The 121896-nt window shown below is 40.8% G+C and overlaps 1 protein-coding gene and 1 pseudogene across 1 annotated transcript; both read right to left on the bottom strand.

Annotated features, from left to right (window-relative positions):
• Positions 1-1566: 1566 nt before the first annotated feature.
• LOC109250431 (Y-box-binding protein 1-like) lies at positions 1567-54221 on the bottom strand (annotated as a pseudogene).
• Positions 54222-57805: 3584 nt separating this feature from the next.
• On the bottom strand, positions 57806-66033 carry LOC109250494 (RNA polymerase II elongation factor ELL2-like). Its single transcript, XM_019421562.2, has 2 exons — positions 65921-66033; positions 57806-60059 (listed from the first exon to the last, which is right to left on the bottom strand). The coding sequence occupies exons 1-2, from the start codon at positions 65926-65928 to the stop codon at positions 58160-58162; spliced, it is 1908 nt and encodes a 635-aa protein (XP_019277107.2). The 5' UTR covers positions 65929-66033; the 3' UTR covers positions 57806-58159.
• Between the last annotated feature and the right edge of the window lie 55863 nt (positions 66034-121896).

The raw sequence follows: 121896 nt of genomic DNA, 5'->3' as shown, positions 1-121896 counted from the left end.
CCACTTTTAAGCTAGAGTGTCAAATCTCTAGTTAACATCAGTCTCAATTTCAAGGCCATCGCCCCCTGCCTTCAGAAAATCCCCTCCATTTTTAGGGTTGGAAATAAGCACTGATGTGGAGACGGGCTGATCTTGCTTCTCAGGTCGTCAATGACCATAATGACATGAAGAATCTGGAATGGTTTCTATCTTCATTACCCTAATAGGACTTTGAGGACTATTAGGGTAATGAAGATTAATAGTTCCATTAGCCTTTCACTTTCATGCTAAACCAAAGCCACAGATCATTGAAGAGACAAAAGGTATTCTAAATATCATGTAATTGTCATTGACTGAGAACAATGAGGCACTGCCTTCGGTTCCTTGCAGTAAGTTTTGTTTCAGTCTTTGCTTGGTAACCAGAACTTTCTTTGGTCCAGATTATACCGCTGAAAACAATCACTATATTGTCCTCTCTTCTGAGGTTTATTAAAAGCAGCTCTTGTTCTGTGGTGATATCTTGAGAATGGTGGGGGAGATGAGATGTCAGGTCTGTTTCTCTGTCCTACATTTTGGAATTCTTGATAGAATACTGTTCTTGAAATGCTGTGCTAACATTAGAGGGCTTCCGTTGGGAAATTTTGAGTCATGGTAATTACCTAGAGAAATATCAACAAAGCATATTTTTTGTCCTGTTTCATAAGTACATAATGGGGGTTTACCTGGCATTTCCACTAAACCACCCCATGAATTTAGGGTGGTCGCTTCTCTTACTGGGGCCTCAGTTTTCACGTCAGCAGAGTAGAGCTGAAGTACATGATCTCAAAGTTCCCATCCAACTCAAATAGTTGGTGATTTGTTGATTTTTGACTAAAATTAGGTAAATTAATGCATGCAGTTTTTACTTTGTATCTAGAGAGACGAAGTAATTTTTCTGAGAAGAAATTCAACATATCAATGCTGTCATGTTGCTACTTTCACAGTGTTTTTTTTATTAAGACCTTTTATTAACAGGTGCTTGCCATTTTTTGACTTTTTTGAAAAAATCAAGTTGTGATCTTTTATTACAAATTAAAAATGAGTTTCCTGGGGCGCCTGGGTAGCTCAGTCGGTTAAGCATCCAACTTCAGCTCAGGTCATGATCTCAACTGTGGATGCGAGCCCCACATCAGGCTCTGTGCTGACAGCTCAGAGCCTGGAGCCAGCTTCAGATTCTGTCTGTCTGTCTCTCTCTCTGCCACTCCCCCACTCATGCCCTGTCTCTCTCTCTCTCAAAAATAAACATTAAAAGTGAGATTCCTAAAAATCTCACCTTGATCAGGTATGAAACAATTGAAAAATCGTTAAAGGTATATTGAGGAAAAAAACCCAGCCTTACCAAAAAGAGACCTCTTTAGGCAAAAATAATAAAAACTCCATGTGCATAGATAATGCAGATAGTTCTATTTATGTGGTCAGTGGGCAAGAAGCAAGCCCTTAAGGTCTTCAAGTCCAATGTTTCGTTCATTTCTTATCGCTGGAATTTCATATCCGTTTCTCCTTGTTGGATGACTAAACAGGATTCCGGTAGAAATGGTAAGCCAGGATTTACTCCGCCCCGGCCTGCTCAGCCTCAGAAGAGGACAGATCCTCAGCTGGGGGATCCGCTGCTTTTGTGTCTTTGGCACCTTGTGCTTTAGCGTTCTCTGGGCGACCGCGTGGGTGATCAAAATTGTGGCGGTACGGATGTCGAGGTGACTGCTCACCTTCACTCTCATCGCCTTGATCTTCCTTATCTTCTTCACTGCCGTCCTCTCTAAGCTGACTTTGGCAAGGAGGACCCCGTGGGTCAACAGCCCCAAAACATATCCTGTCTCACTGGTCTACCTCGTTCTCTTGCACCCTGGTGGTGAACATCCTGCATCACCTCTTCCCGCACAGGAGGGTCGGAAGACTGTGGCCCACGTCCACACGGTCTCCGCACGTAGTAAGGTGGGAACCATCTGCTGCGGTGGGGTCGGCGCTGTGAGGGCCTGGCCTTCGGGAGCACTCTCGGATGCCTCGTTCTTTTCCCCCACGCTCGCTCTTCCGGTAATTGTGCCGGGAATCGCGTGGAGGGCCCCTGCCACGTGGAGAGTGCCCATAATGTTTACGACCCGCTGCAATACTCACTGCCTTGCACTGGGCCCGCTCCACCCTGGCCCGTGACATTCGCTGCCTCCGCACCCCCTTTCTCCTTCAGCATCCAACTCCACAGTCTCTCCGTCCCCTACACTGTGAGGTACTTCCTGGGGTAATTCTTTATGGCACTTCTGTATCTCCGTCGGTGTCATTCCTGTTGATGAAACCATATCCGTTTCCTACACGGGACCATCTTCCCAAAACCTTGGTGGAGATGACGCTCCCGCCCCCCCGGCAGGCACCTCAGAGGTGAGGCCCCCCAGCCTCTGTTCCCTTCGCTGCTGAGGCTGGTGCCGGGCTCGGGCTCGGCGTCTCAGTGAGGGCGGGGACGGCTGCTGGGGGGTAGGCCTCTCTGCTCAAGGTTAAGGTGATGATGACTGGGACCGGCTGCCGCAGCTGCGGCCCCTCCCGGGCGTGATGGTAACTGAGCCAGGCCTATGCAGCTGCTCAGGGCTCTCCGGGGTCCGCTCTCTGCTCCCGCTACCGATCCAACTCGGTTCTTAGGCTTTTTAAACTTCACTTCTTCGAATGAGCTTAATGCGCTTTGACACTTCTTAGACTTTATTATCTCTGAAGCTGTCTCGGCTTTATTTCATTAATTCTCACCATGTTTGTTTGAGCACAGGTGGTGGGAAGGTTATTTTCTTTGTTTTGCCGATGAAAAAACAAGGCAGGCTAACTTACGTTCTTTAAGGCTTTGGGGGATTAAAAAGGAGCATAAGGAGGAGGACTGGGCCGACATAATAAAGAGGAGGACAGAAAGAAAAGGAGACCCTGGCAACTGAAGTTGGGTATGGGATGTGGGAACAGAACAGAGAGTATATGGGGCCTGTTGCCAGGGAGCCACTTGACAGAAAGAGTAAGAGGTAGTCGGCAGGAGTGGTCAGATTGATCATGATTCCATTTGCCCAGCCCAGACTGTGAGAACTTTTCTAGGAATTAGATGCTAACCGTGAAGGTGGACCTCATAAGTTTTCTAACCTAGCATTTTACCCTATACCTAATTTTCCTCTGAAAGCTCGAAAGCGACAATGACTCCTAACTCTTACGGTGCTTGGTATTTTATACGCAGTATCTCGGTTAAATGTTCATGGGCAGACATATGAAGATAAATGATACAGTTTCAATCTTCAGAGCATGTATAGCAATTGAAATAGGCCCATCTCTTGGGCAGGGCAACGTGGGTGGTCGTACTATGTCCCACGCATTTGCAGTGACAGCCTGGATGTTGCACTTTGATGTGTTCTGTCTATCCCAGAGATCCTATGAAAGATACCTACCTACAGAGTGGCTTCCTTCTACAAATGATTTTCCCAGGCAGCCTTCACGGGTTGTTTCCCCAGGGCCACAACTATTTCTAGTGATGGCCATGGAGACACGTAATAAATAACCAGCTGGCAAAGCTCTGAGTCAGTGCAGAGGAAGGACTATTTGTATGTATTCCAGACGTGTGAAAATGATAGTAGAAAAGACTGAGTCTTCAAGGGTACATAGTCTTAAAGCTGGCAAGAAATGGTTATTGATGGGGAGACAAGTGTAGGTGGAAAGACCAAAGCCATGCTATGGAAGTGTAAGAGGTATGACGAAAGCAGATTTCTTAAGTTCTGCATTGCCACGAACAGGCACTTAAATTTTGATATGGACAAAATGGAAAGATTGCAATCAATGCACACATTACAGTTCTGAAGGCTGGGATCAGTGTGTAGGTAATAGTTTTCTATAATCCAGTGGTTTCCAAAATGTGGTTCACAGAACACTTGAGTTCTAAGGAGTCTTCTCGTTGGCCACCCATGTCATGTTAATATTTACAAAGTCAGTGCTATCTTAATATTTACAAAGTCGGTCCTACCTAGGGTTAAAATAATGCATGCATGGAACTGACAGTATTTCATAGCAACACACACACAAGAGCTTGATGAAAAGGTAAGATAAATTATTCAAAAGTTATAGAAATTAAAACCTTCTTATGCAATTTACTTAAACTTTAAATAATTTTTAGAAGCATGAACTGCGGAAGTCAAGTAATATTTCCATTGTTGCCTAAAGGTATATTCTTAAGAATTGCAAAGCATTCTTTGTTTCAAAAGTCTGTGGCAACAGACAAGATTGATATCAAACTGAATAATTCATCAGCTAAACTTTGCACATAGCCATTAGCAGTAATTCTGATGAGGATGCATACAGGGAACTTGTTCAAACTTTTCTCCTAAGTTTAGCATTGAACTTAAACTGTTCCTGATTCAGATTTCATATGTTTGTCAAGAGATTCAACCTCCTTACTGAAAAAAAAATCTAAGGAGGCTCATACACTTGAGAATATGTCCAATATTTCCCTTTCCATATGAAATATACATGGATTAAAAATGTTTGGTGCTATATATTTAATGGATTAAAAATGTTTGGTGCTATATATTTAACTTTATCCAGATTCTTCTTATAAAAGTACATCTTGAATCCCCAAATGTTAATATCTAATTTTTGGCCCATAGAGGAAGCTTAAGAAATATGTATTGGGGTGCCTGGGTGGCTCAGTCGGTTAAGCGTCTGACTTCGGCTCAGGTCATGGTCTCACGGTTCGTGAGTTCGAGCCCCGCGTCGGGCTCTGTGTTGACAGCTCAGAGCCTGGAGCCTGCTTCAATTCAGATTCTGTGTCTCTCTCTCTCTTTGCAGCCCCCCCCCCCACCACACACACACTTGTGTTCTGTCTCTCTCTCTCTTAAGAATAAGTAAAACCCTAAAAAAATTTAAAAAAAGAAATATGTATTGAATATATATAGTTCTACAGCAATCTGCCTTTATAGACAGTCACAATCTTCTCCACGCAACATTTCTGAGAAGCACAGAAAAAAGAAATATTAATTTCCTCATTTAGAGATGAGGGTATTAAGGCCCAAAGTGTTTGAATTATTATCCTAAATTCACATGAATATTTTAGTGTTAGAACCGACATAGCATGCAGGTTACCAAATCCAAGTCCAATGCTCTTATGTCAAGTCAGACTGTATTATGTGATTCATATTATCAGTTCTTCAAAAATACTTTGAGGCATTTCTCTATAGAAGCTAACGTATAAAAAACTGTAACAGAAATAAAAAAGAATAAGATCATAAATATACATGAAGTCATAAGCTAATCCATATCCCGTGGTCAAGAATTTACTGTGGATCTAAATTTCCTTGCAGCGAAGTAGAAAGTTATATAATTTGTATCATTTGACAAATGGAAAAATACAGGTAATGTGATATCGTGTCACCACCATGCTACAAACTCTCCCGATGGCTTTTCATTGCACTTATAGATAATTCAAACCTCACATCATAGCCCACAAGGCACAGAATACTCTGGCTCCCGTTATTTTTCTATTCTCATCAATTATTACTTTCCTCATTGTTAACTACGTCCTAATCTCTTGGTTCTGTCGACATGCCACATTTATTTCCCACCTTCAAGTCTTTGGACTCACTATTCAATACAGTGGCAATACTTCTCCTCACAGATCTTCACATGACTAGTTCCTTCTTATTATCCAGGTCCTAGGTCAAAAGTCTTAGTTTCTCGTTATTCAAGAGCCAGAGAAACTATACTTGACCATCTTATCCAAATTAATCATTTTCCCAGCTATTCCCCGGTTAATTATCATAGCCTACTTATTTATAGTACTTGGCCCTCTCTGAAATTTTCATGTTTATTAATTTTTGTTCACTTCTCTTCTTGCCCTCCAACTAGAATAAAAATTCCACAAGAGCGAGAAACTCATGTGTGCCCCCAACACAATTGGATCTCCAGCACCAAGGACAGAGCCAATCAGGCATTCAATTGAAAATCCATGTGAAAGTCATCGAGCGGGACGAACTTTCCTTAAAACTTCATCCTAAAACCTCACAAACTCTTAAAAAGCCTTTGAAAACATGATGCACTATGGCTTTAGCATCTACTTTTAGACTATGCAGCAGTCACCAATGAGACGAGGTAGAATAAAGAGAGAGTCCATTGCAGAACTTTGAGTAAAACTAATATGAAATGGAAGACCAACAAAATAAGAGCCTTTGAAGGAGAGTAACGTGAAACGTCCAGAGAGAGGGAAAAAACAGCGAGGTTAGTGTTACAAAATGAAAGTGACAAGAAGGTATTTCAAAGCAGGTCATGAATAGTATAGATGCCAGAAAAGTATTCAATGAATTTCTCAACAAAGCTACTAGCGGTAACCTTGGCAAAAGCAAATTCAGGGGAGTGGCAGCGGTGATGATGCAAGTCAGAGCGCAGTGGATTAATGAGAGAATGTAACATGGAATTTCATCATAAAAAATAGATGCCATGGTTTTGTGCTGGGCATTTCTAGAGTAGATTTGTATTTATCTGATTTGACCTCCTAAAGAATCTCAATTTAGCTGTACTCAAGTGTCTTAGAGGAGCACTGCCTTCTGATGAGATACTGAATTGGATATTTGCAAATAAATTGGATTTTTCCCCACTAGCCAGGCTTTTAAATATTTGAATACCTACATATTGTACACCTTAAATTTTCTCTTCTGCAGGCTAAATATTTATAGATTCTCCAACCATGCCCACTTATGACCTGGCTTCGGAGCCTTTACTTGCCTGCTTAAGGTTCTGTGACCACTCTAGTTTGTCAATGTCATCCTACAATGTGATTTCTAGAAATATTTAAGGACATCACTCACCTTTTCAATACTTGTAATAGTTCCTCATCGCCCCATTCATTCTGACTTCTAAGACCTTCAACATTGACTTTAACAAATATTCTTAGGCATTATCTCCATTTCCCTACATTATTTACAATACACATCTAGACCAGGGGTCAGCAAACTTTTTCTGTGAAGCGCCAGATAGTAAATATGTTTGGCTTTGCAAACCATATGTTCTCTGTTACAGCTACTCAATATGTCATAGACAGTACAATATATGATAACTGTACAGTAGACAATACATTAATGAATGACTCTGGCTGAGTTCCAGTAACACTTCATTGGGGAAAAAAAGTCAGCAGGCTGAATTTGGCCCTTGAGCCACAATTTGTCAACCCATGTTCTAGACAAACAAAATGCCTTGTTCATGCTCTCCACCAACCCCTAACCTCCCCCTTCCCCCAATTAGTGAAAGTAAAGGCAATGGCGATAGAACCAGAAGACTCAAGTACAGCAGTTCATATGAGAGGAAAAGTTTTTCCTTCTTCCACATCATTCTGGCGTGAGTGGGCCAGATTGGTTCCTAACTCTGTTTCGCAAGATCATTCATTCGGTACCTGAGCTCTTTCTTGCTAAAGGCAGCGGGTGATTGGCAACTCCGAGTAATACGCAGGCACCAGTACTGTATCTCTTGTTGATCACTTCCCCTAGAGCAATAGGCTTATATTATCCTTGTTTTAGCTTAAAAACTATTGAAAAAGGTAGTTTTGCCAAATGTTTTGACCCTACATCAAATGGGGTTCACTTTCCAAGCCTACCACCTCTTTTCCTACCCATGAAGCCATTGACTCACACGTTAGATTTTTGTTGTGGTGGTTCCTCTCTTCTGATACCAACTTCTACAGTAGAGTAGGGTAGTGTGTGTTAAGTTGACCAAAACATGGGGGAAAAACAACATATTAAAGGTTAATTTCTCATATGTTTAACTGTCCAGGGTGGTTCCGGGCTGTTGAAAGAGACTCTGCTCCACAGTCATTAACAGAACTAGGGTGATGGCCACCCTGCCACATTCAACGTGTGGCTTCAAAGTGCATCTGGGTGGTTGTCATAAGTTTGTTGGAAGAGGAAAAGAACAAGGAAGAACTCATATAAAAAAAATCTTTATGATCCAGGACATGATTTTCTCTCATGTTACACTGACTATAATTCTGTCATATGGCCATACTTAATGGCAAGTGAGGCCGAGAAATGTAGTTCAGCTATATGCCTAGGAGGAAAACAAAAATGAATTATGGTAAATAGTCACTAGTTTCTGTACACCATCTGTCAAGACTCTGCAGTATTGTTCCATTCATGATTTCCTCACTTACTCTCATTTTCTCTTTTGTATGAATCTCTACAGTTCTTTTCGAATGCTCTTCGTGACACACAGACTTCTCTACCTGAAATGCAGATACCGGTGGGCCTGAATGTGATGGTCATTAAAGACAGGAAGACTGGAACTCTGCCTTCTGGCCTGCAGCACTGGAATCTGGAATCGCAGCCAGTGACCCCGTGGCAGAGCACAGCAGGAAGACAGGTTCGGCTTTGTGTTGTCTGACTCATCTTCGTATCACTTCCTCCCAGCGTACGGCATTGAAACAAATGGAAACCCAATTAGTGTGGTTGAAATCACACCTTATCATCTCCCACTTCTCTTGGGCTTTATTTAAGTCTTACGATTTTCCTTCCAACCTGCAGTACACTCTTCTTTGGGTAACTCTCCGACCCATAGTAATTCCCCCTTCCCTTGGAAAAACCTCAGTACAGAGAGGAAACCAGTACAAATAATTAGGTGAGTTTTCAATCTGTAACTGTAGCTGGCTGTTCCATAGACTAAATAAAATGATTTCTACGGGACATTTGGGCACATTGAAAGAGAGACCGGGAGGGTTCAGAGCCAAATCATGTTAATGACAGAATATTAGGGAGAAGATCTACCATTTTCTGCTGTTGAAGTTCCAGGTCCACCCTAATTCCAGCCCTTTTGTGTGCCTTGGCTATTAAAAATCTTTCTTCAAAACTGTGAAATACAACAGTACCCTTTCGGGGTACTTGACATTTTGCTAAAACACTAAAATTAGTTTCCTCTGCTCGCTACGAAAACAAACTTGTTATTACCATGTCACTGTTAGAGTTTTACTTTTCTGGGGTAGAGGGAAGTATAACGGCATTTGAGTCATTATTCTTTCTCTTAAGCACATGGTGACATCATACCTGTGCCATAAGCTATGGGCCCAAATCATTCTAACTTGTCCCCACAGTTGTAACTTTCTTTGAGTCTGGTATTTGTGTAGCTGGATTTTAGCACTCTAACACTTTTGCTCGTATGTTGTTATTATTTGTTTTTGGATTTTGTTCATCGTTCCAGACTATTAAGGTCATTTCTAGTCGTGACAGGACACACAATGCAGCAGAGAACGCTAGCCTCAGCAAGAAGTGTACTCTCCTCTTCCGCCTGGAACTTCTCTATACGACATCTCTTAGGGGTCCTGCGTCACTTGCAGGCCTGACCTGTAAAACCTCTTTTGTAATCCTCCACACTCTCTCCCTTGTCTCCTGGCTACATACAAATGATCCACTGGAGGACTCCAAAGCCCTAAAAAAAAACAGTGGAACAATTAGATTGAAAGAACCTAGGTCCTCAAAAGACTCCATCAAACAGATCTTGGTCTGCAGTTTGAAGAAAAAGTAAACTTGTCTGTATTAAGCCTTTGAAATGTAGGGATTATTTGTAACAGCTGCCAAATAACGAAAATCTGCATGTATATAAGGAAGGGCTATTCAAAAAGACGATTGCAATAAATAGAACATGCTGACCTCAGGATCTGCAAGTGTCTTAAAATCAAACAGTGGAAGGTCTTTAAAAAATGGGAAACGGTAAGAGGGCTGGTAGGAACTTTAGTGGGGGAGGGGGGAGGCAAGCAGTGGGGGTGGGAAGGTGGAAAACTCCAGGCACTTCAACAACAAAATCTGGTTCTGTAGTCAGCCAATTCATGGAATGAGCCATAAGGGAGGATGTCTGTATCTTGGTGCTTGCTTAAGCAGGGGTGAAACCAAAGTTCAGGGACCTGTGTGGAGGAGAGAAGCCTGACTAAAATTTGGTCAAGTAATGTGGAATTATGAGTACATGGTCACAGTCTATCTTGACTAATCCAGTCTCTCTCCTCAGTTTTGTCAATCCTACTAACTCAGTCAACACGCCATCAGGGTACTTACTAAACTCCATATTGTTCCTACTCTGGCCAGGCTCAGCCCCCTCTAACAACAGTAAGAGATTAGAGAGAGCTACTGTAGCACCAGACTTAGGAACCCAAACCTTTTGGTGAAAACCTCTCTAGAGAATGAATTCTTCCACCTCTCATTCAGGGTTACCTCCTCAGTATGATGCCACAGATAAAAGAAAAAGGGTAACACAGCTCACATTCATAAGAGAGAAAATGTACCGTGATAATGTAAGATGTTAACAAAAGGAAAAAACTGGGCAAGAGGATTACAGGTACTCTGTGCTATCTATGTAACATTTCTGTAAATATAAAACCATTCTAAAACGTAAACATTTCATGCTTCTGACAAATATTGAAAATAATAAGTGATGGCAAGGATGCAGGGGAAAGGGAGCATCCATACGTTGCTGGTGGGAATGCAAAATTGTACAACCACTTAGGAAGACAATTTGGCGGTTGCTAATAAGGTCAAACCTCCACTTACCGTATGGGACAGCAGTCCTGCTCCTAGATACTACACCAGAAAAATCATCATTTATGTTCACTCCAAAACCTCTAAGGGAAAGTTTAAGGCAGCTTTATACATCATCATCAAAAGCTTTAAACAACTCCAATGGCAGGAATATACCGTTAATACATACAACAGTATGGGTAAATATCAAATGCGTTATCATAAGTGAAGACAGAAAAATTATATATACTCTACGATTCTATTTATGTGACTTTATATGTAGACACAGATAAGAGACGAGAGGTCTCCCTGGACTTGGGGGTATGGGGATGGGTTACAAAAGAGCAACATGGGAGGATTCGGAGACGTGATGGAACCGTTCTGTATCATGAGCGTGGTACTGGTTACATAAGTGTATACATTTGTCAAAACCTGTAGAACTGAACCCCAAAAGAGTATGACCCTGTGTAATTTTATTATTTTTTAAATGTTTATTTATTTATTTTGAGAGAGAGAGAAAGAGCATGAACAGGGCAGGGGCAGCAAGCGAGGGAGAGAAAGAATCCCAAGCAGGCTCTGTGCTGTCAGTGCAGAGCCCAGTGCAGGGCTCAATCCCATGAACCGTGAGATCACGACCTGAGCGGATGCTCAACCGACTGAGCCACCCAGGGACCCCCTACCCTGTGTAATCTTAAATGTATGGATGACAAAATAAACATTGAAAGGAAAAGGGTGGGATATGATATGCAGCAAATTCTAATCAAAAGAAACCTGATAAAATTGATATTACGTAAGATGAAGGCCAAAAAGACCTACAATAAAAATGACGTATATTCTGTCCTTAAAGCAAATCTCAGCAAATATAGAGAATAAAAACATCCAAATAAAATTCTCTGACCAATTAGGCTAGAAATTAATAACAAAAGAGTAGCCATAAAATTCCCATATGTTTTAAAATTTAAACGGTGCACATCTAAATAACTCATTGACAAAAAGAGAATAACTGCATTTAGGTAGTATTTTACCATAAATGATAATGCAAATCAGATGTATTAAAGCATGTAGAACACATCTAAAGCAGTAATCAAAGAAAAACTTATAGATTTAAATACTTCTATTAGAAGCGAAAGCCTGAAAATCAACAATATTATGTGAATCTTCATCTTACATAAGAGAAAAGAACAGCAAAGTATGGGGTGCCTGGGTGGCTCAGTCGGTTAAGCATCTGACTCTTGATTTCTGCTCAGGTCATGGTCCCTAGTTCATGAGATTGAGCCCTATGTCAGGCTCTGTGCTGACAGTGCAGACCTGTTTGGGATTCATTCTCTCTCTCTCTCTCTCTCTCTCTCTCTCTCTCTCTCTCTCTCTCAAAATAAATAAATTTTAGGCAAAAGAAAAAGAAAAGAATAGCAAAGTAAACCCAATGAGAATAGAAGAAAAATAATAAAGGAACCAATATCAGTGAAATAGAGACGATCAAACGGAAAGATTCTACCTAGAAATTGCTAAAATGACCAACCTCTGGTCATTTAAAATGACCTATTGAAAAACAAGGAAAAGATACAAAGAAATGTCAGGAATGACGGGATGTCAAGATGTGGAAGACTCAATACTAGAAAGATGCTGCTTCTCACCCATTTCATCAATGGATACAACCCTCATCCCGATTAAAATCCTGGAAGGTTTTTTGAGCAACTGGGCTTATCATCAAAAGTCTCATTTAAGAAACACGTAGCGCTTCAAGAATGGAAAATTATGATCTCAAAAGTGAAGTGCGAGATGCAAGAGGAATGCTTATGAAAGAAAATGTTAACCATGTGTGTAAATCTAAACAGAAACTGTTAGTACAAAAAATAGTGTCCTGTTTGGGGGATATAAAGATTATAGCTGAAATAGTAAACATTTTGTAGTTGTGAAAAAGGAAATTTTCACTGAATTTTGACCACGTACATGTGGACTTGGTTCCTCTGAGCCTGGAGAGAGTATGATAGCAAATAATTGAGGCCTCAGAAAAAAAAAAAAAAAAGAATCAGAGCAAGAGCTTCTAGAAAAACTATTTAGAATGAATGGAAAAACAGCCAGTGAACATATAGCCGTACTATGTAGACTCAGTAAAAAGATTCAGGAATCATTCATAGGTTTGCCCCTGAGCTCCACTAAATCCCGAAGATCTTTAACTGGCAAGACAAAGACTTGTTCCAACTAAACAACCACTTTGCCTTGTGGAATTATGGTTTTCTTCCTTTGCCTTTTGTCATGCAAAGAGTTCATGGACATATACCCCAAGCACCACTTTGCGCAGAAATAACGTAGAGCTCATGGGAAAAAAAAAAGTTCTAAGTAGATAAATAGCATACATCACGCAGTACTCCAAACATTCATTACTCCGTACCCAGAATGTTCCCAGATGTTCTGTTTGCACCAGGTCTAAAGTTCCAACAGGACGGGACCCTACTTTTATTATTATTATTATTATTATTATTATTATTATTATTAATTTTTTGACCCCCTTCACCTATGTTTCCCCCTTCCACCTATGTTCTTTGTATCTATGAGCTTGTTATTTGTTTTTTAGATTTTACACATAAGAAAGATCTTGCAGTATTTGTCTTTCTCTAACTTATTTCACTTAACATAATGTCCTCAAGGTCCATCCATGTTGTTGCAAGCGGCAAGATTGCAAATGAGTAAGATTATTCAGCCATATCCAGTCAAAACCACAATGAGGGGCACCTACGTGGCTCAGTCAGTTAGTTAAGTGTCAGACTCTTGATTTCGGCTCAGGTCACGATCTCACGGTTTGTGAGGTCCAGTCCCGCGTCAGGCTCTGCGCTGACTCATGAGCCTGCTTGGGAGTCTCTCCCTCTCTCTCTCTCTCTCTCTCTCTCTGCCCCTCCCCACTGGTGTGCAAGTGCACATACATGCATTCTCCCCCTCTGTCTCAAAAGAAATAAATAAATAACCATTGAAAAAAAACCCACAATGAGCTATCACCGCACCTCACACCTGTCAGAACAGCGAAAATAAAAAACACCAAAATAGCAAGCGTTGGTGTGAATGTGCAGAGAAGGGAACCCTCGTGCACCGTAGGTGGGAATGCAAGCTGGGGAAGCCACTGTGGAAGAGGGCGTGGAGGTTCCTCAAAGAATGAAAAATAGAAACACCATATGATGCAGTAATTGCACTACTGGGTGTTTACCCAAAGAATATGAAAACACTCATCAAAATGTTACATGCACCCCTATGTTTACAGCGGCATTATTTACAATAGCCAAGTTATGGAAGCAGCCCAAATGTCCATTGACAGACGAATGGATAAAGATGTGGTATATACATGCAATGGAACCTTATTTAGCCATAAGAAATGAGATCTTGCCGTCAGCAACAACATGGATGGAGCTAGAGAGTATAACGCTAAGTGAAGTAAGGCAGTCAGAGAAGGACAAATACCCTGTGATTTCATTCATATGTGGAATTTAAGAAACAAAACAAACAGGCAGAGGGAGGAAAAAAGAGACAGAGAGACAAATTAAGAAATAGACTTTTAACTATAGAGGACAAGCTGATGGTTACCACAGGGGACGTGGGGGGAGCGTATGGGCGAAATAGGTGAAGGGGATTAAGAGTACACATACTGGGACGCCTGGGTGGCTCAGTTGGTGAAGCATCCGACTCTTGATTTTGGCTCAGGTCGTGATCCCAGGGTCATGGGTTCAGGCCCTGCACAGGGCTCTGTGGTAGCACAGGGCCTGCTTGGGATTCTCTCTCTCCCTCTCCCTCTGCCCCTCTCCTGCTAATGTGTTCTCCCTCTCAAAAAAAAAAATTGTTTTAATGAAAAAAAGAGTACACGTATCATGATGTGCACTGAGTAATGTAGAGAATCGTTGAATCACTATATTGTGCACCTGAAACTAATATAGCGCTGTGTTTTGACCATAGCAGAATTGAAATAAAATAAATAAAAATTAAAAGCGTAGAAATTTGCTGAAATATAGGGAGAAAAAGTGAAATGAGAGAACTAAAACACCAGTTAAATAAAGACAAGGAAGTAAAGAAAACAATCAAGGAAAAGTTGTCAGATGACAAGATAGAAAATAAAATAGAAAATCCAAATATATCGGTAATCACGCTAAACACAAATGGACTGATAATGGTGTAAGCAACACAATTTACAAGCTTACTCCTATACTCCCATATTAGGAAATCCATTATTTTCAAGCATATATGAAGCATTTATAAAAGTTAACTTCATATTAGGCTGTCAACCCCATCAACAAGTTTCAAAGTATGGTATCCAGTGCCATACACATCGTACTTTCCAACTATGACGCATTCCAATTAGAGATGTTATAAAAAGACAACCAAGACATACATTTGGAAATTTAAAAACACACTCATGTCAAAGACAAATTATGATGGAAATTAGGAAATACGTAAAAGTAGATGATACTGAAAAGACCCAAATACAAAACAACCAAACGTGTTAGATGCAGCTAACGCGGCTCTTGCATTAAAAACGAAAATGGAAAGTGAAGAAACTAAAGAAGTTAGAAAAAGAATTTATAAATTCAAGTCAGGATAATAGAAATAATTTTTAAAATACAAAAGCAAATATCCGAAATGGAACGTAGCCAAGAGATCAACGTGGCTGCAGTGAAAAGAGACGGGAGCGTCACTGAAAATGAAGTCAGAGAAGTGAGAGAGGAAAGGGAACCAGATGTTTCAGAGCCTTTTAGGCCTCAGTGAAGACTGAGGCTTCTATTCTGAAGGAGCTGGGAAATCATGGGAGGGTTTTAAAAAGAGTAGTGACATGAGCTGATTGACATCCTAATTTGAGACTGGACTAAAGGAAGGCAAAAAAAATAAGGAGACCAGTCACGAGGTTACTACAATAATCCAGGGGGAGATAGTGGTGGTTTAATCCAAGTCAATGGCAGTGGGAATAGTTAGAAGTAGTCAAATCTAGGGGCGCCTGGGTGGCTCAGTCGACAAGCGTCCGACTTCAGCTCAGGTCATGACCTCAGGGCTTGTGGGTTTGAGCCCCGCATCGGGCTCTGTGCTGACAGCTCAGAGCCCGGAGCCTGTTTCGGATTCTGTGTCTCCCTCTCTCTCTGCCCCTCCCCTGCTCATGTTCTGTCTCTGTCTCTCAAAAATAAGTAAATAAAAACATTTTAAAACAAGTAGTCAAATCTAGAATATATTTCAGGATTGGAGGTGATAAGATTTATTAATGGACAATATACGGGGTGTGAGAAAGAGGTCAAGAATATGGCAAGATATTTTGACCCGAGGACTGAGGTTGTTATTAATTAAGATGGGAAAGACTGTGGGAGGAGTTGACATGGAATGTAATATGAAGAGTGTGGTTTGGTACATATTAAATTCCAGTTGTTATCAGATATTCAAATTAGGGTATCAAGTATGCAGTTGGAAATCTAGGTTAGGATTCAGAAATATATTCTTTTTTTTTTCTTTTTTTTTTTTCTTTTTTTTTTGAGAGAGGGAGAGACACAGGGAATGAATAGGGGAAGAGCAGAGAGAGAGGGAGACACAGAATCGGAAGCAGGCTCCAGACTCCAAGCTGTCAGCACAGAGCCCGAAGTGGGGCTTGAACCCACAAACAATGAGATCATGACCTGAGCCAAAGTTGGACCCTCAACCGACTGACCACTTCAGGCACCCCAGAAATACATCCTTTCTAACATGGCCAAGCCTTTACATATAACTTCAATATAAAGATTTGTGACTTAAATGACAAGTTAATTTATAATAACACAGCAATTAATTATCCTCATTCTTTTCTATTTTAGTGTATATACTCCAGGATCACAGTGGATTCTCACACTGAGAGAATATTTAGCCTTTTAAATCTTCTGACACAGGATCCGAGCATTTAACTTGAACAGGATGTTGAACTATGTTCCAAAACCTAGGTTTCGAAACAAGTTCTTAAAATTTTATCAATGGAAATTTTATGTTCCCACTTAGGTAGTTTTAACTGTTGGTTGAAATGGCACGTCCCAAGCTGGTAATTATTTTTGAAAATCTGAAATCTCTAAACACATTTTTAAATCAATTAGCACTCAGTAAATTGGTGCACGTTATAGTTTTATGGTTAGTTTTTTGTTTTTTGGTTTTTTTTTTTTAATTTAGATTCCATAGTTGTTTTCCTGCAAGGGGAGATTAAATACAATTGTTTTAAAATGGTTGCCCAAATTAAAAAAATAATAAACCAGACAATGCAAAAAACCTGTGACCAGTATAGGGCCTAACTATATTCAATGTTTTCTATTATTTACACTCAGTCTTCTTCCTCTCTTCAGCCTCTTTTGTAAAGGTAGTCAATGAAAAATTCTCCTACCCATTATCCTCTGCCTCCCATTTTGAAAAGATGAGGCCTCAACATTTTTTTCCCTTTTTGTGCCTGATGGTTCAACTTCAAAATATGATCGGAATTTGCCCTTTAGCCTTGACAGTCCCCGGAGCCCTAAATACTCTTCTAATTTCCCCCTCTCCTGTGAGGGCAAAATGACTTGTAAAAGGGTCAGGATGTATTTCTAGACATCCTAAATTTTCCACGTGACTTTAAATGGAAGTCCTTAATTACTTGAAGCTTTGTCCAACTCTGCACCCAGTCAATTTTCTTCCTCAGATTCTGACCTTCCCCTATAATTCAACTAGAGCCAGGCAGTAAAATCTGTTTATTCCTTTCATGAAGATACTCCTCCTTCTATCCATCTGGGGACTGCCTCCCCGTAACCTCTGGGAAATAGAATACTTTCTTGGCCCACTAATAAGACAATTAGATACTGACCTATATGCTTTGCCCTTTGGAAAGATTCCATCCAATGTTGCCTATACTTGGAGTTTTCCAAAGTGGTCACATTCTCTTTAGTCAAAGCTAGGAGGGCTCGGTCATCTATGAAAACAAGAGGGAAGACCACAGTTTCAGACAGTAAACTAACAAAGTCAGGAACACGGTAATCCAGCTGATCATAATAACAAGAAGCAGTAGTTCTATTGTTTCATAATCTATGTTCTCTGCCATGAGTGGAATTGTGACTAGCAGTTAGACAGTACAGATCGTAGCAGGAAGGGAAGCAAAAAGCAAATTTTACTTGAACTGCACCCTAGTCCTTCCCCTTGAGGAAGGCTTATGAAGAATGCATATGGCTTCCCACCACATTACCACTTATCACTGGCCCACAGTTTTGTCCATTATCATGTCATGAGCATGAAGGGAAGCAGTAACCAGGGAAACTTGGGGTAGCACATGTACTTTATCCATGATCAAAATGTCTTTTCTACCTAGTCGCCAACTACATTCCTTGCTCCTATCTACGGTACATAAATACAGAAGAATAATGTATCTTCTTCTTTGTCTTGCCTGTGTCTTCATACCTTACTGACCAAAAAGTGTTTTTGTTAGTAAAGTCTTAGTTGTCTAATGTGGGTTATAAGCTTAGGAATCCCCCAGGCTTACACCAATGGGTTAACAAGGCATAAAGAAATACAAAATCATAAAATGCTCACACCTGAGTTTGGGTAAACCAGATTGTCACTCCAAGAATAGGGAGGTGCAAAGACACCTTGAGAATAGGGAGGCACAAAGGTGCCAGGAATAGGGAGGTGCAAAGGCACCCCAAAATAGATAGGGGGGCAGAGCCCCCAAAATAGAGAGGGAGAGGCAAAGGCCTAAAATAGGAATGGGTGCAAAGGTGCCCAATACACAGGTATATGAAATAAACAATAATAGATATTCAGGGTAGAAGCTCCCCCAATTTAGTACAATGGCAGAAAGCTGCTTTCACAGGAGGATAGCTCCAGGTTAGGTAAACTGGTGAATTGAACTACAGACCTCTGCACTGTATGCAAAGCAGCCCAGAGCGGAGATGGTTAACAAAAGAAATGGTGCCTTGTCAACCCTGAGGTGACTCCCCCTATCTGTCTCGTCCCCAAGGCTGGCTGAGATAAACAGAGGTGCTGTTTCATGTCTGCTGTAAACAACCTTCCTCCCGACAGCCCGGTGCCCGGATTTTGTTTTGTATTAACCCAAACCCCAAACAATGTATATCTTCAAAACCCCCCTCTTCCTTCATGTCCCCACGTTAATGTTCCCAGTTTCCTTGTCTCTTTGTACATGTCCATCACGTTTGTAAGCCTTCTGATCTTAATAAAAACTAGGGCAAGGACCCTTATTCAGGGCTCTTGTCTTTTCCCGGACATTAGCCATCTCTCGCTTTAATCCTGCGTCCGCTCTTTTGCTGGCCAAAAGAGAACTTCAGACTTACAGTCTACGACAGTCTAATTCCACTTATTTCATATACATTTTTACTAACACACAAAACATACTCAAACATTTTCAACCTCGTGATTGTACCACTTACCTGCCGATAAGATCTCACTACCTGCACTGCATATAATTACTGAACTTATACATTTTCTTTTTCCAGTAAAATAGTCTCTCCTTCTGTTCCATACTATAGACAGGGCCTAGGGTAGGCACCATAGGCTATGCTACATTTTATATCAATAACTTTAACTAGTCATCCAGTGTATTTATTTAACCCATAACCAATCCCCATAACTCTATTCCAATATACCCCAAATTGAGCCATCTTTTTCATATCAACATGAAAAACTTGAGTGAACTCCTCCCTGAAATTCAGATCCAGTATATTTATTTTAAGAGTTATAAGGGAAAACACAAACGCTTACTCATCAGTCTTCAGTGAAAGAAAAATAATACTTGTCCCAGAGACTTGACGAGTGACCAGATTAAAGCAGGAGCCATGAGACATCAGAAGAGACAGACGAAAGCTATTTTGGTGAAAGCATTGACAGGCCTGGAAATGGAGACGATGTGCATGTGTGGGCAAAGGACAAGGAAGAGTTAAAGATGATTTCCAGGTTTCTATCTCGTGTGATGAGGTGCACTGTGGACTGTTATCTCTCAGTCCCCAAACAATACTGAAACTCAGTTATGCCCAGCGTGCTTTGTAGGCCCCAAATTCTGAATTTCAGCAGCCTCGTGTCTGTTTGTGTTCACATCCCAGCATGCTTGATCACAAAATGCACCCCCATTCATATATAAGCTCAAAAACTCAATATTGCCAATAATTCTCCCAGTCCCTAACCCTGTGTTTCAGATGATGCCCCTTATTTAAGACTTGCCTATCTTCAAGATACCTCTGGTCATCCGTAAGATGCCTTGGACTCAACATATTGATATCAATGGCCAACCTCAGAAAACATGAACGGCTGGGCAGGGGGCAGGCGGGGAATGATAATCCAGGATCTCCATCTTCAGAATGCTGTGACTACCAATGTGTCTTTGTGTAATCACCAAAAACAACAATAGCAATAACAACAAGGCTTCCCAGTAAGTTATGTCCCTTGTCATTGCAGCTATCAGTAAGCAGAACCGTCAACCTTAGTTCAATGAAGCAAGGGAGAAAATAACCTCTTTCAAACAGCCTGTCTTTTATCACTACATCAGGAAACGTTGAAAGTGTTGAGCCACAAAAAATAACTACTTTTATGTTCAAATTATGTACCTAGCAGTTCACTGCCCAAAAAGGGGGCTATGGTAAACCACTTCTCACATACCCTCTAGATGTGCTCTATTATACATAGCTAAATGCTGACCAAAGAAGCATATAAAATTTTCAGTGTTTGGTAAATGGGAAGATGTTCCTTTGCACATAGCTTGTAAAACAATCTAGCCCTTTAAATGTCAATACAATAGCCACTAGTGACATACGGCTACTGAGCCCTCGAAATGTGACAAGTCTATATTAAGATGTGCCGTAAATGTAAAATGCATCGCATATTTTGAAGAAAAATTATGAAAAAGGAATGTAAGATATGAGTATAAGTTTTAGATGATACTAGTTTGGACAGATTGGGTTAGATAAAATATATTACTAAATATAATAATATATATATATAATATTACTAAATAATTTCCATTTACCTCTTTTAACATGGTTTCTAAAAAATTTAGAATTACGTAGGAAGCTCACATTATATTTGTATCGGACATTGCTATTCTATACTATGTTAGAGCATATATCAGATAACAATTTTAGAATGCCCTTTAACTGTCTGTTGTCTTCTTGACTATCACTTTTTCCAAACTAAATTACTGTGACATATAGTTAGTCTGCCTTTCTCAGTGTGTCCTAACCAATTTCTCAGTTAACTAGGGAATTTGTTTAAAGGAAAATAAAATTTTCTGTTTTATGTTTTCATATTTCCAAACATGATATAGGTAACTTTTATTAGATTCCAACTGGCATCATTAGTGTTCATCAACATACAAAAAAACAGGTAACTTGGGCAAATGGTGGAAACCCAGGGGAGATATTCCATCTTTTCAGTTAGTGCTATATTTTTCCTCCTTTTCAATTAGCACAAGCAATCTTTTTGATATAGTGGCAGCACAACGTGACTATATATGCTAAGTGATGTTGCGAATTCAGGCTGTGAGATTTCCCTTGGAGATTAAATTACCTTTGAAATTCTCCAGCTGAAGCAGCATGAATTTCTCTTCTACTTTGTTTTTGGCCTGGAATCCTTAGTGATGCAATTTCTTCCTAAGGAAAATGCATCGAAATGACTCTCTGGTTCTCTGAGCTTTGCTTAAGCCCAATATCAACAAAGATGATGAATATTTTTGGCGGGGGTGGGGAGGGGGGGCTTGGTGAACTGCCCTGCCATTCATCTAGCTGTCTTCAGGAATTACAGGCAGAAAGGGATTAGAATTACTAGTGACTTCTTTCCTTGATGTCAGGCAGAGCAAACTGTCCTAAACAAAGACTGGAGTTCTGTTTTTAAGCTGGGATTTTTGTTCAGGTTGTTAACGTTTGTGGCTAAAGATTTTCTATCGGACTCATAAAATTTATAGATACTTTGGCCAGGTGCATCATTCCTATATACTCCTCTCCTCGCATTTCCTCTGATGAATCCCATACTGGTAGACAAACACTGGAGTGCGATATGTTGAGTATCCTGAGGAAAAATGAAAAGTTCCATTCATCCATTAATTATCTAGACGTTTGATTCCCTCAACTATTACCATTTACTCGTCCATCTAGAAATTTCTAGACAATGGATAAAAGTGTCCAGTTTTCATTTATTAAGTTGGCCTCATCTCGTTTCAGTCATTTTATAAGCTCTAACGCATCATAAGGTTGTGATGAATTGCCTCCCCTTTTGTAATAGAGGGAAAATTAGAACATTAACAGAGTCTATAGTTTCAGACTTAACACAATTCCATATCAGTATCAGAACCTACACATCCACCTAAAAGCAAAATGTACACTTCAAAATCAGATGGGGTAGCCTAAATGCCCTATGGGTGATTCCAGTGGAATACAGTGCATAACGTTTCTGAAGAATGCATATTAAATATGAGCAGTTATAAGACTCTGAGTAGGATGTAGTATGCTTGTGTAAATGCAAGTAAGATCATATTTGAAGGAGGGTTCCTAAGATTAGAATAAAGCTAAAATGGATGCGAGGTTAAAATATTCCAATAACACTTGAAACCTGTAGTCTTTCTGGTATTCATCCAAAACCGTGAGCATGTTTCTTTCTTCTGTGTTTGCAATGGTTGAGGTTCATTTACTTCAAAAGTTCTCAAATTTATTCTAGGCACAGGGTCTTGGGCCCCAGGGCCAGCAAACTTTTTCCGTGAAGGGCAGACTCTAATCGGTGTTTGTTACTTTGCTGGCCACAAGATCTCTGTTGCAACTATTCAACTCTGCCACTGTAGCACAAGCTTATAAGCACAAGAAGTCATAGTATGTAAACCAATGGGCGTGGCTGCGTTCCAATAAAACTTTAGAAAAACACATGATAGGCTGAATTTGGACTATAGTTCATAGTTTGTTAACCCATTTCATTCCAATGAAATCTCACATCAAATCCCAGTGGCTCGTAATGGTTATGAATGAAAGTTCAAAAACACAGGTTAAGTCAGAAATACCACATTATCTTCCAAAGAAAACCTTTTATAACACCACTCAGTGGCAAGTTTTATCTGAGTACTTCTTTTTTTTTTTTTTTTTTGATGTTTATTTTTGAGACAGAGAGAGACAGAGCATGAGTGGGGGAAGGGAGAGGAAGAGGGAGACCCAGAATCCGAAGCAGGCTCCAGGCTCTGAGCTGTCACCACAGAGCCCCATGCGGGGCTCGAACTCAGGGATCCTGAGATCATGACCTGAACTAAAGTCAGACGCTCAACCGACTGAGCCACCCAGGGGCCCCCTATCTGAGTAATTCTTGGAGCTATCCCCCCCCCTCCCTAGGATCTTATGTAGCAGCAACACAAAGCAGTGGGTTGGGGTATGTGGGTTCCATTGTCTGTATGTTATCTGTTTAGACATGTTACCACTCTAACCTCCATCAACAGGCCTCTTCAGTCCTGACTCGGTGCTGCTTGAGGCCATGCTGGAAGCATGGGTAATTGATGGATATACTACAAACTCCCACTGGAGTCCCATGCAGACATTACTTAACGATGGCTTGCCACATACTGGGGGTGCTTCCACGGTTCTTGTTTATATTTTGGAAACCACTTTATTGAGTTATGGACATGTAAAAAGCTGTACATATGTCATGTATACAAGTCTAATTTAGGGATAAGTATACGTTCGTAAAACCATTACGGCCATTATGGTCATAAACACATTCATTCCCTCCCAAAGTTTCCTCCTGTCCCCTTTATTGTTGTTATTTGCATGTGTGTGTGGTAAGAACATTTAACATACGATCTGCTCTCTTAGCAAATTTTAAGTATACAATAGGGTTTTGTTAGCTATAGGCCCTATGCTGTATTACAGATCTCCAGTGTATTACAGATGTATTACAGTGTATAACAGATCTTTAACGTGTATAACTGAAACATTGTACCCTTCCCTCCACATTTCCCCTTCCCCACAGCCGCTGGCTTCAAGGGTTCTGAACCTAGGGTTTGACTGCAGGCAGGGCAAACAGACCGTTGTGTTTTTCCTATCTTCTGGAAATCTTGCCTTTCTGCCATATTATTTTCAATATTGTTCTCTCCAGTGTACTACTCCCTTTCCCCAGCCAACGTTCTGCAAATGGATCAGGGTTTTATTTAAGAACTGGGGCTCCAGGTTATTTCTGCTTAAATCCTTGAGGAAATCTGCTTAAAAAGTAAATGCACTATGAAGCAGTGACAAACAATGTAATTTTTCCTAAAGGCTTCATTTTTTTTTTCAGAGAAGTTTTAGGTTCACAATGATATTGAGAGGAAGGTACAGGGATTTCCCCAAAACACCATGTCCCATGCATAGCCTTGCCCATCATCAACACCACTCAGGAGGGTATTGTTTTTTTAACTAAGCATGAACCTACATCAACACATCATCATCACCTAAAGTCCATAATTTGCCATAGGGTTCATTCTTAGTGTCGTACGTTCCATGGATTACAACAAATGTTTCATGGTCTATAACCATCATTGTAATACCATATAGGGTGTTTTCACCGCCCTACAAATCCTCTGTGTGCTACCTGGGAACCACTAATCTTTTTATTGTCTCCGTAGTTTTGCCTTTTCTAGAATTCCTTATAGTAGGAATCGTGTGGTACGGAACCTTTCAAGTGGACTTCTTTCACTTAGTAATATTCATGTAAGGTACCCTCTATGTCTTTTCATGGATTGATAGCTCATTTTTTAGCACCAAATAATGTTTCATCATCTGGACATACCATGGTGTATTTACCCATTCACCTACTAAAAGACATCTTGGTTGTTTCCAAGTTGGGTGACTATGAATAAAGCTGCCATAAACATCCATGTGCAGGTTTTATGTGAACATAAGTCTTCAACTCCTTCGGGTAAATACCAAGGAGAACAATGGCTAGATCGTATGGTAAGAGCATGTTTAGTTCTGTAAGACACTACCAGACTGTCTTCCACAGGGTTGTGCCATTAAGGCTCAAGAAAAGCAAGTTAAGTTAGAAAACACACTCTTCCAGGTTCCTGAAAGTTTACATTTCTCCTCAGTTTCCTGAAATCAGCATCAATCTTCTCCATTCTGGAGGCGGAACCAATGTGCTCAGTTAAAACATAACATATGTCAAAAGTGCCCATTTTCTCTGGCCATTCAGTTTTCTTTCTCTACTTCATTTGTTCATTCATTTAATTTTGTCTGGGCTAGAGGATCTAGATTTTTTGAGACAAAGGGCAAGTGGAGAATAATATAGGGATAATGTGTACAGTAAAAGAAGCTTCAAGAATGGAACTCGGGTACCCCAACATTTAAGAGGAGACTGGAGGAAAAGGACCTTGCACGAGCTCATGCTAAGCAGTAGCCAGGAACAAATGCAAGAAGTCAAATTATTAACAGCATCAAGTACAACAGAGAGGTCAAGTCAGTGGGGCACTACCCACCAGGAGTCACAACTGAAAAAGCAATACATGGTGTCTTCGAAGAATCTGTCAGAGTTCAATCATGAAAACAGAAAATGAGAGGCTTATGCAATTATTGGAAGCCTGGGGCAGAAAAGACCAAGAGAGCCACAGCTGATTTTCAGGAAATCTAGAAGAATAGAGGTTATGGGAACCCTGCCACCAATACCTTCAGCTGCCTTCAACCCCAAAGAAAATGACCTGTAGGCTGTCAATAGATTGGAATATATTGTGCATTTGAACATAGCCACGTTACGTTAATTAGAGTGTGGGTCCATATTCCCTTATTGGATTTTCTTGCTTATAACATTATTAATCCACAAACACAATGTTACTTTTGCTGCTTTAATTCTCAAAGCACTAAACTATTTGCATATCATGATTATTTTGATTCTTTAGCGACCTGCTTTTCAATGCATTTTTAATAAGTAGGAAACTTCTCATTCCAATATAAATTATGGAATTCACAGCTAAAACTGTCTTTCAGTCAGATTGTGATATTGTAGTTCATAAAAACGGTGTCATTTTCGCAAAATTGGATCCGTGGTTATGTTTAGATTCTTCATTAGTTCTTTCAAAGTGTATGTTTATATGGATAACACCAAGTTAACCTAATAACGTTGAGGACTATTGAAAGTCTCTCGGGGCGCCTGGGTGGCGCAGTCGGTTAAGCGTCCGACTTCAGCCAGGTCACGATCTCGCGGTCCGTGAGTTCGAGCCCCGCGTCAGGCTCTGGGCTGATGGCTCGGAGCCTGGAGCCTGTTTCCGATTCTGTGTCTCCCTCTCTCTCTGCCCCTCCCCCATTCATGCTCTGTCTCTCTCTGTCCCAAAAATAAATAAAAAACGTTGGAAAAAAAATTAAAAAAAAAAAAAGTCTCTTAATTTATGTAGGCTATTAAGTGGGAAAATAATTCAAACTGAATTTTAAAGATTGGAGACTTTATTGGGAAACTTTATTCAGAAAAATCCTTGACTTAAAACAAAAAGGAGTTGATATGAAATTAAACCTGTTGGCGGAGACCTCACAGAATGAGTTGAGAACCTGAGCAGTTACATAAATTTAATTGCAAGATATAACGTGAATCTATAGAAAATAAATCGTCATACAGAAGCCAACTAAACCATAAAAGAACATTAGGTTTCATTTGATAATTATAAGTGATTTTATGCCATTTGAGTTCCAAACTGATTTTGTTAATTTTTACCCAATTCTGCTCAGTACGTATGGCAAATTTCAATATCTCCTTTGTTCTGGCTAATCCAGCGTGTCTTTGCTGCCTAAGAAATCCGACAGCTCAATAGAGAAAAAAAAAGTGTGCATCAAATTCCTAATGAGTGCAATTTACATTATAAGGAGGAACAATCACACTCAGCACTTTCTTTCTTTGGAAATGACTTGGGAATTCCTTAGAAAGATCCAGTGATTTCAAAAACATGCAATATATCACTATCTAGGCTTGTAAAGAAATAAAAGTAAAAGGGCTCCTGGCTGTTCTGCAACCACAGTTCCAATAAAATCCCAAGTTATATTTGGCCCTGAAATTCAGGATTCCTATACATGCTAGTAACTGTTAAATATCTCTTTTCTTTTTTTTTTTTAATTTTTTAATGTTCATTTTTATTATTTATTTATTTTTTTAAATTTTTTTTTAACGTTTTATTTATTTTTGAGACAGAGAGAGACAGAGCATGAACAGGGGAGGGTCAGCGAGAGGGAGACACAGAATCTGAAACAGGCTCCAGGCTCTGAGCGGTCAGCACAGAGCCCGACGCGGGGCTCGAACTCACGGACCGCGAGATCATGACCTGAGCCGAAGTCGGCCGCCCAACCGACTGAGCCACCCAGGCGCCCCTATTATTTATTTTTGAGAGAGAGAAAGAGCACGTGCTCGCGTGGGCGCGCAAGTGGCGGAGGGGGAGGGGCGGAGAGAGAGAGGGAGACACAGGATCCCAAGCAGGCTCCAGGCTCTGAGCTGTCAGCACAGAGCCCGACGCGGGGCTCGAACCCAGGAACTATGAGATCATGACCTGAACTGAAGTTGGTCACTTAACTGACTGAGCCACCCAGGTCCCCCTCTTTTCTATGTATTCTTACTGCTATTTTAAAAATTCATATGATAATTGGAAAGATATTGCACGTATATGATGATAGAGTTTCATTTATGAGAATCCTTGGCATTCTATTAAGAAGCATGACATCTTTATTTTATTAGTTTGCTAATTTCTCTGACGTGCAATCCCTATTACTTCTGTTTCTCCTCTTGAGTTCTTCATCCCCGATTACTCTAACAAGATTCTCACATAAGTGCAACTATGTCAGAATCGCAGCCCCCTCTCCCCATTTAGTTGCAACAATAATCGTTAATAGACCGTGTAAACAAATTTCCTTCATGAGCAAACCCGCAAAGACAGTCTTGATTTGTTACGCATTGGACGAGACCATCCACTTAAAGAGAATTGAATGACTTAATTCAGTATTGTTATTTCTGAACATGCCAGGCCATTCTTTTTCACCGGCAGGTGTTTGACTGGTCTATTCACAATGCACAGGTGGTTTTTACCCCAGATATAGCTCCACGGCTCATCCTCACTTGTTTAAGTCTTTGCTTAAATGTAACCTTCTCAGGAAGGCCTACATCAACAACTTTTTAAAAAATATCCCAACACCCTCTTCTCTATAATCCCAATATCCTTTACCCTGCTCTATTTGTTTTTCTTCTCTAAAATATACACCCAGAAAGGCAGAGATTTTTGTTCATATTATTTGTCAAGGCATCATTGGCACCTAAAACGTCTGACACATAATATTTGCTCAATAACTGTTTGTTATAAAATGATTGATTTCTGGGGGCGCCTGGGTGGTTCAGTCGGTTAAGCGTCCACCTTCGGTTCAGGTCATGATCTCGTAGTTTGTGAGTTCCAGCCCCGCGTCAGGCTCTGTGCTGACAGCTCAGAGCCTGGAGCCGGCTTCTTGGATTCTGTGTCTCCCTCTCTCTCTGCCCCTTCCCAACTCACTCTCTCTTTGTCTCTCTCTCAAAAATAAACGTTAAAAAAATAATTTAAAAAATGATTGATTTCTGCACTGGAAGTGTGGCCTGATGTCTATGAATACAAAAATCTATATCCCATTTAATAATTCCTCATGCTCAACAGTGGTCACAGTTCTCAATTACACAAGATCTATAGTTTAGCCAACTTATTTCTGTTCTAGGTAAATAAAAAATTAACTCTGTGTCTTTTCTTATGGTATTCTCCCAGCTTAACAATATTATTCTTCCACATCTACCATTAACCACTTTTAATTTACTCTCGATGCAATTTCCTTTAGACATGTAAGCTATGTAAGTCCAAAGAAAACAATTCCCTAAACTTGAGAAAGAGATAAGTACTATTATGCGTGTTAATTTTTTCCCTTTTATTGCCACAACGGTAACATTTTGACAATAATATGACAATAACTCCTTTTGGTATCTAATATATAACACAAATGCACAGGTTTGGAATATTGCTCAACAAAGGTAGCCTGAAAATCGTCTCATGACAGATATCCAGAAATACTAAACAGAATATGACAATTTTATAAACAATGCATAACTGAATTTATAAGAAAAAATGGAAATCTCCTGTGATAAAAATGAATAGGGGATTTAAAAAAATAACAGAAAGAGCTGAGTTCATCAAAGAAAACAGAAACCATTATTTAAAATAAAGGTAATTGGGGGTGCCTGGGTGGCTCAGTCAGTTAAGCATCAAACTTCGGCTCAGCTCGTGATCTCAAGGTTCATGAGCTCGAGCCCTGCGTCGGGCTCTGTGCTGACAGCTCAGAGCCTGGAGCCTGCTTGGGATTCTGTGTCTCCCTCTCTCTCTGTCCCTCCCCTGATTGCGCTCTCTCTCTCTCTCTCTCTCTCTCTCTCTCTCTCATTCTCTCTCTCTCTCTCTCTCTCTCAAAAATGAATAAACATTTTAAATACTGGTAATTAATTTAATGAGGATATTGGTTACATAAGCAATGATAGAGCTGAATGACAGGTAGGGTACAGGAAGTAAACCAAGAGATCAGCTACAGCAGAAAACTACTTGCACCCTAATTTTATGGCTGAGGTAATGGAGGCAAGAGGAGAAGTGAATTGGGGCACCTGGGTGGCTGAGTCAGATGAGGGGCCAACTCTTGTTCAGCTCAGGTCTTGATCTCATGGTTTCTGAGATTGAGCCCTGCTTTGGGCTCTGCACTGACAGTGTGGAGCCTGCTTGGGATTCTCTCTGTCCCTCTCTCTCTCTGCCCCCTCGTTCTCTCTCTCTCTCTCTCTCTCAAAATAAATATATAAGCATTTTTTAAAAAAGAGTAGATGTGAATTGACTGAGTTCTCAGAGTTAGTAAGTGGTGGAAACAGAACACATACCAGGAAGTTTGGAAAACAACACAATTATTTCTTTAAATTGAAAACATGCAATCATTAAAATTAGAAATTCATCAAACACAGATGAACAGAAAATATTGAACAGGAAGCTACATATGATTCAGTTACCCAAAGCACATAATGGAGGGAAACAAGTAAACTAACAAGAGATATGGGGGAGAAAAATCAGAAAATTAACACACTTCTAATCAAAGCCTAGAAGTAGAGACTAGAAAGAATGAATCCTATTTTTCCCTGAATTGATAAACAATTGTTTGGAGGGAAGAACAAAATATCTAATCCTCCTAGGACACATAAAAATAAATCCACGTTTAACATGATATAACACACCAAAAAACAAAAGAAAAACTGAAATGCAACTGGAAAAAATACAGCTTATCTACAAAAGAGTGATAAGCCAATAGTAGCTATTTCAACGGCACTGAGAGTGTCAGAGAACGGTGACTGATTATAGAAAATAAAGCTTTCAAGTGGTGAAGGAAAATAACTGCTTTCCGAAAATTCTACAACCAGCTAAGATATTATTCAACGATGAAGGTAAAAAGAACATTTTTAGGAAAACGCACACGCGTGTGCACGCACACACTCACACACACACATACACACACACACAACTTCCTTGTTAATTACATGTTTAGCATAACAAATTGTCCTTCTTTGTCTTCTTTAATATTTTGGAGGCTTAGGGCACCTGGGTGGCTCTGTTGGTTAAGCGTCAGACTTCCACTTAGGTCATGATCTCACGGTGGGTGGGTTCAAGCCCCGCGTCAGGCTCTGTGCTGACAGCTCAGAACCTGGAGCCCACTTTGGATTCTGTGTCTCCCTGTCTCTCTGCCCCTCCCCCGCTCTCTCTCTCTCTCTCTTTCCCCAAAATAAATAATAAAAACATTAAATAAATTTTTTTAGTATTTCAGAGGCTTGAATTACACTGACTTTAATATTAAGATATTAAGACTTGATTTTTTTGTTTTTATTTACCTGGTATATATTTGTCCATTTTCTAATTGAGGTCTAGTTGGCTTAAAACACCGTATTAGTTTCAGGTATACAACATAATGATTCAATAACAGTAAGTCTAGTTACCACCAGTCACCATACAAAGTAACAAAAAATGTTTCCTTGTGACGAGAACTTTCAAGATCTTACTGTCTCATATTTGCCCATTATTTTAGTTTAACCTTTTAAATCATATTTTTTAAATATATCTTATGTACATTATGGAGTTGGGTTGATTTCACGACATAATGTAAATTTCTCTTTTAACAAGTGGATTTAGCCCAATTAAATTTAATGATATGGCAGATATGTTTGGTATTTGTTCTCTCTTTTGAATGTGCATCTTATTATATGGCCTCTTTTTTTTTTTTAACTGCAGTCTTCTAATTGGAAGTTACATGTTATTTTAATGATGATTTTAATAATTAAACCTTCATATAATACCCTCACCACACCATGTAAGTAAGAGAGAAGACTCAATATCAAAAACATGTCACTTCTGCTTAGCGGATTGTTAATTCATTAATTTAACACCAGCTCAATAAAAGTATACATGGGTTTTGGGGGGGGCAGGGGGAACTAGACAAACTAGACAAACTAGATTCTATTGTTTGTATACAAAACTAAAACAGCAAATATGTATGGTAAAATTCTAAAAAGGGATATCAATGAGGGGAAATTAACCCTACCAGATAATAAAACATTACATAAAGCTTCAATGATGTAAATAATATAGAGGACATATAAATAGAACAATGAAATAAAATACCAGTTCCAGAAATACACAGATAGATATGGGGATGACATCATATGTCAATTTCGGAAAGGACTTTTTAGTAAATGGTTTTGAAATAGCTATGCAGCCATATGAAGAAAAAAATATATCCTTGAATCCACTTCTCCTATCAAATGCCATGATAAACTCTACATGTGCCAAATATTTTTTGAGAATATAAAAGTAATCGGAAAAAGGTGGCAAATTTCTTTACAACCTCAGGTTGGAGAAAACGTTTCCAATGGCTCTGAATTCAGGAGTCATCAAAGATTGATGAAGTAGAGTATGAATATATTAAAAAAAAAAAACTCCATTATCATCCGTGTAGAAAAAAATCGATATCAAATAATAATGACATATTTGGAAATAACTTGAAAATCAAATTACACACGAAGGCCTCGTCTCCCTAAAGTAATATTAAAGAAACTGATAATCCAATAAAAATGATCAAAGAATATGAACAAACAGATCACATTAATTACAAATTGCCATTAAACATCTAAAAGGTGCTCAGTGTCACTCAAAATAAGATAAATACAAATTAGAAATTAAAATTTTGTTGAGATAGCATATTTCACCTATGAGATTGGTAAATAATCTGAAAGTCTGACAGTCCTGTGGGCAACTTGTAAATGCCTATTAAAATTACCAATGCATTTACCCTCTGATGAAGCAATCTCTCCTCTGGGAATTTATTCTATACACATCCATGCATGAATTAAATACCAGAAAAGTGTAAGTTTATTCATTGCTGCATTAGTTTACAAAGAAGAAAATAAGAAACACTCCCAGAGTCCATCCATAAGGAATAATTAAATAAATCGTGGTACTCATCAGCAATTAAAAAGAAAGAATGAGAGTTCTCTATATACCTATACGGAAAGATCTCCAGTATACAATGTGAGATTAAAAAAGAAAAAGCAAAGTCCAATAGTACAGTATGTTACCGTCTTCAAAATAGAAAATAAGAAAAATAATATGTGTTCATATTTGCTTATTTTTATCTAATAAATCTCTGGAAGGATAGACAAGAAACTGATAAAAGTAGTGACCAGTGTGTGTACCCAGAAGAATGAGATTTTTATTGAATAACTGTTACGTTGTTTTGTTCACTAAATAAATAGTTAAAAGAATTAAAAAGGTATAAACATACAATAAAAAGGGAGAGAAGGTTGGGGTGCCTGGGTGGCTCAGTCAGTTATGTGTCCCTCTCTCAGTGTGGGCTCAGGTCATGATCTCATGCTTGTGGGATCAAGCCTCATTGGGCTCTGAGCTGAGCGTGTAGCCTTCTTGAGATTCTCTCTCTCTCTCCTTCTCTCTGCCCCTCCCTCACTTGTGTGTGGGCACTCTCTCTCTATGTCACTCTCTCTCTCAAAATAAATAAACATTTTTTAGAAAAGGGAGAGGAGACAATACAATTTTGAAAGTTGGAGGGGCGCCTGGTGGCTCAGTGGATTTGCGACCAACTTTGGTTCAGATCATGATCTCGCGGTTCCTGAGTTCGAGCCCCGCGTCGGGCTCTGTGCTGGCGGCTCAGAGTTTGGAGCCCGCTTCAGAGTCTGTGTCTCCCTCTCTGTCTGCCCCTCCCCCATTCATACTCTGTCTCTGTCTCTCTGTCTCTGCCTCTCTCTGAAAAATAAACAATAAAAAATATTTTAAAACATTTTAAAAAAAGAAAGTTGGAAACCATACAGGATGGGAATAGCTGATTTAAGGTAGCAGCAGTTCAGAAAGCCAAGAAGTCAGCTTATTTAGGCCCCAGAACCCCAGAATGATTTAGAATTAAAAGTAAATGAGTGGAACTAAAAACCTGAAAATTAATTAAAAGTCAGAAGGTCCGCATACCCATCCCACAAAAAGTAGGTGACTAAACTTACCCCATAACCCAGCAGAAGAGTTTACTCTCTGGAGATGTTACGGCAAAGAGAAGCTAACACCAGGCACAAGTGATACTTGGGCACTGTACTAAAAATGGAAAAGTGAGTACAGAATGGTGATGGGAAGAAGGAAGAAGAGAAGAAAGAGGTCAAAGAGGTAGAGAAGGAGAACTAACATTCACCGAGTAATTGCTACGTGCCAAAGGCGATTATAACATTTAGTTGTGTCAGCTCGTTAAATATACACAACCACTCTGTGAAGTATGTACTATAACGTTCTCCTCATCACATATGAAGAAACTGTGACATGGTAAGCTTGAGTCATTTGACTAAGGATGCAGACTCATTAAGTGACAAAGCTGGGGACGAAACAGTCACTTTCAGAGGCCATACCTTTATTTTTTTATGATTTTTTATTTTTTTTAATGTTCTATTTATTTTTGAGAGAGAGACAGAGTGCGAGCAGGGGAGGGGGCAGAGAGAGGGAGACCCAGGATCTGAAGCAGGCTCCAGCCTCTGAGCTGTCAGCACAGAGCCGGAAGGAACGAGGGCTCGAACTCTTGAACAGTGAGCTCTTGACCTGAGCTGAAGTCGGACCCTTGACCCACTCAGCCCCCCAGGCGCCCCCCAGAGGCCATACCTTTAAACACCACCCATCTTAAACGGTAAAAAATGACTTTCCATGTGGTTTCCCAGAAAACTCACAGCTGAGCAAATATGCCGCTACCCCACCCATCCACTACCACTGCCACTGCCACTTGTGTGATGGCCCACAATTCCTCTGGAGAATGAGATCATGCCAAAAGACCAATTAGACTCTAGCGACGATGAGTCTTGCAATGAACTGCTTCAGCTCCACTCACGCACACCGAAGACACTCCTCCAAATCATTTTATAAGGTTGGACCAAACCTCTTATCAAGACAGACAAGACCCAGATGAAGAACAAAAATTATAAGCAAATCTCGATTGTAAGTACAGACCTAAAACACTAAATATTAGCAAAGTGATTCCATCAACGTATAAAAAATAATATATTGTGACCAAGCAGATTTGACCCAAGGAATACAAAGATGACTTAACAAAAGGAAACCTACTGATTTAATTGTATGCATTACCATGTTAAAGGAGAAAAAAACTTTGAAATGTATCAATAGATGATTGATTTTGTAAAAAGTAACATCAAACTAAGAATGGAAAGGAAAGAAGATCCTTAACCTGATAAAGGGTATTTACCAAAATCTATAGTGAACACTGTATCTTCACGGTGCAACTTACAGGAACATTCCCTTCTAAACTAGGAATGAGAGAAGGAAGTCTAATATTATCATTATCAACCTAATACTGGAGATCTTAGATAACATAAAACAGGGAAAAAATAGAATTAGAAAGGAAGAAGCAAAGCCCTCATCTTCTACAAAGGCTAATGTAGTTTTTATTAGCCTAATGTTTTTATTAGGCTTATTAGCTATTATCAATTTATGTGAATTTTTTAAATAACACAACAAAACCACCTATTGTTGGTAAATACATAAGATATAGTAAAATCTTAAAGCTTGGCGTCGGGATGATCTTCAACTTCTCCATGAAGCGAAGGGAAAAAAATGATCGGGGCTAGTTAATTTCTTTGAAAGATCGGATACAATGAGGAGCACCGGGTGTTGTATGCAAGTGTTGAATCACTAGAACTTAAATTAAACCTTAAAAAAATAAATACTCTTTAAATAGAAACCAATAAAATAAATAAATAAAAAAGCCTGATACAAATAAGGCAAAAATTACTACCCCTTAAATCTGAATGAGGATCCTATTTGCTCTTTACTTTTGTTCTCCATCTGAAATATTTTCTAAATTAGAAATTTAAAAAAAAAAAACCTAAAAATTAAAAAACCGAAAATTCAAACGGGGCCCTCGAGTAGCTCAGTCAGTTAAGCGTCCAACTCTTGGTTTCTGCTCAGGTCACGATATCACGGTTTTGTGAGTTCAAGCCCCGCATAGGACTGTGCACTGGCAGCCCGGAGCCTGCTCGGGATTCTCTGTCTCCTCTCTGTCTGACCCTCCCCCACTTGCATTGTCTCTGTCTCTCTCAAAATAAATAAATAAACTTTGAAAAAATTAAAATGAAAAAATAAAACATGCAGTCAATTCAATTGACTGAGTCCAAGATTAATCAATAGAGGAGGAAATATAAATGCTAAACAAAACATCAGTTAGAGAATTGATTGATTCCCTGTTGACTTGTAGGCTTGTCAAAATTACTAAATGGCTATCATAAGCAAGGATTTTGCATATTTTAATAAGCTATAAGTAACATCTCATAAACAGTCTCATTAGAAGAGCTTTGGAATAATCTTCCATTAGGATAAAAGGTTTATCAATGGTTATCTTTTATAAGGTCAAAGGGAGAAAAAAAATGGACACATTTTCCTCTACCTACAGTACCGCTTTATAAAATGGTTTAACTTTAGGATAATAAAAGAGCCTTAACTGAGAAGAAGGCAAATGCAGACAAATGCAGACTGGTGCCATAAAATGAGCAAGTAGACTTGCAACTACAAAGGAATTCAGGACCCTACATATTAGGTTGTCTTAGTAAACTTCATCCGGCGAAACATCCTGATAACACAGGAGTGGTAAAGAAAAGCATTATTGTTTCCTTTTGCATTACTAATATTAACTGTGTATAGACTGGGAAAGACTCAGCAGGGGCCTTTTTTCCAGTGAGTCAAGATTGCAAAGGCCAACCAAAGGTGCCTCTGACAGAGGAGTTGACACTTATAAATCAGCATTGCTTTTTAGAAATTCTCTACCTCTATGGAAATTCATTTATTCATTCACAGAAAAAAAAAACAACATTTATTGGTTGCCAACTCTTGGTAATAAGTCAGACACATTCCCTTCTGGATTATTTATTTATTGCTGTGAAACATTAATAGCTTAAAACAATAAGTTTTTATTATCTCTAATTGTTGCTTTAAGTCTGAAATTCCAGTATACTTCACAGGGCAGTTTTGGTTCCATTTCTAAATCAGATGTCTTTCAGAGCTGCAGTCATCTGAAGGCTTGACTGTGGCCGGGATATAAGTTTTCAAGGTTGCCCACTTACATGGCTGGCAAGTTGGTGTTGGCTGAGAAAAGGAGAAAACTCTTTCTGTCTATATGGGCCCCTCCATGGGGCTATTTGAGTGTTCGTCTAACGTGGAAGCTGGCTTTCCCCATAGCAAGTGAAAAGAGACCAATGTGGAAGCCACATTGCTTTTTACGACAGCCTTGGAAGTCATCAATGGCCACCTTTCCATATTCTATTGGTTACAGAGAATCAGTCCTGATTCACTTGGGAGAGTACAACACAGGGGCACAAATACAAGAAGCAAGGATCATTGGGAGCCATACTGAAGGTTGGTTTCTATACCTTCTTTCCAAACAGCTCATATCATATAATACCAATACAGTAGGGTAAGTGCTACAGCATATAATTTTCAATCTTGAGATTTGATTACCCATAGGAGAAAACTAAACTTTTCAAATTATCCTTCTCCAAAGACCTAAGATACATCAGAGAAATAAAACCTAAAATCACTGACCTTATCTTAACTTTGCTTTTGGCTAGAGCCAACACATCTAAAGTTGTTGTTTATAATTGTTTTTATCATTTTGGCAAGAAAGAAGTTAAATTTTTAATATCAATCGAAGAAAAGATGCCATTTCACGCTGACACTGAAAAAGTCAAACAGAATGCTTGAGGCAAACCTACGTATCAATACTGGTAGATTGAAACGAGAATGATGCTTTTGAATTTAGATATAAAACTTAACATCACTTTCAGTTTCGCTTGCTGAAAATAATATTCCAATTGAAAATGGGTTTTATATTTGCTCTTTAGAAGAGAAAGTTCATGGCTGTCGAGAAAACAATGATTATTTTCCCCCAAATCTGTACTATTCAAATATCAGGTTTTGAGCTCAAAGTATAACCATTTCCCACAAAGTTGTCTTCTAATTGGACAAAACTGTATAAATGGACAAAGGAAACAAAAAAGAGACCATGATTTCACCTGGTTTTCCCTCTGTGGGTTAATAAGAGGGCTTATGGTGCTGAGAATGACAGATATTAAGGATATTACCTACTTAGGTAAAGAAAGTTCAAATGGGAAAGCAGGTGGTAATTATGGAGGGGTACTTGCTTTAATATGTTTTGAAGAACTTAGCTAGAAAGGAAGACTGTGAAACTTAAAAGCCAAAATGCCAGAGCTTTGCCCCAAATACAGTAGAGACTCCTAGTGCTTTTATGGTTCTTTGTAATAAAGTTTTAATATCAAAACCAAGTTACGATTCTGATCTAACTTAACCTAACCTTTTGCTATTCAGTGTTGTTGTTGCTGTTGTTGTTTAGTCTGTTGTGGGCAACTGCTGGAATCCCAAGAGAGCTATCAAGGAGTCTCTACTTCCGCCTTTCATCATGCAACCGCTTATCTTTTCATACGAAATAGAGTGGTATTCTGAGATTAGAACATAAGCTTGCAAAGCTTTGCCATTTGGTTACAGCCATAGTCCTAATATGCTGTTTACATAAACCTGCTAGCTTGTTATGGGAACTTCATTTCTGTTTGCCTTTTTCTTTCCAATTTGGACTCAGCTCCTATCTTGTGGCCTATATCTGCTTACTTTGTACATATGCTAGAGTCCTATTTGATTTGGTTCTCCTGAAACTCATTTTTACTTCCTTGAAGTTACTGGCTTCACTGCTCGACCAGTTCCTGTTGGCACGGCATACTGGGACTTAAAACCATGCCCTTACTCACTACACTTTTCATTTGTCTTTTTTTAAGTTTGTTTTCAGTTGCCTACTACCTAAACACACTTGAAGGCAAGCCCTGGTCTCCCTTGGTTCCTATCCATATTTTGAGCTTACTTCTCCTTGCCGTACGTCAGTTCTGTGAGAAAACTTTCAATACCTTGATCCTTTTACTTCAGTCAACTAGACTTGGTTTCTGTTCTTTGCAACCAAGAATGCCAAGCGATCCTGAGATTATTACAGTGAACGTGCTACGTGCCACAGATACCCAGAAATACAGGGAAGCTAGGATCAATTATTTTGCTCAGTGTGGACTGAATGCTATGAAAGATCCCGCTAATATCTGTGGATAATCCCTCAGTAGCCCACGGCATACGATGACAAAATGGATTCTTAAATTAGGCATCCAGGCACCTAGAATGTGGTGATCATTGAAGGTAAAATTCGGGGGAGTGATTGTCACGTTTTAGGACACTATGCAGAAATTCAAGGACTGTGGGGTACAGATAGCTGCTTCCAACAGCTCTGGGCACTTCGTGGAAGAAAAACAAGATTCTCAAATCCCTGAATTCCAGTATCCAGACAAGGATTTATGTGACCATGAGCATGCTAAATGAATATACTGTCTATTTACAGGGTTGAGTAAGAGGAAAACCAAATACTTACTATGACCCTGGTACCTGCCAAATCACAATTTCAGTTAAATCCATAGCTTCCCCAATTCTCTATTGGGAGCTATCACACCGAACAGGAACAAGTTGGGTATAGATAATAGGAAGGGTAATATCAGCAGATACATAGGTCTCAGGGTATTCCCAAACCCAAATTCCTACAGCCCAATTATTCCAGCCTCCCTTAATAAATATAAGCATTCCTCTCTATCCTTTTGCTTTCAGATACTAACACTATCATTGGGGAGACACCTTATGAGAACAAGCCAGTGTTCCTCTTTGTCTAATAATAGAGCCAGATCATAGTATTCTCTGGGAGATTAATTAAAAAGCTTAATTCTAGGGGCACCTGGGTGGCTCAGTCGGTTAAGCGTCCGACTTCGGCTCAGGTCGTGATCTCACGGTCCGTGAGTTCGAGCCCCGCGTCGGGCTCTGTGCTGACAGCTCAGAACCTGGAGCCTGCTTCGGATTCTGTGTCTCCCTCTCTCTCTGACCCTCCCCCCATTCATGCTCTGTCTCTCTCTGTCTCAAAAATAAATAAATGTTAAAAAAATTAAAAAAATTAAAAATAAAAAGCTTAATTCTAGAACATAAGTCATATACAGTGTAGATTACAGGACATTTAATTTGTAAAAAAAAAAAGGCATTTTTCTAAAACATTTATTCATTTTTGAGAGACAGAGAGAGACAGAGCGTGAGTGGGGGAGGGGCAGAGAGAGAGGGAGACACAGAATCTGAAGCAGGCTCCAGGCTCCGAGCTGTCAGCACAGAGCCTGACATGGGGCTTGAACTAACTAACCGGGCGATCATGACCTGAGCCGAAGTCGGATGCTTAACTGACTGAGCCTCCCAGGTGCTCCAAGAAAAGAATTTTTATATTGAGTTAAAATTATCATTACAGGTATCCTTTGCTGATGGCTGGCAGAAAGTTAAGAGTGCCTCTGTTTGCCTAGTTGGTCGACTAAAACGTCTTAGTATTGGTAGTCATGATAAATATAATTGAAATGTTTGAAATTTCGGGGTATAGTGTATGGAATGAACCCAATGAGAAAGATTTGTTTTGCATGCCCTTCCCATGTGTACCTGCTAATATCCCCAGAGGAAGCTCAGAGGGTATTCCCTTCACCACAACCTTGAAAAATATATTCATAATAGCGTCTTTAAAAAGATCTTTATGAGACTGCTCTTTGTAGCAGTATATTAGTTAACTCTAAAATCACTCCAGTATAAAAGGGATAGACCAGATAAAATATCAAATACTACTTCTGAATGCATATCTGAACTCACAATATATTAATGAAGAATCAAATTGAAGAAGCTGAGAATCAGCATATTAAACTGACGCTAATCCCTGAAGGTGTTTTTCCATGAGAAAACACTAGATATTTATTTATTTATTTATTTATTTATTTATTTATTTATTTATGAGGGAGAGAGAGTGTGCATGAGCAGGGGAGAGGGGCAGAGGGAGAGACAGAGACAGAGAATCTTAAGCAGGCTCCACGCTCACTGCAGAGCCTGATGCAGGGATCAATCCCACGATCCTAGGATCATGACCCTGGGATCACAACCTGAGCCAAAATCAAGAATTGGACGCTCAATGACTGAGCCTCCCAGACATCGCAAGAGACTTTTTACTAACCAGCAAAGTGAAGGAAAGGATTCAAGCCCCGAGCCTCACAGGTAAGGAGCTAAGGCTAAAATCCTCTGCATGAATTTGGGATTCTGAAAAGTCTACACCTTCAGTGAAAAGATGGACTTGGGAGAAAATCCTTAAGACGAAAGTATAAAAGATAATAATGAAACTTCTGTTTCCTATTGGAGTCTAAGTGAAAAACAAATCTCTGAAAAGTCCTAACATTAGCACAATCCTTATGCAGAGGAAGGGGCTCGAATTTACATGCCCTCCACGGCATGGGGGGAAAAAGACAAGAAATTAAAATCAATTTCCTTTAGTTGAGTAGCATCCTGGTGTTCTAGGAAGAAACAAATGCTAATATCCTGTGGGTCCTTAATTCAGACTTTTTAGGATCTCCACAAAAAGAGCTGGATTCTATGAGTTTTTAGTCCCCAAATACATAACAGAACAGAAAATAATCACCTCCACCGGAAGGAGTGGAAACAATAAACCCTATAATTAGCCCAGAATCTGTACCTAATGCAATTATCTAATACAAAAATCTAAAATTTAGTGTATTTATATCTTTTTTAATTTTTTTAAAGTTGATTTATTTATTTTGAGAGAGACATAGACAGCATGAGAGGGGGAAGGGCAGCTAGAGAGGGAGAGAGAGAATCCCAAGCAGGTTCTGTGCTGGCAGCACAGAGCCCAATGTGGGGCTCAAACCCACGAAGCCATGAGATCATGACCTGAGCTGAAACCAAGAGTCGGACGCTTAACCAACTGGGCCACCCAGGTGCCACTAGTGTGTTTAAATAAGATCGCCAAATTATGGAAAGAATCCAAATGTCCATTGACTGGTGAATGGATAAAGAAGATGAGATAGATAGATAGATAGATATAAATATATGTAATGGAATACTACTTGGCTATCAAAAAGAATGAAATCTGGCCATTTGCAATGATGTGGATGGAACTAGAGTGCATTATGCTAAGTGAAAAAAGTCAGGAAGAGAAAGATATGATTTCACTCATATGTGGAATTTAAGAAACACAACAGATGAACATAGGGGAAGGGAAGGAAAAATAAGATAAAAACAGAGAGGGAGGCAAACCATAAGAGACTCTTACATACAGAGAACAAACTGAGGGCTGCTGGAAGGGAGGGGGGGATGGGCTAAATGGGTGATGGGCATTCAGGAGGGCGCTTGTGGGGATGAGCACTGGGTGTCGTACGTAAGTGATGAATCACTGGGCTCTACTCCTGAAACCAAGACTACACTGTATGGTAACTAACCCACATTAAAAAAAAATAAATTTAAGTAAAAATTAATTAATTAATTAAAGAGAAAATGAAATACATGATTAAAAATTTTTAATGAAATGTATGAGAAAGAAGAAATATATTCTCCTAAAAGAATATTGGGATTTATAAAACAGCCAAAGCGAATTTCTAAAATTTAAAAGAAAAAAACCCTAACAATTAAAAAGATATTAAAGTTATTTCTTTTCGTAAAAACCGTGGGTTAGGGGCACCTGGGTGGCTCAGTCGGTTAAGTGTCCGACTTCAGCTCAGGTCACGATCTCGCGGTCCGCGAGTTCGAGCCCCGCGTCGGGCTCTGGGCTGATGGCTCAGAGCCTGGAGCCTGCTTCCGATTCTGTGCCTCCCTCTCTCTCTGCCCCTCCCCTGTTCATGCTCTGTCTCTTTCTGTCTCAAAAAAAATAAATAAACGTTAAAAAAAAATTTTTTTTAAAAATAAAAAAAAAAACCGTGGGTTAGCTTATTCAGTCCAACACTCCTGAAACTAAAGAAGCTGAATCTCTACACACGGACCATATCCCCTGCTGCCATTTTCCCACAGCTTTAATGAGATATTATTGACATATAACATGCATAAGTTCAAGATGTACAATGTGATGACTTTATAGACATATATATTATGAAACGTCCTTACACCTTCTTGAAAGCAGTAAATAACTAATGAGCAAGAATGAAATTAACAGGGAAAATGGGAACCCTGAAAATAAATGAACATAAAAGCTACATTTGTCATTAGAGGTGCTTAGAGATTTTGGAAAACTTAATTTGAACTTTTACTTTGAAGACAGCACTGGTCTAAATAAAACACAGGCCAAAGATAAAAAATAATAATAACAATTATATTTCAAACTGAATGTTAATGAAAACACTGCATATCAGAATTTAGGGAATGCAGCTAAAGCATTAATAAGGTAAAATTTATTGTTTCAAATGCATATGTTAGAAAAAAATTACTTCAACCAATATGATATATTGCAATAGATAGCATACAGAAACAGATATGCAAACCCAACGGGCTGCTCTTAATCTGGTCACTAAAAAGAGATTTGCAAAATGTAAAAAAAATGCCCCTCTTCCTATTATTTTTTTGTTTTGAAAATATGGTTACTCTTCGATTCGATATTTTAATACCATGTGATGGGTCATTTTAAATGAAATGACATAAATACTGATCTTTCAGTTTACTATCTAATATGGCATGTTTATGTTTATGTATATACACATAGGTGTGTATGTGTATACAGCACAGCACTTTGGGGTCCTCCTGAATTATTTTTAAGAGTTTAAAGAGGTCCTAAGGTCCTAAGGAGTTGGAAGAAAATGTTAGAGAACCACTAGCCTCAAAGAAACTCTTGAACCAAGGGTATATGTTAAAGTAAGTCTATAGCAACCACATTTATAATATTTATAATAGCCCCATCAGAAAAAATGGATATGGGGGCGCCTGGGTGGCTCAGTCGGTTAAGCGGCCGACTTTGGCTCAGGTCATGATCTCGCGGTCCGTGAGTTCGAGCCCCGCATCGGGCTCTGTGCTGACAGCTCAGAGCCTGGAGCCTGCTTCCGATTCTGTGTCTCCCTCTCTCTGCCCCTCCCCCACTCACACTCTGTCTCCCTCTCTCTCAAAAATAAACATTTAAAAATTTTTTGAATTAAAAAAATTTTTTAAAAGAAAAATGGATATGAACCCAGTAAGAAATTTGATACATTTTTTCACACTGTACTCCAAAAACCTTTTACAAATTTATATTTACCCCAGGAACGTGTATAAGGACCCATTTTCCCACATCTGGGTATTAGCACTTTTATTTTTTCATGTTTCAAATGTGATAACTTATTTAATTTTCATTCCAGTGACAGCTAATCAGGCTGAACACTTTGCACTTTGCATATTCTTCCTGGATATTTGTGTTTCTCTGTTTCTGCATTGCTTGGTCATATCATTTGGCATTATTCCAACCAGGGTGTTATGTGAGATCACACCCCCAAAAACACATTTCGCACAAATAACCCGTGGATGCAGAATTCTGATTTTAAGAAGACTGACCTCTTCTTAAACGCTTAAACGCTTAACCCACTCTGCACAGAGAGCTGCAAAGAGAGTTGACGATCATCAACTGCTGTTGAGGGGATGTAGGGCTAAGCTTCAAACTTAAGGCGAACTGAAATTGGTTATAAAACTCGATGTCAATGTGAAAAGAATTATTAAAGGAGAGACATAGTGGAAAATAGATGATATCTATATTATATGACTATGGTCTCAGAAATCCAGAGGTTGATGAGAAGAAGAAGAAAAACATGTTGTACACTTTTTCTTCCCCGTGGGAAGAAAATTAAATATTAAACAAATAATTGGACAAATAAAACGCCTCGAAAACAAAGCAGGTGGGATCTCTGTTCAGCTCCTTAGCATCCTAGTTGCTCATCTCTGCCGGGTTCCTTGGAGTCTCGGCCCGGTTTTGTGCCGCTCTGGAGGGAGCCGCCTGTATCTTTTATGAGAAACACAGAGTGCGGAATCCCCGTTCTGGGGTTCGCTCCTCTGTTGAGGTTACCCCCCTCCGTATCCGACGGCCTCAGACTGCCACCTGTTCCCCAGCAGACTGCAAAGGGAAAGCTGAGTGAGGGCGAAGCTGTCTCTGTGGGCTTCCTTTCCCCCGGGGACTCTATCCCTCAAGCGATTTTCCTCCTCTTCTGTTCCAGAACAACTCGGTGCTAAAGAATGAGATGAGATGAGACGAGCGAGGCAGGTTTTCGTGCCCGGAGTCCGGAAGAAGCTCTCTGGCACAGAGAAGGCTTTCAGAGCCTGAGGGATGTGGAGTGGGCAGCACCATGGAAGAGAGGCCGAGCATGGGGCGCGAGAAACCAAACGAAGGAAGGAAGGATCAGGGCAGACCTGATTCCTGGCCCGGTTGCTTCGTCTATGACCTTGGCAACATCATTTAATCTCTCGGCTACTTTATTGGTAACGTGGAACTAAATATACCGACCTTATCTATGTCTGATGGTTGATATGAGTTTAAACTTTTTTTTAATGTGTATTTATTTTTGAGAGAGAGACAGACAGACAGACAGACAGTGTGAGCGGACAAGGGGGAGAGAGGGAGGGAGACACAGAATCCGAAGCAGGCTCCAGGCTCTGAGCTGGCAGGACAGAGCCCGACGCGGGGCCCGAACTCACGAACCGTGAGATCATGACCCGAGCGGAAGTCGGACGCTCGACCGACTGAGCCACCCGGGCACCCCGGTTGATACGAGGTTAAAATGAAATTGAGGTAGTATAATAATGGTAATGCAATATACAAATAAGTTATTGTCCACTAGTAATAATGATTTTTCAGAATAATCAAAAAACATCTTGCAAAATGTGTCGCCAGTCAATGCTGAGTTCTTTTTCAAAGGCTTTGTGTAGCTCCACAGCAAACAGATCATAGGCTTTCGAACCCGTATCTCATCTCTGCCAGCTACATGATATTGGACAGGCTACTTAACATTCTGAGCTTCAGTTTTGACATCCAAAATAATTGCACAGCTTTGTTATGAGAAATAAATGGTACAATATATGTGCTCAGGAGTAAAAGGAAAGCTATCGTCAATTTAAGAAACCTAATACCACCTTCTAAAAACCTAGCAGTACCACTGGGCGATTTGGACACTAATTCATTTTGATGGAAGTTTGTAAGTGGCTAATTAATAGTTGAATATTGCCTTGTGTCACTTATTTGCTTGTATTTGTAATCAATCACCATTTTTAAAGCATCTTCGGGAAGTAAAACATTATATCTTTAAAGATTGAGACTTTATAGGAAGATGTTAGAAAAACGATGCCCGATAACCAATTACTTCCAATTCATGTTAAGTAGAGCATAGAAGCAGAGCCAAATGAACAGCAAGGAAATAGTTTCTTGCATCCATTTTTTTAAATGTCATTTTGCCAAATAACATGAAACCAACCACAAGTGGTTTGGTCGCCTCATTATTTTGGTAACTGCAAGTTCATTTACTTAAAATGTGAAAGGCTGACACGTCTAGTCAATAGTTTGAAATGTTAATGTTGTGTTAATCTGGGGCAAATCATTTCCTATTTAAACAGATTGATTTTGTCCAGGAGAGAGTTGTAATCTCTAATGATGTGGTAAGTCATTTAGCAATCATTTGAATAGCTGTGGAACCCGGGGTTCTGTCACTGAATGAAATCAGGCAATAGTTTTGGACGAAGGCTTCATAGAAAACATACATCAGTTAGTGCACATTTATTATCCTGGTTTATAAATCGTACCCATTTACGCTAGCAACATGATTCTAAATGGTACAGATGAGTATACATCACGGACCGTCCAACAAAATTTCTCCTCTCCCCAGAAATTGCAACTATTCTTGGCGAGAAGTTCCTGAATTGTTAGACTATGAAAAACAGAAACAAGAAGGTGTGCTTCTAGGAGGTGAATGCTCAGCCTTTAAAAGAACACTTTAAAAGAACACTTTAGGGGCGCCTGGGTGGCTCCGTCGGTGAAACGTCCGACTTCCGCTCAGGTCACGATCTCACGTTTTGTGTGCTTGAGAACCAGGTGGGGCTCAGCGCTGACAGCTCAGAGCCTGGAACCTGCTTTGGAGTCTGTGTTTCCTTCTCTCTCTGCCCCGCCCCCTGACTTGTTCTCTGTGTCTGTCTCTCTCTCAAAAATAAATAAATGTAAAAAAAAAAAAATTAAAAGAACACTTTACCCATCACATCTGTTTGGCATATCCGACTTTTAGTTATAATTGCCTTCAGCTCTCGTAAAATACTCTAAAGGCATCATGCTTAAGCACAAAGAAAACACACACCATCGTTTCTTACAAGAACCCTCCCCCAATACACACACACACACACACACACACACACACACACACACACACCATATAACTTATACAATTAGGCTCTCTAGCAACAGGGACAGAAGCAGAGACAACCCGTGAGTATAAGAATGTTTTGTGACAATATTTGAGACATCCTACTACTAAAAACAATTACCGTTTGCGTGAAATCCACAGTTAACAGACCATCCTGCTTGCTTTTTTGTTTGCGGCTGCTGCTGCTGCTGCTGCTGCTTTCTGTTTTAATTCGCTTTTCGGCTAAATCTGTCCATCTTAACTCAGTCTTATGCTCTTGTGGGTTCTGCAGCTTATTGACACTATGCTCTTGATTGGGTCACTTTCTCCTGGATCTTCAAGCTCTTCATGACATGATGATTCCCAGTTTTCAGTTGTATATTTTCGCTTTGAGGAAAATCTCCACACTTAATGATCCACTTCCGGGTCGGTCACAGATGACTACTAACCAATTAATTGGTTATCTGAACACATGTTTCCATTTGGTACGAGATTAAAATTAGCTATAGTGGCTTCGGATATTTAGAGGAAGGAGATGATATCAGGTTAACAGTCAACATCCTATCTCTGTAATGAACTCGAAAATGGCCAAGCCCCCACCCCCGCCCCCAAACCATCAGCTGTTTGAATTATATTCTCCTAAACCAATCCTTTCCTGGAGATATTGTCTCTTAGCTCACTGCCGGTCTCAAATACTACCCCATCCATAATTCTTGGTATTTTCGCCATCCACATGGATAATGCTTCAAGCACCCTGCAGTTTCATTTGACTTCCTCTTCCTGAACGTTCTTGTTTTGCACCTCATCTCACCTCCCTACTCCCATGGGTATACACTAAACCGTATCATAATCAAAGAGGTAACCACTCCACAATTTCAGTTTCGAACATCTCATTCTGTCTACTGTGTTCTATATTTGCAGCTCTTTTCTTCCAGCACCCGGACTCCAATTATCTTCTCCCCACCGAGACTCATTGCCCTTAGTAACTTTTCACTCATTTCCACCTAGCTTAAATTCCACAGTCCATCAATATGATAGACATTAATATACTTTCCCTCTACTTCTGGAAACCCAGAAAAATTTCCACTCTATACCTCTTGGAGTTAGGTAAGACCCTTAATGCTGTGAAGCAATTGTAATAAATTTCTATTTCACTCCTTCCCTCACTGTCATAGAAACCTATTTTCTCCTTTATGCTTCCAAGTCAGGTATCCAACACTTTCTTCTCAACCCTTACTCGCAGCTGATGACAGTGCTTGAAAAAAAAAAAAAAAGAGGGGAGAGAGTGAGACAGGTAAAGAAAGCTCAGAAAAGAACCTTACAAGCTATAACAATACTTATTAGATACTTTCCTGTAAATATACACATATGCTATGCCTTTCTTCCTGTCAACATTGACACATTGTCCGTACTCCTCCCTACTCAACTGCTCACCTTTTACCGGAGACCCTAACTTAGAAAATAACATCGCTCTTTCAATTACCTCCTCTTTCCGGAATCGTTTTGATTTCCTTCTCTGCTGGATTTTTCCCGTCAGCACACAAACATGCTACAATGTCCCCTATCATCTTAAAAACGCTTCAACCCAGGGGAGCCTGGGTGGCTCAGTCGGTTGAGTGTCCGACTTCAGCTCAGGTCACGATCTCACGGTCCGTGAGTTCGAGCCCCGCGTCGGGCTCTGGGCTGATGGCCCAGAGCCTGGAGCCTGCTTCCGATTCTGTGTCTCCCTCTCTCTCTGCTCCTTCCCCGTTCATGCTCTGTCTCTCTCTGTCTCAAAAATAAATAAACGTTAAAAAAAAAATTAAAAAAAAAAACGCTTCAACCCTACATCTACTTGTACCTACAGCCTTTCTTCTCTGTTCCTCTTAACCCCAAAGTTCTTCAGATGGCTTGCCTACACTTGAGACCTCCAATTCCTCTCCTTCCGTATTTTGTTGGATCCATTCCAATCAGAACATCAACCCTAACATTACACCAGTTGGTCAACTCTGCTTTCACCGTGTCTTCACTTTGCTCCCATGACACCATGATATTGTAGCATTCCTTTTATGGTTATCTGAAAACAATTATTCCTGGTTTTTTTAAGGGGACGATAGTGGTGGCAGACAGACTCTAAGAAGGCCCCCAGTGATCCCGCCTCTTGATATTCATGTCCTTAGGTCATCTTCTCCCTTTGAGTGTGGGTGGAATTTGTGGCTTGCTTTCGGCCAGTAAGAGTATGGGAAAGGTGATAGGCTGTCGCTTCCATGGTTATGTTGTTATACAAGATTATAACTTCCATCTCGCTAGCAGACTCGGTCTTTATCTTCCCCCCAGGTCTGCTTTTCACACACGTTTCCCCATGACAGCACCGTCTTTCACACTTCTCGGGCCCCAGACTCGGAGCTGTCATGAACTGTCTCACATCCCACATCCAGTCGATTAGGAAAAACATATTTCGTATACCTTCAGAATATCCATAATTTAATCATTTCCTGCCCTTCTTCCACAGATTCTATACTAAACCGAGCTGCCACTATTTTTCATCTTAATTATTCTAGTAACATCCTAAATACTATCCCTCTTTTGATTCTTGTTCCTTATGGTATATCCTAAACACAGCAGCCAGAGTACTCTTTCTAAAACTAAGAAGATCCTAACATTCCTCCACATAAACCCTTCCAGTGTCCCTTCATCTCACTCAGAAAAAACAAAGCCCTTACCATGTCTACAAGGCCTTCCAAAATCTAGATTTGTTATCTCTTCCACAACTCAACTCCTTACTGTGTTTCAGAAACAGTGGTGTCCCTGATGTTATGCAAACGTTTCAGAAACTTCTCTTTTGTGACTATTGCCTTTGCCCTATGCCTGGGGATGCCACTTCTCCACCTATCTGCATGACATACTCTCTTGCCTCCTTTAAGTCTTGTTCAAATGCCAGTTCCTCAGTAAAGTTGGCCCTGGCCACCCCACTTAAAATTGTCCTATTCATTGTCATAGTCTCATCCCCTGGATGCACGCGTCCCCTGTCAAACTTGTTTTGCCGTCATTAGAATATTTGTGTGTTTTATGAGCTTATTGAACTATTAACAGAAATGAAATTTATCACTTGAAGGTATTCGTGAAGTGGTTATTGAATTTGCCTTCTGCATACTGAAATGAGTGTTTGCCGTAATGCCTAATTTCGCCAGACATATGACAAATATGTTCGTCACCAGTGAGATATACACACTGTGCTTTAGTATCGTGCATAATCAAGACTTTTTGCAATACATCACTCACCTACGTCGACTTGGCCTTTTGCTATTCACACGTTTTCGTTATGCTAATGTGGGACAATATAACACAGGAATGCAGTGTAACAAACTCCAGAGAAGGTTATGGCTTGGCAAGGTAAGGGAAACTAACCTGATATCTACCCTCACTCAAAGTACCAATTCATGCATAAGGCAGTGTATAATAACACCAGAGTAGGGGGCAGGAGGCTTGGACTTCATTTCTAACTCATGCCACTATTTTTCTGTGTTATTTAGGCCCGTGGTTCTGAATCCGGGCCCATCTTGCCCCCCAAGGGAACATTTGGCAATGTCTCGAGACATTTTTCACAGTTATGACTAGGGATTTGTTACTGGGATTGAACGAATAGAGGCCAGAGACGCTGCTTAACATTCCACCACGTGCAGGACACCTCCACCCCCACGACAAGGAATTACCAGCTCAAAATGTCAATAGTGCCAAGACTGAACCAAATTCTAAATTAAGTAAATCGCTTTATTTCTTTGAGTGTTGTTTTCTCATCTGTAAAATATTTTTTAATGAGACTTTTTTTTTTAATGTTTTTGAGAGAGACACAGAGAGAGAGAGAGAGAGAGAGAGAGAGTGCACAAGCGGGGGAGGGGCAGAGAGAGAGGGAGACAGAGGATCCGAGGAGGGCTCTGCACCAAGAGCGGGAGAGCCCGATGCAGGGCTGAAACTCACAAACTGAGATCATGACCTGAGCTGAAGTCAGACGCTTAACCAACTGAGCCACTCGGTCGTCCCTCATGTGTAAAATATTTTAATCACGTCTCAAAGAGTATCCACCGATAAGCTCAAAATAATAAACTGCACTCATGGAGGATTACAAAGTCATTCCGTACCGTTCAAAACAATTTAGAAAAAGCGTTCACTTTCACACCCATTTCAGAAGAATCTGAGGCAAAGACGGGGTAAGTGACTTGCTTGAGAAAATCTGACAAAGGTATGGCGTGTTGGTCTCTGGGCTTCCCCGGTCATCTGGATTGTCAACCTCAACACACAGCTTCCAAGAGACAGTGTGACATTGTAAGCAACGCCTGACTGGAAATATTTGCTGAAGTTCTGGTCACAAACTACAACAAAACCTGCTTTCATTCTTTTATCTGTAGACGGAGGGTGAAATTTTTCTCCTCATTTTTGGGTTGCCTTCAGAATCCTCAGGCACTTGAGTTCATCAATCGTCCATTTGATTTTCTTCTGTGTTGCTAACTCAAGTATTTCTCCATAAATTCCAAGCCGCCATTATCATTAAATAATTGATGGCATAGGTCTACCTTTTCAGCTTTACAGATCAATATCGAAAGTTTCATGCCCCCTGGAGGTCTCTTAAGGAAAATAATAGCGTTGTGCAGCATATTTTATTATTCTAGTGCTGACCTGATTAATCTCTTATTAAGGAATTCCCATTAACCTGGGAATTGTGGTCATTTTAAAAAGTACTTCAAGAAGAATAATCCCAGATACACCGGCTCTTCACACTATACTATCAGAAGCTTGGTAAAGAAGCAATTTACAATGCTTAGCTGTTCAACATGTTTACACCGTTTATATATATGCTGCTGTTGTGAGAAACGGGGGAAAAGGTGTTCGAAGTCTACCCTAACCAGGTACCCAACTTGCTCTGATGGCTTCATGGGAAGCACAGATTAGCAATTATCATCTCTATATTGGAGCTGAATTACGCTTCTCAAAACTGAGTGTTCCTGAGCTAGCTGCGTCCGATATTTCATTTCAATGTGAAAACCATCCCTACTTCTCTTCCGTTTTGTTTTAGCGGAAGTTAATTTGAGACGTTGTGAAAAGAAAAGGCAGAAACCTGCTTGTAAGTTTCAACACCTTTAATGAGTGAGCAAAGCCGATTTCGTATCAAGTAGGCACCTAGTTAGACAAATGGCAGACAAGGTCATGCATCTGAGAAGGGTGATTTTAAGTCTAGTTTCGGTATCTCATCTTGAAAGGAGGACAGGTAGTCCACTGAAGGGACAGCTTGTCGGACTAACAGAGAGAAGTTATTCTAAGCCCCGGTTATACCTGGGAAAGACACGTTTGCCTGAAGAGAAAATAGGAGAAACTTCACTGTGTTAATGTCAAAGATTACTCCAATGTCAAAGGTTACTCCCAATTAAGAAGTAATTAACTAACTTCAAAATTCTGGTTTTCTTTGCACAGGAAGCACGGACTTAGACTAAAAAGGGGAGGCATATTGCTCGAATGCTGTAAAGGCTTGCAAGGCATAGGAGCAGCAATGCGTTCAGCCAAACGTTGTAAGCATCTCGATTTAAGGGGCAAGGAGTTGAAATGAAAATAGCAAATATGTGACTAGCAGCCCACAGAGCATAAAGGTGTACATCTGCTAATATCTCACAATTGTTTCCTGTGAATTAGTCAACAATACTTTTTGGGTCTGTCCCCAGGCCTCAGGGCTTCTAAAACATTACTTCGTCCCAACTATGTAACACCAGCCACAACCACAAAAACAATCTGTGTCGGTGACAGGAAACACCGTAGAGATAATAGTGCCAAAATCGATTAACGATTCCTTAATCAAAAGAATTAAATGGAAGTTTAATGAAACCTAAAAGAGAAACAGAGCAGATTCATCATTCACTGAAATTGATTATCATTATGGAACATAAAACCAGCACATACATTCTGAACATCAAATAAACTTCAGTTTGGCCATCAAAATCATCTACTCTGAGAAATGCTTCCTAATCTTCCAGAGAAAAATGAACAGATCAACATCCCATGTGTTTATTTCCTTCAGATGGAGGTGATAATATCACAAAACATTCTAGGTTCATACTACATAAAGATCTAATCCGCCTAAGAATAATCATCTGTCAGCGACTATGTTGCTGAAAATTTCACGTGGGATTCAGATATTCCATACCTTTCTAAATGAAGTAAACATACTGAAAATTTCTGGAACTGGAATCAATGTACACTTTTGATTTGTGCTGGGGAAGTATCACGGATCCTAATAGAGTTGTGCAGGGTCCCCATAGTTCTGCATTTTCCCAGGACGGGACAAGTCATTGACTCTTTTCTCTATATTGTCGTCCCTAGCAATTACACTCTCGCCCCACAGCTTCAACTACCACTACTCTTAACGGCGTGTCTGTCATTCCATCCCACACGGATCATGCGTGTTTCGTGGCTCTGCTATCTAATGTGGTCATCGCTACACCGTCAGATCGACATAGCCCCGGCAAATGACTCACACGAGAAAACTCAGCAAAGGAAAATAGAAGGCTGGTCTCCTGAGTCACCAGTCAAGTGGACTGTCAGCCTTATGATACTGCTTCTAAGAGGCGATGGGACACTGTAAGAAAATGACTGGCTGCTGTGTGTTGCTTAGGTTTTGGTCATGAACGAGACCAAGACCTGTTTTTCCTATTTTATCTGTAGAGCCTAGGGGAAGCTTCCCTCCACAAATTTATATTGACTTCAGAGAATTCATGCACCGGAATTCATCACACAATCCATTTGATATCTTTTCCATGTGTCTGACTCAAATGTTTGTCTATGGATCCCAAGCCATAGTAAATATGCCTAGTTCTGCTGTTAACTTTGAAGCTAATCCCCCTGCCCTCTGATTTGTGATACACACATGCCCACGTCTAACAGGGGAAAGTAACCATATCAAGATCAGTTCTTTTACTGGGTGCTTACCTTGCACTAGGTAATCCTGTGAGTATTATGATTACCAACATACAGATAGGAAAACCAATCTCCAGAGCTACCGTATCATTTCTCCAAAGTTATACAGAGAGTGGCTGAGTCACAATTCAGAACCTAGTCTCCTGCCACCATGCTACAGAAGGCAATGAGTCTTGGTGAGCGTTTTGACAATCTACTCATTGGAATCTCTGTCAGCGGCAGGCCTGCTTGAACTTCCTCATGTCGCAGTTTTCAATTAGACAGAAACGGGTTTAAATCTCAAGTCTCATTACCTAGTCCCACAACTTTGATCAAAACACTGCCAGCCATAATTTTCTCCCCCGTGAACTGACATACGAATACTTATCTCACAGCACCGGGGTGAGAATGAAGTCAGAAAATTATGATAAAGAACCGAGTGTCATGCCTAGAATATGCTCCATGATAGGCCGCTCTTAGGATTCGTGTTCCCCACCTTTGTTCCCGGGCTCCCTCAGCTTCCCCCTTGTCCTAGCAGTATACTTATCTCTTACGTACCGTATGAAATCTGCCCGAAGGCGGGGACTGGATTAGCAACCAGTTTCTCAAGCACCCAGTCTTCTGCTTGGCACTCGGTACATTTCGACACGATTTTCCTCCCAGCTGCCGTAGAACGCTTTGGCTGGATGTGAAGATTTGTTCCTGGATTTGTTCCAAATTTCAGGCTAGACCCACCCTTCCAGGCAGGGGTCGGCCTCCCAGTCTTTGAGCTAATGGAACTTTTAGTGTTGCGCAACACTGACAGCTCCAAATAGTCCCTTCCGGGAGGAATTTCCCGACAGGTTATAGCCCCTGAAACCCAGTACAGAAAGACAGGTCCCTCTAGGGTCAGGCCGATTTCTCCATGAGGAAACCCTCAAGCAGAGCAGCGAGGGCACGAGAGGAGTAATGAGAGATTGCAGAGGCTGGACACTCTCGGGTACAGCTTTCTGAGCTGAACGTGAGAAGCCTGAAGGACATCAGGCGAAAATCCCATCATGGAAAAAGAAGGTCAAAGCCTATGGCTTGTCAGATGAGACAAGCCACCTTGCCCTTTGAGAACTAGCACAGAGGTACTATTAAGCATGCTAGCTCATTTGGAAGGTCACTCCTAGGGAATATAAATAAAAATGCTAGCAAATGAATACGTAGTAGAGGCATTCATAACCTTCGATGTGTAAAGATGATTCAGAAAGCTATTTTAATGGAATCAGTCAGTAAATGAAAACGTACTTTTCATTCTAAAAGTGAGGGAGAGCTTTGATCAATCCCACGCTAACAATGTAATGATATTGATAGGTACCGATGCCAAGAACATTGAATCAAAATGTTCACTTTTTCAAAGACCATCTCCTGGGATATGACTTTTTGACACCTAATTTGACCTTCTGAGTGTACAAATTGAGCAAGTGTTGTCTTACGGGTGTTTTATAAGAAAATAAATGTCTTTTTTTTTGTTCCTGAAGTAACATGAGGAATGATGTAATAAACTGGTTTAAAGAGGTGATTGTGAAAATGGTTATATGAAAAGAAGTCTTTCCAAGTTTTTCAAAGGTGAGGATAGTTGCGGCAGACAGACTCTGAGATAGCCCTCGGTGATCCCAACTTCTGATGGTCATGTCCTTATGTACTCTTCTCCCTTTGAGTGTGGATGTGCTTTTAACCAACGTGGTTAAATAAGGCTTGCTTTTAAGCAACAGAGTATGGCAAAGGTGATAGAATGTCACTTCCACGGTTATGTTGCATAAGATTATAACTTCCAGGCGCTCCTGGGTGGCTCAGTCGGTTGGGTGTTCGACTTCGGCTCAGGTCGTGATCTCGCCATTCAGAGTTCGAGCCCCTCGTCGGGCTCTGCGCTCACAGCTCGGAGCCTGGAGCCCGCTTCAGATTCTGTGTCTCCCTCTCTCTCTGCCCCTCCCCTGCTCTCTCTCTCCCTTTCAAAAATAAACATTAGAAAATTTTTGAAAACAAAAGATGATAACGTCCATCTCGCTAGTAGACTCTTTAGTAAAGCCCACTACAAAGTTGTGAGCTGCTCCCATGGCAAGGAACTAAAGTCCCTCTCCAGCGACCATCGTGGAAGCCACCGAGACTGAAGTCCCAAGCCCGAAAGGAATTGATTAAATCTTACCAATAACCCCAGAATTGATATTGGAAGTGGACCCTTCCCCCTTTGAGCCTCAGATGACACCCCAGTCCTGGCCAATCATCTCCAGTGCAGCCTCATGTGAAATCCCGAAGCAGAGGAACCCCCAGCTAAATTGTGCCGGGGCTTATGACCCACAGAAACTGTGAGACGATGAGTAAATGCTCGTCATTTTGAGTTGCTAAGTTTGTGGCAGCATTATGCAGCAACAGCATAATAGCGATTAATTGCAATTGCCTTTTAGTAAGTGTCCATTATACATCAAGCTACCTATGTGGTACACATGTAGGTAGGTAGGTAGGTAGTATATTTTCTATTTCGAAACATAGCATTTATGAGCATAACGGCAATAAAATTAATAAACCAGCCAGTGATTTTAAATACTCTTTCTTTTCTGTGGAATTATTTATACATATTTTCTGACTCTACTTTTATTTCAGCACTCCACTCCCCATTTTAAGTCGATATACCTCCAGTCTGAATTAGCACGATACTGTTATAAAGACAAAAACTTTTTCTGACAAAGCATGGGGCCCGTTACAGATAAAATAGATAAGAGAGCTAGAAGTTAGGTCCAGAGAAAATATACAGATGGAAACATGAAGAGAAAAGATAGGGATTACAGAAGTGACCAGAAGAGACATAAGGAACATGAAAAGAAAATGAGAAAGAATGAGGGAGAAGCAATATTTACAGAAATATTAGTAGAGAACTTTCCAAGCCTAATGTACTGCATCAAACCAGTTTCAAGAAGCACTCTGAACCCCAAGCAGGATTAACAACAAAGATCACGACTAGATACATCTCAATGACACTACCGAGAACCAAAGACAGGAAGGAAAGCCGAAAACATATGTAGGAAAAAGACACAGGACCATCAGTGGAGGAACAATAAGATTGACAGCTAAGTCCCTCCACATGAATGAAACCAAACAGAAGTGGAATTCTGGTTTTATGCTGCCAACAAAAGCAACCACCGACTTAGAATTCTGTATCTAGTTAACCCGTCCTTCAAACGGAAAGATCGACTGGCAGGGCATGCGCACCAAACTGAGAGGATTCGCTTCCAGCAGAGCCTATGTTAAAGGACAAAGAGAGCTTTTTATGAAAAAAGAAAATCATCTCAGTCATAAATAAGAAAATGGAGGAAAGCCTGAAAAGCAATGGAAAATGCATATGCATCTAAATAAATATTGACTGTACAGAAGCAATAATAAATTCCTGTGGGGTTTAAAATAGAGAGAGGAGAATACAGGGCACCTGGGTGGCTCAGTCAGTTAAGCATCCAACTCCTGATTTTGGCTCGGGCCATGATCTCGCAGTTTGTGAGATCGAGCCCCACGTCGGGCTCTGCGCTGACAGCGCAGAATCTGCTTGAGATTCTCTCTCTCTCTCCCTCTCTCTCTGCCCTTCTCGCACTCATTCTCTCTCTCTCTCTCTCTCTCAAAATAAATAAATACTTTAAAAATAAAATATGTAGAGAATAAAAAGACATGAACATAAGAGCACAAATGACAGAAAGGGATAAATGTGGAAAAAAAATGTTCACAGCAACATTGTGGGTAGTAACAAAAGCTGGGAAGCAACCCAATCTCTCATAACAAGAGAACGGATAACTAAATTATGCTGAGGTCACATGATGACTCAACAGAGAAGTGAGAAAATGAATAAGCTACAGCTTTCTACATCAGCATAAAGAAATCCCAGAAACCTAAGAATGACTGAAAGATCTAAGGTGACGACTACAGGCAGTATGACACCATTTTCACAAAGATTAAAAAACTGAACAATATACTGTTTACGGATGCTTATAAATACAGTGGAAGTATTAAAAAAAAAGCAAGGGAAAGGTAAAAGTAAATTTGAGGAAGTGTTTGCCAGTTCCTGGGGGACGCAGGGACGCAGGGTAGATGACAGGAAAACAAAGGTAGCTACGGTAGCAATGGGAATGTTCTAATTCCTAAGTTGGTGGGTAAGTTTCTAAGTTTTCATTTTATCACTAGGCTTCGTATCATACGTAACCTATTCTTTGGTATGTACCAGTGGTCTTTGGGATGTTGGAGACAAATATCTAGTGAGGACAGGACTCAAATCTTTGAAGACGTTTAAAAACTTAGCCTGGGAAACGATGTTTCCTATTGCAAATGATAGCGCTTTGAAAAGACGACACAATTTGAATTGTTAGCTCAAAGTCTTTGCACGTTTGAGCGCATAACGTGTTCCCTAACATAAACGCAAGGAACAGTGTCCAGCAAGGTCAACGAGGAAACTTAATGAAATGAAAATGGGTACTGTTCGAAGAATCATGGTATTCTGTGCAAATGTCTAAACTTCTATGTTTTAAGGATGCTTTTGCGTTAAAGGTCAGAGAAAAAGACGCTATGACTTCATATTACTCATTAGAGGCTTTTATTTTTTTTTAATGTGACTCAAAGATACTGAATCGTTGGTATGTTTTTTTTTCAGGGAGTGAAAACACAAGTTTTAGGTGTAAAAGGGATCATATGAGACAGCTTCAGGGGTACAGAAAAGCAAAGGAAAAAGAAACGAAAAAGAAAGAAAAAGAAAAAGAACATAACATTAAAAAATACACAAACATAAAGCAACATAAAACCAAATGAACATAAACATCAAAAATGAACATTAAAATAAAGAGAAACATAAAAAGAAAGAAAAAATTAAAGTGGTACTCCTGAATGTTTCGACAGAGTGGTTTCATCCCTTTAGAATCCTAGAGCAAGTAATTCAGTATTTTCAACAAATCGGCTTGTATTTATTTTGATCCTAGCACTTGCTGCTGGTCGTAATCTTTTATTAATCTTTTAATGTGAACCAGCTTGTTATAAAGGTACTGGCATCTTTGTTTTTCGCCACCATAATTGGGATTAATCCATTTCATCTTTTCATATTCCAGACAGATTTTCTTATTAATTTCCTGATATTCTTTTGAGTCTGGAGAGAGGTGCTTCCTTTTGAGATCCAGCTTAGTAAATATTTGAGATAAACTTAGCATCTTGGCATGCAAGGCCCGATATTCGTCATATTCTGCTCTAAACTCCTGCGCGTAGCGCTGCCGCTGCTCCAAAGACACTACAGTGACGTAGTGAGCCAAATAATCGGGGCATCCAGATGCTGAGCAAGTTTCACCGGAAGCGGTGCAAACTTCTTCAACTTCGTCACTAGGGTTTGGCTGCGCGCTTTCTCCTTGCCGGTCCGGATCTGTCTTCTGTTTCTCCATCGTCTCAGTATCGTGCTCTTGCTTCTCTGCTTTGTGTTCTCTAAATTTATATTTGGACTTCTTGCAGGACATCATGTGCATTTCCTTCTTAAGCTTTAGATACTTTCTTTGAACAGAGGTTGGGGGCGATGTTTCCAGGGTAGTATGTCTTCCCGGCTGCCTCAGAAAGGTTTTCCTATTTCGACTAAAATTGTCAACGCCTGGATCTTGAGCGCCAGGTCCTCCTGAAAAGCTGCTAGAATTGCTGCTGGCACATGCAGGCCGAGGAGGATTTGCAAGGGGAAGGTGGGCTGGGGGCGGTGGAGGAGGGAGAGCATTGGCAGTAGCTCCAGCAGGTTGCGGGAGGCCTACGGGAGGCTCTGCCCTGGTGTTACCGGAATGACTACTTGAGAGTGAGTGTGTTGCAGTTGTCACGTGAGATATTCGAACCTTTTTCCTTGATAAATTAATATGAGCTAAGTCGGAAAACTCGTCCTCCAATGTTTTAGCTGTACCAGAACCTCCAGCAGATGCTCTGCAATTGGTGGCAGAAGCAGGCTGAACCCTGTCTGCTTTTCTGGAGAGCACCAACTCCAATGACTGCCTGTCTAGTTCACTATACCCAGGCCAGTCTTTGTGGACCTCTTTAAAAACGTAATCCTTTAAGGTATATGAAAAATTCTGAGGATTCAAATTGGCTACCTGCTGCAGAATTTCCCCAAGGGTGTTCTCGTCGTCTTTGGTGATGCCGTCTTTCTGAAGCCGAAGAAGCAGTTCCGATTTCTTGTAGGCCTTCAGGGCCAATAAGTGAATCACCCTATCCCTATATGGCCTCATGTGGACTCTGTTGACGACTCTTGACTTTCGAATCGTATACGCAGGGTTAATGGGAGCTGTTCTTTTCCTCTCGGGCACTGGATCTGGAACGCTGCGTGGCGCTCTCCGAATCGGCGCTCTTTTCTCTCTCTGTAGTTTTCTGTTGTTTTTCCACTTGTTGGAGGATCCCTCCTCCGCTTGGGGCCTTGTCGCTTGTGTCATCTGATAATAGTCGGTTGTGTCACCTGCCATCCTCTTATCTTCCGTCGAGTCCAGGCAGCTGAGCGGCGAGGGGCCGTAGATGGAGCTCCTTTGTTGGCTCTGGTCTCCAGAGCTGTCGTCACCCGCATTTGACCACAGAAAGTTGCACCTGTATTCTCCGGTGGGTGAATCGTTTGGGGGAGTTTTGATAAGCTCTTCCAGTCCTTCAAACTGAAGAGAAGTTTGAGGGGGTGCTGTCTTCTCGTAGTTCTGATAAGAGGCAAGTGCCTGACTGGTGGGTCTGGTAAGCTGCAGAGGAAACACGGCGACATCGTCCTGCCTCGGCTCTAGACCATTTACCTCCTCTACCGCCACTCCTGCTTCCTGGTATACCACTTGCCCCAGCACTCTGCCTCCGTGGCCTGCCATATAGTCATATCTGCGAAGATCAAAGTGCGAACAGTCATATACTTTAAAAAGCGAGAATTCTCTTTGGCAAAACTTTTATCGCTTATTGCGATCGGTTCTAAAAACCGCAATTCTAAAAGATTAACCACTTTGACAGTAAATGCTATCTAACGTAAACAAATAGAAAGAGATAGAAATTAAAAAAAACAAGAGATTTCCCCCGACGGAGCCAACGCACGGAGTGCCCGATGGAGATGGAAGCTGGAGAGGTAAGGCTAGTTATAAAGATCTGATCTCTTTCCAGTGTTCTCCCTTTCACATTTTAGTTTGTCTTTAGGAGGAACTGTTAACCCTCACTGGAAAGTGCTAGGTTATTCTCTGAACTCAGCACAGAAAACTCATTTCCTCCCAGTAAATCCAATATCAAGTGGAGGTACTTGGTGAGGGGATTAATGGGTGGTACAAGCAGTCAGTCCTCCTGGCATTTACTCCGACGTGTAAGTGGCTGTTGAGTCCTTCTTGGGACTGGAGCCTGGCCTAAATCAACGGGGACTCCCGTCGGATAGCTAAAGATAGCATTTTGCAATAATAGCGTATAAAAGGCAAAATCTTAGAGTCACCTGTTTCTCTTTCTCAACCTCCCCTAACCATTACCGAAGAGTGGAAGGAGTTTCCATCTGCTTAGGTGGCCACTTGGTCCATTACTCTGTCTCTTTGCACTCCTCCCCTAGAAGATGTGCAGCAAACCACAGGATGGTCCAGGTAAAATTGCCCATGCTGAAAAAAACTCTTGCAGCCAGGCATTCTAGAGATGCACAGTTTAATCACGGAATATACACGGCTTGTGGGAAATCATCCCAACCAGTTTCGCCCCAAAACGTATTAGGCACGGTTCTCCCTCCTTACCCCCTTCCCACTGCCAGTCCATCTTACTGTCAGATTTGCCTACCCTACCTGATGGCATCACTCTACACTTCATCACTCATCTAGAAAAAGCTGAGCATCATCTTCTATCACTCCCTCAAAGATACTTTTCATTCATTTCCCTCCAAAACACCTAGTCAGCCGCCAAATTCCCCATTCATCCAACAGATAGTGAGGATCTATCACGTGAAGTTAGTGTTCTAGATGCTTGGGGATGTTGCAATGACCAAAAACCCCTTCCCTCGTGATGCCTACATTCTTGTCAAGTTGTTCTGCACATCTCAAATCCACCCCTTCTTCTCTCATACTGCAGCCACTGTCTTTATTTAGGCCAAGAACATCCTTGCCAATATTATGTACGCTTCCTAAGTTGCCATCTTGCCTCTAATCTTTTCTTGTTCTCAACCATCTTCCAAATGATCAACAATCATTCCAATCAACTTTCCTTTAAAACAAGTGATGGTTCCCATTACTTAAAGAATAAAATTAATGCCAAGATGATCAACATCATGAATCATCACTAATTATCAGGAAAAACCACAATGACATATCACCTCACACCTGGTAGAATGGCTCTGATCGAAAAGACAAGAAATAACAAGTGTCGGTAAGGATGTGAAGAAAGGGGAATGCTTGTGTACTGTCGATGGAGATGTAAATTGGTGCAGCCACTATGAAACACAATATGGAGGTTCCTCGATCGATTAAAAACAGGCACCAAGGGGCGCCTTGGTGGCTCAGTCAGTTAAGCGTCTGACTCTTGATTTCGGCTCAGGCCATGATCTCACGGTTTGTGGGACTGAGCCCCACGTCGGCCTCGGCACTGACAGTGCGGGGCTTGCTTGGGTCCTCTCTCTCTGCCCCTCCCCTGTTCACACACACATGCACATGTGCTCTCTGTCTCAAAATAAATAAATAACCTTTAAAAATAGAAATGCTATATTAGCAAGCAATCCCACTTCTGGGTATATATTCAAACAAAACGAAAATGAGACCTCAAAGAGATATCTCTACACCCATTTCAGCATTATTCACAATAGCCAAGACATGGGAAAAAGTGTCCATCAATGGATGAATGGATAAAGAAAATGTGATATATGTGTATTCAACCATGAGAAAGAACATTCTGCAGTTCGTGATGTGGATGGACCTTATGACATGGAGGGCATTACGCTAAGTGAAATAAGTCAGACAGAGAAAGACAAATACCATATGATATCACTTAAATGCGGAAGCTGAAAGAGCCAAACTCATAGAAACAGGCTAGAATGGTAGTTACCATGAAGGGTAGGGAAAAAAGGGACATATAGGTCAAAGATACAAACTTCCAGTTATAAAATGAGTAAGTTCTCAGGATCTAATGGGATCATAGCAATTATAGTCAATACTGTATTACTTAATTGAAAATTGCTAAGCAAATAGATGTTTTTTTTAAGTTTATTTATTTTGAGAGAGAGAGAGAATGAGTGAGGGAGGGAGTGAGGGGGGTGGAGAGAAAGAGAGAGAGAGAGAGAGAGAGAGAGAGAGAGAGAGAGAGAGAGAGAGAGAGAATCCCACGCAGGCTCCTTGCTGACAGTGCAGAGCCGGATGCAGGGCTGGAACTCACGAACCGTGAGGTCATGACCTGAGCTGAAACCAAGAGTCAGATGCTTCACCAACTGAGCCACCCAAGCACCCTTGAGCGAATAGATCTTAAATGTTCTCCCCACCTAAAAGCAATGGCAATTAGATGTCATGATGCAGGTATTAGCTAATGCAATGTCGGTAATTCTTTTGCAACATATAAATGTATCAAACCAACATGCAGCCTACCTTAAATTGACACAACGTTAGATGTCAGTTATTTCTCAATAAAGCAGGAAAAAAGGAGACAAAATTAAACCACTTTGGTATGGTTTACGGGACCCTTCTTATTCTGTCTCCAATCTACCTCGGTGCTTGTACTATGTATCTAAATGCTACATCGATCTGTTCACTCTTCTCTGAATATGTCCCCAAGCTTGTTCCTACAGTAGCCTTTCACTTGATTTCCTTCTGCTCACTAATGTTCTCCCCCCCCCCCCCATCTTTGCTTGCATTGTTCCTTTACTCTATTCCTTTCCTTGAATGACCATTCCGTCTAAAATAATAATATATGCAACATGCCCGCTCCAGTGTTCTCTTTCTACTCTCTCTTCTTTACAGAATATATACTACGTAAAATTATGTTACGTATAACTGTTTAACGGAAGTCACCCTTACCAGGATATGAGCTTCATGAGGGCTTGGATTTTATCAGTCTTTTGCACTGCTGTGTCTCCAGTGCCTAGAACAGTGCCTGGCACACATAGTAAGTACTCAGTACGTATTGGTTGATCAAATGAATACACCGAAGCCCTCTACTTTTAAATCTCACTCGTGTTGGGTTCAGCCAGTTAAATTTCTACTCAACCTTAAAAACCTAGCTCCAATGTCACATCACAGGAGATTTTCCTCTATGCAAAATGAGTATGTCCCTTTATTACAACCCTAGAACACTCTGTCTCACCTCTATGAAAAACACCACAAACTGTATCACAAACTGAATCACTTGTGTGCCTGTCGCCTCCACTAGACTCTGACCTCTGCAAGTCTGGCAACTACGCTTTACTCAAATTTGCATGATGCTTCCTTTTTGTCCCCAGTACCTCACTCCGGAAGTAGCAGGTGCCTAGCAGAAGGCACTCTCTCCATGTTTGTCGAAAGAATGAATAACAGTATGTTTGCATTTCTCCCAGCAAAGATAGATTACTGTCACATCAAGAAGTTATACTAAGTCTGTTAACGTCAGAGAAATGTTCTGTTCTCCTTTAAGATTTTTTTCATGGTCCTGTTAACTTCACAGTATATTTGTATTTTGAAAAGTCAAATCACTGCTGCAGAGAGAATGGAAAATAGTTCCTCAGAAAACCAATGAACTGCTGAAATACATTCAGCAATACAGCGTTCTAATGTATGCACAAATGCTTTGTTTGATTCTTCCTGGAGACCTCTAGTAGACACAGAAAGAGATAATATATCCTTCAGTATCTTTAAGTCTTCAGCCTTTGGGAGGACAAATAAAATAACGACAACAGCCCGACCCAGCAGAAATAACGACAACAAAATATTCCTTAACATAAGACTGGGAAGTGGGGCACATCATGACAAAAAGTACAACATGGTATCGATAGACATAAAAGAAGACTCGAAAACATGAAGAATTCATTCTTTCTGAAAAGAAAACTGAATACCGTAAGAATGCCAAGTAATATTAAGTTACGACACGCATTTAGTACAATTACGGAGACAACTTGAGCAGGATTTTTTTCTTTAAATCTGTCAAAACTATTCTAAATTCAACTGTAAGAAAATCTAAAAGAATTTCACAGAGGAGAGTAAGAACGGGGCGTTAACCCTACCTGAGATTGTAACATAAGGACAGAGTAGTTAAAAGAGGGACTAGCCTAAGAAGAGATGAAAAATAAATGATAATGAACAGATACCTGAGACACAGAGCCCAGGAATTGGCAGATGATTTAAAAGACCATCAGTGATCAACGTAGAAAAAGCTAGATTCCATGAACGTTGCTGAAGACAAATTGTCAACATGTTAATAAAAATATAAAACTGGGATCTCCCTTCATACTATATTCATATTATAGAACGAATTCCAGATTTATTGAAGAATTAAAATATGAAGCCGTAAAGCAACAAAAGACTTGAAACTTTAGAGTAATGGCAATAATCACGTAGAAAAATATGAGCATAATTTATTACATACAAAATAATGATCACATAAACAACACTCACATTTTATCTCAAGCCCCAAAATTGGTATCAAAGTAAGGAAGGCTTGAAGACTGATACTAGATATCTCTGTTTGGAGACACGCAGGACAATTTGTTTGCATGGGCATAAAGAAAAAGTTAATCGATCAAATTATTGAATACTATCCTAACTTTCTGATTAAGGAGGTAGCAATAATAAATTATGTTCCAACAAAATTGAATTTCTTTTGTACGTTGTCTAGCCTGCCATGTTGTTACTACCACGGAATAAACGTTGATTTCCCAAGGCACTATGCGACTGGATGGGAATAACAAATAAAATGACCACCCAACTAATATATTTTGAAAGGTCATCGGACAATCGCTGTCCCATTTTGTCAAGCCACTCATAAATCGACCCAGGTTCTCTAGCAAATGCGGAAGCGGTTAAAATGACAAAACATCATTAATCCATCTCAAAGTAATATACAGTTGACCCTTGAACAACACAGGGGTTAGGAGTTCCAACCCTCTGCGCAATGAAAAATCCACATATAACTTTGGGCTTCCCCAAACATTAACTACTAATAGCCTATTATTGACGGGAAGCCTTACCAATAACAGAAATAGTCGATTAACACACATTTTGTACATTACATGTAGTATACACTGTGTTCTTAAAGTGAGCTAGAAAAAAGAAAGTGTTATTAAGAAAATCATAAGGAAGAGAAAACACATTTACAGTACTGTATGTATGTACATGTGTATATATACACATACATATACACACACACACATATACATTATGTGTGTGTATATACATACATGTATGTGTATATATACATATATATATATATATATATATATATGCCACACAAGTGCAGCTACACAGCTCAAACCTGTGTTGTTTAAGGGTCAACTGCACTGATTTCTTATTACACTTTGATGGTACTTCAAAACCTGCCTTTGACCACTGCTACTCAAACCAATGAGCCCACCGAACCACAACCTCTGGACAGTCCTGTGTGAGAGAGCAGGAGGCATGGGGAGCTATGCCTGTTCATTTACACCAGGCGTCCGGTATCTCACGGATACCCACTCTATAGCCATTTTCTGGCTTCGTAGTAAACTTTGAATCATTCTTACTAGTGGCCAAACCTCTTGAGGTCTGGCCTAGTTTAGAACTCATCCCATTTCTCACCTATCCATTGTTTTTGGTCATCATCCAAAGTACAAGCTCCAAGAGAGCTCTACTTCCTTCTCCGTGTGTCTTCACACTTCTCTGAATTTCTGTCGCTGGGTATCTATCCACATCCCTACCCTTCTAGAACTCTGACATCATAGCTAGCAATCTCCTCAATATTCTCTCCCTCTAACCTTAAAGCGAAACTCCGTTTTCCCCCAAGGACGCTACTTTATCTACAGTCCTTTCAAAATAAGCCAACTTGTTTTCTCTGACTCTTTGACCTCAGGGTTGACCCATATATGCCAAAGGCATATATAGTAATATATACGCTAACAGCATTAATGGCTTTGACAGGCAATATTTCCACTACAATTTGAAAAGCCCAGACTTGCATGTATCTTGTTTCAGTGTCTCTATATAGTCTGATCAGAGATGAACCTTATTCTTCAGGTGACTATAATGCTTCTTGATTTTTGAGTCGGAATTTCATAGCCTTGTGGAATAGTCTCTTCCATAGTCTCAAATTTCTTCTCTCAAATTTTTCACAGTAAACTGCTGCAGTGCTGTGATACGCTTTCTTAAGGCGACAGTGGAACAGACAAGACAATTGGAAATGCTCTCATTAAACCAGCACCTGGACTATGATTAATTTAGCACTTCCCTTGGGTAGAAACCCTTTTGAGGGAGGATTCTGTCCCCACCTTCCTAAAAACTCCCTGAAATCCCCTTGCACTTAATGCTTGTCCTTGTTGCTTCCAAAGCCATGTTGAATTTGTTTTTCCTGTCTGGCTTGGTAGAGAGTGAGAAAAGCCCAATATCAAGATCTCCCAGGAATCTGAGATAGTAGCCATTCTCCTACGTGTGGACCGATCTCCTCAACAATGGTAGTCATTTAACTTTTCATTTCTCTCCAAGTGGTTTTTGTCTGTCCATCAAGAACAGAATATTATAAATACAAGTATTTTGCAAAGCGCCCATCATAGCTCTGAAAACGCCTCCTTGCTCAGTAAAATGCCATTAGGACTGAGCTTTTCACAATCATGTAGTAATCTTAGCCAGGCCTACCTAGCCCATTATCAAATGGCATCTGGGGCAACTGTATACACATATTGTGCTCCAGGAAAGCCCAGCATGCATAGGGCCCATTGGATATTTGCTGCATCCATGCAGTAACTCTGTGTTCTCTTTTTTTTCATTTTCAAGCTTTTGTTTAAATTCCAGTTAATTAACATACAGTGTAACGGTTAGTTTAAGGTGTAGAATTTAGCGATTCATCATTTACATACAATGCCCAGTGCTCATCCCCACAAGCGCCCTCCTTAATGCCCATCGCCCATTTAGCCCATCCCCCCACTGACCTCCTCTCCAGTTCCCTCAGTTTGTTCTCTGTAGTTAGGAGTCTGTTTTCTGGTTTGCCCCACTTTTTTTTCTTTTTTCCCCTATTTTAATCAGTTTTGTTTCTTAAATTTCACGTCTGAGTGAAATCATATGGTATTTATAGATCTCTGACTCACTTACTTCACTTAGCATAATACTCTCCAGCTATATCCACGTGGTTGCAACTGGCAAGATTTCATTCTTTTTATACCTGAGTAATATTCTACAGTGTATATACCTCGTCTTTATCCATTCATCAGTCGATGGAAATTTGGGCTCTTTCCATAATTTGGCCATTGGTGATACCGCTGCTGTAAACATCAGGGTGCATGGGGCACTTCAAATCAGTATTTTTGCATCCTTTGAGTAAATACCTAGCAGCGCAATTACTGGATCATAGGGTAGTTCGAATTTTTACCATTTTGAGGAAATTGCCTACTGTTTTCCAGAGTTGCATGATGTTGAGTGCGCATCCTTTCAGGTGTCTGTTAGCCATCTGTAGGTCTTCTTTGGAAACATGTCTGTTCAGGCCTGCTGCCCATTTTTTAACCGAGTCATTGGTTTTTTGGGGTGTTGAATTTTATAAGTTACTTATAGATTTTGGATACTAACCCTTCATCGGATATGCCATTTGCAAATATCTTCTCCCATCCGCAGGTTGCTTCTCAGTTTTGTCGATTGTTTCCTTTGCTGTGCAGAAGCTTTTTATCTTCATGAGGTCCCAATATTTCATTTCTGCTTTTGCCTCCCTTGCCTCAGGAGACATATCTAATAGGAAGTTGCTATGGCTGATGTCAAAGAGGTTACTACCTGTGTTCTCCTCTAGGATTTTGATGGCTTCAGGCCTCACATTTAGGTCTTTAATCCATTTCAAATTTATTTATTTTTTTTGTATGGCATAAGAAAGTGGCCCGTTTTCATTCTTTGGCATGTTGCTGTCCAGTATTCCCAACAGCACTCGTTGAAGAGACTGTCTTTTTTTTTCCACTGGATATTCTTTCCGGCTTTGTTAAAGATTAGCGGACCATATAGTTGTGGATGCATTCCTGGGTTTTCTATTCTGTTCCATTGATCTATGTATCTGTTTTGGTGCCAGTACCATATTGTCTTGACCACTACAGCTTTGTAATATAGATTGAAGACCAGACTTCTGATGTCTCCAGCTTTGCTTTTCTTTTTTTTTTTTTTTAATGTTTATTTATTTTTGAGAGAGAGAGAGAGAGACAGAGCATGAGCAGGGGAGGGCAGACAGAGAGGGAGACACAGAACTTGAAGCAGGCTCCGGGCTCTGAGCTGTCAGCACAGAGACCAATGCGGGGCTCGAAATCACAGACCATGAGGTCATGACCCGAGCCAAAGTCGGACGCTTAACTGACTGAGCCCCCCCCCAGGCACCCCTCCAGCTTTGCTTTTCTTTGTCAAGATTGCTTTGGCTATCTGGGGTCTTTTATGGTCCCATACAAATTTTAGGACTGTTTGTTCTAGCTCTGGGAAAAATTCTGGTGGTATTTTGATAGGGATTGCATTAAATGTGTAGATTGCTTTGGGTAGTATAAATGTAAACATTATTTGTTCTTCCAACCCACGAGAACGGAATGTTTTTCCATTTCTTTGTGTCATCTTCAATTTCTTTCATCACCGTTTATATATGGTTTTCAGAGTACAGGCCTTTCACCTCTTTGGTTATGTTTATACCCAGGTATCTTATTGCTTTAGTGTGCGATTGGAAATGGGAATGATTCCTTAATTTCTCTTTCTGCTGCTTCATTATTTGTATACAAAAGTGCAACAGATTTCTGTATGGTGATTTTGCATCCTGCAGCTTTACTGGACTCGCATATCAGTTCTAGCATTTTTTTTTTTTTTTGGTTGAGTCTTGGGTTTTCTACATAGAGTATCCTGTCATCTGCAAATAACGGAAGTTGGACCTGGTCCTTGCTGATTTGGATGCCGTTTATTTCTTTTTTGTTGTCTGATTGCTGAGGCTAATTATTCCAGTATTCTGTGAAATAATAATGGTGAGAGTGGACGTCCTTGTCTCGTTTCTGACTGTAGAGGAAAGGCTCTCAGTTTTTCCCCATTGAGGATGATACTTGCTGCGGGTCTTTCTTGTATGGCCTTTATGGTGATGTTCAGGTATGTTCTGTCTATCCCTACTCTGTGGAGGGTTTTTATCAAGAATGCATACTGTACTTTGTCAAATGCTTTTTCTACATCTATTTGCAGGATCGTATGGTTCTTATCCTCTTTCTTACTGATGTGATGTGTCACACTGATTGATTTGCAAATACTGAACCACCCTTATGACCCAGGAATAAATCCCACTTGATTGTGGTGAATAATTCTTTTAATGTACTGTTGGATTCAATTTGCTAGTGTTTTGTTGAGAATTTTTGCATCCATGTTCATCAGGGATATTGGCCTCTAGTTCTCTTTTTTAGTGGAGTCTGTTTTGGGAATCAGGGTAGTGTTGGCCTCACAGTATGAGTTTGGAAGCTCTCCTTCCATTTATATTTTTTGGAACAGTTTGAGGAGAATATGTATTAACTCTCCTTTAAATGCCTGGTAGAATTCCCCTGGGAAGCTATCTGCTCCTCGACTTTTCTCTGCTCAGTGATTTTTGATTACTGATTCAATTTCTTTGCTGGTTATCAGTCTGTTCAAGTTTTCTATTTCTTCCTGTTTGAGTTTTGGTAGTTTATATGGTTCTAGGAATTTATCCATTTCTTCCATATTGTCTGCATTGTTGGCATATAATTTTTCATAATATTATCTTACAATCACCTGTATTTTTGTCATGTTGGTTGTGATTTCTCCTCTCTCATTTGTGATTTAATTTATTTGGGTCCTTCTTTTTTCAACAAGTCTGGCTGGGGGGGGGGGGTTCAATTTTAGGAATATTTTCAAATAACCAGCTGATCTGTTCCACTGGGGCTTTCTTTGTTGCTGTTTGCATTTATTTTTGTTCTATTCTTGATCATTTCCCTCTTCTGCTGGCTTTAGTCTTTATTGTTCTTCTTCTAGCTTCTTTAGGTGCAAGGTCAGGTTGTCAATTTGAGATTCTTCTTGCTTCTTGAGGTAGGCCTATATTGCTGTATTCTTTCTTATGACTGCTTTTGCTGTATCATGAAGGTTTGGGATCATTGTGTTTTCATTGTCATTTGTTTCCATGTATTCTTAAAATTTCTTCTTTAATTTCTGGGTTGACCCATTCATTCAGTAGCAGCATGTTATTTAACCTCCATGTGTTGGTGGTCTTTCCAAATTTTTTCATGTGGTTGACTTACAGTGGCATAGCATTGTGGTCAAAAAAAATATGCATGGCATGATCTCCATCTTTTTGTACTTACTGAGGTCTGCTGTGTGACTTAGTATGTGATCTATTCTGGAGAATGTCCCATGTGCGCTTGAAAAGAATGTGTATTCTGCTGCTTTAGTAGGAAATGTTCTGAATATATCTGTTAAATTCATGTGGTACAGTGTGTCACTCATGGTCCTTGTTTCCTTGATTTTTATGCTTAATCTGTCCACTGATGAAAGTGGGGTGTTAAAGTCCCCTACTATTATTGTGGTATTTTGTGGTATTATCCATGGACTTCCTTTATGTTTGTTATTAACTCTTTCAAGTTGGGGGCATAGATATCTCCAACTGGTAGATCTTCTTGTATAGTCCCCTTTGTTATGATATAGTGCTCTCCTTATCACAGTCTTTGGTTTATAGACTAGTTTGTCTAATGTAAGTATTGCTACTATAGCTCTCTTTTGATATCCACTTGCCTGATAAATGTTTTCCCATCCCTTCACTTTCAATCTGCAGGTGTCTTTAGGTCTAAAATGAGTCTTTTATAGGCTACATATAGGTGGATCTTGTTTTTTTTTTATCCATTCTGACACCCTGTGCCATTCGATTAGAGCATTTGGTCCATTTGCATTCAGAGTAATTAGAGACAGATGTGTATTCAGTGCCATGTTACTACTTGTCTTGACATTTTTTCTGGAGATGTTTTCTGTTCCTTTCTAGTCTTTGTTGCTTTTGGTCTGTCCAAAGAGTCCCCTTTAATATTTCTTGCAGGGGCTGCTTTAGTGGTCATGAACTCCTTAAGTTTTTGATTGCGTGGGAAACTCTTTATCTCTCCTTCTATTCTGAATGATAGAATACTCTTGGCTGCAGATTTTTCCCATTCAGCCCTTTGAATATATTATGCCGCTCCCTTCCGGTTTTCCAAGTTTCTGTGGCAAGGTCTGCTGCTAACTTGTAAGTCAGGGACTCCTCTTGCCTTGCCCGTTTTAGGATTTTTTTTCTTATCAGTGTATTTTTCAAATTTAATTACAGTACGGCTTGGTGTTAGCCAGCTTTTGTTGATTTTCATGGGAGTTCTCTGTGCCTCCTGAATCTAGATGTCCATTTCCTTCTCCAGATTAGGGGAATTTTCAGCTTTAATTTTCTAAAATAAACCCTCTGCCCTCTTTTCTCTCTCTTCTTCTTTTGGGACTCCTATGAGACAAATGTTATTACATTGGATGGAGTCACCGAGTTCCCTAAGTCTACTTACATAATCCAAGACTTTTCTTTCCATCTTTTGATCAGCTCTCTTATTTTCCACAATTCTACCTTCTATCTCACTTAATTGTTCCTCTGTTTCTTCCATCCTTGTGGTCATTACATTGAGTCAGTTTCTTTTTTTTTTTTAATGTTTGCTTATTTTTGAGAGACAGAGAACAAGCGGGGGGGGGGGGGCAGAGAGAGAGGGAGACCCAGAATCCGAAGCAGGCTCCAGGCTCTGAGCTGTCGGCACAGAACCCGACGAAGGGCTTGAACCCACAAACCGTGAGATTGTGACCTGAGCCGAAGTCGGTCGCTCAACCGACTGAGCCACCCAGGCGCCCCAAACACTGAGTCAGTTTCAAATCGCAGTTGCTGCATTTTTCATTTCAGCCTGATTGGTTTGTAGCTCTTTTATCTGTGCGGTAAGAGTCTACCTGATGTCTTCTGTGCTTTTCTCAAGCCCAGCTAGTATCCTTATGATTGTTGCTTTAAATTCTGAATCCAGCATATTACTCATATCTGTTTCAATTAGATCCCTGGCCGTGACCTTTTCCCGTTCTTCCTTTTGGGATGAATTCCTCTGTCTCGGCATTTTGTCTAGGTTCCTATCTTCTTCTGTGTGTTAGGAGAGCCTGTCATGTTTCCGGCCCCTGCGAGAAACGGCTTTACGACGGAGAGGTCACATACTGTCCGGGGCCTGGCGCTTCGGGAAGTGTCTCTGCTGTGTTATGGCTGCTCTACCCCTCAGGGCACTCTTTTGCAGTTTCTCCTTTCCGGTAGTGGGGAGTGTTCGGGCCTTGGGCAGAGCGTGGTGAATTTAACTGGGTGTTCTCTGGTCGGCTTGCTGAGACCTGATGCTATTTCCACCAGAGCTGGAGCTTGGCAGAACTTTATGGTCAGGAGGCGTGGTGCTTGCAGGGGTTTGTGATGGTCTTCTGGAGGATGGGCCGGCCGTGCTGGTTCTTAGGCACGCTTGCCTGAGAAAAGCAGTCCCAGCAGAGCACGGGGAGGGGGGGGGGGGGCAGGACTTGGAGTAAGCAGATTAGGCAGTGTCGGTGCTGTGCTGTTTACCGAAGTTGATCTATGCCGAGGGGTGGAGGAGGGAAATGGCACCAGCCCACTCCTTTGTCCCTGGAGAGGGGAGTTCATGCTTGCTGCTCTCAGGGAAGCACTTTCAGAGAAGCGATCGTTTCTCCTCCTGTGTCACAGGCATTTTGCAGATCCCTGATCCCACGCTGTCTCTGAGTCACTCGCCGGCCTGGAGCGGCACGGTGTACCTCGGGCTCCACCCTAGCCAGGCCCGCTGACTAGAATTCCAAACTTCAGGGAGCTGGTGTGACAGCCACCCTGTGACTGATGCAGGTTTGACCCAGAAGGGCAGTCGTGCCAGAGCGCAGGGACCTTGGGATTTGGGGCAAGTCCAGTAAACAGCCAGCGTCCCAGTGAGCTGCCGTCAGCAGGTGTCTCTGCACCTGTGCTGAGGGGCAGGGGAGGGAAATGGCACCTGCTGGTTCTTTTGTCCCCAGAGAGGCAAAGCCACCTCTCACAGATGAGCTCCAAGAAGTATGAACAGTCTCTCCCGTGCCCCTTAGGCGACCTCAGATGGTACTGTCTCTGCCCCAGGGTTGTTTGCCTGTCTCTTCTCCAGGAGCAGAGCAGCGTCCTCGGGTCTCGATCACAGCCTCTAAAACCCCAGTCTTTGAGCCCTGTTCGTGGCAAAAACAGGAAATTCAGCCCCCCTCTCTCAAAGCCAATGGCTCTGGGGAAGTGTTCTTCTTGAGTGTATCCCTGTGTGCTCCACTCTCTCTTGCCTTTCTCTGTGACCAGGGCTCCCTCCCCTCCACAGCGTCCACGACCCATTTCTCCCCCAAACCACATCTCTGCACTTCCCGCCTTTCTGGGTGTGACCTCTTCTCTCCCTCCGGTTGTGCAGTTTGTTCTATGGGTCCTCAGGTCGATTTCTTGAGTATCCAGAATGATTCGATAGTTATTTAGCTGTGTTAGGGGGACGAGGCAAACCTAGGGTCCTCCTACCGTGCCGCCACCTTAGCTCTCCCCTCCTGTGTTCTGTCATTTGTAGTAGCCCAAACCGGACATTTCGAAAGGACAAGATTCTAAACAGTGACTCAAGTTAGTTAGCATAACCTTTGAATACAGTTTGATCTGGTTTGGACTTCTGGCTCACAGTCACTTCCATAAAACATTTTCTTACAGTCCCTTTTATGAGCTTTCCTGAATTAAAAAAAAAACACCTTTAAATATTTTGATGCTCTTTTATTATTGATGCTTTCCATTTGAAATTACATTTTTATCAGGCTAGTAGAAATATTAAAGAGAAACAAACCCATTCAGATAATTCTGGGGAGTAGCCATATTTTTAACTTATTGTTAAACTGATGTTTTCATCCATTCAACTGATCCCCCATGATTGTGGCATTTTAAACACGGCTGAATTCAGCATATTATACAAATGCTCTATGAGCAACCACAAAGGAAAAGGATGTCTCTCTATGACCTTACCATAAACTGGACCAAACATTCTGACCAGGATTATCAAAAGAGAGCAAGTGTTCACCGTGCAAGAAAGTTCTTTCAGCTTGATCAGCCCAGCTGCCCACTCTGTAGCTCACTATGACGCACAGTAGGCTGTTTGCACAGATCCATGAGTAATGAATTATCGTAATACTGACTTTGCTATAGGGTCATCAGAAAAAAAATCACAAAACACTGAATCAACCACACAGTTCTGTCATATCCAATTCGGCCAGGATCAGAACACGGCCACAATTGTCTGGAGATGAACTGGATTCATGGAAAATTTGGCCCCAATGTGTCTCTAGACAATGTAAATAAATTTCTTCTACCTCAGTTCTTATTTTTGATGAAATTCTCTTTGGGGGACACCTCAAACATAATTCTACCACCGGCAATTTCCAGAAACCAATTACGAGGGAATTAGTTAGGAAACACTGGGAAGATTAAGGACAGAACAGTGACAAAAATTAATCAATTTCGACTTTGCTAATTTGTGACTGGATAAATCGAATGACAGTTATTAGAAACCTCAGGTTTCGAATGGAGCTATATACCCTGAGAGAAATTTAAAATGACATCCGTGGAAAAGTTCATTGAGGCTGGCTGAGTTTCATTTAAAACGGGCCTTTCAGTATTTTATATATAAAATGGAATAGAAATATATTGATATGAGCATGTAATTATTGACTTCTATTATTATCCCCCCTTCATTTCCAGAGTTACTATTTACATTATGAGAGGAAAACATGATACAGCAGAATAATCCCAGCTATTCAATTAAGACAGACTTGGCTTTACATGTTGACCTCACTCCAATTATGAAATTAATTAACTTCTCTGAACTAAACACTCTTCATCTATAAAACAGAGATACTAACATTACCTCCCATAAAACATTTTCACATGGAAATTTTTAATGTTTATTTATTCCGTGAGAGAGAAAGAGAGAGAGATTGAGAACATGAGCAGGGGAGAGGCAGAGAGAGGGAGACACAGAATCCAAAGCAGGCTCCAGGCTCTGAGCTGTCAGCACAGGGCCTGATGCGGGGCTTGAACTCATGGACAGCGAGATCGTGGCCTGAGCTGAAGTTGGACGCCTAACCGACTGAGCCACCCAGGTGCCCCTACTTTTTTTTTTTTTTTAACGTTTATTTATTTTTGAGACAGAGAGAGACAGAGCATGAACGGGGAAGGGGCAGAGAGAGGGAGACACAGAATCTGAAACAGGCTCCAGGCTCTGAGCTGTCAGCACAGAGCCCGACGCGGGGCTTGAACTCACGGACCGCGAGATCATGACCTGAGCCGAAGTCGGCCGCCCAACCAACTGAGCCACCCAGGCGCCCCCAGGTGCCCCTACATTGAAGTGTCAGATAGAGAACAAACTGAGGGCTGATGGAGGGAGGTGGGTGGGGGATGGGCTAAATGGGTGATGGGTATTAAGGGTGACACTTGGGAGCACCTTGGTGGTTCAGTCAGTTAAGTGTCTGACTCTTGATTTTGGCTCAGGTCATGATCTCACGGTTCATGGGATTGAGCCCTGTCACTGGTTCTACGATGATGACGGCATGGGGCCTGCTTGGGATTCTCTCTCTCCCTCTCTGTCTCTGCCCCTCCCCCACTCACACTTTCTGTCCCTCTATCCCAAAGTAAATCAATAAACATGAAAGAAAGAAAGAAAGAAAGAAAGAAAGAAAGAAAGAAAGAAAGCAAGAAAGGCACTTGTGTTGAGCACTGGGTGTTATATGTAAATGACAAATCACTAAACTCCACTCCTGAAAAGATCACACCATATGTTAACTACAATTTAAATAAAATTTTGAAAAAAAAAATAAGCTAAAATACATATTTTTTAAAATGTCAGACATATATAAGATACAGATTAGGTATTGTTAGTACATTGGCTGAGCAGAAATTAAGGCAGTGGTTCCAAAGAAAAGCCAGTTTCAATTAAGAATATTTTTGGGGCGCCTGGGTGGTGCAGTCGGTTAAGCGTCCGACTTCAGCCAGGTCACGATCTCGCGGTCCGTGAGTTCGAGCCCCGCGTCAGGCTCTGGGCTGATGGCTCGGAGCCTGGAGCCTGTTTCCGATTCTGTGTCTCCCTCTCTCTCTCTGCCCCTCCCCCGTTCATGCTCTGTCTCTCTCTGTCCCAAAAATAAATTAAAAACGTTGGAAAAAAAAAAAAAAAGAATATTTTTGAAGGAGGAAAATTACTAATTTAACTCAGTCTTGACCATGAGTTCGTGACTTTTTAATATTCTGTGTACCCCATGAGAAGTACACAGAAAACACTTCTAAAATGGAAGAGGATGGTTGCCTTAAGGAAAAGCATTTGTGTGACTGTTTCAGTTGCAAGCAGAATCAGCCATTTCTTTTCATGGCACGCCATTTTCCCTTGATACTAACAACTGACAAACTATGCCTCTGTCAGATACAGATATTGATCAGATACTTGCGCGAAAATGAACGTGAGCCTATCACTTCAAGGAAAACCACCACCACTGCTAAAATTCAAGGTCTTCGGTGAAAATTAAAATTTTGAAAAACTTGTATCCACCACAGTAAGTGTGAAAGCTTCCTAATACCTAAACTCTCTTCTGATGAGATTGGGGACGTTAAAAACTATAATTATGTAGATATTAATCCAAGTATTTGCCCAATAGAAATGAAAACACGGATCCACAGAATGTCAATCAGAACTTTATTCATAATCAACCCGAGGTGAAAACAACGCAAATGCCCACCAGCTGATAAGTGGCTAAATAAATTCCAGTACACCACTTACTATGATGAGTACTGAGTAATGTACAGAGGTGTTGAATCACTATATTGTACATGTGAAACTAATATAACCTACATTAATTATACGGCAATGTAAAAAACAAATAATTATTTTAAAAATAAAATAAGGGCACCTGGGTGGCTCAGTTGGTTACGCATCTGACTCTTGATTTCAGCTGAGGTGATGATCTCACGGTTTGTGGGTTCAAGCCCTGTGTCAGGCTCTGCACTGACAGCGTGAAGCCTGCTTGGGATTCGCTCTCCTTTTTTCTCTGCCTCTCTCTCTCTCTCTCTCTCTCTCTCTCTCAAAATAAATAAATAAACCTAAAAAATATTTTTTTAAATAAATTATGGGACATCAATGTAATAGCATAGTCAGCAATGAAAAGGAACTTGGGATGGGCAGAACAAAATGACCTTCTAAAGATGTTCATGTCCTAATCTCTGGAACCTATGAATGTATTACCTTACAGCATAAAAGGAATTTGCGCTTGTGAATAAGGTTAAGGACCTTAAAATGAGGAAATTAGCCAAGATTACCCAGGCAGGCCAATCTAATCTCATGGGTCCTTAAAAGCAGAAAGCATTTCTTGGCAGTAGCCAGAGAGAACTGTGATAAGAAGAGTCAGAGAGATTCCGTGTTGCTGGCTTTGAAGATGGAGGGAACAGGGCTACTTGTCAAGGAATAGAGATGGCTCTAGAGGCTGAAAAGGGCATGGAAACAGCTTCTCCCCTGGAGTATCCAGAAAGGAGTAGAGCCCCGCTGAGAGCTTGATTTTAGATCCACAGAACCTTAAGCTAATAAATGTTTGTGTTTTATAACACCACAGATGAATATTAAATGCATTGTGCCAAGCGACAGAAAAACCACATATCAACCCATTTACATGACATTCTGAAAAAGCAAAACTATAGAGATGGAAAACAAATTAAAGGTTGTCAAAAACCAGGGATGGAAGAAGTTGAATACAGAGGAGCACTTCTGGGGTAATGGAAATGTTCTACATCTATCTTTTAGTGGTAGTTACTAGAATGATCGCGTTTGTGAAACTCTCAACTATTCACTAAAAATGTAATCAAATGAATGTAAATAATACCTCAATAAATCCGGTTTCAAAATGTTTTCTCAGTTTGAATTTTCCATACAGGAAATATCAAGAGATTAAAACCACATAAACAAAAGCTCTTTGGGGTCCTCAGTAATATTAAGAGTATAGGAGGTCCCTGAGCCCTAAAAGTTTTGGAATCTCTGATCTAATAGCTACTCCAAACTAGACCATTGTATTTGAGAAGAATAATACATGTTTTTATCAGTTCCAAAATTATTTTTGGTCACTACCACACTGCAACAGCATGGAGGCAGGAAGCTTATTATGATAATTTAGCCCCCATCGTATCACCAGAACATAGCACAGAAACTGGCACCTAGTATCTGTCTCAATCTCCTGCTGATGAAGCAACGAATTACCACACACTTAATGGTGTAAAACAACATAAATGTATTCTCTCATAGTATTTGGGGTCAGAAGTCTGAAGTGGGTCTTACGGAGCTAAAATCAAGGTGTTGTCCGAGATGCACGCTCTGGGGAGGCTCTAGAAGGGGATCTATTGCTTGCCTTTTCCAGCTTCTGGAGGCTTCTAGAGATTCATGACCCCTTCCTCTATGTTCAAAGCCAGCAACGTAGCATCTGCAAATTTCCCTGATTTTTCTGTATGCCTCTTCCGTCTTTAAGAGCCCCTCTCGTTAAACAGGGCTCACGAGAATAATCCAAAGTGATCTCCCATCTCAAGACCTTTGACTTAATTGCATCAGCAAAGCGCTTTTTGCCACGTAAGGTGATATAATCACAGGTCCCGGGATTAGGCTATCTTCGATGAGCCATGTTTCCATACTGCAGAACACGTGCAATCAAAAAAAAACTTTATTAAGCAACAGCATACGTACCATACGATTCACTCTGTTAAAGTGTACAATTCGATGTCTTTTGGCAGATTCACAGGATCGCACATCTAACACCACAATCAATTTTAGAACATTGTCATCACCCTGAAGAGAAACTCCAGGCCCCCGGATGAATAGCGGGACCTTCAGCGTGGATTTGCCGCATTTTATTTGTTCGCCGAACAGATAATGTCGATACCGTTTCCACTTTCTGTCAGTGTAAATAATGCTGTTCTGAACATTTGTGTGCAAGTTTTTGTGTGAACGTGTCATTTCTCTTGGGAAGAAACCTAAAGATAAAATCGTGAGGCCACACAGTAACTCCATTTTTTCACCTTTTGAGGAACCGCTAAACTGCCTCCCACAAAAGTTTCCACAGAAGGTGCACTATTTGACATTCTCGCTGGCGGTGTCCGAGGGGTCTGAGGTTTTCACCTCTTCACGACGCTTATTATCTGTCATTTTGATTATAGCAATCCTAATGAGCGTAAGGCAGTGTCTCATTAGGATTCTCGCTCTCATTTTCCTGATGACCAACGACGCTGAACACGTTTTCATGTGTTTATTGGACATCTGCGTGTCTTCTTTGGAAACTGTGTATTTAGGGGCGCCTGGGTGGCTCGGTCAGTTGAGCATCCAACACTTGATTTGGGCTCAGGTCGTGATCTCATGGTTCGTGAGATCCAACCCAGCATAGGGCTCTGCTCTGACAGAGCAAAGCCTGCTTGGGATTCTCTCTCTCCCTCTCTCTCCGTCCCTCCCCCCGCTTGCTCGTGTGCGTGCACACGCGTTTTGTCTCTCTCAAAATAAATAAACATTAAACAAAAAAAGAAAATGTGTATTCAGATTCGTTGCCTATATTTAAATCGGGTTGTTTCTTTTTTGTTATTGACTTATAGAGTTCTCTATATTGTCTAGATTCAAGTCCCATATCACATACAACTTCTGCGAAAATTCTCTGCCATTCTTTGTGTGTTTTTTTAAAGGTATGACAGGCCAGGTGACTTCACAGTAAAACTAATATGCCATATGCATCAATTCCTATAGCAGATTCCTAAAAGAATTTTTTAAATTGAGTTTTCTCATTGTCAAACAATGTGTTCATGTGGTAGGAAAAAATAAAAGACAAGTCATGGAAATAAAAACTCTGAAACTGCCCTAGTTCCTAAAATAAGAAATCTGCAAAATAAGAAATTAATGTTCATTGCTTGAAATATATGCTTTATTTTTGTTCTCAAATTCATTTTGAACGCTTGCCTTATAATTTAATACTTAAAATACGCTAGCTAAATTATTTGATAATATGTATACAGTCTTACTTCTCTGGATTGACACGTTTTACACAACAGTGTTTAATTAGTGCTGGTAAAAACCACTTGATAATTTGAATAATTGATTCATGGATTAACAATTTATTCAATAATATGAATGGCATAAAGACCAATCAAGAGAATAGGCTGGTAATCGTTCACTGTGCAATTCTGCCCATTAGCAGTTCTAATTCAAGTTTTGAAATTTATATTCCATTCGGTTTCATGACATATTTCTGTGGGTGATTTAGCAAAAATAGGTAGGCAACGCCAAAGTCTTTTTTTCTTTTTTCATTCCTTCCTTCTTTTTGTGGGAGAAGAAAAAGAATTTTCCCTTTACCCTTCTAGGTTCTTGGCCGAGATCCTCCCCCCATAATAAAAGGCAGATTAGCAGGAGTAAAACAAACAGAAGCTTAATAACATGAACAATTCCTGTATACTTGGGAGAGACCCAGGGAAACTGAGTAATGGCCCAAGCCGCCACCTAAAAGGCTATCTCCAGCTGAAGACAAAAGAAGTTATTGGGGGTAGGGGAGCCAGTCTTGGGAGGTTATGGGGGGGAGGGGAAGGTGCAGTAAACAAGGGTAAGGTTGTTATGCAGATTTAAGTTGGGGGGCTTCTCAGTTGATTGGTTTCTAAAGATTTAGAGTTATCTTCCTCTTCTTGGTACAGAGAAGGAAACATCCTTACAAATGGAGGTTTCCCTTATAAATGTAAATGTCCCTTAAAGAGGGGTAACTTTATTGGGTTTTCAGAGCTTTTTCTGTGTCTGCTGTTTCTAAAGTTAGTTCAAAATAATCCTTCTAACAAAAAGACATATTTCAGGGTAGCATATTCCATTATTTTGAGGGTTGGTTATCATAACACAGAGAATATATACGGAAACGTATACAATGGCACTCAACATTGTTGCAAATTAAAGCTCAAAATGGAGCCACTGGTCAATAACAGCAAACCAGAACTTAATCAGCTTCAACCTCTCCCAGCAATGTGACCTTTTAAGAGTTCATCTGAAATTTCCTGATTAGCACTAGCGAGGTCATCTAGTAGGATAAAAATCCCTGCCTTTCCCTCCTTCCTCCAAGGAAGATGAAGCCATCCTTTCTTTTGTTTTGCTAATAACTTCCTTGCCCCTCCCTCCTGCTCTAACCTTCCATTTTGTACAACTCCCGGGACTATCTCTCTACTTGCTAGACGAGATGCTGTCTGGTTCATGAATCGCTTCATAAAGCCAATTAGATCTGCAAAATTACTTGATTGAATTTTGTTTTGTTTTGTTTTGTTTTGTTTGAATTTTGTTTTTTAACACCAATGCCGGCACTCCTTTCATTAGGGCTACCACTAAGGGTATTAAGGATTTTTCTGTTATCGACTTTGTTTTAAAACATAAAGACTTGGTCTTGAACTTGAAGTATATACACAATACATACGCAACTGTATGCAAAATGCTTTTCATAAATTAACATCGCATGTTAAAATATTGAAAACGGAATAGTTGTGCTGATTTGCATTTTGTCTTAATGGAGCAAGAAAAGAAAAATATTCAATTAGGGAGGGTTATACTGAAAATAAAGCTTTTAAAGTTCAAATGTCATCTTCCCCCTTTGCACTTTTCACGGGCTACACAATGTCCTGAAAGCAAATTAGAAAGTGAGGCTATCTTTTTGTTTGTTTCAAGTAAGTGGTCTTAAGTCTTCTTATAGAAAAAGATTCAATCAGTTTATTACACGTATATGTAAACCATTAATTTTTGCAACTTTGTACAAAGTCTACGAGAAGGGCATCTGTAAAGATCATCTAATCTTAAATTGCAATGTCAACCACTCAAGTCCTTAGCCTAATCCATTCCCAGAGAAATTTTGAAAAACTTTAAATATGAGATAATGTCTTTTGCAGCCTATCCCTAGTCTTTCTTATGAAAATATATTGGGATCTGATTCGGCCTTGTAAGAAACCAGAGTGAATCCATTGGAGACTTCAAAGGTAAACATCTTAACAGAATAAACTCTGAAGCATACAAGTTCTCATCTCTCACCTCGCTTGTTGTGTCTTAAGCCAGACGTTGGGAAGGAATTGAAAGGCAAACAAATATTAGACTGGGAAAGAGCCCCATTTATACACTCTAACATCACTCTGATCATTTTTTAAAGAGTCTTAGAACAGAGACAAAGCAAGCCTCAAAATAAATTGACAGCCTTATAGAAAAAAACCACAAAATTATGTTCCCACCCACTGGAAGAGGAAGTCTCTCCAAACAGACACTTGCAAATTCTAAACTGAAAAGGTAATTGGGAAAAAATTATCCTGTGTTACCTAAGAAAACAAAAGAAAAACTATAATGTGAGTTATCAACAAAGGTATTCCAAAGGGAAATAAAACACCAACTTTCCTGTTCTTACCCTTAAACCCACAAGAAGAAATTTCTCAAAACCATATAAGGACAATCTGAATACATTTTATCTTGATATGAACACTGTAAGACGATCCTTGAGTTAACATCTCCCTCGGAATCAACAAATTCTCAGATGGTGGCTAGCTCTAATAATTCACACATTCCCCATGTTCTAGCCCATAATAATCACCCTCAGACCTTTAAAGACACATTATTTCCCCCTCTGTGATACACATTGCCGAACTTGATAGGAAGGTGTTTATTATGCAAAGGGAATTGCCAGGTAAAAGGATCTGCTGGTGTTTCTTCCTCAAAATCCTTCAGGACTCTTTATTCATGATAAGATTATTGCTAAATTCGACACTGATTTACTGCCACCCTTATGTCTAAATCAAACCCACACAGAAGATCTCAAAGAGGGATCAGACTTTTTTGTAGATAAAATAAACAATCTGATATGGCATTACTGGGACTGAACCCAGGAAAATTTCAGATGGACTTACCTAGACTTCTACCCAAACTCATATAATACCCTAGTAAACCATAAGCTACAGAAGTACAGAATACTTAGAAGTCTGTTAGAAAAAGGACTCATCCAACTCTGTACCAGTCCTAACCCTGTAGTCAGAAAACCCATTGGGCAGGGATGTACATTTGTTTGGGACTTTAGAATCCTAATTTGAGTAGTCATTCTCTGCTTCCCTATAGCATGCAAACCAAATACTATTTTCCATTAGCAAAATCTTCCTAGGTGGCAAGACTCATTGTCCTCCTCAGAACTTGTTACTTGGCTAGAGGAAAGAAGGCAAATATACACCCTAGTAGCAGATAGGGTTTTGTGGTTGGTTTATGATATTAGTATGCTTTGGAGACCATTAATGTCCCTGTTCTCAGCAGGAACCCCAATTAAGAATAATCCACAGGGGCGCCTGGGTGGCTCAGTCGGTTAAGCGTCCGACTTCAGCTCCGGTCATGATCTCACAGTTTGTGAGTTCGAGCCCCACGTCGGGCTCTGTGCCAACAGCTCAGAGCCTGGAGCCTGCTTCGGATTCTGTGTCTCCCTCTCTCTCTCTGCCCCTCCCTCGCTCATGCTCTGTCTTTCTCTCTCTCAGAATAAACATTTAAAAAAAAAGAATAGTCAACAGAGAATAGAAATTTTGATCACTGTAATGTTGACTGAGGTAGGTACCTATTATCAAGGGAGGGGCACATACAAAATGGGGTAATATGGAGGCTAAAGTGTTCTAGCTAGTCCTGTCAGCTACCTAATCTCTACGCCCTCACCAAGATCCTAGCCCTTGTGACGGATAGTTCAAGAGACTTAAGAGAGGTTCAAAGAGACTAATATAGAGTGCCAGCCATTGGATTCAAGTCAGAAAAGGACTGCCAAGAGAAATTTGTATTCAACGAACTTAATTTCACCTGTTAACTCAATTCCCCTTTGCTATGTAACCTAACGTATTCACAGGTCCTTCCTACCTTAGTAAGACTGCAGTCAACTTTTGCTCACCAAGAGATTATTTTGCAAGAGCTGGAGTTTAACATCACTTTAATCATCAGAAAGAGTAAGAAAGCTAGCAACTCAGAGACTAGCAGATCTTAAAAGTCATAGAGAAAGACAGATACCATATGTTTTCACTCTTATGTGGATCCTGAGAAACTTAACAGAAGACCATGGGGAAGGGAAAGGAAAAAAAAAAAAGGCTAGAGAGGGAGGGAGCCAAACCATAAGAGACTCTTAAAAACTTAGAACAAACTGAGTGTTGATGGGGGGTGGGAGCGAGGGGAGGGTGGGCGACGGGCATTGAGGAGGGCACCTGTTGGGATGAGCACTGGGTGTTGGATGGAAACCAATTTGACAATAAATTTCATGTTAAAAAAAAAAGTCTCTGAGAGAATAGCTGTTTTAAGCCCTCATTTTACATAGAAGGACAGTTGTTTGGTGCAACTCAGGGATAATAAAACCTTTCCTACGTCAGTAACGTAGGAACACAGTTTGAACCTCAATTTGGAAAAACAAACAAAAAAACAGCAATTTTTATGCCCGTGACATATAAAGGTACATGGAGGTGCTAATTATACAATGTTCCATCATGGAGCATATGAAGGACAATAGAAGAAAAAAAAATAAAAGCATTTCATTGTATTCTGTGGGAAAATGTAAGGTCTTCAAAAAGCGTGGTGGTTGTGGAACCACAGCATAGAAAACGGATATGAATGCTGTTTTGACAGTAGAATCAGCAGGGTGTCTTGCAATTTCTTGTTACCCAGTTCTCTGCATATCAAGTCCTTTCTATCCAAAGTTAACTTGCATCTATCTTCCTGAAGCCACTCTTCTCTGCTTGCCATTATATTGTTACAGACTAAGCGTCACTTCTGGCCCACAGTTACTGCTTGAGAAATACTGAGATAATAAATTCTATATATTCCTCTGCTCCCCAAGTCGAAGATCCCAACTACCATCCCCCAAAACTGCCTAAAAGTTTGATTATTTATTTTTCCGAAGCGATATAAATCCCTGTTTGTAGATATTTTTCATTTATTTTGGTAGAATCAAGGGTAAAGTTTATAAAATACATGTGGACTGTCACTCAATTAAAAAAAGACTGTATTCTTTGGGACCTTAAGTCAATGGTTAAAAAAATATTAATAGTGGGACATCATAAATGGCAGTGTTTTCCCCCCAAAAAAGTGGAGGGAACCTTTAGCTGTGTGTTAAACGTAAGCTACGGACCAAGTGTTAGGAGTCCTGGGTTTTGGTCTTAACTCAGAACCTCTAAATGCATGAACTCATGGGCACCCGGGTGGCTCAGGTGGTTAAGTGTCCAACTTCGGCTCAGGTCAGGAACCCACGGTTTGTGGGTTCGAGCCCTACATCGGGCTGCGTGCTGACAGCTCAGAGCCCGGAGCCCGCTTTGGATCCTGTGTCTCCCTCTCTCTCTGCCCCTCCCCCACTCGTGTTCTGTCTCTGTCTCTCAAAAATAAACACACATGGGGAAAAAATGTAATGCATGTGCTCATGATTTTTTTTAAACCTCTTTGAGATTCAGTTTCCAATTCTACAGTATTGGGTGTTTAGACTAGATGGTCTATATGGACCATTTTAGTGCTGCAGTACAATGAATGGTTATAAATATTTAATTTCAGTTTCTGAGTCATCTGTAAAAATAGTTCCAAAAACGAGCTCTGCAGCAGGAAACCTTTCTCTGCCTTAGCAACTACCAGGATCGTGTTACTCTGACACAGCCACGGTGGAAGTTTGCGGCACAGATGAAGACGCTTATGATCTTCCCCCCACCCCCCCCCCCACCGTCTACCATCACAGACACTGGCAGATGGCATTCCCGAATCGCAGGTGGTAAAACAAAATGCTTATACTATAAACAAAGGGGAGGAAAATCACGGAATCTTTCTGCTCTACCTGACCAGAGATCTCTCTGCTTCAGCCAGTCAAAATCACAGACTCTCCACCATCAAAAACTTTGTAATCATTGGGTGTAAAAAGATCAATGGGAAATGTCAGTTTGCCTTCGAAGATACCAGAGTCTTGTGAGAGCAAAAAAAAATGAATTCAATTCAGTATAATGCAAGAATGTGTTATAAATGTTATCATGGAGTTAAAACACACCTTCTATGAACGCCAGTTAAGAATAGAATAAAAACAAGGGGTAACAGTCAGCAGTAAACCTCTTTCTGGTTTTAACTCTAACCGTACCAGCCATTTTCCCTACACGTACCCTATAATCACACTATTCTGAAATTTTCCCTACTCCCCTGTCATAACTGTGCCATTATGCACACCACATTCCCTTTGCTTTCAAAGTCTCTACCCATCCTTGCCTTTTACATAATACAATTCAACCACCTATGACCAGAAACACATTCTGACTTTCTCAGGCAGTTACTCACCCCGTCCAGCATTTTCCCTGGTATATACCATTTTTAAAAACATTTATCAGATTAGGGGTGCCTGGGTGGCTCAGTCAGTTGAGCGTCCGACTTCGGCTCAGGTCATGCTCTCGCGGTCTGTGAGTTCGAGCCCCGCGTCGGGCTCTGTGCTGACAGCTCAGAGCCTGCAGCCCGCCTCAGATTCTCTCTCTCTCCCCCTCTCTCTCTCTCTGTTCCTCCCCCCCTCAAAAATAAATAAGCATTAAAAATTTTTTTAAGTAAACAATAAGAACATTTACCAGATTGCATTATCATTTATCGTTTAATGCATGGTCTCAAGTACCTCCAACCGAAATGATAGTAAAAGACATCAAATGTGTAAAACACCTTTTATTACCAGAGCTCTGAAGTCGGTTCACTTTATTTATTAATTTTACTCCTACTGTTACTATTCTAATCAAATAGTCCGTTTAGCCCAGCTACAGTATCTTGATATTTTTCCAGTAAATACATTTCTAGAACTGCCTAAATATCCTTTGTAAAGTGGAGCAGGCTGCAAATACGTTTTTTAAATAAAAATAGGAGTTACTTGGAGTCAAGGAACATATGTGTTTATTATTCCTAGGATTCAGCACCGGGACTAGCGCATACTCAGTCTCCTCTATTGAATGAAGAAGTGCATGCAAACTTGTAAATAAAATTTAAATTAGAGTAACCAAGAAAAGCGTCAGGGAGAATAGCATATTTGAGCCAGCAGCTGAAGTCTGGGTGGATTTGCAGCATGTCTGGAAGAGTAAACGTAGGGCAGTGTAGGTAAAGGAGATCGCCCAAGCCAAGAAATGTGTGGGCTGTGATTAGGCAAGGCTGATCAGCCTAGTGTGGTCGTAACAAAGCGGAATCAGAAATGAGGCTTCAGGGGCGTCTGGGGGGCTCAGTCGGTTAAGCGTCCGACTTCCGTTCGGGTCATGATCTCACGGGTTTGTGAGTTTGAGCCCCGCGTTGGACTCTGTGCTGACAGCTGGGAGCCTGGAGCCTGCTTGGGATTCTGTGTCTCCTCCTCTCTCTGCCCTTCCCCTGCTCGTGCTCTGTCTCTGTCTCTGTCTCTCTCTCTCTGTCTCTCCATAATAAATTAACGTTAAAAAATTAAAAAAAGGGGCGCCTGGGTGGCGCAGTCGGTTAAGCGTCCGACTTCAGCCAGGTCACGATCTCGCGGTCCGTGAGTTCGAGCCCCGCGTCAGGCTCTGGGCTGATGGCTCAGAGCCTGGAGCCTGTTTCCGATTCTGTGTCTCCCTCTCTCTCTGCCCCTCCCCCGTTCATGCTCTGTCTCTCTCTGTCCCAAAAATAAATAAAAAATGTTAAAAAAAAAAAAAAAAAAAAGAAATGAGGCTTCAAAGGAAATGTGAAATACCTTAAATGCTTTGCTGAGGGATTAACACTTAATTCTGTAGGCAATGAAGAATCTTAAAAGGTTTATGAGGAAGCATGCCATGACCATACACATCTTTCTGGAATACCACTTCACCAGAACGGGCATTGGCTTGGAGAGAGCCCGAATGGAAGCGTAGAGCCCAGTTAGAAAGGTGTGGTAATAACGGAGGAAAGAAATTATGGTAGCCTGGAGTGAGGCAGTAGGAATGGGGATGGAGGAAACATGTAAATAATGACGTGCAGAAGACAGTCATTAGATTTGAGTGGTGGAGAGGGTGGTCGAGGAGTCCATGGTGATGATGAGGGATTTCTTTCAAATTTAATTTTGAAATACTTGTCGATTTACACAGTGTCAAATTTGTGTCAAATCCACCCTGACAATGAAGATACAGAACCATTCGACCCCCCAAATCTCCCTCGTGCTTGTTCCTTTAGAGTCACGACCACCCCCCCGACCCACACCATCCCTAAACCTTACTAACCACTAATGTTCCTCTGTCTCCGTTAAGTTTATCATTTGAGGATTTTACATAAATGGAGTCATGGAGTATGAGACCTCTGCGATTCCCATTCCCTGAGCGTCCAACAATTCAATTCAATTCAGACACTATCTGCAGCTCGCATCAGATCCCCCAAGTTTAAGAGCCCTTTCCCAGAAGACTACCCCCACTGCAGAGGCCAGCTGCAAATGGGGTGCCCAGGCTACCCAAACTTCTGCCCAGCCAACTACAAATTTGGGAGTTCCCACATCCACTCCCTCAGTTCCAATAATTTGCTATAATGGCTCACAGAACCCAGAACGCTTATGTTTACTATAAAAGGCTACCACTCAGGAACGGCCGAATCCGTAGAGCAAGGGTAGAGGGCCAGGGAGGGCGAAAATCTTCCATGCCCCCTCTGGGGCACCAACCTCCCGGCACCTTAATGGGTTCATCAACCCAGAAGCTCTCCCAGTCTCAGTGTTCAAGAGTTTTTCTAAAACTCAATCTCCAGCCCCTTCCTCACAGGTAGGGGATGGGGATAAAAATCCCAGCCCTCGAATCCCTCCCTCTATCTGGTGATCAGCCCTATCTGAGGCTATCTCGGGCCTCCGTATTTATGCTAAATTCAAGAGTGATTGAAAAGGGCTTGTTGTGAATAACAAAATACGTGCCTATCACTCAGCAAATTCCAACGGTGTTAGGACCTCTGTGCCAGGGACTGGGGACAAATAAGAAATATATTTTTTTTGTTATGCCGCAGACGTTTTGAGGCTAGCTCTCTCCGCAGAGCAAAATGTCCTTATGACCCGTTCAATTTGTTGTATGGAGTTTCTGTTGTTGTTGTTGTTGATTTCATACCATGATATGGATGGACCACACAGTTTGTGTAACCATTCATCCGTTGATGGACTTCTGCGTCATTTCCGGTCCTTGGCTATTGTGCACAAAGCAGCGAGGGACATTCATCTACAGGTTTCTGAGCAACACATAAATTTCCATTTCTCCAGGGTAAGTGACTGGGGTGTAATTACGGAGTCATGTACTAGCTGTGTATTCACGTTTCTTAATGTTTATTTATTTATTTTGATACAGAGAGAGAGAGGCAGAGAGAGAGACAGAGAATCCCAAGCAGGCTTCATGCTGTTCAGCCCGGAGCCCGACGTGAGGCTCGACGCCGTGAACCAGGAGATCGTGACCTGAGCTGAAATCAAGAGTCAGACACTTACTCGACAGAGCCACGCAGGCACCCTGGTGTGTTTAGTTTTATAAAAGAACTTGCGAAATTATCTTCCAGAATAGCTGTAGTATTTCACATTCCCCCCAGCAAAGGTATAAGAGATTTAGTGTCTTTAGTGTCTTCACATCCTCAATAGTATTTGGTGCTGGTGTTCTTTGTTTTGTTTTGTTTTTAAGTTTATTAATTTTGAGGGAGACAGAGACCGAGGGTGCGCAAGTGGGAGAGGAGCAGAGGGAGGGGGACAAAGGATCCGAAGCGGGCTCTGTGCTGACAGCATACAGCCTGATGTGGGGCTCGAACTCACAAACCGGGAGATCATGACCCGAGCCGAAGGCAGATGCTTAACCGACCGAGCCACCCAGGTGCCCCAGGACTGGCATGCTTTTTTTAAAAAAGTTTTTTTTGTCTATTTAGGTGTAGGGACATCTCACTGTGGCTTCAATTCACATTTGCCTAATAGCTAGTAATCTTGCTTATCTGTCCTCTTGGGTAGGATTTCTCTTCATGTCCTTTGTCCATTTTCTAACTGCATTGCTTGCCATTTTACTGTTGAGTTTGAAAGGGCTGTTCTTTCTTATGTATTCTAGAAACAATTCTAGATACAGATATGTGGATTAAAAATATTTTCACCCGGACCATAACTTGCTTTTTCATTCTCTTCACAGGGTCTTTTATAGAGTAAAAGTTTTTTTAAAAAAATGTTGATGAAGTTCAGTTTATCATTTTTTTTCTTTTATGGGTTTTGTTTTCAATGTCAAGTCCGAGAACTCTTCGCCTACCCCCAGTCCTGAAAACTTTCTTATATGCTGTCTTTTTTTTTTCCTTTTCAAATTTTTATTTAAATTCCAGTTACTTAACAGACAGTGCAATGTTGGTTTCAGGAGGTAGAATTCAGCGTTTCATCAGTTACATACAACACCCAGTGCTCATCACAAGTGCCCTCCTCGGTGCCCATCCCCCATCCCTTCGTCAACCCTCAGTTTGTTCTCTATCGTTAAGCGTCTCTTACGTTCCTTTCCCTCTCTCTCTTTCCCCCTCCCACATGTTCACCTGTTTTACTTATATTCCACATATAGACTAGAATCATATAGTATTTGTCTTTTCTGACTTATTTCACTTAGCAATAATATACTAGCTCCTTCCACGTCATTACAAATGCCTTATATGCTGTCTTCTGAAGTTCATAATTTTAAATTGAAATCTATGATACTTTTTTGTTCAATTTTTGTATAAGGTATAAGGTTCGGATCAAAGTTCTTCTGAGTAAAAGACCTATGTTGAACAAACTAATGAGTGTATCCCTTATCTATTCAAACTTGTTTTCTTCTATGAAGCCTGAAATAATCATTCCAGATAATAGCCTTTGTTTTTTTATTTTTAAAGAAGTTTATTCATTTATTATTTCTGAGAGAGAGAGAGAGGGAGAGAGAACACAAGTGGGGGAGGGGCAGAGAGAGAGGGAGACACAGACTCCGAAACAGGCTCCAGGCTCTGAGCTGTCGGCACAGAGCCCGACGCGGGGCTCGGACTCGTGAATCGTGAGATCCTGACCTGAGCTGAAGTCAGAGGCTTAACCAACTGAGCCACCCAGGCACCCCTGGATAATAGTCTTTCTAAATACATCAGTAAAAATATTTGAAGGGGGGGAAAACCAGTCGTTCTGAAAAAGTGACTCGCTTGTCCCAGTTCTGTGGACTCTGCATGTAAACTCTGAAGCCTTGGGTAACAGACATCCTTTGCAGTGTGGTTGTAAACCATAACAAGGCAATTCAGATTCAATTTTCCTTTAAAAAACGCTACAATAGGTAAGTATATTTACAGCTTAGGCTCCCATCACACCCAATTATTTTAGTTGAGTTCAAATAGTATGTTTAACTCTGAATAAGACAACTATAAACATGTATGTATTGACTTAATTTTCTTTTTTTTTAATTTTTTTTAATGTTTATTTATTTTTGAGACAGAGAGAGACAGAGCATGAATGGGGGAGGGTCAGAGAGAGAGGGAGACACAGAATCTGAAACAGGCTCCAGGCTCCGAGCTGTCAGCACAGAGCCCGACGCGGGGCTCGAACTCACGGACCGTGAGATCCTGACCTGAGCCGAAGTCGGACGCTTAACCGACTGAGCCACCCAGGCGCCCCTGTATTGACTTAATTTTCATTAGTTCTTCTACTTACCTGTGCAACTATCCACTCAACCCACATTCTTTGCCCCTGTTACGTTCCTGGCCTTGTCCTCCGTACTGGGAACGTAGCAAAAAACATCTCCGCCTCACGAGCCGTGAGCTCACAATCCGGTAAGGGAAGTAAGATGTATATGCAAAGAATTACAGCCCAGGGAGTATAAAATATAAAGATTACTATTATGCATTCAGTCACTGAACCCATTTCCTGGCAATTTAACGGAAACGTCTGGTTTCTCTTGTAAACCAGAGGTCGTGCTAAGTGCTAGGTGCATAGGCCTTGATACTTTTTGAACCCTCTTTTGTTATATAAGGTTTTCTAGAGAATAACCTTAATTGATTAGAGAAGTGTATAAAAACAATTGTATTTAAGGTCATTCAAGCAAATGGATTGTTAAAACTGTTTCTTGCCCTTCTGTTCCTGCCTTATTTTCACTGCCACAATTCAAAAGTGGAAAACATCCTCAGTGGTCATTAATTTAAGAGGTGCTTCTTTCGTGTATCTCTAGGGTGACTTTTGGAGAGAATAAGGGCTGTCGGATGGCTTTTAGAAACTGGGCCAAACAAATCGGTTTTGTCCCCTTTTCTGCTTCATAAATTTGCCTGTGCCAAGTGTATGTAGTCCATAGCTGGTCAGCATGAAAGAGCTAAAGTAGAAACCCTGAGATGTTTGTACTCAACAGAAAGAGTACATAGTAACAGATGAAGGATCTTCATTCCCACACTGTCTTTGCAATGGGAGGTGTTCTTTCTGGTTATACCAAAACTGCTAAGAATTGGCTTCCCCCAAATAATCCAGGGATTAATAAAGATTTCTCATTTATACAACAAAAATGGAGACAGTGCATATCAAAGAGGGCTCAAAATTGACCATTGGAAGTTTAGACAATGTCCAATGAAGGAGAACTAACCTTGAAAATACAGATAAAGGGGTGCCTGGCTGGCTCGGTCAGAAGAGCATGTGACTCTTGATCTCAGGCTTATGAATTCAAGCCCCATGTTGGGTGTAGAGTTGACTAAAAAAAGAACATAAATAAACTTAGGGAAATACAAATAAATGATGTTAAAGACGCTGCAATCAATGTATGACCTCACATAACTGCAGGCAGAATGACCAAGGATTCCCTGCCACTAGTACGGAAAAGAGGTGATATAAAGAGACAGTCATACGAGGGCATCTGGATGGCTTAGTCGATTAAGCGTCCGACACTTGATTTCCGCTCAGGTCGTCATCTCATGCTTGTGGGATCGAGACCCATGTTGGGCTCTGTGCTGAGTGTGGAGCTTGCTTAGGATTCTCTCTCTCCCTCTTTCTCTGCCTCCCCCCTCAAAATGAATGGATAAAATTTTTAGAAAAGAGAGACAGGGGCACCTGGCTTCAGCTCAGATCATGATCTTGTGGTCGTGAGTTCAAGCCCTGCCTCGGGCTCTGTGCCAATAGCTCAGAGCCTGGAGCTTGCTTCGCATTCTGTGTGTGTGTGTCTCTCTCTACCCCCCTCCTGCTCCTGCTCTGTCTCTCTCCCTCTCAAAAATAAATATTAAAAAAAAATTAAAAGAGAGAGAGAGAGAGACAGTCACACCAATGCAGATGGTGTCAGAATGCAGATTAGCATGAGGTACAGAAGATAATTGATGCATAACACTTCTGGACCTAGATTGGAAGTGTGTGTGTGTGTGTGTGTGTGTGTGTGTGTGTGTGTGTAGTGGGTATCTATTTCACTGTATATATTTTTGCATACATATATATGTGGCATTCCACTTTATACATTCATCTAATCTCATAGTAAAATAATTTAAGGTATTGTTAAAATATTGCTTTTAAGATTCTGGTGAATGAAGGGGTACATGAGGTAATCTGCTCCCTTTGTAACAAGATCTATTCAAGCCTATGAGCAACACTTATTACCTAGCACTGACAAATAAATCCTTGGTCTTTGTGCTTCCTTGGGAACTTCTTTGGGATTTATTTCCTCAAAAATGTTGTCCTGATGGTTTTTAATATATAATGTGCTGAATGAATCCTGCCTGAAATTTTCTGCAAGAAACCGAAGGGAAGAGATGACCTTGTCCCTGTGTCAAGAAAAAGAGGAATTTCCAGGGATGTAGGAGTAAGAGCAGTGTCTGCTTTTTATAGCAATTTAATTATTTGAAGAGCTAATACATGTAATTACTAATGCTACTGAGTTAGATGACTATCCACAGAGCTTCGGGTCCAGGCAAAGAGTTTTAGGACCCTCCACTGCTGAGAATCAGTCGGTAGAATGTTTGAACTTCCTGACGTACAAAGCCAGAAGGATTTGGTATAGAATCAAATGGGCAAAAGAATCATGCGAAAGCCCAACCAGGACTTTCTGTTCTCTTCCTCTCACCATGAAGCTTTTGTTTAACTCCGTTTTCCATCCCAAATATCCCCAATCCTCCTCAGATAGCTAGCACGCTTCTGGGCTCAGCTTCGATACCACTCTGTCTGGGTAACTTGCCCTGCCCCACAAGCTCTGGGTCAGGTGCTCTGTCCTCTGCTCCCTGAGCACCGTGTCTTTTCCTACTATAACAAGTATGGCTCGCCTTGTAATTGTCTACTTATTCATCCATGCACTCAGCCTAACTGTGGTCTCTATGGAAGCAGGGATGGATTCTATCTACCTTATTTACCATTGGATCCCTCGTGCCCAGCACAGTTCTTAGCACACAGGAAATGATTAATAAATATTTGCTGAGTGAGAAGGAATAAATTATCGAGTGTCCACTACATGCCAAGCATTGCTCTGGGCATTTTATTTGTTATCTTATTTAAACACCAACGTCCAGATCTTTCAGAGCCTGATGTGTCCGTTGTTGGACCTTCGAAGAGCAGACTCTAGGGTTGGATTAGATGTACAAGATATTCATTGAGGGATTCACTAGTGAAGGATGAAAGAGAGCGGGAGTGGGTGGGGGGAGCCCTCAGACAACAATGCAGATCTGAGACCTGGGAAAGGAGAAAGGAGAAAGGAGAAAGGAGAAAGGAGAAAGGAGAAAGGCCAGGAAGAAGGGTTGGTTAGGAAGAACTTCAGACTCCAGCGCAGCTCTGACACATTATCAGCCGGGCCAGTGGGACACTGTTCATTAGAAAAATCCCATATTGGGCAGAAACAGCCTCCCTCTAGGATACTTCCCATGTTCCCGGTCAATAACTGAGCAAATAACTGGAAAACAGTGTGGAGGTTCATCAAAAACTAAAATTAGAACTACCCTATGACCCCGCCATTGCACTACTAGGTATTTACCCAGAGGATACAAAAATACCGATTTGAAGGGAAACATGCACCCCGATTTTTATAGCAGCACTATCAACACTAGCCAAACTATGGAAAGAGCCCTAATGCCCATCGACTGATGAATGGATAAAGATGATGTGGTATACACATATATAATGGAATATTACTCAGCCATCAAAAAGAACGAAATCTTGCCGTTTGCAATGACATGGACGGAGCTAGAGTGTATTCTAAGTGAAATAAGTCAATCAGAGAAAGACAAACACCGTATGATTTCACGCATATGTGGAAGCTAAGAAACAAAACAGATGAACATAGGGGAAGGTGGGGTAAAAAGAGAAAAGAGGAAAAGAAACCTCCAGAGCCTGTTAACAATAGGGAACAAACTGAGGGTTGACGGAGGGAGGTGGGCGGGGGATGGGCTAGATGGGCGATGGGTGCCAGGAGGGCACTTGATGCCATGAGCACTGGGTGTGGCATGTAAGTGATGAACCACGGAATTCTACTCCTGAAACCAGTACGGCCCTGTTTGTTATCTAACTACAATTGAAATAAAAATAAATAAATAAATAAATAATAAAACTTTGATTTAACCACAGGCCATTCTTCAAATAATATTGTATCCTTTCTCATGTAGTATAGAACCTTCTAATAGTATACTCCAAATTCTTCCATCTTTTGTCATATAATTCATCTTTCAACAGGCTATAAATTTAGGATACACTGCTATCATTTGTGTCTCAATTACCTTTTGAAGCAATTAAAATAAAAAAATATTTTATATGTCCCTTCATTTCGCCATTTTTAGAGCATTCAATTACTTCGTATAGGTTCATGTTTCTCTCTGGGATCATACTGCTTTTGCCTAAGGAACTTCCTTTCTTATTTTCTCGTGTTGCTCGTAATAAATGTTGCAGGGTTCTCTTCTATACTATAATATAAATAAAAAGTACTTTATTAAATATAAAAAGTACTTTCTTCTCCTTCAGTTTTGAAAGGGATTTTCCTCTCTATAAGAACTGTGTTGGAAATTTTTCTTTCAGCACAATTTTTCTTTCAGCACTTCAGATATTCCATTAATTTCTGACCAGCAAAATGTCTACCTTAATACATACTTTGGCCTGATAGATGCAACATCCCTTTTTTCCCTTACCTGTCCTTAGCATTTTCTCTTTATCTTTGCTGTTTAACAATCGGAAGATGATGGGTTTGGCAGTGTGTGTGTGTGTGTGTGTGCGCGCGCACACGTGTCCATTTTCTTGCTCGCGGTTCTTTCAGCACCTTTGATCTATGTTTTAAAAGTTTTCTGAATTACTTTTTTGAACACTCCAGGATTCTAATTACACATGTGTTAAAATGTTTGATATTGTTGTGGAAGTCCCAGATATTCTGGTTTTATTCTTTCACCTTTTTCTCTTCTCATGTTAAATTTGGGTGATTTTCATTAACCCATCTTCAAGTTCATTGATTCCCGAGTCCAATAAAAAGCCCAAAGTTAAATCTTATTTCTGTGACTATTTTTATTTTTATGTCTAGCATTTTCACTTGACTCTTTCCTATAGTATCTATCTTTGTGTTGAAATTCCCTGTTTGATTATTCATGTTGTCAACATTTTCCTTTAAAGCTTTTATTTTTTTTTTTAATTTTTTAAATGTTTTTGAGAGAGAGACAGGGCGTGAGTGGGGGAAGGGCAGAGAGCGAGGAAGACATAGAATCCGAAGCAGGCGCCAGGCTCTGAGCTGTCAGCGCAGGCCCGACGTGGGGCTCGAACTCATGAACTGCAAGAGCATGACCTGAGCTGAAGTTGGATGCTTGACTGACTAAGCCACACAGGTGTTCCATCTTAAAGCTTTTAAAATAATTACACATAGTCTATTAAAATGTTTTCCTGAGAGTTGTAATACTGGGATCAAATCTGAATCTTATTCTATTGACTGACTTATCTCTTGAAAGTAGATTGTTTATTTTTGCCTTTTTGTATACCTCCTAATGTTTTATTAAATTCCAGATACTGTGTATAGAATAGTAGAGACTGAGGTAAATAGAATTAATGACTACACATTGGCAGCTTTCTTCTTTTGCTAGGTCATGACTGTTGTAGGTTAAATTAATCTCATCAGGAGTTGGACTCAGTTTGGGTTTTGCTATTGCTGTTATTATCCTCGGTGAACCATTAACTACAAATTCCTCTAGGTTGACTTGTGCTTCGGCTACACTGTCAGAAAATTTTTCTCAGTGTTGCTGCTCTATCCTCGGTTTGAGGCCCTTTCTCTATACCTGCAACTCAGAGTATCTCTGTCCATATTCTTAACGGAGCCCCAGAATAGAGCTGACTTGCTATCAAGTGACCCAAGTAGTCTCAGGAATATTTAAGTGCTTTACCGGGAGACTCATCACCACTGACACGTCAGGTATTCAGAGGCAGAAGTATCTAGATTGGTCTTGGTGACAGTCCATGTCTGTTGGGCTCATGCACAGCTTCCATGTCTTCCAGGACAGCCAGTCTTCCGTGTCAGTCCTTTCATGTGCCCAATATGCCAGTTCTCACATGGCCATCAATGGAACAAGGCTAATGACAAATCGTTGCGTCTACTTGGCTATTCAGTGCTTTTTTCATGGTGGGTGGCTTCTGGTACGCATTGCTATGTGATAAGAAAACCTTCACACTCTGTGTCGCCTCCCATGTGTCCATTCACATACTCTTATTCCACATGTCCTTACTTTCAGTCTTCTAGTCCTTTGGTTTCCAGACCCCTGACCATAACAGTCAGGCCACTGGACGATGCCTAGGTATTTGCTCAAATTTCACCTAGGGTGACTTCTACTTCCAGATGTACCACTCCTAGCTCTACACACTAAGAAAAAATTTCCTCTCTCCTCTTTCTCTCAAGGCCACCCCTAAATGTGAGTGTAATGCAGCCATTATCCATTTCTGGCCTGTACTCACAGGCTGAGCTGATCCACCTATACAATAAGGTTAAGGTTTTTCCTTCTTCTTCAGTTAACCATAAAGGGTTCTCCATACGGCCATTGGTATGCAACAAAGGTGGGACTCTTGAGCAACCATGGTGGATGGGATTGGGGGGCAGTGGTCGGGGCTACCTGCTCATGCCCTCAGGTCCTGTTTTGCTTTGAACCCTGGCATGATAGCTATGGTCAAGGTTACTATCTGGTTTAGCTTGTAGTAATCTGTAGTCGTTCTGTTGGATCCATCTGGTTTCTTCAAGGCACAGAGTACCAAATTAAATAGAGATATGATAGGGACCACACTATTCTCCACCACCCTTTCTTCATCCTAGGGATGCAATACTGCTTTTTATTTATTATCTTGGCTTGAGGATGGGGAGCAGTTTCAGATGCATCCACTTGGTATTATTCTGATATCTTTCAACTAGCAAACTAAGTACCTCATGTGGATGTTATCCCAACTGCCAAATATGTCAACCCAGTCATACACTCAGACACTGGAGAAATGAACACGGGGTGGTCCTGAAGAGCCAGCTGATCTATTATAATCCAGACATTAGCTAGTACTTCATTTATTACCTGGCTTATAAACTCGCATCCTACCAGGAAGACCACGATGATAATTTGGGTCTCTAGATATGAACGTCTACTCAGACCCTGTGCCAAATAGCCCACAAAATTTTGAGTATTCCCCTTTCCTTGGTGTGAATTTATCCAGATAAAAGGCCACGAGTCTGTTTGGGGAAATCATTACAGTGTATACTGGCCATTGTGTGGCATAGTCATTACTCCTAAGGATGCTTCAAATTCTTCAGTCAATGGGTTGTACATCTGAAAAATGGCTCAGATCCAGGTATTGAGCAGGAGATTATGAATTTTTATTGGGCCAACGACCATCAGCCTCTTGGTCCTCCGTGCTTGCCATTTGTCCGGTTGGAGATAGCAAACAGCACTTTTTTTTTTTTGTCTACTTCCTATTCTGCCCCCAGTTACACCACGTTCTATTAGCAATCTCCGCAGCTCCCCGTGGGCCAAGCCCCTTTGTTGCTCCTCCAAACTTGGTGATCATTGCAGTAATTTCATCCTTCTGGCTTCTGACAATTAAACACCACCACCTGGCCTCTATTAATTGGGGGCATCATCATTTCCTTGAATATTAAAAAAGCTGACCTCTGTGACTATCTCTATAACCATCAGTCTTAGCCTGCAGAAGACAGCCAACATTTACCGCTGCCTTCTCAGGAACACATTTATGTGTGTCATCTGGGCCTTCTCTAGAACATAATGTTCTGGAAAGTCTTCTGGCATCACATAGTATATCTATTTAAGCATGCTCAATTCCCTAAGCATTTTTTATTCCTCCCTCCTCATCTGCCAGAGAAACTCAGGAACTTCTACCTCACCGGTATGTGCCATTGCTTTCTCCTGGTATCTAAAGACTTTATGTTTACTTATTTATTATGAGAGAAAGAGAGGGAGCAGGGGAAGGGCAGAGAGACAGGCAGAGAGAGAATCCCAAGCAGGCTTTGCGTGGTCAGCATGGAGCCCAGTGCGGGGCTCAAACTCACAAACCATAAGATCATGACCTGAGCTGAAACCAAGAGTTGGACACTTAACCTACCAAGCCACCCAGGCACCCCGCTTTCTCCTGGTCTCTAAAGTAACCATCAACTTTACATCATCCACTGAGGTCCTTGCAAAGGTGTTAAATTCTGTGTTCTGAAAAAAAAAAAAAAAACCCTCCTGCCCCCTATTCAATGAATTCTTGCTTATCTGGTATTATGATCTGGATCTGTTGGTCAAACACCTTCAATATCCAATCCCAAGGGTACTTGGCCAGTACATGTTAGCTAATTCTTGCAGCTCATTTGGGCTATAATCTTTCTAAAACTTTCCTAGCTGGCTTTTGTTAGAACTTAATCCTAGTTATCGGTCTGGCAACCAAGAAAATAGGTGAAGGTGGTTTCTGAGGGGATCACCTCTTGCTTGTGTGAACAAAGTCTCTATGGTGTCTTCTCACATAGGGGTGGGATGCTGGCTCACAGGAGTACTGGACCACCTCTGCAAGCTCTGAAGTTGCAGGGTGACTTCTGAGCCCAAACGCTAAGCCTTAAAATATCCCTGCAGTTCTGAGACTTCCTTAAGTTCTGAGTCTGTCTTCACTTTGCCCGCTCTTTGACGACAGAAGGGCCTCTTTGTAAGTCATCAAAAGTGTTCTCTAGTTCAGCTCACACACTTAGACCTTAACTACTTGTTACCCACCCTCAGTTTTTCTAAATCCTTCTCCAGGGGCGATACCATTTCATGATGACTAGTCAATTCTGCTGTCCTTGTAGGCATGCCTTTCCACGATGCCCCCTTCACCACCACAACCAAATCTTTCAAATATCCAAATTTCACTCCAGCCATTGCATTCCCCTCTACCGGGACACTCTCTCACATCACTACTGATGGAACCGTCAGCAACTGGGCTATCGTGTTGTGCTAAGGGATTATCCTTGTCTCCTATTTAACTCACAAAAATGTTGTTCTTGCTGGCCAGGCAGGGAGGCCGCCAGTCTCAAAGCCAATGTTGCCACCTTTTTTCTCGAATAGCTCCTGTCCCACTCACGTCCGTCTGGGTCCACAGAGTAGCAGATGTAGAGATGTGATTAGACATACAAGAGATATAGCGATAGAGGGGGGAGGAGCAGGAACAAGCAGGAAAAGCCCTCGGACTGATACAGTTTTCTGACGACAGTACTGAGAAATCCTCAACCTGACCAACAAGAAGGCCCCAGGCAAAGACGGCTCATTAGAGGAGTCCCATACCGGGCAAAGATGGTCTGGCGCGGGGACCCCTGTTTGATTAGTCCCCTAACTGGGAGGAGTCCCGGGCAGAAGTGCGGCCCCGAAGAAAGTACTACGGTCAATATAAAGACGCGGCGTTTGGAGGCTGTGGGCCACTGTGGGCCTCGCATCAGGTTCTCTTGAAAGGTATGGCCACCATACCTGCTAAGTGCTTAATACTGTTTCCCAGGCGGCTTCCTGCTGCCACACGAATGGACCTATTCTAAGTGTCTTCTGTAGGCAGCAATGCCTCCTCCTTTAAAATGAGGTTTTAAAATGTTACTCAGCTACTACATAGATCATAACCCAGAGGATTCATGGGAGAAAGCAGGAGATTTTTGAGACAGTCCTTGGGGGGAGAGGCTAAGGCCAGGACCACTGTCATCACTAATAAGGAGGTCGAAGCAAACAATGGCCATTCCGCTGGAGATCAGCACGGATCACAACCAGCAAGAATAATTCAGAAGGCAGCACCTGAGTGGCTCAGTTGGTTAAGCGTCTGACTCCGGCTCAGGTCATGATCTCACAGTTTGTGGGCTCGAGCCCCACGTCGGGCTCTGTGCTGACAGCTCGCTCTCTCTCAAAAATAAACATTAAAATATTTTTTTTTATTTTTAAGCAAATAATTCAGAAGGTCAAAAGCAAGATACAACTCATGTCAGGATCATCCTTTTAAGTAATAAGGTTTGAAACCTGTCACATGAACTTTCCACAGAGCAGTGAGACACTGGTACAGAATAAGGCCAGCCTGGGCCCTAGCAGGACACCGTAAGTGGCCATAACTGGTTAGAGCGACAAGCTCAGAGAGGTGCTAGACAGGGAAGACAGATCGATTGTGGGGTGTCGATCTAAGGACAGGCCATCGGTTCACTCCATCAGCAAACGGTTACCAAAATAAAATTCTTGCCGCCATCCCGTGCGAGGCCCGGGAATACGCACCCTGCTCTCAGAGTTCTTCTGAGTCACATTGGTACAAGTAAAAAAGAAAAATTGTTTTTGTTGTTTGTATCAAATGAGGAATTTAGCATCAAGTGAGATATAAAAAGATTTCAAAAGCAGACATTTCTATATACATTGGAGGAATAAATATTACTAATATTACTTATATGACAACTCTTTTTAGATAACGTTCTACTTTTACCAGCACTCTGGAACATAGCCGGTCAAATTATCCGGGTGGCCTTAACATGGGTAAGATTTCTCTCACTAATGAAAATATTTTCAACAGATTGACCATTGCTGAGTTATCAATTCTGTATGTGTTTTCGACTTTTGCTTTAAACACTTTGGGGGACATAGAATACGACGTATATACAGTCTTGACGCGGACAAAAGGCCTAATTGAAAACCTAAACGTTTTTCTTCTTCACTTGGTTGCTTTTGAGAAAGATAATTCTAATAAAACTCAATTATAAACACTCAAAATAAATAACTGTGTTTACTTTCTGGCTGTGGAATGGTAAGAAAAATTGTTTCACTGAACTAAAAATGTATAGTATATGGAAGTTAATACATTTGAATTTTTTAATGTTTATTCTTGAGAGAGAGACAGAGACAAAGACAGAGTGCGAGCGGGGCGGCGGGGGGGGGGGGGGTGGCAGAGAGAGAGGGAGACACAGAATCCAAAGCAGGCTCCAGGCTCTAAGCTGTCAACACAGAGCCCAACGCAGGGCTCAAACTCACAAATGGCGAGATCCTGACCTGAGCCGAAGTCAGACATTTAACCGACTGAGCTACTCAGGCGACCCTATCAGTTAATAAATTTAAAAATATATAATATATATAGGCACACACACATATACGTGTATATGTAAAATGTCATGAGAGCAGCGTGGGACAGTCAGGGCTCAGAAGATTAGCACAAACTTACAGTGAACTCTGCAGCCCGAATGGCAAAGAAGGGGGCCTTATCCATTTTTGAGGATGAGCCCCGTCCAAGATTCGACAGTTCCGTAGGAGAAAACGCTATAATATGAATTTCACCAAGATAAAATGCAGGTAGCTGTAATATTTACCGGCTCCATTGTATCTTCTGGGAAGTATCTAAGAAGGAAGTAACCCTTTGGGGGACAAGAAATTGCAAAGTGCCAGACGGTACCGCAGAAGCAGGGATTTTTACTGTCGGAAAGTACCCTCATTCACCAACACAGGCACGCTTTGGCCAAATAGGTGCGAAACATTCCCTTAGACTGTGGGATTCTATAGCTGTCATTGTGCCTGCTAGAGGTTCCACTTCTAATTTATACAGTCAGTTATCTTTGTCACAGCATGAGGTCTTACAGCTGAGCAAGCAGCTTTGGCAAAAAGTCCAAGGTACTGAGGCTTGGGGGGGGGGGGCGATGGAAATGAAGTTGGCTAAAGGCCTGGCTACCTCAAGGGCATCTCATGCGAAATCAGTTAATTTTCAGTACTTATATAGATGTTAGTAACTTCCTGCCTCTGTTTCTAAATGGGATAGGGAAATCTTGGCTGCCCGCGAACTTGTCATAGCCACAAAGAACGATTTCATTCATCTCGCCCAGGAATAGCTGCTGGTGTGTATGTGTACAGTGATAGAAGCTCGTTCAAGTGAATATTGGTTGGGGAGCTTTGGGGATTATGAAAAGGGGGCACAGCTGTGATTCTTCAGTGGCTAGGTGAATGAAGGCAGCCATCTAGGAGGGATGGAGAAGCCAGCTGGAATGGAAGCAGCAGCAGTAGCGGCAGGAAAGAGAAAGCCTAAGACCCTGGGAACCAATACACTCAAGCTTCCCTCTCGCTCTCTGCTGTTAAGTAGACGTCCATTGGAGGCCATCCAGAAAGGATTCCAACCTCTCATACAGCCCCTTACAGCGGAGTGAAAAACCAGTGGCGGGGAGAGGGACCGGGGGGACGCAGTGAAACAGCAGACAAGGAGTCAAGAGAACAGAAGCGAAATTCTGGCTCCCCTTAGACAGCTTTGGCCAAGTCACTCGTCCTCGCAGATGACAGTAGTTAACGGTGCGCCGTCGAAAGCCGGATGTCATCGGTTCAGAGTCCGGCTTTGACACTTGTCAGCCATGTATCCTATAGCAGATTACTTAGAATCTCTTGTAAGATGTGGGTAACAATAACAACGGCTGGATGTGTGCCCCCAGGATTGTCAGGAGGGTTAAATAAGTACCTAAAAAAGTAGTGAGCGCGACAGAAGCTTTTGTCAAATTACGTAATGTTGGGGACATTTGCCAAGGAAGAGTCGATCTAGGAGTTTCTATTCTCTCATCGTGAGACATGGCCAGGGGTGGTAAAGTGGCAAACCCCCTCAAATTATGAAAACAGAGCACAGCAGAGCCGTCTAGGTGGGAGTGGAGGGGCAGGGTAAAATTCTTTTTCAAGAAAACAGATAGAAGATATTCAGCAGGGTATTTCGGAAGAGAGGGACATATCTCACATTCTATGCAAATAAAGACACGATACCCGGATCTACAGAAGCAGACACGAAACCTACCAGCAAGTCAGAGAATTCTCCGCAATAATCAACGGCCACAATACAAGGTGCAGCCACCTCTATGTTAGACGTAGTACCTGTATTACAGAGGAGTCAGTTCAAAGTTATCTCCAGACACAAAACTTTGCCCACATTCAATGACCATATAGTGTTCTGCCTCCACAACATGGGTCCAATGATTCACAATTTCCTACTTACTTGATGTGGGGCTCTATATTTTAGTTTGCGAAACCCGAAATTTAACATGGCGGTTTTTCTTTTCTAAGAGTTCAGTATTAAATCATCTCACGATTTAAACGTATTACAATTGATGGCATCTTGAAACAGACGCGCCACGAGAGGGTCATGATGCCAGCATCTCTCATTCATCAACAGCTCTGTGTTGCCGAGGTCATATTTCTGGCAGATGCTGAGAGGATTGGGGCTCCCTTCACCTAACTAGCTCCCATTTACATGGAAGTTTGCCCAAGGTGAAGTAGGGTAAGAATATTGGAATCTAATTGGCCCGGCTCTGGCTTGCTTGTAGGGTGAACGTTCCACACTCAAAAGGGCAAGGTGAAAGACCCGGGGCCACCATCCCACCCAGTTCCCTCACTCATAGCTCAAGAGTATACTCCAGGAGAAGCAAGCCACTGTCGTTGCCTCCAGCCTCGGTGCAGTGGAATGAGGTCCCGCTCAGGTGGAGAGGCAGGCCATAAGAAAAGATATAACCACAGCTCTTCCCAAGCAGACTGACTTTATGTGGAACAGAGTGTGGGAAGTTCATAGATAAGAGAATTATGAAAAACAATGGACATCTAGGTGGTGAGCAACAAACAAAGGGGTAAATCACCTGGAATATTCTAAGAGAAAACAAGCGAAAGAAAAAGTAAGAAGTGCCCTTCTGTAGGCAGACTCAGGTTCAAGGACTAGAAACATCCTGCCCCTAAAAAGGAGGTTACATTTATTTTTTTGAGGGGCACCTGGATGGCTCAGTCAGTTAAGAGTCTGAGTCTTGGTTTCAGCTCATGTCAGGATCTCACGGTTCGTGAGTTCGAGCCCTGCATTGCGGAGCCTGCTGAGGATTCTCTCTCTCCTTCTCTCTCTGCTCTGCCCCCACTTGTGTTCTCTCTCAAAGTAAATAAATACACTTTAAAAAATTTTTTCCAGCTATGTTGAGATATAATCGACATATAACATTGTGTAAATTTAAGGTGTACAACTTAATCATCTGGTATACATACATAATTGCAAAATGATTACCACAATAAGGTTAGTTAACATATCCATCACCTTACATAATAACCGTGTGTGTGTGTGTGTGTGTGTGTGTGTGTGTGTTTGTGTGTGTGTGTGGTTCTGCTCTCTTAGCAACTTTCAAGTAGACAATAGTATTGTTAACTGTAATCACCATGCTGTACTTTAAACCCCAGAACTTATTCATCATGGAACTGAAAGTCTGCACCCTTTGGCTGATACCTTCCCACTTCGCACACCCCCAGCTCCTGGAAACCACAGATCTATTCTGTGTTTCTATGAGTTTAGCTTTTTTAGATTCCGCTTATAAGTGAGATCATGCCGTATTTGTTTTTCTCTGTTTGCCTCCTTTCACTTAGCATAATGCTCTCAAGTTTATCCATGTTGTAATAAATGTCAGTATTTCCTTCTTTTAATGGCTGAATGATAGTCCGTTGTGTGTAAGTGCGTGTATGTATACATACATATCTATCTTCTCTTTATGCATTTGTCCATGACAGACACTTAGGTGGTTTCCGTAACTCTGCTGTTGTGATTAATGCCGCAAGGAACATGGCGTCGCAGATACCCCTTCCAGGTAGTGGTTTCATTTCCTTCTAATATATACCCAGAATTCGAATTTCTGGATCGTATGCAGTTCTATTTTTAATTTTTTGAGGAACCGCCATACTGTTTTCCGTAATAACTACCAAGTTACATTCCTACCAACAGTCCGTAATGGTTCGCTTTTCTTCTCATCTTCAACAACACTCATGTTTTGTCTTTTTCATAACAACCGATCTAATAGTTGTGAGGTGGTAACTCATTGCTGTTTTGATTTACATTTCCCCTATGATTAGTGATGTCGAGCACCATTTCATGCATCTGCTAGTCATATATCTTCTTTGTAAAAATGTCTATTCAGATCTTTTCCTGTGTTTAATGGAATTATTTGTCTCATTGCTATCCAGCTGTATAAGTTCCTTGTATATTTTGGAAATTAACCCCTTATATGATACATGGTTTGCAAATATCTTCTCCCATTCTGTAGGTTGCCCTTCCAATTTATTGATTGTTTCTTTTGCTGTGCAGAGGCTTTTAAGTTTGATGTACTCCCATTTGTTGAATTTTGCTTTCGTTGCTTGTGTTTTTGGTGACATATCCAACAATCATGGCTAGGGCCAATACCAAGGAGATTTTTCTTATATTTTCTTCCAGAGGTTTTACGGTTTTGGGTATTACACATAGGTCTTTAATCCATATACAGTTAATTTTTGTGAGGGTTATAAATAGGAGTCCAATTTCATTCTTTTCCCCACATGAATATCATTTCCCCACCGAGTATTCTTGGATTGCTTGTCAAATATTACTTGATAGTATATGTGTGGGTTTATTTCTGGGCTACTGATTCTGTTCCACTGGTCTATGCGTACGTTTTAACGCCAGTACCATACTGTTCTTATAACCACACCTTTGTATTATACAGTGAAACCTTGGATTGCGAGTAACTTGTGCTGCGAGGGTTCCGCAAGACCAGCAAACATTTCTAATAAATTTAAACTTGATAAATGAGCAATGTCTTGCAATACAAGTAGTACATGATGCTGAATGTCACATGATCACAACTGAGCCAATGGTTCTTGAAATTCTCTTTGATATACAAGTGCTTTGGATGACAAGTGTGTTTCCAGAATGAATTACGCTCACAAACCAAGGTTGTACTGTAGTTTGAAAACAGGATGTTTGGTACCTCCACTTGTGTTCTTTTTCAAGACTGGTTTGGCTATTGAGGGACTTTCGTGGCCCTGTATGAATTTTAGGATTGATTATCTATTTCTGTGAAAAATTTCATTGGAATCTTGGTAGGGATTGCATTGAATCTATAGATGTCTTTTGGTAATGTGAACATTCTAATGATATTAATTTTTATGATCCATGAATATAGGATATCTTTCCATTTATTTGTGTCTTCATCAATTTCTTTCATCAGTGTGTTATTAATTATAGGCGTACAGATTTTTCACCTCCTTGGTTAAATTTTTTCTTATGTATTTTATTGTTTTGATGCTGTTATAAATAGGATTTTCCTTATTTCTTCTTCAGATAGTTCTTTGTTAGTGTGTAGAAATGGAACTGACTTCTATATGTTGATTTTGTATTCTGTAACTTTACTGGATCCATTTATTAGTTCTAATAATTTCTTGGTGGAATATTAGGGATTTTCTATATGTAAGACCATGTCATGTGCAGAGACAGTTTCACTATTTCCTTTCTGACTTGGAAGCCTTTTATTTCGTTGTCTTGCCTAATTGCTAATGAATATAAATGAAAACAAGCCTAATTAAGAGGATGCAGCGAAAGCAGTGTTTAAAGAGAAATTTAAACCTGCAAATGCCTATCTTCAAAAAGAAGAAAAATCTCAAATCAACATTCCTAATTTCTACATTAGAAAACTAGATTACTCGGGGTGCCTGGGTGGCTTGGTCAGTTAAGCGTCCGACTTCAGCTCAGGTCACGATCTCACGGTCCGTGGGTTTAAGCCCCGCGTCGGGCTCTGTGCTGACAGCTCAGAGCCCGGAGCCTGTTTCAGATTCTATGTCTCCCTCTCTCTCTCTGCCCCTCCCCTGTTCATGCTCTGTCTCTCTCTGTCTCAAAAGCAAATAAACGTTAAAAAAAAAATTTTTTTTTTTAAAAAGAAAGAAAACTAGATTACTAGAGCAAAAGAAATACATATCATTCAGAAGGAACAAAATAATAATGATTAGAATGGAAATAGATAAAATAGAGAAGAGAAAATCAATGAAACCTAAAGTTGGTTTTTTGAAAAGATAAACAAATTGACAAAACTTTAGCTAGAGTGACAAAGCAAAACAAAGGGAAGGCTCAAAAATACTAGAATCATGAATAAAAGAGGAGATATCAGTATAGAACTTGTAGAAATAAAAAGAATTATACGGCAACATAATGAACTACTGTATGTGTATGAAATAGAGGAAATGGACAAATTCCTTGAAAGCTACAAACCACTGAAACATATGTAAGCAAAAACAGCCATCTGAATTGACAACTAAAATCTGGATATGACAAGTAAAAACACTGGAGACATAATTTCAAATATTCACACAAAGAAAAGGACAAGCCCAGATGCCTTTGCTGGTAATTTCTACCAAACACTGAAGGAAGAATTAATATCAATCCTTCACAACTTCTCCAAAAACTAGACAAGGATGGAACACTTCCTAAATCATTCTACGAAGACAGTGTTACCCTGATAACAAAACCAGAAGACATTGCAAGAAAAGAAAACCACTCACCATTATCCCTTACAAATATAGACGTAAAAATTCTCAAAAAAAAAAAAACTGGCAAACCAAACTCAGAAAAATAGCAAAAAAAAGATTATATAACATGACCAAGTGGTATTTATCCCAGGAAGGCAAGATCAGTTTAACATCTGAATCAATTAACGTGATATAACATATCATAGAATGTAAGACAAAATGACATGATTGTCTCCCTGGATGCAGAAAAGGCATTGAACAAAATCCAACAATGTTTCATGATAAAAACACTCAACAACCTAGGACCACAAGAGAACTTTCTCAACTTGTTCAAACTAGTCATAAAAACACACAGCTAGCCTCACATTTGTCGTAAAATGGGTAAAGACAGTTTCTCTATGTTGGCTTCTTTGCTGTTTGTTTGTTCATAGCAGGCTAGGAAGCCTGCTTGTACCAAATTGCCTTCAAGACAGCCCCCAAAATCATATTTTTGCCATTCAGAACATGCCTGCCTTGCATAACCTGAAAATTTGCAGCCAGCATCTGCTAGCCATAGACAAAACAAACCCTGTTTCTATAACATACCCCAAACCGCTGCTGCCCTTTGGAGCTCTCTGACAGACTCCCACAGCACTCCTGAGCAGCATCACCTAGACCCATAAGCTCCCTCTCCCAGAGAATCCCTTGCCCTGTTCTCCTGCTGGGTGCTGACCAAGGCCCACGTCTCTGGAAGGTCTACTCTAAGAAACACCCCCTCTTGTGCAATTCTGTCCAAACTTTGCCCAGTACTACTTAGTCTGTAACAACGCCATCTCATAGTCATGTCTTCTCATTTGATCAATTCCAGAGTCTCAGAACACGTTAAATCCTTCACTGGTGAAAGACTGCATTCTCCATAACATCAGACCCAAGACCAGGACGTCTTCTCTTGCAACTTGTATCATTTTGCTTGGGCGCTCATGATAAACTACCATAGTCAGGCAGCTTAAACAGCCTAAATTTATTCTCACAGTTCTGGAGGATAGGAGTATGTGTCTGGAGGATAGAAATACGTGGCAAGACTTTAAGCTATACTGCAAAACAGTAGTGATCAAAACAGTATGGTACTGGCACAAAAATAGACATATAGATTAATGGAAAAGAATGGAAAACACAGAAATGAACCCACAATTATATGGTCCATTAATCTTTGACAAAGCATGAAAGAATATCCAATGGGGAAAAGACTGTCTCTTCAACAAATTGTGTTGGGAAACTGGACAGCTACAGGCAAAAGAATAAAATTGGGTCACTTTTTTTTCACCAAACACAAAAATAAACTCAAAATGGGTTAGAGACCTAAAACGTGAGTCCTAAAACCATAAAAATCCTAGAAGAGAACATAGACAGTAACTTCTTTGACATCAGCCATAGCAACTTTTTTTCTAAATACGTCTCTTAAGGCAAAGGAATCAAAACCAAAAATAAACTACTGGACTTAATCAAAATAAAAAGCTTCTGCACAGGGAGGGAAACAACAGTAAAACTAGACGGCAACCAAGAAACAGACTCTTAACTACAGAGAACAAACTGATGGTTACCTGAGGGGAGGGAGGTGGGAGGATGGGTAAAATAGGTTAAGGGTGATTAATGAGTGCACTTGTGATGAGCACCGAGTGATGTATGGAATTTTTGAATCACTATAACGTAGACTGGAAACTAATATTACGCTGTATGTTAACTACCTGGAATTTAAATTTTCAAAAATTTTTAAATAAAGAATAAAAAACGTTCAAACACACAAAAAATAGAACTAATCATCTCTTTCAGCAAAGTCGCAGGAGACAAGATCAATATATAAAAATCAATTTTGTTTCTATAAACCAGAAATGAAAGATCTGACAATGAAATTTAAAAAGCAAGTTCATTGACAATATCAAAAAGAATAAAATACTTAGGAAGAAATGTATCACTACAAGATTTGTACCCTGAAAACTACAAACTGTTTCTTAAAAGAAATTAAGGATGATCTTAAAAACGGAAAGACAGGGGCGCCTGGGTGGCTCAGTCGATTAAGCGGCTGACTTCAGCTCAGGTCATGATCTCGCGGTCTGTGAGTTCGAGCCCCGTGTCGGGCTCTGTGCTGACAGCTCGGAGACTGGAGCCTGCTTCAGATTCTGTGTCTCCCTCTCTCTCTGACCCTCCCTCATTCATGCTCTGTCTCTCTCTGTCTCAAAAATAAATAAACATTAAAAAAAAAATTTAAAAAAATGGAAAGACATATGATGAATTAGAAAACTTAAAATTAGTAAAATAGCAATAATCCCCAAATTGATCCACGATTCAATGCAATCTATGTCAATATCCCAGCTAGCTTTTTTTCCTTGAAATTGATATGCTGATCCAATATGTATATGCCAGCCCTTCTGAAAGGAGCCCAGGATAGCCAAAACAGACTTGAAAAGGAAGAACAAAGTTGGAGTAGTCATACTTCCTAATTCATAACTTAGTATAAAGTGATAATAGTCAATCAAGACAGTATGGTACTGGCATAAGGATAAACATTTAGACCGATTGCATTGCCTTGAGAGGTCAGAAACATACTCTTACATTTTTATTCAATTTATTTTTGGCAAGAGTCCCCAAAAGAATAGTCTTTTCAGAAACTGCTGCTGGGGCAACTGGATATCTGCATGCTAAAGAACAAAGTTGGACCTCGACCCCACACTGTATACAAAAATTAACTCATAATGTTATCACAGATATACATGTGAGCACTAAAATTATAAAATCCTCAGAAGAAAACATAAATGTGAATCTGTATGATCTTGAATTAAGCAATATATTCTTGGACTATAACATCAAAAGAATAAGCAAGAAAAAAGTTGAAAATGTGTACTTCATCAAAATCGAAAACTATTATGTTTAAAAAGACACCATCAATACAGTGAAAAAGACAATCCAGGCTGGGAAAAATATATCTGCAAATCATGTATCTGATAGTGATCTAGTATTCAGAATATATCTAACACTCAGCTCAAAAATTAAGAAAGATACCCCAACTGTAAAATGGGAAAAAAGATTTCAAGGACATTTTTCTTTTTTTTTTTAACATTTTATTTACTTTTGAGACAAGGAGAGACAGAGCATGAACAGGGGAGGGTCAGAGAGAGGGAGACACAGAATCTGAAACAGGCTCCAGGCTCTGAGCTGTCAGCACAGAGCCTGACGCGGGGCTCGAACTCACGGACCGCGAGATCATGACCTGAGCCAAAGTCGGCCTCTTAACCGACTGAGCCACCCAGGCGCCCCTTCAAGGACATTTTTCAATGACATTTCTCCAAAGAAGATGTATGAATGGCCAATAAACACATGAAAAGGTTCCTGACATCAGTAGCCATTAGCGAAATGCAAGTCAAGCCACAATGAGATAATGTTTCACACCCACTAAGATTGCTACGATCAAAACGACCTGACAACAAGTGTTGAGGAGGATGTGGAGAAACTGGAACCTCATACACTACTGGCAGGCACGTAAAGTGGTCAGCCACTCTGTAAACGGTCTGTTCTTCAAAATGTTCAGCGTAGAGTAACCACGTGACTGGGCATTTACATTCTTAGATATATAACCAAAGGGAATGAAAACATATGTCCATACAGAAGCTTGTACATGAATGCTCAGAGCATCCTTACATGTCATAGTCAAAAAGTAGAAGCAACCTAAATGCCCATTGACTAATGAAGAAACAAAATGTCATATATCCATACTATCCATACTATGGAATATTATTCAGCCATAAAAAGTAATGAATAATAATACACACTATAACTTGTTTGAACCTTAAAAACACCATGCTAATAGGAAGAGGCCAGACACGAAGGCCACACATTATATTCTATGATTTCATTTGCATGAAATTTCCAGAATAAGGAAATTCATGCAGAGCAAACTATATTAGTGATTGCTAGGTGAGTGTAAGGAAGAATGAGGAGTGACTGGTAATGAGTGTGAACATTATTTTGGGAGTAAAAAATATATTCAATAATTAGGTTGCCATGATGGTTGCACATCTGTGTGCGTGCGTGCTGTGTGTGTGTGTGTGTGTGTGTGTGTGAATCATTGAATGTATACTTTAAACGGGTGTATTTTATGTTATGTGAATTATTTTTAATAAAGCTGTTTAAAAAATACAACAAACAATATTGCTTCTGTTTCTAAGACAGGAAAAACAAACTTGATATTTTAAAAAGTAGATAACTGGAGAGTGTTATGCTAAGTGAAATAAGTCATACAGAGAAAGACAGATACCATATGTTTTCACTCTTATGTGGATCCTGAGAAACTTAACAGAAGACCATGGGGGAGGGGAAGGGGGGAAAAAAAGTTAGAGAGGGAGGGAGGCAAACCATAAGAGACTCTGAAGAACTGAGAATAATCTGAGGGTTGATGGGGGGTGGGAGGGAGGGGAAAGTGGGTGATGGGCATTGAGGAGGGCACCTGTTGGGATGAGCACTGGGTGTTGTATGGAAACCAATTTGACACTAAATTTCATAATAAAAAATTTTAAAAAATGTTCAAATCCCCCTAAAATAAAATAAGTAAAAATAAAAAGTAGATAAGTTCACATAAAAATCTAGATTTCTATCTTCACTTGAAGAATTAGAAGTTATCACAAGGGTGCCAAGTTGGCTCAGTCAGTAGAGCATCCAACTCTCAATTTCAGGGCCATGAGTTCAAGCCCCATATTGGGCACAGAGCCTACTTAGAAGTTATCACGGCACTGGATTTGGATTTTTGAGAAAAAAAAAACAATGAACTGAATAACTGTGGCTCTCTTTAGACAGAGTCTGCTCTCTCCATTTTGCCAACCCCCCACTCCATCATAAGTCATTGATTTATTTGATCTGTCTGGTCTGTCATCCGAGGAATGATTAAATGCTGGGGAATGTGTTAGAATCTCCAAACTACAAAAGGCTGTCTAAATAAATTTCAACACTACCGAATTGTGTTGTTACTTACAAAATTTCCTAACACAGTGTCCAGCACACTGTAGGAGCTGGACAAATTCTTATTGATCATGTACCTGGAAACTTTCTATACCTGTCTTTCTACTTGTATAGTAGCTGGCCTAAGTTCTGGTGTTAAGTCTAAACCCAATAACTTCCACTTTGGATAAAGCTGTCCTTGATATTTGAGCGTAAGGACTGCTCGTAACTGTATTGATCATTTTAAAACCTTGAGAAATTCAGGAAATGTTAATACATTGATTTGAGCAAAATTTTTATCGATCAGTAATAAATGTACATTTCTTCAGGTGGGAAAACATGCTCTCCAGTACAGATACAGCTTTGCTAAAATATTTGCTGAGATGACATTAAAGAAAATTACACTAGCTTTCACAGAGTGACAATAATCCACCTCCTTTACATTAAGTACAAATGTTATTTATTTAGACAGACTAGCATTACACACGCTAGAGTAGAAATCATTGTGATTTACATTATATTGTGTGCCAGTTTTTAAAATGCAATAAGATGACTTTAATAATTAATTACACAACAGGAACTAATTGCCTGTCAGAGGGTGATAAGTGGTAGAATTGCTCGATGGGAACAAAATGAATACTGTGTTACTGTCATAAACATTCGCTCAATTCTCCTGCACTAAAATGCGCACACACACACACACACACACACACACACACACACACACAGTGTTAAAAGGAAGGCAAAACTATTTTCTAATACACATATGTAGATATGCAGGTATTGACCTAAAAATTATAAAAATATTCCTTAGATAACATTAACATCTATATTACCTAGAAACAGAATTAAAAACAACCATCATCCTAACAATATAATAACCATTAAATATACTGATATTTCACATTATAAATTTCTTTTGAATATATTCACAAATGCATATTCATACATACAATGAAACGACCAGTATGATACATTGACAATGGCTTCTCCTTGAAGTTTCTCAGAAAAGAAGCTTAGGCGACATGAATCTAATAATTCCTGCGGAAAGTGCACTGCTTCTATGGAAGTGTATGTGGAAATAATATTTAAAAAGCAAAAATCACCAAGTAATACTATTTTTTTAAGTTTATTTATTTATTTTGAGAGAGAGAGCAGAGGAAGGGTACAGAGAGAGGGTAAGAGAGAAAATCTCAAGCAGGCCCTATACTGTCAGTGCAGAGACTGACACGGGGCTTGAACCCATGAACCATGAGATCATGACCTGAGCCAAAGTCAAGAGTCCGACACTTAACTGACTGAGCCACCAGGCGCCCCAAGTAATATTATTTCTTAAAGTTATCTTGTAATATTCCTTTTCCTTTCCAGAGATTTACAGGCATTGACATTCGACCATGATGAACAAGCTAGTAAGTTTCCACTGTGACCAAAAGTCACAATCATGTAGAAAAAAATTGGTACAATACATAAAATTGAGTGTTCCTAGGAATAATTTTAGACCTTGAGATCCAACGGGTGTATAGAGTAGACAAAACATGAAACAATAAAGACAGATGCCAACACAAGAATAGAATATATCAAAGATTATTATCAGGTTGAATTTATTTAATAGACTTCTTTAACTTACTTCTGAATAGCCTCTAAACCTGGCAGGAAAGAACCAATTCCAAGAATGTGGTTCATGAGTGAAAAATGACAACATAAGGTTTATATTATTCAAAATAAGCAGTTCAAAACGAACGGGGCAAAGGATGATAACTTTCTGTCCAAGAAAGAATACCTCAGGTCTAGAGAAGACCCTTGGGTGAAGGGGAAATAAGCAGAACCAAAATGATACAATTACGAAACAGATTGGAGTATAAATTCTTGAGACAGGAAAAACATGGGGATAGTGAAATCCAGTACAGATTGTGAAACTGGCAATTAAAACAAAACCACCAGTGATGGAAAAGAGGGCATCAGCTGTCTGTATATCAGGGAAAATCTCATTCCTCTAAAAGCATAGCACTCAGTAAGACTTTTACTGAAAATTCTTGGTCTCAGAAGAGAAATAGATGTGTATCAGACTAGGTTTTTTGTTTTGAGATGAATTAACAGAAAATCATGTGAAAACTCGTATCAACAATTATAGTCAATTGCTTGGCTCAAGTGACTGAAAATGTAGTGCGGTAGGATAGTCATCAGACATGACGCAAGCAGAAATCTGACTCTGTTTCTTATTATTCTCTTGACTAGCAAGCCAGAGATACAGTGGCTATTGCATTTTCACACCTCACATATGCACCTGGCAATGCCCAGGAGACAGCTTATCTCTTATACTGGTTTTCTCTTAAGTGAGAGAAAACTTTCCTAGAATTGCCCTCCTACACACCCACCCCAACTCCCAAAAAAGAAACCTCCCCTCACATGTTACAGGACAAACTTTGTTCATATACCAATTCCCTATGGCCAGGAGCATTCGATGTGCTGATTGACATATGCCTGTTCTAAACTCATAACTGGCAAATAAATGGAATTTTTCTACACCAATCAGGCCCGCTTCTGGAGTTGGGGGACGGGATCCGCTTCCACTGAGGGACAGGAGCTACCATCCAGAATAAGGGTGGATATCAGAATATATTGGGAAGGATGTAACAAGGAATCCGACTCCATTTTTTGTTGGCCGACAAGCTCCAAGCCCCGCCCCTCTTTCTTCCCCTCTTGTACCACAATTGGGCAAGCAAAGAAGAAAGCCTATGCACTATGTCCTTTGGTATCAGCAGGAAGTTGACCTCTAGCCTGGCCCATCTGTGGGAATCCTCACCCCAGCTCCACTCCCTAACGGTAAGTGACTGGTGAAAGCCAGTTGCCCCCCCCCCCCATCTTTTAAGCCGTTTTCTGACCTGTTAGCGAGCCACCCAGCTCTCCCCAGAAAGCCTCATTATGTCACTAATTAATCTCGTCCTATCCTCTTGGAGCCTATAGGCATTATCGGTCTCAGCGGTGGAAAGAATGTCGGGTGGGGAATTCATCTCTCCCTGGCAAGGCGATTACAGCAAACAGGAGCAAACAGGGTCAGATGAACAGTCAACCCTGGTGCTCCAACCTACAACACAAAGAAGGGAACTGCAACTCTTAATTCTGACCAGAAAAATGACGGTGATTTGGATAATATAAGAAACATTATCCTAAGTGTTTGTAAGAGTGAAGAAATGGAAAGCGGATACGGCCTACCTAGAGACAGTGTCACATCCCACAGCCTAAGGGTTTGGTCCCGCAAGACACCCCCCACCGCTGCAGACACCGGTCACAAGTCCAGATTGCTATGTGCACTGCCGACTGGCTGGCTATAAATCAGAGGTTCCCAGAATCCCTGCCTTGGGTTTGACTGATTTGCCAGAGTGGCTCACAGAACTTAGGAAAACATCATACTTACTAGCTTATCAGTTTGCTATAAAGGAGTATGAGTCAGGAAGAGCCAGGGGAAGGGGCACAGAGCTCCCATGTCCTCACCGTGTGCTCACCAGCCCGGAAGCTCCTCCAAGCCCATACTATTAGGATCCTCATGGAGGTTTCATCATGTAGCCGTGACCAATTGTCAACTCTATTTCCATCCTCTCTCTCCTCTCTGGAGAATGGGGGGCAGGGCTACAAATTCCAAGCTTTGACTTACAGCTTGATCTTTTGATGACCAGCCTGCAGCCAGGAACCCTCCAAGGCTCCCTTTATTAGAACAAAGGATACGCTTATCACCAAGGGAATTACTAGGCATTTAGGATCTCTGTGTCAGGAGTCAGGGTCAAAGACCAAATACTAGAACAAAAAATACTTCTGGTGTTCTTACTGTGAAAATACAAGGCTTTTAGGAGCTCTGTGCCAGAATCTTGGCCAGAGACCAATGAGCATTTTTTGCATTATTTCAAAAATGCATATACTTTTTGAATCAGCAACGTAATTTCTAGTAGGTATTTGCACCCTCGTTATGTGATTATACGTGCTCGTTGTTCTATGCTCACAGCAATACTGGTTGCAATCACGGAAAACTGGGAACATTCTAATTATCCTGGCTAAATTATCCATTCTAATTATAGAAACCTGGCTAAATAATTTACAGTAAGGCCATCCAGAGGAATATTGGACAGATGACTAAGCAGAATCTATATGCAATACTTTGAAAATATAATCATCATGTACTTAAAGAGGAAATTCTGTAATAGATATTTACAATATGACACATTTATATTTTCAAAAAAATATTAAAATTGGTTAATTCTGGGGAGGGAGATAGTCAGAGCCAGGATAAGAAAAGGGTCCTCAGAGTTTTTGTTTTCTAGAGACCCTTAATATTTGAATTGCCTATAGTCCTTTATGCAGCTCTATGTTTACCGGATTTTAAAATTATCTTTATCTTGTGTTTTAAATTTTTAAAGTATGATCACTGATCACAGTGAAGAAGAAACAAGAGAGGTGTATAGAGAAAAGAATTTGTAAAAGGAGTGATGAAGGGAAACACACTCCACAATGGATTCGATATCGTAATGACTGCACGGGCGTCTGGGTAGCTCAGTCGGTTAAGCATCGGACCTCGGCTCAGGTCATGATCTCACAGTTCGTGAGTTCAAGTCCCGCATCAGCCTCTGTGCTAACAGCTCAGAGACTGGAGCCTGCTTCAGATTCTGCGTCTCACTCTCTTTGCCCCTCCACCTCTCTCTCTCTCTCTCTCTCTCTCTCTCAAAAATAAATTTTAAAAAATAACATTAAAAAAAACTAAAAAAAAAAAAAAAGAAAAGTAATGACTGCAAAAGCTGAAGCCCTAAATAGGCTACGTGCAACCTGACCTCTCAAAAAAAGAAAAGCCTCCATAAGAATATAAAATGTCTCTCTTCTGACTAAACACCATCATTCATATAGATACCTTTCCTAGAAGTCTTTTCTTTCTGGAGCCACTGTCACTTCAGAAGGCTTCCTTCACACTGGACTGCAAAAAGGGAAATGCGGCACTAACGAGCTAGAGATGCTAGATGGTCAACCTCTAGGAATCCGTGACGAAACTCAGGTTTAGCACGTGAAAGCGATATTGATTTGGTACAGTATCAGGAGGGAGTTGGGCTGAAAACAGAGCAATGCCAAATGCAGCAAAATGTAGTCAAACCGTATGCCACACAGATGCAAAAGCGAGGACCTCACCGTCGGAAGTGGTAGTCAGGTGGATTTTACATCAATCTAGAGAAGGATTTTCCAAGAACCTTTTAACTGGTCACCTTGCCTCTCGCATGGACCCACTGACATCCATCTTGCGCAAGGCATTCAGAATTCTCTTTCTATGACGCAAATTCAGTTATGCCGTTCCGCTGGAGGCAAAGAATGCGTTATGATATTACTAATTATAGATATTAAAATACAATTAGCAAGGAGCTCAAAGAGGGTAGAAAGCTTCACACGTTGCTTTCTCCCCCAAGAGCAGACTCCTTTCTTAAGGTAAAATGGCTTTAAATGTAATTACTTCCACATGATTGCCTTTCATTGTTCATTTCGTACCATAATGCGAATAGCTACTTAGGTTTTGTCCATGCTTTGGTTTAGGGTCAGTTAACCATAAGAAACCATAAGAAAAGGGCGTACACCCTGGGGTACATACTTGGAATATCAGAGGTTGAAACAGTAGGATATTTCAGAATTCTACTTAACTGTGTTGTCATCTTTCAGTAAGACCTGCCAACCCACCCTCTTTCCCACCATCGCCACTAAAATCTTTTCATGAGAAGGATGGAATTAATGAGAGAAAATTGGGGACATTATTGTAATTTGGAAATTATGAAATATTTCAGAACACCTCCTTTCAGAGTCAGGGTTGAATAGAGGGTATAATCTGACTACCACGTGATAGAAAAATTTAACAATAAGACCTTTTAAGATTTTGCTTGCCAAATTACCTTCCATTTTAGGTTATACTAGTAATCAAAAGATCCATGAATACGGAAGGAATGAGCTTTCATCTCATGACAACCCCCCTGCCTTTGGGATGAGGCCCAAACTGCTTACCATGGAATATATCCCAGGCTCTCTAGAATCTGGATTCCTTCCTTTTTTTTTTCTTTTTTTTTTTTTTTTTTTAAGTAGGCTCCATGCCCAACACAGGGTTTGAACTCAGGACCCTGAGATCAAGCGTCACCTGCACTACCAACTGAGCCAGCCAGAGCCAGGCACCCCAGAGCTCCTTCATTTTCTAACCCTTATCTCAATCTGCCCATTCTGAAACTCTGAACTCCCGTAAGCCTCTATTTTCACTGTTTCCTCTATGTAAAATACCATACAACTCCTGTGCCCACACCATTTATCTAGGCATTTTTAACAATTAAAGCGGTTCCTCTTCTATTAAATCTTTTGTAATCTAACTTCCCCCTTTAGATAAAAATTAGGGGCGCCTGGGTGGCTCCGTTGATTAAGCATCCGACTTCGGCTCAGGTCACGGTCTCATGGTTTGTGAGTTTGAGCCCCGCATTGGGCTCTGCACTGACGGTTCAGAGCCTGGAGCCTTCTTTGGATTCTGTGTATCTCTCTCTCTCTCTCTCAAAAATAAATAAACATTAAAAAAAAATTTAAAAAGAAAAGAATTATACCCTGTATGTGTTCTATAAAACCTACAACACTTCCATGCTTTATTTATTCATATGTTACTGTCTATCAGGCTCAAGTCATTGAAAGCAAAGACTGCCATCAGAATTTGTTTTTCTATCCAAAGGGGGTTCAAGATGGCAGCACAGAAAGACCTGGAACCTCACTTCCTCCCACTGACAAAACAGATTCATAGCTACATAACATGATGATTTTTCTCTGGAAAGGAGCCAAGAACTAGGTAAACAGTTCCTCCACAATGAACACAGGAGAGACACATTGAAAAGGGTAGGAGGGGCAGAGACGTGGCCTTACCCAGGACCCTACCCCAAATGCAGTGACCCCACAATCAAGAGGGATCCCGAAAATGCCTAATTTTCCCCTAAGAAGTGAAGGGACTGTATCCCACATCAAGCATCCTGACCCTGGGGGCGGCACCAGAAAGAGAAGCCGCCAAAACATCTGTTTTTGAAAATCAACAGGGATTTAGACGAGGAGAATCATAGAACTGTAGGAAACAGAGAGTCAGCTCTTAAAGGGTGCATGTACAAACCCACTCACCCTGAGATCCGGTGCAAAAGCAACCGACCGAAAATGGACCATAAGTGAGAAAACCCCACTTAATAATTCGAAAGTGACTTCCGGAGAGGCGGGAAGTTGCGGTGACTTCATCCACGGACAGAACTGCTGACAGACACCGTTTTTGTGATCTCACCCGAAGTTGTCGGTGATAGAGCTGACAGGTGCCACTTGTGGTGCCCTCCTTTCTGGCCTGCTAGCACTGGAGGGCGTGCTCTGCCTTTGCCACACCATAACCAGTCTGGGTCAGTACCCCAGGTTCCTACCACCATGCACAGCACCCGTAGCGCAACAGGGCCAGATGAGCACCCCACGTCCTGCCCAACACGCAGAGAGACCGAGCTGCAAGCATATTGGGTGTGCGCCCTGCCCCCGCCCACCCTGCACAGAAACTGAGCCACGAGCAGCAGTCGAGACTGCTGAACCTCACCCCCCACGCACAGCAGCCTAGCGACAACCGTGCCAGGCAAGTGCTCCAAGCCTGTTCTCCCTGCACAGCGGACGAGCTACAACCAAGTTAGGCAGGCAGTTTGAACTCCCCACGCAGAGGCTGAGCCCTGTCACAGCTGGCAGGCACAGGCAGCTCACATAAGGAACGCCCATGGAATATCTCGCTCTGGCGGCCAGGGGACTTCTGGGGCCCGTGGAACATCTCCTATACAAGACTGCTCCTTCAAGACAGGGAGGGGTAGCTGCTTCACCTAATGTAGACAGGCAAATTGAGGAGACAGAGGAATA

Source organism: Panthera pardus, unplaced genomic scaffold (assembly GCF_024362965.1).
Source record: "Panthera pardus isolate Hobbes unplaced genomic scaffold, ASM2436296v1 HiC_scaffold_27, whole genome shotgun sequence".
NCBI lineage: Eukaryota > Metazoa > Chordata > Mammalia > Carnivora > Felidae > Panthera > Panthera pardus.
This window is presented reverse-complemented; position numbering and strand designations above follow the sequence as displayed.